The sequence below is a fragment of the Coptis chinensis genome, chromosome 1 (genome assembly GCF_015680905.1).
Source record: "Coptis chinensis isolate HL-2020 chromosome 1, ASM1568090v1, whole genome shotgun sequence".
Lineage (NCBI taxonomy): Eukaryota > Viridiplantae > Streptophyta > Magnoliopsida > Ranunculales > Ranunculaceae > Coptis > Coptis chinensis.
This window is the reverse complement of record NC_141456.1, coordinates 50830459-50974637: the sequence shown is the minus strand read 5'-3', so window position 1 is coordinate 50974637 and position 144179 is coordinate 50830459. Positions and strand designations below refer to the sequence as shown.

The 144179-nt window shown below is 36.2% G+C and overlaps 3 protein-coding genes and 1 pseudogene across 6 annotated transcripts; 1 reads left to right on the top strand and 3 right to left on the bottom strand.

Annotated features, from left to right (window-relative positions):
* Positions 1–26789: 26789 nt before the first annotated feature.
* On the top strand, positions 26790–41947 carry NHL8 (NDR1/HIN1-like 8). Its single transcript, XM_086603301.1, has 7 exons — positions 26790–27336; positions 32735–32809; positions 32881–33427; positions 34394–34779; positions 40349–40575; positions 40924–41071; positions 41496–41947. The coding sequence occupies exons 1-7, from the start codon at positions 26974–26976 to the stop codon at positions 41622–41624; spliced, it is 1875 nt and encodes a 624-aa protein (XP_086459427.1). The 5' UTR covers positions 26790–26973; the 3' UTR covers positions 41625–41947.
* Positions 41948–71762: 29815 nt separating this feature from the next.
* Positions 71763–76270, bottom strand: LOC147524453 (putative alpha,alpha-trehalose-phosphate synthase [UDP-forming] 9 pseudogene; annotated as a pseudogene).
* Positions 76271–79777: 3507 nt separating this feature from the next.
* On the bottom strand, positions 79778–97382 carry LOC147524452 (Protein kinase superfamily protein). Of its 4 annotated transcripts, XR_015219457.1 has the most exons (13): positions 97105–97359; positions 96905–97009; positions 96752–96819; positions 94853–94933; positions 94612–94683; positions 94293–94531; positions 94104–94175; positions 92120–92239; positions 91937–92018; positions 91761–91807; positions 82068–82149; positions 80369–80573; positions 79946–80265 (listed from the first exon to the last, which is right to left on the bottom strand). XR_015219457.1 is itself a non-coding variant. In XM_086603270.1 (12 exons), exons 1-12 carry the CDS (start codon positions 97335–97337, stop codon positions 80182–80184), a joined length of 1275 nt encoding a protein of 424 aa, XP_086459396.1. In that variant the 5' UTR covers positions 97338–97380; the 3' UTR covers positions 79778–80181. The 4 variants fall into 4 exon arrangements, 3 of the variants coding, with proteins under 3 accessions (XP_086459396.1, XP_086459417.1, XP_086459409.1); XM_086603270.1 differs by lacking the exon at positions 80369–80573 and having other exon boundaries at positions 79778–80265; positions 96752–96809; positions 97105–97380; XM_086603291.1 differs by lacking the exon at positions 80369–80573 and having other exon boundaries at positions 79778–80265.
* A 578-nt stretch (positions 97383–97960) lies between these two features.
* Positions 97961–105614, bottom strand: LOC147524451 (heat stress transcription factor A-1-like). The gene is made up of 2 exons (XM_086603256.1): positions 105214–105614; positions 97961–99555 (listed from the first exon to the last, which is right to left on the bottom strand). Exons 1-2 carry the CDS (start codon positions 105475–105477, stop codon positions 98272–98274), a joined length of 1548 nt encoding a protein of 515 aa, XP_086459382.1. The 5' UTR covers positions 105478–105614; the 3' UTR covers positions 97961–98271.
* Positions 105615–144179: the final 38565 nt, after the last annotated feature.

The window sequence follows — 144179 nt, the reverse complement described above, 5'->3', positions numbered from 1 at the left end:
AATAGAACTTCAGAAGGCCATATCTTTGGACTCAGTCCTTGAATTTGGGCCCATTTTATATCAAAATGACCGGTTCAGAAAGCTCTTTCCAATGGTCTAGACCATGACTTGATCAAAGTAGTATAAGTTGTTGAAAACTTGGGCTACAATAACACAACCAAAATTGGAAGTCTTAGATTCAACAAATTTGGTTTTGGACTTGATTTGTGGGTCCATAATCTAGCCTAAAAGCCCATGCATGAAATTGTAAACCTAACCCTCTCCTATATAAAGAAGGTTAAGGCAAAACAAACTTGGCTAGCCCGTTTCCATTAGTTTAGTTTTAAATTAGGGTTATCTCTCTCTCCCTTGTTAGTTTTAGTTTATGAGTTTAGTTTGTAGCCTCCATTAGAATCTTTTAATAAAAGCCTTAGTATTCAATTCAATAATTACTTTTCTTTATATTATGTCTTTCTTTCATTATTTAGTTTAATTAATTCAATGATATTAAGTTAATCCCCCCATTAGAGGGAGTGATTATGAAACCTAATGAGGAATAGATTGCTTAGCAAAATTATTTCATTGTGTATGTAATTCAATGAGTTTAGTTTATTGTATGACTTCCAAAATAAGCATATAATAAATTAAACTAGGGATTGTTGTAATTAAGTCGAGAGACTTGGTTGTAATAATCATACATGCTAGTAATAATGACTATAAAGATGTAGGTTGTTGCTAGGGATGATACTCGGTCTGTTGGTTAACCATCACCGTAATCCTTGCTTTTATAAAGGTTGAGGCTCTAAGTTGAATCATTGCGTGAAAACCTAAATATGATCTCTTTTCAATGAATAATTCGATTCTTGCATGAAACTAGTTATTAGGTGGATTGATTACTCTTCTCAATAACTTTCTCTTCCATCAAAACCCTATTTTTATTAGTTTAGTTAATTAAGATTTATTTGAATTCATAGTATAATCGTAGAATAGAAATCTCTCAACATAACATTCCTCTCACCATTGTTCCTTTTGTTTGATTAGTTGAAATTCTATTTAGTCTTGATAGATTAAGAGTGGAACGAATCCTGACTCTCTATATTGTATAATAAATTGAGAGTAGGAATATTGATCTAATTACTTGTTTATATGATTGATTATTTGTGTTTACGCATAGATAGTTAGTTTACATAAATAAGCAATTTTTCAAATGGCGCCGCTGCCATCTTAAACTCTTTCAAGGCAAGAACTCAATTGCTTGAATCCAAGGGGCAATCCCCCATTCTCTATCCACCCACCCTTTTCATTTTTTTTTTCTTTTTTTTCTCATATTTTCGTTACTGTTCACTGTTGTAAGCACAGGGGCTCACACCCTCCATTTTGCCTTATTCAGAGCGCGCCCCGCCCTCCCTTGTGTCTGCAGAGTCACAGTGAAGAACACTGCGGTAAAGGTATTTGTGAATTTTGAAAACTTCTGAAATTTTTCAGATATAATCCTTAAGGTGTTATTGATTTACTGGAATATTTTCAGAGTTTTCTAAGTTGGTTTACCTAGCAAACTAATACCATCTTTACAGTGCTGCATTTCAGCTTTCAAACCGTAAGTTTCTGGAAAAACAGACGAGTAGGGTTATTTAGACAATTCTAAAAATTCTAAACGTTTTACAGGAGTATCTATCATAAGTCAAGAGTTTGCAGTAAAAATTTGATGAGTCTTTGATTTGTTTTGACCACCTAACTAGTGGATTGTTTACAGTGTGTTTCTGCAGTTTTGCAACATTTAATTTATGGAACAATAGCCGATAAGGAAAGTTTGTAGAACTCCAATTGCTCTATAATTTTTACAAGAATACGCATGATCTGTCAGGAGTCTCCAGTAAACTTTTGGCAATTTTTGGCTCTGTTTTGATTAGTTAACCATTCGATTGTTTGTATTGTGTCCGAAAACTGTTTCAAAAACTTTCCAGGGCAGTAGGACTTTCATAGCTCTAATTGTTCTGAAATTTTACAGGCTACTTACTGGACATCTTAGCAAACTACTGTAATAATTTCAAATTTTTAGTTGCGACCTGCGCGCCCTAGATAGCCTATTTCAAAGCGCTACCAACCGGGCCGACCATTGGACATTGTGTCAAGCAAGAGCGCTCCCCGCGCCCTCCATAGGAAATTCTTGGCCGCCCGCCCTCAAGTGCCTGGACTTCGAGTCAAGTAAGAGCACACCCTGCGCTCTTATTAAGCAAATTCCAAGCATGGCCGTGCCCTCTACTGAATAAGCCCGATTTCACAGGTTAGTTCAAACTTTCGTTTATTCAAGTTATTTAGTGTTTCTATCTTCTTGAATACACTGAGATCGCATATACAAGACGTTATTCAAATGCATAGCAAAGAGGCATTCAGGTACTCCTTCTTTCACTCTTTGTTTCTTCTATCAGAGGATTTTAATTCTAGTATAATCAGGCTTGTTTTTCGTAGACATAAAGACCACACGCCTATCTAGAATTTCACACACTACACCTGCATCAATGGCTAAAGAACCAGAGACTCCTCTCTCTAATTTTTATAAAGCCCTAAACGATAGCCCTAAGTCGTGCATCGTTCTTGCAGACCTAGTGGGGGATTTTCGAATTCCCCCTAATATATTTAACTTGTTACCGGTTTTTCATGGTTTAGACCATGAGAAGCCTTACTAGCATATGCGTAGGATAGAACAAGTTCTCACTACATTCCATCACCCTAGCGTAAGTCCAGATCAAGTTAAACTTAGGGTGTTTTCTTTTACCCTAGCCGACAAGGCGGCGTCTTGGTTAACTGTCTAAATGCCAAACTCTGTGGACTCATGGGCTCAACTTGTTAAATTGTTCGTGGAACAATTTTACCCACCACTGAAGACCGATAAAATGCTTCAAAAGATTCATTTATTCCACCATAACCCTCATGAATCCTTTTCAGAGGCCTGGAACCGTTTCTCTGATATTCTCATAGAATGTTTGCATCATAACCTTGCAAAAGACACGCTTGTTCGTGCTTTCTTCAAAGGGCTTTCACATTATCATAAAGAGGTTTTAGATATCATGACTGGGGGTAGTTTTCTTAGTAAAGGAGCCTTGGAGGCTTATAAATTCTTAGAAGACCAATCTAAGATGAACAACAATTGGGGAGGTAACGACTCTTCCTGCTCCACTTCTTCCTTTGAGGATAAACCTGATTTCGAGCTTAAAACTCTTATCGATGCCCTCACTAAAAAGGTAGATGTCCTCTCTGTTCAACAACAACCCACTCCAGTCATGAACATTAAATCTACTCGTTGTAATGTCTGTTTTAGTCTTGAGCATTCCGACTTCTATTGTCCTCTTGTCTATGCACAACCACCACCACAACCATCAAACTTCAACCAGTTAACTCAACCTCAAGGACAAGGAAACTTAAGTGACCAGAATAGAGGTTTAGTGCCCATGACCCAAAACTATCAACATCAAGACATGAACACTCAACAAGCTTTAATTCAAGTTCAACCATCTACAGACAAAGTAGTAGTGACCTTGTTGGAAAAACAAAATCAAATTATGTAACAAAACTCTAACTTGATGAAAGATCAGCATGATCAAAACTCTAAAATGATGCAACAAACGATGCAAATGATGCAGTCTTTGTGCCAAAAGGTTATTGACATGTCTCCTAACCAAACTAATAACCAAATACTCGGAATAAACAGTATTCAATATAATGGTAATATAACCCCAGGGGACCTACAAGCAGTCACTACCCTTCGTTCAAGGAGAGTAGTTGATAACAAAGTGACTATGCCTGCAGATCGCTCGCAAATAGATGCTGAAAATGAAACCATATCGAATACTGTCATAGAAATTAATGATCCCACACCTGTAAAGGTTCCAATATGGACACCTAGATGGAAAATGGCTAAAAATAACGCAAAGACTAATAATACTTTTGAACCTTATGCTAAATATAGAGATAAATCACCGTATCCCCAGAGACTAGTTGTGGCTAAAAAGGACGAGAATTTTGATGAGATTAGGGAAGTGTTTAAAAATCTAACTATAAACCTACCTTTTCAAGATGCTATAAAAAGTCTACCTGGACACGCTAAGTTTCTAAAAGAGTTGTGCACCAAGAAGAGGAAAACCAACATACCCAATGAAGCCTTCTTAACTGAACAATATCCCTCTTTATCTGAACATAACATAATTGTTCAGTACAAGGACCTTGGTCGTCCTACTGTATAATGCACCTTAGGTGATACCTTCATAACAACTGCTTTATTAGACCTGGGAGCGAGTGTTAACTTACTCCCTTTTTATTTATATAAACAACTAGGTCTTACAAAACTTCAACCAACCAAAATGACTTTGCAACTAGCTGATCGTTCAATTAAGTATGCCAAGGGTGTAGTTGAAAACATTCTCGTTAAAGTTCAGAATTTTTACTATCCAACCGACTTTGTTATTCTCGACACAGAAGTTGCTCATGATTCCATTCTTATCATCTTAGGGTGTCCTTTGGCAACCGCTAATGCCCAAATCAATTGTCAAGATGGCTCAATGACTCTTTCGTTTGGAAATCTTTCTGTGGAAGTTAACATGTTTAGACAAAAGCAGGGACAACTAGGTTTTCCTATAGAAGGAAAAGTGAAGTCCATTCAGAGTTTTGTACCTCACATTAGTGCGGCTGACGCTTTAGTCCCCACACTAGTAGATACCCCTTTTATGGAAGAAGACAAGGATCACAATTTCTACTCCCTAGGCGTAGATAACATCGAGGAAGATTTCCTTTGACTCTTTTGCAACTCTTCTTTGCCACCTCACGAGTCCCCTCCTATTGATATCCATTCATCTCTTGACGCCGTGACAGAAGAAGAATTTTTTACCCTCTATCCCAGTGATTCTTCTTACCCACCTATGACTTCATCTACTTCAAGCTAGATTATGAACAAACTATCTGTACAAAGCGGAGACTAAAATAAGGATGACTTACATTATTACATGGAGAGCTACATCATCTGAATGATACGTATAGTAGGCTATATTTTTGTATAGAAATGCAAATTATGGTATCTAGACTAACCTGGATGTGACACATAATAAGTCATCGATCACATTGGTGGTGTTAATAAAACTTGATTATATAATTAATCTAAATCAAAATTTTAAAAGAACCTTTGCATAGCACAATATTGGTTTAGGTAACCTGGATTATTTATTATTTTCTATGATCTTTTTTTCTCTAGGAATAAAATAAGGATGGGGTATGGGTTGTGATTTTCAGTAAGGAAGATCTATTTGTGTTTTTTACTCAAATTTTTAAATATTATTAGACTTGCTTTCTGACATGGAACTTCTCTTTTACGATTAATATGTGACTAAATTACTCTACAATGGAGAAGTCATGCTTTCTGTAGATATTAAATAGTATCAAAATATAAAAGATTAACTATTTGGATACAAAACTTTAGACATTGGATATTAGTTTTACCATTTAAGAAAAAGGTTCCCTTACACAATTTTTCCATTGAAGTTGTTAGCATGTTTTTTGTTGATTAATTTGGAAAAAGTCGAATGACAATGGTTTTGCATGCATGTTGTTCAGCTTCAATGATCTCTAATGAGCAATTAACAAGGTCAAACACTTAAGCCCTACTATTATGGAAATGTGGATTGCTGGTATGTAGAGGTTTGGAAGAAAAGGAACGTATATTATTTTAACGGTCAACAAATGCAAGTATAGAATGCATGGTATGAAGATCATCTCTACCAAAAATCAACCCTCAACTCATTATGAAAGTTCATCTTTTGGAGCGAGGTATTTACATAGGTGTCTAAATAAGAAGTCCATAATCCATATATCCATTCCCATTAAAAACAATCCGGCCTGTCACATAAAATTCTCTTTGCAACAATATTTTTTAGTTCTGGATGTAGAACACATTGAGTCGAGGATAAGCAAGAGCATCGTGTAATAATGTAAGATATGTAGCTAGATCAGATATATTATTCTATACAGTTCTTTTATTTGTAGTGGGTTGGAACCAGATATGTTTGATCACAATTAGCATATCTTTTTAGTAGTTACAAATTTAGGGTGTTGTTCATCATGGAAAATATCTAAATCAGTCCGGCCATATGGCTGGGTCAAAAACCTTGTATATATTATAGCTCTACCCTCTTCAATTGAGGAAGCGTTTCTAGAGTCTCTAGGTGCCATGGCTAATTAAGAAAAAGTATGAGATAAAATAGGAAACAAATATTTATCTTTATCCTTAGATATATATTATAGCTATACTCTCATAGAGACTCTAGTTTTTCCTAAACTCTATTACTAAATATAAAAAAAATAGGATATAAATAAAGAAACAATCCCATCTAGAGTTTCACAGATTCTCTAACTTTTCCTAAACACTATAGCTAATTACGGAAAAAACAATCTCATCTAGAGTTTCACAGAATCTCCAATTTTTCCTAAATAATATAGCTAATTACGAAAAAAAAAAAATAGGAGACAAAAAACTAAATTGCAAAAAACAATAATTTCCACCGAAAACAATTTTCCTAAACCCCTTTCGATTTGATGCGCCATCCATTGTGTGATTTAGACATTTATTCAGTTAAAGATTCAAAAAATCACAATTACAGCCACAATAATTACGACATATTCCAATTCCTTAGATATATATTATAGTTATACCCTCACCAATCTATTTTTTGGAACACTCGCAGGGACTCTAGTTTTTTCTAAACTCTATTACTACTTATAAAAAAGTATGATATAAATAAGAAAACAATCCTATCTAAAGTTTCAGAGAGTCTCTAACTTTTCCTAAATGCCATAACTAATTAAGAAAAAATAATCTTATCTAGAGTTTCACAGAGTCTCCAACTTTTCCTAAACAATATAGCTAATTACGAAAAAAAAATATGAGACAAAAAACTAAATTGCTAAAAACAATAGTTTCCATCGAAAACGATTTTCCAAAAACTCGTTCGATTTGATGCGTCATCCACAATGGAATTTAAACATTTATTCATAGTTAAGGATTCCAAAAATCACAATTCTGGCCACAATAATTACGACATATTCTAATTAAATTTTTAACACTATATATATATATATATATATCACAATTCTTGCCATATATATAATTCAGCGGAATAATGAGATTCAGTTAAAGTGGACGTTGGGCTTAAATAAATTATATACCAAACCAAAACAAATTACATGTGGAAAATTAAATTATACAAAAAATAAAATCACAAAATATATAATAGAAAATGAAAAAAAAAACGGCAAAGCAATAATGACAAATATTTTAAAACATATATAATACTAAATGAAACTAACGTCAAAGAACAATTAATGGGGAATCGAAAACTGGATGCAAATGCATCGAACTAACTTCAAATAATATTTAACGGGAAATCGAAAACTGGATGCAAATGCAAGCATTAAACTAATCTTAAAAAGTAATTAATTGAAAATTGGAATATGGATACAACTACATTAAACTAACCTCAAAGAATAATTAACATGAAATCAAAACTTGGATGCAAATACATAAAACTAATATCAAAAAATAATTGTCAAGAAATTGGAAACTGGATGCAAATGAATTGAACTAACCCTCAAAGATTAAATGAATGAGAAATCGAAAACTGGATGCAACTGCATTGAACTAACATCAAAGAAAAATTAATTATAAATTGGAAACATGATGCAAATGTGTGGAACTAATTTTAAAGAATAATTAACGGGAAATCGGAAATCGGATGCAACTACACTGAATTAATCTTAAAAAATAAAGTGGATGCAAATGCATTGAACTAACCTCAAGAAATAATTAATGGAAAATTGGAAACTGGATGCAAATTCATTGAATTAACGTCAAACAATAATTAACGGGAAATTGGAAACTAGATGCAAATGCAACCTTATCAAATAATAAATGAGAAGTCGGAAACTGTATGCAAATGCATTAAACTAATCTTATAGAATAATTAACAGAAAATCAGAAACTGGATGTAGATGTATTGAGCTGACCTCAAAGAACAATTAACAGGGAATTGGAAATTGGATGCAAATATATTGAACTAACTGCAAATGATAATTAACGATAAATGAGAAACTAGATGCAACCGCATTAAACTAACCTTAAAAAAAATAACGAGAATCGAAAATTGGATTCAACTGCATTGAACTAACCTCAAAATATAAATAACGGAAAATCAGAAACTGGATGCAAATACATTGAACTAACCTCAAAACATAGTTGGATTATATGTTGTGAGAATATCTCGATAAGTATAGTTTTGCATTTAAAATTGTGTTTATCCTATCTCTTTCCGTATGATTGGTAACTCCTTGCTATTCAAGTAGCTTCAATATATATGAACTTCGCCTTATTAAGCAATCTCACAAAACTTCAATCAAACTTTTATTATTAAACAACAAAATAAAGTTGAAGGGTTTTATCAAATGTTAGTTTTTTTTTAATGGAGAGTGAAGTTTTCACGATATAAGAAATTTGGATGACTGATCAATATAATATTAATATATAATAGTTCTGCATATTTGCAAATATTTTTTAGAATAATTAATATAACAACACCCGTTAATAGATAATCTTTGTAGATTCCACATAGTGAGTCATGCATAATTTAAAAATTAATTAATGGGAAATTCGAAAATGAATAATCTTTGATGATCAAACATAGTAAATCAAACATAATTTATCTTTTATGTCATGTTTGCAAGGACAGTACAGATGGATCAGTAGAAGTTGGTATTACACACCACATTAGATAATTAAAAGAAAATCAAAAACTGGATTCAAATACATAATTGAGCTCAAAGAGTAATTAACGAAAAATTGGAAACTTTATGCAAATGCAATAAACTAAACTCAAAAAGTAATTAACTAGAAATCAGAAACTAGATGCACTTGCATTAAACTAACGTCAAAGAATAACTAACGGGAAATTAGAAATTAAATGCAAATCCTTGAAAAATATTTAACGGGAAATTTGAAATAGTATGCAAATACATCAAACAAACCTCAAATAATAACTAATAGGAAACTACAAACTTGATGCAAATGTATTGAACTAAACTCAAAAAATAATTAACAAAAAATCAAAAACCGAATGTAACTGCATTGAACTAACATCATAGAATAATTGGTGGGAAATCAAAAACTAAATGCTAATACGCATTGAAAATGCAAATATGCATTGAAATAACCTCAAAGAATAGTTAACCGGAAATCAGAAACCGGATGTAATCGCATCGAACTAACCTTAAAGCATAAATAATAAATTTGATGCAAATGCATTGAACTAACCTCAAGAAATAATTAACAGGAAATCAGAAACTAGATACAAATTTATTGAACTAACCTCAAACAATAATTAACTAAAAATCGGGAACTAGATGCAAATGCAATCTTATTAAATAATAAACGAGAAATCGAAAACTTGATGCAAATGCATTAAACTAATCTCACAGAATAATTAATCGAAAATAAAAAACTGGATGCAAATGCATTGAACTGACCTCAAAGAACAATTAACATGAAATTGAAAATTGGATATAAATGTATTGAACTAACCGCAAATAATAATTAACGAGAAATCGAAAACTGGATGCAACTACATTGAACTAACCTCAAAAAATAAATAACAGGAATCGGAAATTGGATGCAACTGTATTCAACTAACCTCAAAATATAAATAACGGAAAATCAGAAACTGGATGCAGATGTATTAAACTAATCTTAAAGAGTAATTAACGGAAGATTGGAACTTAGATGCAAATACATTGAACTAATCTCAAAGACTAATTAACGAAACATCGAAAACTGGATGCAACTGTACTGAATTAACCTTAATGAATAACTAACGGGAAATTATAAAGTGGATGCAATTGCACTAAACTAACCTCAAATAATAATTAACGGAAAATCAGAAACTTGATGCAACTGCATTGAACTAACCTCAAAGAATAATTAATGAGAAATTGGAAACTGAATGCAATGTACTACATTGAACTAACCTCAAAGAATAATTAATGGAAAATCAGAAACTTGATGCAAATGCATTGAACTAATAACCTTAAAACATGTTTGTATTATATATAAGGGGAATAAATGTCTCAGTAAATATAGTTTTGCATTTTAAGTAGTGTTTATCATAATTTTTTTATTATGATTAAGAATGTCATGCTATTCAAGTAACTTCAATATTATCTTTGTCACATTGGGCATTCTCACAAAACTTCAATCAAATTTCTATTATTAAATCTAACAACAAAAAAAAGTTGATGAGTTTTATCAAGGTTTGATGCTTCCTTTTTATAGAGAGTGGTGCAAAAAATTTGAATGACTAATTAATATAATTTTCATATCTCATAGCTATGCATAGTTGCTAATATTTTTTACAATAATTTAATATAACGGCACCCGTTCGTAGGACAGGTTCAAAATCTAGTATATATATTATAGCTCTACCATCTTCAATTAAGGAAGCGTTTCTAAGGTGTCCACGTGTCATGGCTAATTAAGAAAAAATAAGAGATCAAATAGGAAACAAATATTTATCTTTATCCTATATATATATATATATTATAGTTATGTCCCCACCAATCTATTTTTTGGAGCACTCGCAAAGACTCCAATTTTTTCTAAACTCTATTACTAATTATAAAAAGTATGATATAAATAAGGAAACAATCCCATCTAGAGTTTCACAGAGTCTCTAACTTTTTCTAAAAGACTCTAGTTTTTTCTAAACTCTATTACTAATTATAAAAAAAAAAATGAAATAAGTCAGGAAACAATCCTATCTATAGTTTGACAGAGTCTCTAACTTTTCCTAAACACTATAGCTAATTACGAAAAAAAACAACCGCATCTAGAGTTTCACAGAGTCTCCAACTTTTCCTAAACAATATAGCTAATTATGGAAAAAAAAACAATAAGAGACAAAAAACTAAATTGCTAAAAACAATAGTTTTTACCGAATACGATTTTCCTAAAACCCTTTCGATTTGATGCGCCATCCACTGTGGGATTTAGACATTTATTCATAGTTAAAGATTCCAAAAATCACAATTCCGACCATAATAATTACGACATATTCCAATTTCTTAGATATATATTATAGCTATACCCTCATCAATCTATATTTTGGAGCACTCGGAGAGACTCCAGTTTTTTCTAAACTCTATTATTAATTATAAAAAAATATATAATATAAATAAGGAAACAATCCCATTTAGAGTTTCACAAAGTCTCTAATTTTTCCTAAACATTATAGCTAAATACGAAAAACCAATATTATCTAGAGTTTCACATAATCTCCAACTTTTCCTAAACAATATAGCTTATTACGAGAAAAAAAAAATATGAGACAAAAAACTAAATTGCTAAAAACAATAGTTTCTACTGAAAACGATTTTCCTAAAACCCTTTCGATTTGATGCGTCATCCACTGTGAAATTTAGACACTTATTCATAGTTAAGAATTCCAAAAATCAGAATTCTGGCCACAATAATTATGACATATTCTAATTAAATTTATAAATTTATAATTTTTCAACACTATAATATAATTTTTCAACTCTATAATGTTATATATTCGGCAGAATAACGAGATTCAGTTAAAGTGGACATTGAACTTAAATAAATTATATACCGAACCAAAACAAATTACATGTGGAAAATTAAATCATACAAAAAATAACATCACAAAATATATAATAGAAAATAAAAATTAATAATAACGGCAAAACAATAATGACAAATATTTTAAAATATATATAATACTGAATGAAACTAACGTCAAAGAACAATTAATGGGGAACCGAAAACTGGATGCAAATGCATCGAACTAACCTCAAATAATATTTAATGGGAAATCAGAAACTAGATGCAAATGCAAGCATTAAACTAATCTTAAAAAGTAATTAATAGAAAATCGGAATATGGATACAACTGTATTAAACTAACCTCAAAGAATAATTAACGGGAAATCAAAACTTGGATGCAAATACATCAAACTAACATAAAAAAATAATTGTCGGGAAATCGGAAATTAGATGCAAATGCATTGAACTAACCTTCAAAGATTTAATTAATGAGAAATCGGAAGTTGGACGCAACTCCATTGAACTAACCTCAAAGAAAAATTAATTATAAATTGGAAACATGATGCAAATGCGTGGAACTAATCTTAAAGAATAATTAACGGGAAATCAAAAACCGGATGCAGCTGTACTAAACTAATCTCAAAAAGTAAACTGGATGCAAATACATTGAACTAATCTCAAGAAATAATTAACGGGAAATCGGAAACTGGATGCAAATTCATTGAACTAAGCTCAAATAATAGTTAACGGGAAATCGAAAACTAGATGCAAATGCAACCTTATCAAATAATAAACAAGAAATTGGAAATCGAAAACTGGATGCAAATGCATTAAACTAAGGGTTTTTTAGACATTGGTCCTACTATTATTATGGAATTAGACTTTGGTCCATAAATGCTGAAATATTAGGTTTTGGTCCTACTTCTGTTACTTGACCGTCAGTCAACTTAGTTGACTGTGGTCATGCCGTTTGCTATTTTGAGCATGCGTCACACGTGCTTACAAGTAGGACTAAACTCTAATATCTAACTTACAAGTAGGACTAAACTCTAACATCTAACTTACAGTAAGATTATTCTTTACTTGAGAGTTCTAATTTACCATTCAGATGTAATTTGATTTCCATATTAAAGAAAGTTTTTTTTCACGTTCTACAATAAATTGCCTCGAAATTGGCTGATATGTTGCATAAACCAATTCTCTCAATGGAGAATAAATTCAAAGCACCGCCTTCAGTGGCATCTTTTACACTATAAATAATAATATGTATGATAGATAAGAAACTAAACAACATATAACCAGGATCAAACACTATAATTATTTTATGATCTATAGGATTTTCTGTTAGAGTAAAGATTTTTCTTGTTTGTTTATTTTTAATCGTGTTAGGGTTCATATTTTCACGACACAATTTTTGATCGATGAATGTCTTACAAGTATATGTATTGAATCTCTGTGGGTATCAAGAATGTGTATCTGAGGAAAATATTGTGGGTATAATTCTAGAAAGTAGAATTGCATGTCATTTAATGTTTAAGTAAAAACTTAATATGTTCCATCGTTCTACCTCATATATAATGGACCAAACATGTAAAGATTATATGAACCTTTATGTCCTTGATTTGGATAACATGTTCCAATATCCTACTAGAAAGATACATATTTATTTCTTTTGTGACTACTTCCTTTGTAGTGAGATACTCACGACACCATAATGCTTCTTTTATGCATGTGTTTTCAAAACAATTTTTCTAGTTTCCTTCTTCTATGCATGTGTTTTCTAAACAATTCTTCTAGTTTCCTTTTGTTTTTTGATTTTCTGTGAGGCATATGCTATGGAACTGGATGAAAAACTTGCAAAACTTAAAGAACATAAGGAAGAATTGCAGAAGATCGAAACAGGAGTATTGGAAGATACACATTGTCTACACCATCGTCCTTTCTCACTCTTAAAGATAAATTAGTATTTGACCCATATAATAATGTCATCTTTAAGACATGGTCCTTGTTATAAGTTAGATATTAGATTTTAGTCCTACTTGTAAGCAAGTGTGACGCACGCTCAAAAGAGCAAACAACATGACCACAGTAAACTAAGTTGACTGACGGTCAAGTAACAGAAATAGGATCAAAACCTAATATTTCAGCATTTCTGGACTAAAGTCTAATTACATTTGACCCAGATAATAATGTCATCTTTAAGACATGGTCCTTGTTATAAGTTAGATATTATATTTTAGTCCTACTTGTAAGCAAGTGCGACGCACCCTCAAAAGAGCAAACGACATGACCACAGTAAACTAAGTTGACTGACGGTCAAGTAACAGAAATAGGATCAAAACCTAATATTTCAGCATTTCTGGACCAAAGTCTAATTACCATAGTAATAGTATGACCAATGTCTAAAAAACCCTTAAACTAATCTCACATAATAATTAATGGGAAATCAAAAACTGGATGCAAATGCATTGAACTGACCTCAAATAAATAATTAACAGGAAATTGGAAATTGGATGCAAATGTATTGAATTAACCGCAAAGAATATTTAACGAGAAATCGAAAATTGGATGCAACTGCATTGAACTAACCTCAAAAAATAAATAACTGGAATCGGAAATTGGATGTAACTGCAATGAACTAACCTCAAAATATAAATAACGGAAAATCAGAAATTGGATGCAAATGCATTGAACTAACCTCAAAACATAGTTGGGTTATATATTGTGGAAATGTCTCGATAAGTACAGTTTTGCATTTAAAATGGTGTTTATCTTATCTCTTTCCGTATGATTGAGAACTCCTTGTTATTCAAGTAGCTTCAATATATATGAACTTCGCCTTATTAGGCAATCTCACAAAACTTCAATCAAACTTCTATTATTAAACAACAAAATGAAGTTGAATTGAAGGGTTTTATCAAAGGTAAGTTTTATTATTTTTAATGGAGAGTGAGGTTTTCACATTATAAGAAATTTGGATGAGTGATCAATATAATATTAATATATAATAGTTCTGCATATTTGCAAATATTTTTCAAAATAATTAATATAACAACACCCATTCGTAGATAATCTTTGAAGATTCCACATACTGAGTAATGCATATAATTTAAAGAATAATTGATGGGAAATCGAGAACTAGATAATCTTCGATGATCCCACATATTAAATCAAGGATAATTTATTTTTTATGTCATGTTTGCAAGGACACTACAGATGGATCAGTAGAAGTTGGTATTACACACCACATTGAATAATTAAAAGAAAATCAGAAACTGGATTTAAATACATAACTGAGCTCAAAGAGTAATTAACGGAAATTGGAAACTTTATGCAAATGCAATAAACTAAACTCAAAAAGTAATTAACTAGAAATCAGAAACTGGATGCACTTGCATTAACTAACGTCAAAGAATAACTAACGGAAAATTAGAAATTAAATACAAATCCTTGAAAAATATTTAATGGGAAATTGGAAATAGTATGCAAATACATCAAACAAACCTCAAATAATAACTAATAGGAAACTACAAACTGGATGCAAATGCATTGAACTAAACTCAAAAAATAATTAACAAAAAATCAAAAACCGAATGTAACTGCATTGAACTAACATCATAGAATAATTGGTGGGAAATCAAAAACTAAATACAAATGCATTGAAAGAACCTCAAAGAATAGTTAATAGGAAATCAGAAACCGGAAACCGGATGTAATTGCAACGAACTAACCTCAAAACATAAATAATCAGAAACTAGATGCAAATGTACTGAACTAACCATAAGGTGTTATTAATGGAAAATCAGAAACTGGATGCAAATCCAATGAACTAATCTCAAAGATTAACTAACGAAATATTGAAAAATTGATGAAACAACTACACTGAACTAACCTAAATGAATAATTAACGGGAAATTATAAATTTGATGTAACTGTATTGAACTAACCTCAAAAAATAATTAACAGAAAATCAGAAACTTGATGCAAAAATATTGAACTAACCTTAAAGAACAATTAACATAAAAACGGAAATTGGATGTAACTGCATTGAACTAACCTCAAAGAGTAATTAACTGAAAATCATAAACTAGATACAACTGTATTAAACTAAAATCAGAGATTAACTAGCGGAAAATCAGAAATTGGATGCAAATGCATTGAAATAACCTCAAAGAATAATTAACTGAAAATCGAAAGCCGTATGTAACTGTATCACACTGAACTTAAAGTATAAATAACTATAAATTATAAACTATCGAACTAACCTAGAAAAATAATTAACGGGAAATCAGAAACTAGATGCAGATGTATATATTGAACTAACCTCAAAGAGTAATTAATAGGAGATTGGAACCTGAATGCAAATGCAATGAACTAATCTCAAAGGCTAATTAACGAAACATCGAAAACTGGATGCAATTGTACTGAATTAACTTTAATGAATAACAAATGAGAAATCATAAAGTGGATGCAATTGGACTGAACTAACCTCAAATAATAATTAACGGAAAATCAAAAACTTGATGCAATTATTGCATTGAACTAACCTCAAAAAATAATTAATGAGAAATTGGAAACTGGATGGAACGTACTACATTGAACTAACCTTAAAGAATAATTAATGGAAAATCAGAAACTTGATGCAAATGCATTGAACTAATAACCCTAAAACATGTATGTATTATATGTAGGGGGAATAAATATCTCGACAAATATAGTTTTGTATTTTAAGTATTGTTTATCATAATTCTTTTATTATGATTGGGAATGTCTTGCTATTCAAGTAGTTTTAAATTATTTTCGCCATATTTAGCATTCTCACAAAACTTCAATCAAATTTCTATTATTAAACCTAACAACAAAAAGAAGTCGATGAGTTTTATCAAGGTTTGGTGCTTCATTTTTATAGAGAGTGGTGCAAGAAATTTGAATGAGTGATTAATATAATTTTCATATCTCATAGCTATACATAGCTAACTATGCATATATGCATAGTTGCTAATATTTTTTTAAAATCATTTAATATAAAGGCACCTATTCATAGGACGGGTTGAAAAGCTAGTTATGTACGTATAGATTTTTCTTTAATGTTAGAATTAAATATCAACATAAGCCATTTAATAAGACGTACTCTTTTAGTACAACTCTCCCAACCTAAGTGCAATTCAAATTAGTATGTACAATTATTTCCTAAAACATAATTATTTTTAACTAGCTATTATTTTCTCAAAAATAGGAAAGAAATTACCCCACAAATTCTGCAAAAATAATTATGTTTAACTAGCAATTATTTCCTCAAAAATACATAAATCTGAAGCTCTCTCCTAAAAATCTTAAAAATAATTGGAAGTTTTGGAGGGAATAGATAATAGGCAATGAAGCCATGAAAACACAGTAGAAAATAATACAAATTGACCGAAAACTAGCATAACACGGTGATCATGGAAAGAACAATATTAAATATGCCTTGATTTCCATTCTCAACAACATAAATGAACTTCATATTATTATTCTAAGACTATCTATTTGTAGCATAAACTGCGTGAATACAGACATGTCACATACGCATTATCTTACCCCAATTAATGGTATTAGCAATTTAGCTATAGGTAAAAGCATAAAATCTGAGTGAGAGGATGTCGTCATAAAATTGTAGGCATTGACACCACCAAAATAAATGTGCATAATGAGACTTGAAATGAAACACACTCATTAAATTCAAAGTTGTAAAAGAATGACTATTGTATTTAATTAAGCAAGACTTGGCACCAAGACATCTCCATCCGCCCCTGTGAATAGATTTTGATCTTTCATGTTGGAATTAAAGAAAAGAAGATCATTATTGTTGTGGCCAAGTAACCTTTAGATCGTAATCAAAAATTACGCAAACGAAGTTGCGCTACCTAGCGTATGAGTCAATTAGAGAAATTATATAATAGGAAAACACAAAACGGGACTCAATTAGAGAAATTATGTGTTTGTCAAAAAATCATGAAAAAAGTCTAGAAACTATGTTCTGTACAGTTCAATGACAATGGTCAAAACCACCAGAAGGCACTGTGAAGATCAACTCAGATGGAGCGGTAAATGCAGAAGGAGCAGGCTATGGTGGGGTACTAAGAGACTATGAGGGAGCCCCATTGATCATTTATATGGGAAATTCTAACCTCATATCTATCATTATTCAAGAACTTAAAGGCATTGAAGATGGTTTACTCGCAGCTCTAAACATGAATTGTAAGAAAATCATGGTAGAATCTAACTCCAAAAGGGCAGTACAAGTAATTAACAAGGTAGAGGAATGCCATTGGTATTGTTTGGATTTGGTAGCATCTATCAAGATGCGCATGAGGAAATTCGAATATGTGATAGTCTCTCACGTGTATAGAGAGAGGAATAGAGTAGTTGACTGGTTGGCAAAGTCGAGTACTATTAAAGATAATATATATCCTTGTGAGGGTTTATGCCCCTTTTATAGTATTCCTTCTCTTCTGTATGAGCTAAATGTAATAGTGGAGGAAGATGTTGGGGGAATGATGTATCAAAGAGCTTGAGTTGAATATTAATATAGGTTGGGGTCTGCCTAACCCCTAATTGTTTCAAAAAAAACAAAAAACTATGTTATGTACGTGTCTAGGTTCCATCTTAACATAGAATCCATTTGACATAACATCACAAAAACCTTGACTGGAAATAGGGCATTTGCTTGGACTTCAAAGGGGCTTGGGGAATGGGACATATGGGATATACTAATGATAGGCGCATTGGAGCATAGAACACACTTGGTCCAAATAAATACCTATTTTGAAAATATTGACAGGTGGCCAGAATACCGCTAGGGATGAGATCGACCAACTGTAACTTGGAAAAAGACCATAATTTATTCAAAATCTATAAGAAGGAAATAAAGAATAAGATAAATTGAGTAGGGGAAATACACAAGGAGAATCTAAATTGTTGAGATGGCCAAAAGTTTTCAAATTAAGCTATCAAGTTTAATAGTAAGGGGACTGGGGGATATAAAAGAACTTGAATATTTTGTACTTATAATTTATAAATTCGTACTACTATAAGTGCTTGCTATAGTTTGTACCTACATAGATTAATTGTGATGTATTAGTTAGGGTGTTCACATGTGGTGTCAGGAGCTGCTACCAAATGCGTAGTTAAAACCTTTTGTATATTGATGACCATCACATTTTGTGTTCCTATTAGGATACCCTCGATCTATAGGGGAAGTTTAAATCTTATTAGTCTAAGGGATAAGGCGGAAAAAAAATAAAAATAATAAAATAAAACAAAAATAAATAAATAAAAAAAGAAGGAATCGACCATTCAAGTATAATAAAAAAAAATTTAGGGAAAAATGAGAGTAAGAGAGGCATATGTATGTGGTATATATCCATTCATATTGAATTGCAGATACATCAATGATATAATCATTTTTTATTGGACTAAATACAAATATAGGTACTCTAATATATGAAATGCAATAAAATAGAAAAGAAATCAAACAAGGGAGACAGATGACTAAGGATTCGAGCCCATCATGGTTTCATAAAATCCGTACGATTTTACCACATTGGGACAACTTCTAGTACTGATCACCTCCATGATCAGGTCAGCTCAGTTACTACTCTCAGATCAGGATTGAAGATAGACAACAAGGTTGACGTACCATCTCATGATGACATTGCTACAGAGCAATCGGTCAAGATTTCAAATGAAGTTCAAAAGGAAGTGGGATAAATCCTTTCAACTCCCATTTGTCAAGATAACCAAGACAAGATATGCAAGAATGCCAAAGAGAGAGAAGAGGAAACACATGCTGAGTGTTTGTACTGAAGGAACCTTTTCCTATGTTTCTTGCTCAAAGCAAAAAGGACAAGCAATTTTTAGAGATGAAGGAGGCATTTGAGAAAGATAACATCAATATCCCTTTTCTCAAAGCGATCAAGCAGTTGCCATTATATGCCAAATTCTTGAAGGATGCATGCAACATAAAGAGAAGTACTCATGTTCCAAAGCGAGTGTTTTTAGCTGGACAAACAACATCTATTATCCATCAGCAAGCTCCAGGCAAGCTCAAAGATCCAGGAAGTCCTACAATATCATGCAAGATAGGAGAAAAATTCACGGGTAATGCTCTTTTAGACCTTGGTGCTAGTGTTAATCTCTTGCCATATCATGTGTACCAAGCGTTGGGCCTGGAGAACCTAAAGCCCACAAAAGTCAAATTGAAGTTAGCTGACCGTTCTACCAAGATTCCTAGAGGCATAGTTGAGGATGTTCTTGTTCAAGTAGCCGATTTCTACTATCCAGTGGATTTCATTATGATAGACACCTAGGAGGCCTTTGATAAAATTCCAATTATTCTAGGCCGACCTTTCCTCGCTACTGCAAAAGCCTTGATAAATTGTCACAACAGTGAAATGAAGATCAACTTTGGTAAGATGTCCATGGATATAAATATCTTTCACCTGTTGCATAAGGATTATGATGACACCGAAGGTGGAGAGGTGTACTTCCTTGATAGCATGATACAAGAATCTTTCCCATTCGAAGATACAATTGAGAGTGCTCAATCTACAGAAAACTGTGATGAACCTGAGAACCCCACCACAGGGCGTTGCTAGCCATGTTCTTGGAATTTCTGCAGAAAATTCAGGATTTAAGTGAGCATAATGGAAAATTGGCAGAGAGAGTATCATACCTTGAGAAGATGAACTCTACATTTCAGGATGAACAACAGACTTCTGCCCACAAAAATCAGTTACTAGAGAATCAGCTTAAAGAAGTTTTGGAAAAACAACATAATCTAGAAACTGAAATGAGTCTTCTGAAGCAAAAAGTGGACCATATTGATAAGAAGCATTGCACTATTGAAGCTTCTTCTACACCATCATTGTCTGAACGAGAGAAGTATGTGAACCAGTCTACCGCCCACCTTGAGCACAGTCAGCCAGACATCTATTATCATCACTGTGGTGGTAAAGGGCATATCAGATACTATTGTCCTGTTAAAAAGAAAGATTTTCGTCAATCTTCTACATAGAGGAACCACAAGGTATATCACACAATCATCAGACCTGAAATAGTTCAAGGTAGAGAAGCAACTTCACCAGCAATGTTTTCGGTATATCAAGAAGTATTTTTGACAACCCACAAGGTGAGACATCCTCGTCCTCCAAACATTCGTCAGATTTGGGTAAGAAAATCTGATATCCTCACTCCAAATTGATAATGCATGATATATAGTCTTAGGGATCTGACTTAAAAAGACCTAACAAAAAAAAAATCTTGGTAAAAGGAAATGTTCTTATTTTTTGGATTAATTTTGATATTCGGCATCAATGGTAACATCTTCCCTTTTTCTCATTTATTTCATTTACTTAATTTCTATATATTGAGGACAATGCATATGTTAAGTTGGGAGAGGGTGTACTTGAGAAGTACTTGAGAAATGAATTTCAAAAATTAGTTTTCAAAAACAAAAATATGGGTGTACTTGAGAAGTACTTGAGAAATGAATTTCAAAAATTAGTTTTCAAAAAAAAAAAAAAAAAAAAAAATCCTATATTAGTAGAATGAGAAAAATGAATTTTAATGATGAGTCTGGGATATAGATTCTATACTACTTAATGTTAAGTTTGATAGATAGTTGATATTATTGATTTCATTACCGCTTAGACTATTTATTATGCTTGAACATAGTTCTTGTTGATAGAATTCTTTATCAAGGCACCACCACCATAATACTTGGTCAGTTTTGTGTACTTTTGCTAGAAAAGAGATTTAAACCAATAGTAAACTGGAAGTAGAATTTTTAGACTTAGCCCGTGAGACTTGAGCTTTATACCCATTCTTTGGAGAGTTCTTACGAAAAATCCGAGTCTTAGTGACTCAACATCTTTCAGTTCTTTATGTCGTTGTAACATAGTCTCATTATTTGTTGATTTAGTTAATCACGAAGTGACATCAACTGGGGAGATAGCCATTAAGTCTTGTAGTCTATTCGAAACAGAGTATCATACTGATAAGTCAAGTAGTTAACCCATTCAGCCTTTATCCCACCTAGTAGGACCATCATGTTAAACCCTTTTAAGCCTTACAATAAGCCATTTTCTTTCATAAAACCCTTTACCCTTTACCCAACTCCAGACAAGGAGTATAGCCAAAATATTTATCAGCCATACCCATATGTTTCTGAGAAAACGAGGGGAACAATAGGGATAAAGAGCACAAAAGGAAGATTACAAGGAAATACTAGCGAGATACAATGAAGACCATCATTCTGTTCTAAGTGAAAGAAGCTAGCGGAAAACAAGCATATCCAGTACTAATCAAGGATATACCACTGAGCTTTAAAAAAAAAAAAAAAAAAAAAAAAAAAAAAAAATTGAACATAATGGATGGAAAAGCTAAGACAAAGGAAGAATTTTCTCTGCAATACAGAATTTGAAGAAATCTTCCAAATAATGAAGCAAAACCCTTAGTGTTTTTTAGAAACAACCTTAGAATCCTTTTTACCTTTCTTTCATAAACCAATACCCAAGCCAAGTTACAACCCATAACTTATCACTACAGTATGGTATAAAGTCTAGAATAGGTGGGAGGATGCTAAAGTGAAGGACCCGACACTTCATATGTGATTGACATTCTTTCCATGAGACTACTGTCATCTAGAAGTCTGTTTTTCAAGGTAGTATGTGGGATGTTCATATGCATTATTCTTTTCCCCACATACATGAGGTAAAATAGTAGACCATCTTCTGAGATATTCTTTTCTGAGAGTATGACCGGTGAGAATTGAAAGTCGAGATAGGTAAACTAGGGATTCTGTTTCTTGGATAGGAGAGTATAGGAGATTAACTAAGTACACACATAAGCCTTGATTGAGAATTTTGTCAATTTTTACTATCTCCCATTATAATTTATGAGTATTTGCAGCAATGTAGTTAGCAATGGAGACTTTCTATTGGAGTAAGCACTAAGTGGGTAAAGAATTTCTCTTTCTGAAAAATACTATCATTCTTGAACATGCTATTGATTGATTTTGTGGGTATATCACCTGAAAACCCTCACGAGACTATAACTCGTCTTTTTTGGGGAACTTAAAGGTTTAAAGCCTTGTTGCATATGGCAAATGCAATCGCGATGCTTGCGAAAATGAGTTAGGATTTTATTTTTGTTATTAGGATGTGATTTTGATCACTTATCTATTTTTTATCTTATTTGCTAAGAGACTAGCAAAAGGCTAGTTGGGAGTTGTGATAAGTGCTCAAAAAGTGCTATTTAACCCTCGATTATGCTTTTGTTTAACCATCTTAGTGGACTAATAGTGTTTGTAAGCTATGTTTTATGATTCTACAAGTCAAAGAGAAAGTTTTGTGGAATATTAGAGAAAAGGGGGTAAAACCAAGCAATTCGGAGCATTAAGGATCACATGGGAAGCCCGTGGACAATCATGGAGAAGGCCAAGGAATTAGAGCTATTAAAGATGTGACTTGGACCTATTTTAAAGCCTATTTGGAAGCCCAAGGCCAAAGGATTCGTTACTTGGACCAAAGCCCGCAAAAGAGGATAGAAGGATAGAGCAGAAGAGACAAAATCGGCTTATGCGTCTGGGATGCATGGATCGAGCGTCTAGACGCATTGATCGCGTCTGAGACGTATGAATAGTGCATCTAGACTCATGGATTGACACTGTAGCCAATTTCTTCTCAGTTTTGGAGACGAAGTTGGACTCTGAAAGAAGTCTATTTGTATTAGGAAACAAATGACGGTTTAGAATGCTTCTAGAGCTCATTGTAACCTCTATAAATAGAGGACCTAAGTGCCTCATGTAATTTGCCAATTAACTTATACTCTTGTCTCCAGAACTTGAGGCAGAGAAAGATTAAATAAAAGATCGGTTTTAACTAGCTGAGTCTTAATAAATTAGTCTTTCTAGTCTTATGTTCTTCGACTTTTCTTCTTCTCGTTCTTCGTGTTCTTTCTTCTTTACGGAAGGTTAATCTGCTCTTTCAAGGGAGAAGATGAAGCCGGTGCTTAAGGTTTAATGATTCTTCTGGTTCATGGTGTTCTTCAATCAGGTTAGTTCTTTATGTTTTTAGGTATTAGTTCCATTGCCCAGACCAGGGGATGGAAGTATAGATTAAGGTTTTTATTTATTCCAATCTAATATCATGCTAGTTTAGGGTTTTATTTATTGCAATTGAATATTTGTTTGTAACATGCTTTTATTTATTGCAATTGAATATAATGCTAGAATAGGATTTTATTTATTATAATTGAATATTATACTATTATTCTCTACTTTTCTTCTAGTTGTGTAGTGTTTTAGAGTAAGGAAAGTATTCCTTGTGTTTGCCTTAGATGGTGATTCATTGAATAGCTGCCCAAGCTCACATAAAAGGAAAGAAGATACTAGTAACATGAACATAGGAATAACCTTAAGTATAGTTATTCGTTAACGATGTTTCGTCCAAGAGGACATCGGCACTCGCTCGATTGCCTAATTACAATCTACTTGTGAGAACAACCATGAAGCAGAAGGTCATAGATCAAAAGTATTGGTGGATTCTAATCTCTTGAATTCCCTCTCTTATAAATTCTCAATAGTTTAGTTTAGTTTAGCATTAGAATCTATAATATCTATAATCATAGTTTTTAATCCCTCAAACTCCCTTTCCAGTCTTGTCCTTCACATAACATACACTTAAAAGTAGAACGACACCCTACTCATCCTTTACTTATTGAGGGATAATTAGGTTTTGATACGCTTCTGTTTTGTTCAACGACCATCATCTATCTACATCATTCATATCTCATCTACATACACACAAAAAAGAAGCTTGTCACACCACCAAAAGCACAGCTAAACAAGTAGAAGACAAGTCAATAAGCACAAGTGAATAACTAACATGTTGGTTACTAACATACTATTCTTAAGAATACCAAACACATAAAAAATATGACCAGCTACCATCGGAATGGTACATATCAAATCCAGTTCAACCCCCGATCCTATTTTCTGAATAATAAGAAATAATAAATAGCTTTGGATGCATAAGTGGACAACATGCAATGATTGATTAAGTGTAGTCAGAGCAAGCAAAGAACAAAATCTACCTACAATTCCATAAAAGTATTACAAGAGATCAATTATTGCCTGTTCAATTTCAGAGAACTTCACAAAAGAGTCCTCAAGAATCGACCAATCAAAGCAGTAAAGATCCTCTATCATCCATGCCTCTTAGGCAGCACACTATTACCCATTTGGAGTCCCTAAATAAGAGCAATTTGTGCAGGAGTCTTCAACAATTTCTCTGACACCATACTTAATCTTAGATGCTTACACACAATACTCTATAATCATGCTGAACCAGGGGAACTTAATAGTTAATATCCCTGCAAAGTGAAGGCCAGATATGGAAAAAAGATCTGCAAAGAGGGGTATAATATTAAAGTTAGAAGCTTAAGTTCCTTACAACTTATAACTCACGGATAGGTGTACTCCATTTAATTGGCAAAAGACACACAATTAAGGCTGTTCCCAAGCTGGGTGGCATTCCACCTGATTGACAACAACAAGGACACTTGAAACTTCCAAAAGCTCTCCTAACTTTTTTGACAAAAAAATTATAATACCAATAGTATGAGACTTGCCAAAATCATAAAGACCCTCCACTACTTTCCAAGGTACTAGGAAATTCAGGTTGGAAATTCATGTGAATCTATTACAGTTTTCACATATAGGCAATTGTATGTGGCGGTTTTAAGAACAACGTCTGGATAGGGATTGAGATATATATCTAAATTATCTAGACAATATAGTTGAATCATTAAAATGTAAGAGTAAGACCTCATTAATAATTTGACCTTATTTTGGATGTAGAAATTGGAGCATGTATACTGATCGATTACTCAAAGCAACATACATGCAAATATACAATGATATGCACTAATACAATGATACACAATTACACATGACCGAGTACAATAAGGATTGGAGAACAAAATTTTATTTCTCTAATATAATAGGCCCACACAGGAACAGAATCAACTTATCTGGCCTATTAGTTTAAAAATCTCAACAAAAAAAGAATGGGCTTCTCAGAACATCCCATAGCATCAGTGTTACTTAAACAATTCAACAACCGAACCGTTACCTATATCACATTACTGGGAACTAAATTATTGGACAGGTTAAAGAGGTGCTGAGGTGGAATGGTCAACGAAGTAGTATATTTCCAAGGAAACAATAAACAATACAACAATATAGTATACATTATTACAGATTTAATCAATTGCCAATTCTCTATAACAGATTTACTTATTGCACTAAAAATGTATTTAAAAACAAACAAATAGGGTTTTTTAGACATACCCAACAACAACACCACCTTTATAATTGGGAGTTAGTCATAAACCACTTTAACGTTTGATGTCGGTCGATTTGACTCTCATTGACTGTTAGTACAGGTTTTCTATTTTCTTACAATAAAAAAAAAATCTAAAACTCCAGTGATGAAATGCCGAATATGCCCTCAATAATTTCTATTCCATATACAATAATAAAATATTATTATTATTTTATTAAAAGAGAATAGAAACTTGGACTAACGGTTAATAAGAGGCAAACCTAATTGACCGACATCAAGCGTCAAAGTGAAGTATATGTCTAAAGAAAAAACTGCAATTGGAACAATATATACGTGCAATGTTTTTGGGGTTTGGAGGGAAGACATATATAGCTGTAAACTATCTTTCTAAACAATGCAAGTCACAAAAATAAGTATAATGATTTTGAAAGTTTTTTTTTTGTACTCTACTTCAACTTGGAAACTCCAAATAATAGTAAAATTAGTAGTGGGTCACTGCTTCATTGGTTGGGTTAGTTGCTTATACTCTTAGGAGTCTTACGCGAAAGAGCGACACATTTTGTACTTGAATTAGACTATAAATTTTTTAAATACTATCGTAATAAATTATTTCTTTTACATCACGAAATCACCAAACATACCTAAAAATCCCGGGCGTATGCCCGGGTTCAAAATCTAGTTACCCACTAATATTTTGCCCAGCTGTATTTCTCTGTGTTTCCAATGAGTTGGCCTACTGTATTTTTTTAGTTCGCGTTCGCCCACGTGTATTTCAGCAAAATGAAGTACGTCGCCCATTGCGTGGTTCAGCCACGTTGAAACAAACACCGCCCCAAGCATTGAGTCTGGGCTTATTGTTTCAAGTCTGGAGCTCGTGCATGCAATCCAAAACTTATCGTTGGTTGCAAAGACCGGAATAGAGAAAGAAGAGACCGTATTCAATCTCCGTTAATCAACAATGAAAAAGGGTATAAAAGGAAGTCACCAACAACGACCCTTGGACGAAGACAACAAAACTCCTCATGCCCAACAAGACTCCTCCTCAAAACACAATCTAAATTGTTGTGATTCTGTTCGTAGACCATCTAGAAACAATAATTCTCCAAAATCTAAACAAATTTATCGAATTATTGGACTTGCCCATAATAATATCCAAGTTGTCGCCCAACAAGAACAAGAGGCTGTGTCCAGTGAATCGGAGGAGGAGGAAGTTGACGATGATGTGGCAAGTAGATTGGAAGAGCAGCTTAGGGTGAGTGAACAAGAGCCCGACCTGTCTGAGGAGCAGCTAAGAATCAATGACCAGTTACAGGAAGACGAGGTATTAATTTACTCGGTTTAAATACTATTTATAATTGTTTTTTCGATTCCATTAGAGGTAATAATGTTGTTATCACATAAAGCTGAATTGGTTTCACCTACGGAACAAACATGCATTTTAATCCAAAAGATGCACCATCTGTCTTCGTTTCCCAGGAGTCATCCTGAGATCCAATAAGAGAGAACAATAAATATCAACTAATAAAGGATAACTCTGGGCTTATATAACTACAAGTTATAATCCACTTGTCCTACTTGTACCAGAAAAGTCAATAAAGTTGGGTAGGTTTTATAAGAAGCTACGGTTGCTCGCTAGGAAAAGCTATTGTGAACAACCTTAACCACCATCTTGAAGAGGGCCTCAGTGACTAAATAGGTGATGGACCAAGGAATCGGTTTGTAGGAGAGAAATGGTGTATGGCTGTTCAACTTAAAGAGAGATTTAGCCTGCTTAAAGTGATATCAAACAACTAGGGTTTCCAGGGTGGACTTGTGCACAACCATGTGGCATTGTGGTTAGAGAAGGCAACAGGTTATCGTGGAACCTATATATCCGATGTGGTCTGTTTGAAAGAGAAATGCAAGAGATCGTGTCTCTGTTAGAGGTTCTCCATAGTCAAAGATTGGGTTTGGTCCCTGATAGATGAAGACTGCTTGGCAAACAGGCAAAGTGAGTGATATTACATATAAATCAATGTATTTGTTAGTTGATAATCTTAAGAAGAGAGGAATACAGGTACGCTGTTTGTTGTTCAAAAGTGTAATCTATTTCTCACCTCTTCTTAGAGTGCCTTTGTCAGAGACTTTGGGGATACTTTTGTTGCCTTTTAGGATTTATTTAGATTTGACTCATGGTACATATAATATCTTGGGGAGATGGAAAGTCAATAATAATCTTTCTTTGTCGGAAGAGTGTTTTGGAAAGTATTATCTCACGCTTGCTGCTGTTGTATTTGGTGGGCAAGAAATGTTAATGCGTGTGGAGACAAAGTGTATTTGACTATTTTATATCAAAAGCATGATATGGGATTGATTTTTTGTTCTTCCTGTTATGAGGGGTAGAACAGTGTGTTGGATTTGGCGATATGGGAGTGATGAAGATGCACTTTGGAAGGAGGTTATTAGCGATAAGTATGGGACAGAATGTGTGGGCTGGTATGCGAAGAAGGTTACTAATACATATGGATGTTCTCTTTGGAAAGGTATAATAAATTGCAAGTACATAACGGAGGAGCAGATCAGCTATAAAGTTGGCATAGGGTCTAAGGTTCTGTTTTGGGATGATAAGTGGTGCATTGATAGACCAGTTAAAGTAGCTTTTCAGCAGATATATGCCATTGCTAGTAATAAGAATTGAACAGTTCAGCAGCATGTAGTACTTAGGGATGGCAACCGTGGTTGGGATTTGGATTTTAGAAGAGAACTGTTTGAAAGAGAAATGCAAGAAGCAGCTTCTTTACTTGAGTTGATTAGTGCATTATGACTAATGATGATCCCTATGAAGCGTTGGTGTGGTCAAGACTCCCAGTTCACTTCCACGTCCATGTATGCAGTGCTTTTAAGGTAAAAGAATTGCAGAACTTGAAATTAGTTTTCATGACTTTCCATATAAGAAAGTGTGGCATCCAGGTTCCCTTAAAAGTATGTTTTTTCCTTTGGTCTTTGAATTAGGGTAGGATTTTAACTACCGATAATCTAAAGATGAGAGGGATCTTAATGGCGAATAGGTGTGTCATGGTGTTGCCAGGCAGAGGCATCTATCTTATATCTCTTCATGAATTGTTCTTTTACTTTGAAAATTTGGAGATGGTTTCTAATATAGATCTTACTGGCGGAAGCTTCAGCTTAATTGAATCTACACTTTAATTGAAACACAATTAAAAGACGACCTAAAAATCACTCTTTTATTGAATCTCTCAATCACAAATCACACATATAAATACAACTACTGAAACCCTAACTGCAAGCCCGTTATTTAAAGTAAACCTAAAAAGCATAAACCAATAGGAACACGACATGTGTCCAACTAACTAATGGACTCAAATCATGGGCTTGGACTCAACTAAGGGGCTTACGCCTATAACATGTAGAGGGAACATAGACGCACACCTATGACACTGACAGACTCGACTAATGTGCTACATCACTCTCCCCAACCGAAAAAAATTCGTCATCGAATTTCTAATCAACAAAAACTTTAGGTAAAGAGAACTACGTCCACAAGCTTTAGAAAATCGGCCAATACCCCAGCTGAAAGGAATCCGACCATGAATTTTTCCTTTGTAGCAGCTTCCCTGGCTTAAAATCAGTAACCCACAACATGCTCTTGCACACAGATTATGAAAACAATAACCAGAAGATGCACCAAAAAAATTTCAGTACCAATGGCTCGTCTTGAAAGCTTGTAACTTCACCAACATATGTGACTTTCTTTAAGGAAATTCAAATCTGCAATCGTGCTTTTTTGAAAAACAAATCACTTCGTTTGTCAAAGTGAGTCACAAAATTTTCCCAAATCAGATTTTCGTACTTATCATAAAGAGACTCATCTTCATACTTATCAAAGATTGGTGGAGCCTGATAGGGGGCTTCAACACTGTCGGCGAAGCCGCCATCATCATTGAGGGGTACACCCTCACGTTCCTCATTGAGAGGAGGTTCCCTATTGGTGTTATCTTTCATGCCAACTCTGTTCTTTCCGTTGTTTTCTGGATCTGTAGGCGCAAAAGGGTTCAGAAGAGGGATTGAACCATCAACCTGAGATGCATCATCAGTACACTTAACCATTATTCTGTGGTGGTGGAGGTGGTTGTTGCACCTCTCTTTTGACTGGAAACTTTGCTTCCATCAGGTTCTGGAACATCTGTGTCATGTTCTTCATGTTTTCTTCTAAACGAGACATGCGAGTATCTATGGATGGAGGACGACTTCGAGTTGCTTTGTGATTCATCATAACAACACAAAAAAATTGACTTTTCGAGAAAAAAAAATCGCTGTGAATAGTAACAAGGTGAATAGTGCCCGATGAACAGTATTTTCGGTGAACAGTACCCTGAATAGTAACCCCAGGAATTAATCTGCTCCGATATCCCAAATAATGTAGATCTTACTGGCGGAAGTTTCAGTTTAATTGAATCTACACTTTAATTGAAACACAATTAAAAAACGACCTAAAAATCACTCTGTTATTGAATCTCTCAATCACAAATCACACATATAAACACAACTACTGAAACCCTAACTACAAGCCCGTTATTTAAAGTAAACCTAAAAAGCATAAACCAATAGGAACACGACATGTGTCCAACTAACTAATGGACTCAAACCATGGGCTTGGACTCAACTAAGGGGCTCACGCCCATAATATGTAGAGGGAACATAGACGCACACCTATGACACTGACAGACTCGACTAATGTTCTACATCAGTTTCTTTCTTCATGTCATTGTCAGATAGCTATTCTTGGTACTTTGGTACATGTCCTCGAGAAATGGAAATGCTCAAGACTTTCTACTGCTGGTCGTTTGATTTGGGATGTACTCTTTCATGCCATTTGCTGAGGGATTTGGTTGGAGAGGAGGAATATGAGGGTTTTTGAAGATAAGCAAGAGTCATTTGATCGCATAGTTAACAACATAAAGTCTATGGTTTGGAATTGGGTATTTGTCGCACATTAGATTTGATGATGTTGTGTTCAACTGGGAAGGTGTAATGATGGTTGTATTATGAGTTGATTTGCTTGTGAAATGGGTTGTAGTGTTACCCCCTCCATCACACTGCTCTTTAATAAAATCTATTGTTTTATTGGTAAAAAAAAAAAGAGAGAAGTAGAACAGTGTGTGTTGTAGAAATGAGCAGCTCATTGCTCATAATGATCAAACCTCATTCACTAAATAGAAACCTAAATACTGATTTTGATATGAATTTGCCCCATTGCCCCACTTCCAAGCAATTGCCTAATAAATTTCTTAAGAGTATGTAAATGTCTTAAGAGTGTGTAAATTTCTTAATGAACAACTCTTCTTGTGTACTATTTGTGAAGCGGGTAAAAACTTTGGAGAAATGGATATGAGATTATGGGTATGGGAAGACAAGGAAGTGTTTACCATGAAATTATTTTACAATGTTTTGGCTAAGGAGTATGTCTCGGTGGTGCTTGAGGTGAATGAATGAAAGAATCACTAATTGTCCTTTCTTCAAGCGGATTTGGAAGAACACCATCCCACATAGAGTTGCTTTCTTTTGTTGGGGTGCTTTCTTGGATAGAATTCAAACCATTGACAATCTAAATCGGAGGGGCATGAATATTGACAATGTGTGCGTGTATTGCAAGGTAGTTGAGGAAGATGTGGACCACCTTCTTCTTAATTGTCCAATCACTTTTGGGATTTTGGTGCTATTCTTTGCATCTTTCAATATTACTTGGGCGCCACCAACTAATGTTAAGAAGGCATTGGAGAAGTGTATCATTGCCGGTCCACTCTCTAACAAAGGCAAATGGTTAGCGGATCACCTTCCAAATGTCATTGTATGAACACTATGGAAAGAAAGAAACATGAAGATATTTGAACAAAAAGAGAAGGGTACGCATAAGCTAATAGAGGAGATCAAGGAGCTTCTATTTGGTTGGGCATGTGCTACATCATTGTTTAAGAGTGTAAGATTTGTTGATTTCATGTGCAATTGGGATGGGATGGTGAGATGAGCGCACTTTTGTAAAGGGCATTGGGAGAGTGTGAAATTAGTGTAAGCGCCTTCTAGCTTAGTTGGTAAAACTTTTGGGTGATGATACTAGAGGTCTGGGGTTCGAACCCCCGCTACATACTATTGAGTTACTGGTCTCTTTAAAAACAGGCTTGCCCACACATTTAGCAGGTGCCAACTAGCAAAGTCGGTAAAACCTTTAGGTGATGATACCAGAAGTCTGGGGCTCGAATCCCGCCAGCATCAAAGAGTTACTAATCTCATTTAAAACAGGCTTACCAATAAAATAAAATAAAATGTGAAATTGGTCGAGTAGCTCCTTGCTACTTGACCAAAAACATTGTAATCTTTATTATCATTCTTATAATTACAAAGTGAATTTTATTGATTAAAGAAAAAAAAATTCCACTTAATGATGCAGGAAGGCACAAAAATTCACATGACTCTACAATTTATTTTGTATTATTTCGTTATTGTTTTCAACTACATGGGGAACTTTAAGTGGGTTAGGAAGACTCTAACATGTTAGCTTGATTTGCTTATCATTTGTAAACATTGTATTACTCTCTTTAAGTATTACTGAAAAACGTGAATGGATTTATTCTAAAAGAGTGATGAGTGTATCTTACTCAATTTTACTTCAAATACATAAACATATGTCCCATCTATTCTAATCTCAAAGTTTTACTTGGCAGTTACTAGCGATGGAGGCAATTTACGGGGAGAATCTATCCATCCTTAGAGAAGAAGGAGGTCTACGCGTATTTGAGGTTTGGTGATGACCAATGATTCCTGTATCAGTGTACAGAAAAAAGTCCAACACCTGTGTATTCTTTTGCAGATATATATACATATTGAAACTCCTGATGAACTTACAATCTCAGCAAAGCTTCTTTCATCTAATGGAAATGCCAAACTTGGAATGAAATCCTCCAGCTCCTTGGTCACAGCTGAATGTTCAAATGAATTTGTTTACCATTTCAAAGTTGAACATCTTCCTCCAATTATCTTGAGATGTTTATTACCCAAGTCATATCCAAGTCACCAGCCTCCCTATTTCACCATAGCCATCCAATGGTTGGATTCCCAGAGAATATCCAATCTTTGCATCATGTTGGATTCCTTATGGACAGATCAACCTGGGCAGGAAGTTATTTACCAATGGGTGGAATGGTTACAAAGTTCTTCTCTTTCTTATCTTGGGATTAATAAGGAACTTGTACTTGGCCCGTTATACATGCCACATTCTGGAGACAGGCGTGCTGTTTCAAGAAGTGTATCACCAGAGGTTGATATACCGTCAATGATGAATTACAATGATGATAAGTGCCATGAGGTCTTTTGGCAAAATATGCATGAATGCTGCATTTGTTTTGGGGAACATGCAGGTGACTCTTTTCCTTTGCCTCATATATTAAGAATGAATGAAAAACTGAAAACAACAAACACTATTGTCTCTTACTCAGTTTCTTTGAGCACTTACACAATCATCAATGTATGTATGTCTGTGTATATACTGTAAACACCCACATGCATGATAGCTTGTATATACAGTGGAGAAGTTCCAACCACCCCATCAGTTTGCATATCCGAATGCACTCCAACATGTCATTCTCATACTTTCTATACATGTTGGTACCAAATTTTCAGAAATCTACAATACGGGTCACATATTTTTATATAACTTCTAAGCAGAAAACTTCAAGTTACAGTATCATCACCGAGAGAAAAGAAACTTCAGAAAGAATTCGACTTGGTTTCCATAAATGAGTTCGTGTCTTTCTTTAACTTTGAAGTTTATGGTTAATGTCTTTTGCTCGATTGAATGGTTTAGAAGGACACTTGACTTCTCCATCAAGATGCTAGAGGCCACCTGCCCAGCTCAAATCAAACTCGTAAGCCTTGACAACAGAAGTACATAGAAAATACATAAAAATGAAGATCTCGGCTTTTTTTTCATATGACAATTGTTTTTGCCAAAGAATTAAACGGTTCACGTTGTAGGATTTCAGAAAGCATTCTGTCTTCCTGTATCTATTAGTGACATTTTTAATATTTTCCTGTTTCACTCTTTTGTTGTGGTCGGTAAAACTCACTTGGTAGTAATAGTATAAAATGATTTACAAGATTCACTTTTATATTTCGCTCAAATTTTCCTAATAAATGCTGTTTTGCTCTGTGGAAGTCAATAAACTTTGAAGAATAGAGGATAGATTATTGGTGTTAGTGTTTTGAAGGTTTTCTGGCCACAACCCTAACCTTACTATTTACTCGAGTCATGTAAATTTTAAAAATTGAGAAATAGAAAATTATATATCCTTTGGCTCAAATTTGTCATGTTTTACTCTTGTCAGGCACAGAATTCATCAGATTGCCATGCAAACACTTTTACTGCTGGAAATGCATGGAGGCTTATTCAAGCATACATGTAAAGGAAGGCACAATTAACAAGTTGTTATGTCCTGATGCAAAATGTGGTGGGATGGTCCCACCGGGATTGTTGAAACACTTACTTGGAGATGAAAACTATGAACGCTGGGAATCATTATTATTGCAGAAAACGCTTGCATCTATGTCAGATGTGATCTATTGCCCTAGATGTGAGACAGCCTGCTTAGAAGATGAGGACCATAATGGCCAGTGCTCAAAGTGCTTATATAGTTTCTGTAGTCTTTGTGGAGACCGACGACATGTAGGAAGTACTTGTATGTCACCGGAATTGAAACTCCTACTTTTGCAGGTAAGATCAAGACTTAACGGTGTTTTGTTTGATGTCTTTTTTATTTATTACTTTCTTTTATTTGTTAAAGTTTATAACCTCCACCACCATATTTTGTCTTACAACTTATAATACAACGAGTTCCACTTAAATCACATTAGAATGTGTTGTTGGTTGTAACCTATAGGAAGTTAAGGCCTACAGGATTGGAAAGCAGTAGAAGCACTTCACACAATTACTGACTGTTTCTTCACCAGGTTTAAAATGTCCCGTGGTCTGTCTTTTACGTTTTAAAACTATAAAGTTAAGCCATAATTTTTTCCCGTGAAAGCATCCTTTTAATACGTTGTTTTCCTTATTCATGAAAACATTCTCTTTATACGTTATTTTTTCTGTTTGGTAATCTGGACATCTTAACAACAAAAGTGCAATTGAAACATCTGATGTATAAACTCTGTGCATTGAAAGGGAGCTGTGACTCACTACTCTTAATCAGTAAATTTCTTTGGCTGTACGTTTTGTGCATTATTGAAATGGTAAACCTAATAATTTGACAAACAGACAATAATCAATTTCTTGTACTTATCAACTTGTTCACTACAGAAACTCAAAACTGATGTAAAAGTCAATAAGTTTGGGCCAGTATCACCGCCAAGTCTATTGGTTCATAAAAAATGATGCATTGACATTGTTCATGGTGATTGTGATGCAGACTATGGTTCATTGAAATGGTAAACCGAATAATTTGACGAGCAGATAATAGTCAATGTATCGTCTATGAAGCACGGACACTAACACGCGACACGGATACGACACGACACGGACACGCAGACACGGCATAATTCAAAAAAGTAGGACACGGATACGTCATGGACACGTAGAGATAGAGAGAGAGAGAGCCCACATTATAGCCATATGCCCATATATATGTATATATATATATACAGCCCGGCTCCTAAAAGGACCTTAAATAAGTACCAAATCTAAAACACCTATAACTTCACCTACAAAATGATTTAAAATCTAATATTTTGTACATATGATCTACTAACCATAAAGAACATCTCAACAAAAATTCAACTCGTTTGATATCCTCTAACTTAGATAAAAATTGTTGTCCACTTTTGAAAAAATATCTAATAATCAAGAAATGTCTAGTTTTTGCAATCATCTTTTGCCAATGTTAAAAATTGTCAAACAAGTTGAATTTTTGTAGAGATGTTCTTTATGGTTAATAGATCATATGCCCAAAAGATTAGGTTTTAAATCATTTTGTAGGTGAAGTTGTGGGTGTTTTAGATTTGGTACTTATTTAAGGTCCTTTCAGGAGCCGGGCTATATATATATATATAATTGAAATTTAACATTCTCCACTAAATTTTAATCAAAATATGAACACAAGTTTTGAACATGTACAACTCTAAAATATTAAACAATAACATACATGTCCAATAATGCAAGCTAATGCCAACGAAAGAAATAACAATTACAAAGGATTTGTAACAAATATATATAAAAAGGACTTGACAATCAAGCGCAGTCATGCATTGTGCCTCATTTTTCTTATTTCAAGAGTGAAATAAAACCCCTACCCAAGTCGTCTCTTTTTTTAAGTATTTTAATCACTTTTTTAAAAAATGGGAATAAAATGTAGAAGTGTCCCTGTGTGTCCCTAGCGTGTCCACGGAGTGTCGGAAATTCTAAAAATTAATTAATAAATCTGACACTCCAAATCGAGTATCGGACACGTGTTGGAGGCGTGTCAGGGAGTGTTGGTGTCCGATACGTGTCCGACACTGATACGTTGCCCCTAGAGGAGCATCCGTATTTCATAGTGTATCGTGCTTATCCACTTGTTCACTATAGAGACTCAAAACTGATGTAAAAGTCAATAAGTTTGGGCCAGTATCACTGCCAAGTTCTACTGGTTCATAAGAAAAGGTGCATTGACATTGTTGATGGTGATTGTGATGCAGACTAAGGTTTCAAACTTTCACTTTGAGCCATACTTAAGGTTTTAGACTATCTCTAGTTTTTTAGGTAATTTTTATTACGAATTTGTGTTTCCTATTTTGTTAAAATTGCTTCTAGCTTAGGTTTCTATTTTTAAAGTTGGCTCAGATTGAGCATAAATAAACGTGTAGGCCTTGGGCCGAATGTAGAGTTGTTGATTAATTGAATTGTCAGTTTGAAAGGAAGATTTTCTCTTTTATGGATACCCTCTCACAAATTGCTGCATCTCGAACCGCTGACATCCGCCACATGGTAAACCACATTTGATTTCGACAAAAACCCACGCCCATGTTCGATAGCTTTTGGTCCGCTATTCCCTGCGTCAGAATGGAGAAATTCTATTGCTCAAATTTTTAGTAATGGAGATAATGTAGATTATATAGGCTCTGTTTGGCTGCAAGAGATATTGTATTACTTAACTATGATTAGGTGATACAAGTCATGAGATGAACTACTTGTGCGTCTACCCCTTATCCTGTCACATGTTTTACTTGGCTACTGTTTGGTTGACATTCACACCTATATACTCATTTTTTATATCATACTAAAAAAAACTAAAAAAAAAAATCATAAACAAAATTTGCAAATAAAAACTTAAAAACAAATAAAAACTCATAAACAAATAAAAGGAAAAAACTCTAATTAAATATTGAATACATAAGCACTCAATTGATTTATACAAAAAACATCCCCAAAAAAAGGAAAATCCCAATGGACTCTATTCACACTGCCAAACAGAGCCATAAAGAGATAGCTTTTACCAAGGCGATGATCAGTAGCTGGTCTGAGAGGGTTGGTTGTTCTTCGATAAAAAAGTTGTTTTGTGTTATGTTTTCGGATTTCGCACGTGCGTAGAACAGATTGTGGCACCACCCGAGGTATTTCTGGAGTATCCCGAGGTACCTTGGCTTTCGTGCTTTGGTGGCTGGTCAGTATTTGGAGACAAAAGTATTCGGTTATTGGGGAACAGGTCAGCCAAAATAACTAATTTGAAGCAAGCTTTTAAATAATTAAAAATAAATAAATAAAAATAGGTTTTTATTTTTCAACGAAAAAACAAAGGATGAATTCAACTTCACTTATGTGTTGATCTTGTTGATAGAGAATAGGTTGTCAAATCTTAAAAGTCAACTTAGTTTCCAAAATCATATCCTTGCATCAGTTTTGGTATCAGTGCGGTGATCTTGCCTGTGTTCGACATTGTTCCCTCTTCCATCTTCATCTACCTTTCACTGCCGCAACTGCCCACTATGATCGAGGTTTCCTCCGTCTCCGATCAGCCACTCCTCATCATTGACAACACCACCAACAACGTCCAAACAAAAATCTGCAGTTCATCTTACCGATTAAAAAAAAAACCTTCAAAACAAAATAAAGAAAAGGAAACATAAATAAATTGAAATGAGAGAGGAATCACTGCTAATTCAGTTTATCTTCTTCACCAATCAGCACCACCAAGTTAGTTCCACCTCCTCCAGTCAGCAGTTCCATCGTTGTTTCTTTTTTGGTTGATTTAATGATGCTGAACAAGGTGTTTTTCAACCTTGAGTCTTCTCTCAATTGGCTTCTCTTTCCCAAAACCACTCTTTTTTAAGTTTGTCCTTGCTAAGATAATGTTGTTGCTATGATGCACGGATACTCCTAAAATGTCATTGCACCCGTATCGGTCGGGTACAATACTGATATGGGTATTGGATACTTCCAGGGTACTGGAATCCCTGAAATAGACTTGATCCGATAGTTCTACTCCATTGAAATGTAAATTGTTCTTGAGGCTTCAATCTGTATTGACTTTGACATGTGTTATAATAGTTGTTCACATGTTCCTGACTAACTTTACTCAAAGAACTACTAACATAATTTTCAGAATACACATATTTTAAAATATTCATATTAATTAGTTGTACCCATAGGCTATACCCGTATCCTACTATTTCAAAAAAGCCGTATTGTACCCCATACTGGTGTCGCCGTATCGGTACCCGTATCCGTGCATCATAGTGTTGTTGTGTTTTCTCTCTCAGAGTCTCAGCCCAGGTCCATTCTCTCACTTATCTGGTTCGACCCAGCCGAAATACTTCCATAACTAGTTTTTTGTCCAATTACTTATTGAATCCACTATTAGCCTACCACACCATTATTTGGGCCCACTAAAACCTTCTTTCTGTTGGAACTTGGCCCACTCTGTACCGGCCCTTTCATTAAAACCAAACAAGGCACTAGAACTCCATTTGGTCTATATTTTTTTTATTCAAGAAAATTTCCTTTCTACAATAGTTTTTGGTATTAATAAACCCCCCCTTTTCCATTTGCTGCCTTTATTCGAAAGCAGAAAGATAAAAATATAAACATGAGAATTGGTCCAAAGAGTGGTTTCAAATCATGCCTTTCAATCTATGTCGACAATTTGCACCAAATTGCGTGCTTTTGTGATTGATGAAAACCAAAATGTGAGACTGATTTTATGCCTAATTCTGTTTCAATTGGAAATGTTGTGGACCGTGTTTAGTACAATAGAAGCAACATGGATACTCTTCACATATTGTTGGTAAACCATGACATTCAATACAGATGAAACATTAAATGAGTAACAGAACGGCAAAAAACTATTGTCTGTTTTCATCTCAGCCTCATATGCCTATTGTGCACGTCAGTCCTACTAAGTGTTCTTGAAAGACTTTTAGAAACAAGGGTGTTAATATATCCCTGGTATTTTCACTATTTTGCTATCTTTGAAGAAAAAGATGAAATCATTCTTATGGAGTTCCGAAGTCTTGCATCTTTTGACATTAGCAACATCCGTCCGACTTTTGATGAGCAGATTCACAATGATGTTTGATGAAGCCTGTCAAGTACTGTTTTATGCTTAATTGAGAGTCCAATGTGTCATCCATCTTTACCACATGATTTTTATTGGGTTTGGTGATAGAAGTCGTGATTCTTTCCCATATAACTATCTGGTTAGATACTTAGATTATTGCTGATCAGCGTGCCAAGATTCTTGGGAATCCGTGGTCGAATATATTCCTATAAGAAGCAGATGATACAGAGTGTAAAGAGGATCCAAGCATATGCATGTGAAATTGTAAAGCCACTAGTTCTTGGACGAACTTTTTCAACTGTTAGGAGAACGATACTATGTAGAGTTTTCAAACCCTCTATGTGAGCCATAAGTTAGCATCCATCTTATGAAAGACTTTGGAAAATTAGGATTAGTTAGTCTTTTTGGGATATCAGATTGTTTCTGATTTTGGTAATTGTTATTGCAAATTTTTGTTCTAATTCAGTTTAAGTTGATTTTGTTTAGTTTTTTATTTTTGAAGTTGTATAAGATTTTTTGTAAACTTATATGCCTTTGGCCAAAGTTAGAGTTGATGATTAGTTGAACTAGGAGTTTGAAAAAAGGTTTTATCTGTTTTTCACTTTTTCCTTTTTTTATTATTGTGTGCCAGGCTGCCAAACTGTAAGATTAACATAGTTTTTTTTAATTAGTTCCCAAAATCATTTTGGCACATTGTGTGCATCAGATTGGTACCTTCCTATATATACTGTATAACCTTTTTGTTGGTTCCTGCAGGCACGGCAGGGTTCATCTCAACTCAAGGAAGACCAAAGACGCAAAGAGCGAGAAATGATCAACGATATTCTAAGTATCAGAGAAATACTTCGTGATGCCAAGCAGTGTCCATCCTGCAAAATGGCAATCTCTCGAACTGAAGGTTGCAACAAGATTGTTTGTGAAAACTGCGGGAAGTTCTTTTGCTATCGTTGTAACAAGGCAATTGACGGATATGAGCACTTCAGGTAGGTTCTCCTTCTGTCAAGTTTGAAATGTCCTGGTTATAGTATGATTGTGCTTGTTCAATCAAAAACATTCTTTTTTACTTAAACAAGGAGTGATTGAAGGACTTGAGGGGTAGTTCCACACTTGTGGGTCCACCTCTTACGACCTTGAATCACCCCCTCGTTTACTTCAAATTTGTTCAGGAAAGATCTCCTAATTTGCACATAAACAAGAACATCCATATGTGTGTTTGTCCGTGGTTGATTTATTTTCTAGAGTTGATAAATTGTGTTTATAATATCGTCTAGAAACGCTAAATTGTGTCTATATTATTTTTTAGAGCTAATGAATTTCTAAAACTACTGAAGGCAAGATGGATGTGAGCTATTTCCTCGTGAAGAAATTCAGCAATGGGAAGAGCGAATGAATGGCCGGCAACTGGTGGGTCAGATACAAGCTGAACTATATGCAGCGCATGGTCACTCGTGCCCACTTTGTGGACAAATGAACGCAAAGGTTAGTGTTTATCATTATTGCTTGTTTATTCCATTTGAACACTAGAAACCCTTTTAGCAGATTGAATGAACTGGAATCTTGGCTTCAGCTATTGGACAAATGTAGTTGCCTTATTGTGCAAAGTTTGAGATTTCGAAGATTACAGATAAGTGTATCAAGATCAAGTTTTTTGGATATATTTTTGACCTTATATTTGTGAGGTGTACATTTTCAACATTCTTACCCATATTTTCGCCTAATTTCCTTATGCCCACCAATTATTGCTCTCAGACTAAGTTGTGTTGAGTAAAAGGACCAAGACAGAATTCTCTAATGAGATCTGTCTACAAATTCCGAAAATAATGTGGACGTTCGATTCAAGTGGATAGAATTGACGTAAGTCCATCGATTTTAATGAGATTTATTCACTGTTGTTAAATCTCAGGTTGGAAATAACAACCACATCTTCTGCTGGTCCTGTCAAAACCACTATTGCTACTTGTGTCGGAAGAAGGTCAGGCGCAGCTCTCAGCATTATGGACCCAAAGGTTGCAAACAACATACAGTGGGGTAAATTATGACATCAATAATCCTCCTGAAATGTAAAGCTAAGTGAGGTTACAAGTAGATCCAACTTGGAATCTTAGCTGCTTAAATTGAAAGTTGCTCCAATTCAAGTAAATTTTGTTCACAGTATGTTCGGCTACCGCAGGCATCATATGTTAAATTTTACATGTAATAAATAACATTGTTTGCCTGCGCATGAACCTTCAGAAGCTGTTTGAACTTTGCGAATTGTGAGTCCTGGTGTAGCATTAGTGCAGGATGATAGAAATTCAATATCAGAACTACAGAGTACTGCTTCTCATACACTACTTTAAAAACATTGATACTGTCTGTACTGGTATCTATTAGAGATCTGAAGGAAAGCCTATAAAATATTCTTAAGAAATGAAAGGAAAATTGTAGCTCCAGGGAAGTGCTGTGTCACATTCTCTGTGTATGTGCATAACTTGCGTCAATAGCGTCACCTTAGGTATTGCCTTCCATGGAAATTATCAACTTGTCATGCTGTTGTCTTCTGCAGGTCTGCATGTATGCATTACATCACGAGAAATTCGGTGGTTCTTGGATATATTTTTCTTTTATTTATTTTAAATTATTTGTTACTGTTTGAAAAGTCATTGATGATGTCATGAGTTGAGATGCGGAAGTGGCTTACCATAAAATCAAAAAGGGTGAACTAGTGTTACCCTGATACTAGATGAGCTAATTAGGATTCTCTTCCTCATGGGAAATTAGGGTCTCTCTCCTAAATACACACAAAAAAAATTTGGTCAACTCACTTTGATTTTTTCTTTTTGTGTATTTAGGGGAGAGACCCTAGTGGGGGGAAATCCTAATTAGCTCATCTAGTGGGGGTAATATTGGTTAACCCAAAAAAAAATAAAATAAAGGAAAAGAGATGTGGAAGTGGCCTAAAAAGACATCGGATGGATGGAGAGGAAGAACTAGGTCCAATTTTGATTTGCTGAAACTCTTGATTTGATTTTCAAAGCTTAAGGTTCTTTAGGCAGGCAAAATGTGTCAATCTTGAACATGACTAGACAACAGGACGTTAACAAGAGGCAAAAGCTCGAGCGAACATAGCTGCAGATCAAGAAAGCAGTGCTCCTGACTGCCAGAACTTGACCCTCGCCTTGGAACAGCGCACTGTACCATTATCTTGGCACAATAAATTGATCCTGAGGATCAATTCTGACACCTGTTTTTTTATAAATCACTTACAAACCCGGAAACGGATGAAAATAACTAGGAAGAGCTAGTGAAAATAACCCTTAATGACAAATACGAAATAGTTTGGATTTAAAATTAATATTTTTCAATTTTATATTTTTTGTCGTTTTGGTATGAACAATGACTCATGTATGAACAATGTTTGTTTATACCCCAAATAAATAGCTTATGTTGAGATTGAACAGTACCCCAAATATGTATGAAGTGTTCTTACTGATCATATATTATGCTGAGAGATTATTCATACTCAAAATAAGTAAGAATAATGAATATTAATAGTCCAATAGGTATTCTTACTGATTATACATTATGTTGAGTTGTTCATACTCCAAATGAGTATTTGTTCATATTCAATAGGTGTTTTCATTAATCATACATTATGTTGAGATATGAATAACGATTGTTCATACTAAATACGTTGGGTCGGGCTGTTTTTTTTATTTCACGTCAGGGGTAAATTTGGCTTTTTACCACCCGAAATTTCAGGTTAGGAGTATACTTGTCCTAAAATATACCCAGTCCTTATGAGTGATTATAAAAAAAGGTGGGTTTGAGAATGACTTTTTCTTTCTTTTTGTCGTTAAGAGTTACTCTCCATATATCTTGGCAAGCGACAATTGTTGCTCGTCATATTAGTAGTTGGTAGAAATGTAAAAGTGTCGTAGCTTATTTTAGCTTATACAACGAAATCAGGTACACTATACCTATTCTTTCGCTTGTGTCTATGACAAAATCACTTACAATATATATATATATATATATATATATATATATATATATATATATATATATATATATGTGGGGAGGAATAGACCCACTCTCACTCCCAACCCACTCCAAATCCTATCCACTCAACTCGGCGAGATCATCTCTAAATCTAACTGTCCATATTAAAACAAAACAAATAAAAAAAAAGAGAATCAACCCTTCGTTCTCCATTTCGCAACAACCAAAAAATATAGAAATAGAACCAAAAGAAACAGAACAACCAATCTCTCTCTCTAGAGGCACAGTCACTGTAGCCACATTCTAGGCACAGTGACTCCAATCCATTGATCTTTTCCAATCCTACAGAGATGGGTAGTCTCAATTAGCCAAATACGAAATACAAAATTTCGGAAAAAAAAAACATTTTAGAAACTAAAAAACGAAAAATCTCCAAAACAAAAAAACAAAACATCGATCTATTTCTCTATTTCTCTCTTAAACCTTCTTCTCCAAAATTACATCAATCTTCTCCAGTAAAACACTCTTCTCTTCTTCACTCTAAAATTCAGTGACTATCACGAGTAGGTTATCTCTTTCGGTTTGTGTGTTTCTTTCGAGGTAAATTTCGAACTGATAGTTATTAATTTCTCTATTTAATATCTCAATCTTTGATTATATATTCCTTTGCATGCCCGACGACACTTTCTCAATTTCCTTAATTGTTGTCAAAAAATTTAATTGGGCATTTATATGATATGGGAATTTGATATTAATATACTATCATCTGATAATGCAGCAAGCTTTCTTAGTCTATATATATATATATATATAAGAATTTTTTGTTAAGAAATTTAATTGAAATATAGGATTTTACAGCATTGTTTTTTTTTTAATTGGGCTTTTATATGGGTTTTTATATGATATGGGAATTGGGGGTTAATATACTATCATATGAGAATGCAGCAAGCTTCCTTAGTCTATATATATCTAAAGATTTTTTGTTAAGAAATTTAATTGAAATATATGGATTTTACAGCATTGTTTTTTTTTAATTGGACTTTTATATGATATGGGAATTTGGTGTTAATTTAGAATTTTGAGGAAGTGAATGTTATGGAGTTTTTAATTGGGTAATTTTATTGATTGTGGTTAGCTAATGGAACATTCTGCATGAGTTATTTGCAGGAATGGACGACTCTATATTGATTGATGAAGTTGGAAAGCAGGAAGAATATGGTTCAGGTGAGCTAATGTTTCAATTTTATTTTCGATTTCTACCAACGAATTCAATACTGTATTATTGTACCGTGTTAGTTTTTTTGTTTTTTTTTTATGTGGACACATTTATTTGCAGTACCCTAGCCTTCTGCGGCATTTTCTTCCTCTGTTCAACCTCCGAAGTTTGAAGTGAAAGTGGAAATTGTGAAGTCACCATGTTTGGGAATGTGTTTTGAAACTCTTAAGGCTGCAAGAATATGTGTTTTGAAACTCTTGAGGAAACGAAGACGAGGACACAAATGATGACGAATATGATTGAAGCTTATATTTTATGTATTAGATTGTTGATTGTTGGAGCTTGTGTTTCTCTTTTCTAGTTATTCGATCTTCTCTTTTCTGTATTAGAGTGTTGATTGCTGGAGCTTGTGTTTCTCTTTTGTAGTTCATTGTTTGTTTAAGGCAATAAAATCTTGTGTTTGAGCTTCAAACTGTTAGTTGTTAGCTTGAAATCGATATTTCTGACATACTATATATGGGAATGAAATATTGTGTTTGAGTTCAACATATATGGTGTTAGTTACTATATGTCTCCCCATGTCTTTTTAAGTTATCACTTTTGGTAGTTTTGTTGAAGTTTGTATGCTTGGTAGACTTTTTTGTGCTTTTCAATCTTGTTTGAGCTGTCAAAAGGCTTTTGGAACCTGTCAGAAATTTTCATTTTAAGTCATTTTGGAACCTGTTAGAGTGAGTTTCTCAAACCCTTTATTGATACATACTATGTGATAAGCACCCAAAACTGTATTATAAAACCCCATAGAGACGTAACATTTCGGTTAATTTTGTGCTAATCATGAAATAATCGTATTCTCGTATTTTTGCAGGTTGGAGCAACTAATGTAAAAATGATGATTAAGCCAACATTTAAACACGGAATAGGGAAGCTTTCCGATTAAGCCCATGTGAAGCCTAACAAATCCGGACTAAAGCCCAAAGACTCAAATAATACATAATCAAATCAGAAACAGGATTACGTGCACAGAAGCATCAAAGTTCCAAACCTCATATCTCTTGAACTAGGACTCCGAATGCGACAAGTGAGCTGCTCAGACGATCAATGCAACAAACTTTACGCATAAGTGGGAAATTATAAAAATGTCAAAAGACCGGATCACCACTGGACACTGCACATAGACCCACTATGCAGGCCTACAAGATTTGATCAGTCATCATGCAAGTCAAGACAAAGGTGCAAATAATTGGCACAAAGTTGACACCTTACATATAATTAATGAAGTTGGTTGGATTTAGGTGATAATTATGGAAAAGAATGCAAGGTGTCAAAAGGGGGTTTAGTTTTGGATAAGAATGGAGTGAATGAGGGGGGTGTTTCACGTGGGAGAAGGGAGAAAGCTCTCTTATGTATTAGGGGGGCTGTTTTGAGCGCATTTACTTCTAGCTTTTGACTCCTTTTTCATTCCTTGTTTAGTAAGTTAGTTTTTTAGTTTTTAGTTTTATGTAAAAAAGCTTGTAATAGTGTTAATGGTGAAACTTTTAGTTTTTAATAAACTTCATCATTATTTTTAGGTAAAGGAGTGTTTAGTTTTGCTTTTCTTTCTTCCTTTCCCTTATTAGATTATATAACTTGAGTTAGCTTTCAAACAATCCAAGGATCATGAGCTAAAACCCTCCAAGGTGGAGGGTTAATGATGCTCATGTGAGGATTCGTATATGTCTTAGAACTAGGATCAACTGCCTGGACTTAAGGACACATATAGCATACTACCCCAAAATGGTAGTGTCTGGCCAAACTTGAGGCCTGGAAATTAAGAAGTACTCGCGTGCGCCTAGCTCCCTTTTTATGCCTGGGCTAGCTGCACGCGTGGTCTCTTATTTTTCATAGTTGACAGGAATATGTTGTATGAGTCTAGGAGTTGAGATGGGATCCGAGTTCAACTCATTATGCTAGGGAAATGGACTTAGAGATGAGTTCATCTCGCTAAGGATCGACGTTCTATCCATTTTGGGTTTGATAATGAACCCAAAACGGCTTAGAGATGGTAGTAATCTGAATTTTAGAGAGTATAACGAGTCCTTGCATGAAAATTATGATCCTCTACTCTTTCTTTCTCTTTAAATTACAAGTTAAAAATCTTAGTTTTTCCGTTTTTGTTGGTATTTTGCATTTTAAGCATCCGTTAGGATTTAGACAAAGCACATCTTAGCTAGCAAATAAAAATGAAACTTACTCACTAGTTTCCTGACTTAGAGCATAGGAAAGTTGTAGCTGTCCTAGACTTTAGGTTGGTTCGAAATCTTACTCAGACTAAACGCACGAAGATACGTGAGTAAGGACTTGAGTCTACACCGAACGGAGTAGAGAACCCGATCTTTATACCGCAAAGTGTAGATATCAAATGGCGCCGCTGCCGGGGATATCCACACTTTGCGGCGCCATTTGATATCCACACTTTGTGTTATAAAGATATATTTTCTCTACTCCGTTCGGTGTAGACTCAAGACCTTACTCACATGTCTTCGTGCATTTAGCTCGAGTAAGAATTCGAACCAACCTAAAGTCTACGACAGCTACAACTTTCTTATGCTCTAAGTCAGGAAACTAGTGAGTAAGTTTCATTTTTATTTGCTAGCTAAGATGTGCTTTGTCTAAATCCTAACCGATGCTTAAAATGCGAAATACCAACAAAAACGGAAAAACTAAGATTTTTAACTTGTAATTTAAAGAGAAAGAAAGAGTAGAGGATCATGATTTTCATGCAAGGACTCGTTATACTCCCTAAAATTCATATTACTACCATCTCTATGCCGTTTTGGGTTCATTATCAAACCCGAAACGGATAGAACGTCGATCCCTAGCGAGATGAACTCATCTCTAAGTCCATTTTCCTAGCATAAGGAGTTGAACTGGGATTTCATCTCTGAAATCCCATCTCAACTCCTGGACTCATACAACATATTCCTGTCAACTATGAAAATAAGAGGTTAAAGAAGACCCGCGCGCGCGACTAGCCCAGACATAAAAAGGGAGACGCACGCGAGTACTTCCTAATTTCCAGGCTTCAAGTTTGGCTGGACACTGCCATTTTGGGGTAGTGTGTTATATGTGTCCTTAAGTCCAAGCAGTGGATCCTAGTTCTAAGACATATACGAATCCTTATCATTAACCCTCCACCCTGGAGGTTTTAGCTCATGATCCTTGGATTGTTTGTAAGCTAATACAAGTTATATAATCTAATAAGGGAAAGGAAGAAAGAAAAGCAAAACTAAACACTCCTTTACCTAAAAAAAATGATGAAGTTTATTCAAAAACTAAAAGTGTTCACCATTAACACTATTACAAGCTTTTTCACATAAAACGAAAAACTAAAAAACTAACTTACTAAACAAGGAGTGAAAAAGGTGTCAAAAGCTAGAAGTAAATGCTCTCAAAACTGCCCCCCTAATACATAAGAGAGCTTTCTCCCTTCTCCCACGTGAAACACCCCCCTCATTCACTCCATTCTTATCCAAAACTAAGCCCCCTTTTGACACCTTGCATTCTTTTCCATAATTATTACCTAAATCCAACCAACTTCATTAATTACATACAAGGTGTCAACTTTGTGCCAATTATTTGCACATTTGTTTTGACTTGCATGATGACTCATCAAATCTTGTGGGCCCACATAGTGGGTCCATGCATAGTGTCCAGTGGTGGTCCGGTCTTTTGGCATTTTTACAACTTCCTGCCTATGCGTAGAGTTCGTCACACTGATCGTCTGAGCAGCTCACTTGTCGTATTCAGAGTCCTAGTTCAAAAGATATGAGCTTCGGAAGTTTGATGCTTCTGTGCATGTAATCTTGTTTCTGACTTGATTATGTATTGTTTGAGTCTATGGGCTTTAGTCCAGATTTGTTGGACTTCACATGCGCTTAATCGAAAAGTTTTCCTATTCCGTGCTTAAATGTTGGCTTAATCATCATTTTTACATTAGTTGCTCCAACCTGCAAAAGCACGAGAATACGATTATTTCATGATTATTAAGCACAAAATTAACCGAAATATTACGTCTCTACGGGGTTTTATAATACAGTTTTGGGTGCTTATCACACCACCCCCAAACAGCACTTTGCTTGTCCTCAAGCAAAGAAGAGTCATTAAAACAAATAAGTGGCCAAAACTGTGCAGTCTAAGCTAATTCTCGTTTCGCAGAGTGCGGTTGCATTAAGTGTATGCAACAAGGCCTTCAACCACTAGTAATTCCCTAGTGGACGAGTTATAGCCTCGTGAGAGTTTTCCAGAGAAGATACTCACAAACTTCATTTATACTACAACGACTCAGTAACAAAAGCTTGTTTCCTAAATTAATCTCAGATATCTATACATCTCCTTAGTGGGTAACGAGGATTAATTTCTTTGAAACTCAATTTAATATGCATACAATAATCAAAACATCTAAATATGAACATGCATACAGTGAATTTTACATTGAACTGCACAAGCAGGGCCGTTTCAGGATCCTTTGGAGAGTGTACCTAAATGGGTTCTCACAGGTATGTGTCGAAACACAAATTCACTCATAATTTTTCTACTCAGGTTTCGCTAACTCCAGTATGCAGTGGGCACATGTTTCCTCACATACTCGATGATAGTCAGAGGAGTCGAGGTCGATCAATCATATCTACTACTTATTATCACATCATTCTATTCATAATTGAGCTAGAGGTCTTTATTAGGTATTATAGGGCTTAGGTGATGGTGTAGAAGAAAATGGAAGTGGAATATCAAAAATGATAAGTATGAGAGAATAAGGTCTTCAAGATATTTACACTAGAGAAATCATCGTTTTCTTTTCCTACTTCTACCTAAGTTTTCCTACTTTGCTCTTAATCCTTATTTCATAATAATCTTTTTTTTTTCCAGGATAAGGGATTGTTGGTTCATGTAAGCGAAGAAAGTCTCGCTTGTCCTATCAATAGCGAGAGGCATAGGTTGTGCAACAGGGACTAGTTCACGATTATTGATGAGAAGTTGTTGATTATAGCCAGAATTTGGATTGGCTGGAACAAGGCTGCGGTTGTTTTGATAGTTAGCATTGGAATTACTTTGAAACTTATTTTGACTTTGTTGGTATTGTTGATTATTTCCTTGGCGGTATGGAATAAAGTTGGGTGGTCGAACAGGTGGATTGGCGAAACCTGGAGGAGTCATCATTGGTTGGTTATTGGTTTAAATTCGGATGTTGTCTCCAAGGTGCATTAGGAATGTTGAATGCACATGCCTCCTCCGATGGATGAGTAGGGGGGCATATAACAAGGGACAATACACATCAGGATGGTCAGGACTAAGACAAAGGATACATGGGAAAGTGTTAACGTTCATGACCTGTTGTGGAAGTTGATCGTTTACTTAAACTGCGAGGGCATCTACTTTTTTAGTGAGGGATTCTATCAAATTTTTTAACTCGGGATCGGGTTTTACCTCAAAAATAGATGTAGCTTTTGTAACATTATCCTTAGATGATCTAGAAGAATCAGTGTTACCCTAATGTGTACCTCTTGTAGCTTGTTTTTCAAGAAAAGTATATGCTTCAGTAGCTCCTTTGTCCATGAAGCAACCATCGTTCATTATACCAAGAGTTTCTTTTTGATGATCGGATAGTCCATTAAAGAATGAACGAACAAGGACAGCGGTGTCGAGTTGATGATGAGGACATTCTAAAAGAAGATCCGTAAATCGACTTCCATGCTTCTGTAAAGGATTCATGAGGATTTTGACGAAAGAATTGGATTTTCTAAAGCATTTCAGTAGTTTTCTTCTGAGTGTAAAATTGTAGCATGAAAGCTTGGACAAGTTTATTCTATGTTTCTATGGATTGTGACTGTTGTCCTGCTAGCCAAACTAATGCTTTATCATTAAAGTGAAAAGAAACAACCGAAGCAAGAGTTGTTCCTTAGAGACAGCTGGATGGTGAAATGTTGTGGCTACTTGCTGAATCCTACGGAGGTGATTGTATGGTTTTTCATGATCCAGACCATGATAAACAGGTAATAAACTAAAAACGTTGGGCGGGATTCGAAAATCACCGGCAATATCCTCGAGTTTGATGCAGGAAGAAAGTCCTTCCTGTAATGCTGTATAGAAGTCTGAAAGGGGCTTCTCAGCTGGTAGAGTGTCATCAGCCATAACGAAAGAATGTAATGGCGGCAAGGGATCTTGATGATTATTATTAATAGAAGAAGAACTAAGCTGCGGTGAGAACTTACCATTGCTTATCGTATTTTCTCCTACGATAAGTATGCTCAAATTCTTTATTATTAACAGACCTTAATCTCATGCAAGCATAAAATTAGATCTTATGTACACAAAAAACTTATTATTACTTGAATTATATCATTTTCTGAAGCATTCAAAGTGAACAACGTAGGCCTAAGTTGCTGCTAATGTAGCAGGAAAGCTAGGAATACGTGTGCATAAACCAACAGTCAGGTCACAAGAAAGATGAGGGAGGATTTCCGTGCAAGCAGGATTCTAATTAAGTAACCTCAATCTTTCAAGTTTCCTAGACACCGTTGGAATATGTTTAAGATTTATGGATTTTTTTTTTAATTAAAATTTTATGCAAGGGGTAAAGGCAACACATTTTTTTTTTTTTTTTTTATTTAATTAAAATTTATGCAAGTGTTAAAGTACAATTATGCAATCATGCAAATACACCTACTCATACATTACTAGATACAGTAGCATGTGAAGATACTCTACTCATACGTATATAAATACTAATAGGCAAAGTTGTATCATCAATAATTACTTCGATACGCACATGCAAATAAACATCAGTAATACGTATATGTAGGCTAAGAGGCAAATATATATTACGTATACGTATATCTATGCTAACAGGCAAATTTATACTACTCGTGTTTTGCATAATAAATTGATTTCGTCAATACTCAGTGAGATTGCGAATGTCATATAGAGAGCAGCTTCACCCCGAAGGGTTTAGAAACAACTTACCCAACTCAGATTTTAACCCTCGTTGGAATGTTCTCCTCTTTCATGACAAAATCGAGTTATTAAACAAGACAGTTTACTCATAAAGAGATTGATATGAAACAGGCAACAACAGTCACTTATACGTATAGATAAATATAATCACGCAACACAGTACCATGGGCATGTATATATACATTAATATGCAATTCATAATCACTTAACCGCATATATATATTAACCGGCGTGTATTCACATGATTCATACAATTTTCTAACCTAATACGTAAATAATAGTCCATTACCTACGATATCATATAGAACACATGTGAAGCATTCAATAATAATATCAATATTAGAACCTGTTAGCGTCCCACAAGTCCGTCTAAGAAATGAAACCGTCGTTTCAACCCGTGGACATCCCGAACACCAAAATGAAATTTGAAGTAGCTGTTTCAGGTTTAGAAACTTAGGCCCTTTACTGGAATGAAATAGACCAGTAGGTGCTGCTAAAGAAAAACGAGCATGTTAAGATTACAACCATTGGCGCGCGTGAGGGTTTGCTAGCGGACGCAAGTCCAGTATCGCGCACGCGCAGGTATTGTCCGCAGTAGGATCAAATTTTTATAGGAGTCTTATTTCAGTGTGTAGATTATTCTCCAGGTCCTAAGTTTTGGTTCCTACAAGTGCCACCAAAAATCCGATGTGGGATAAGTACCAAACTGCGTGAAAATTTCAAAGCTAAAAAAAAAAAAAAAACACACACACACAACAAATGAAAGGAATGAATGGAAAGAAGTTGGGGGTTTCCCCTTGGAGCAATTCCAGTATGTAAACAAAGGTCCTTGGGTCTTTAGAATGGGGGCTTTGTATATTACTATGGTGTGTTAAATAATTTTCTAAAGTCAAAACATTTGTATGGATTCATTTTTATTTGCTAGCTAAATGGATGCTTAAAAGAAGTCCCCTTAATTTAATTTTCATTTGTAATGGTGAAATTCAACAAAGAGCAACGTGATGGGGCATTCTATCACCGACAAAGCCAGTCTTTATTAATCATGCATAACATCCTTCGAGAATATCTAGATTTATGTAACCTACATCTCTTTTTCCTCTCGTGCTTTGTTACTATGGTGTGTTAAATAATTCTCAAAACATTTGTATGGATTATTGATTAAATATCATAAACACTTTAAAAATAAAAATAAATTATCAAATCCATAACAAAGAAGCAGAATCAATAACTCACGAAAATAATTCAATCTCAACTCATTGTGTTTATAAAAGATCGCGCACGCTATCCGGTACACCTAAATAATTGTCGCGCACGCAGCTCGATTGTTCTATCCATCTTCCATTATTGAGTTATGATTATCAATTCTAAAATTACGTGTAGGTCTAACTGCCCTGTGAAACCTTCCTCTGTATTTTCTATCATTTTAATACCTCATTAATTGTTTTTGGGAATCTGACATGAAAAGACCTACTATGGATACCCATAGTTGCTGTTACAACAACACATGGTTCACTTATGTTTTCACAAATTAATTTTGTATCTAACTGCAAGTGGCATTCTGATTCGTACAGGCTCATATATTGGCTATAAATCTCTTCGTTCTAGCCATTTTCATTTCACGCATTCTTCACTATCTTTCTCTCACTTATACTTTCAAATGGATCACCCAAGAAAGATAGTGCCCGAGAAAAATTATTTGAAGAATTTTGATGACGGCCTGTTTTCTCCATATTTTGACACAGAAATTGTACGTCGAGGATGGATGCCTCTTCTATATCATTCGGAAACGACTTATTCCAAAGAATTGGTTTTGATGTTCTACCAATTTAGCAGACCTGAACATGGTAAATTCTATTTCCATGCCCATGGATAGGGATTTGAATTGACTAGGGAAATTATCTCTGACATACTTCAAATTCCAATCAATAACCCGGAATTCCATATTCTAGATTCACCTTTTGATACTGTCAAACAATTACTAAAGGCCACTGTACCTCGTTGCAAAATCGGAAATAGACATCACGTTGTCCTTCAACGCTCTTTGAAACAGAATCAACGAGCTGTGCTCCACTGGTTAGAACACAATGTGGCAGGTACATCACAAAAAACTGAAGTGACAAAACCTCAACTCCACCTACTTTGGATTATGCAGAATCAAAGGGATGATTTTTGCATAATTCAATATCTCTAGAACTCGATTACCAGGCCTAAAAAAAGGTTAGCACCTCTGCCTACTTTAGTCACAAAAATTACGATGCATTGGGGTTATCCACCTGTTTATCCAGAAATACCTCTTCAAAAAGCGGGCCTTACTGTCCTTCACACAAACTGCGCCGCTGGTTTTTGGACTCCAAATACTATGATAGATGAACAAGACGACCGAAGCTCAAACTCTGAACATTTCTTTGCTGAAGATGTCATACAAGACATTTTTAATCCCATGGAAGGCATTCATTTTCTTCATCAAGGCATGCGGGAACTACACGCACGCCAAGAAATCATCATCAAAAGTCTTATGGATTTCCAGGAACATCAAGCAATGCACGATGTTATCAGTCTTTGCAAAATCACACTATCCTAATGGAGAATCAAACTACGCTCTCTGCCAACCAGGGGGGCCTTCAACTTCAGCTCAGCCAACAAATTGATGAACTGAACAGTGTTGTCCACGATCTTCACCATCCTCATCCTCATCTTTCCCTAAATGAAATAAGTTAAAATTATTATTATTAATTAAGTTTTTCATCGTGTACTCTTTTAATTAATACTGTTGCTATCTTTGTATCTTTTTTTGTAAGCTAGACCTACTAGGATTGTCATAATTCACGTTGTTATATCCAATAATCAAATTTTAACATGTTATTTTAAATTTGATTACAGGAGGGTCTATCTTCTTCCATACTCTATTATCCATCCAATCAAACTTTATTGGACACTTTTCTTCATACATATCCTTATCCATTAAGCGTGGGTGACATACTTGATTTCTTTCCGATAGGACTCACGTTGTTATACGTAATGTGGCTACTTCATTTTGGATGTTTCCTCACATACATTGATTGATAGTCTGTCAGGAATCTTTGCATTACCCATCGCTCTACTCCATCACACATGGCTTCTTTATCACACGTAGCATCTTCATCTCCGAAACTCATTCCTGAGCAATCCTTCTAGGCTATGATGGATTCCAATGCTTATGGCCTTCATTTCCGTGATTATATCACTAACATCGGGTGGTCTTCACTTGTTCTTCGCCCTGACCAAACTTATTCTCCAAGTTTGGCTACCTACTTTTATGCCAATATGGGAGAAACACCAGCATTCAACACTGCTCACGGTTTCTTCTTAGACGAGTTCACAATCCAAGTTGGTAGCACACACCATATCTTTTCTGAACCAATGCTTACCCTAACTTTGGATCTTCCATATCACGAGCCGGCAGCAACATGGCCATACATCTTTCACAACTCTGCTCGTTCTTTTTCATGCCTGCTTTTCGCGCAGCATACGGTGGTGGTCTTGAAATTAAAGAAGAAGGAGCTGAACTTGGCAGATGGCCAGACATCACCATTCCCTTAGCTAGCATGACCATGAACGTGGGGAATGCGATGTTGTTTGCCCTTCTGAACATCATGGGAGATTGACATTTTTTGACCGCCAATGATGTTGCCTGTGTAGTCTTCAATGCACTTGCTCAAGGTCATACATTCTTTGATATCTTAAACTATGTTATCTCCAATCTGAAATGAGCTCGCACTATTCGGGATCAGTATATACTTTTATCTGTAACCGCTTGCTGAATTATGAAGACACATTTCCCAAAGTTTTCAGCTACTTTTCATGACTGGGTCAAGGTAGATTCTATGTGCCCAGCAAACAAAATCATTCGTTCATTAAGGTTTAGGCAATAGAGACGTCATGCATGGTACTTGAGCCATGTTCGTTGTTATCCGAATGATGATAAAATGTTGAAACATTTGAACGAATCCGGTGAACAAGAATGGGCCACCATTTGGCAAAACATTATCTTTTGGCGCGATTCTAAGGAGATGCATTTCACTCAAGAAGACACCAGACCATCACCACATCCTGGATAGTAAATTTGAGTACGGTATTGTACATATATCTAAATGTAAATAGTTGTGTTTCGTGTGCTATTGTTTTTCTTTGTTTATTTCTGTATAATATATTATGTTATAACAAATTTCTGCTCCAGCAATCCAGCCCTAATTTTGCTCACGGTTCTCAAGTAATTTCTTTCTTTATCTATTGATACTTTGAAGACTAAGCATCATTCAGTTCGGGGGTGCTTTAAACCTGTAGCAAAAATTAGGCAACTTGTAGGCTGTATATAGTTTCTATTTTCTTGTTAGTAAATGTACTTAGTGACAAAGTCTTGTTTCCTCTTCAATGATGAAAATTGTCTAGAAGTCTCACATTAGCATTCGAATTAGGATTCGTTTTTAAGAAACTTAAGATAATACGTACGCAGTAGTTTTTATATCTTTTCATGAGTATTCATGCACTGAGTATTATCGATTGTACATAGCAGCAAGTTTTTGGAACCCACGGTTAGTCTACTTAAACTATCAATCCTATGAGAATCTAACCAAAAAGCCTCGATATGAGTGAATTGTGAGTAATGACACAGAGGAGTAGTTTTTCCGAATAGAAAAAATCACGTGTCTACTTACTCGATCACCATCCGAATGACACTACCTCTTTTTGTGTGTGTAGATGAGATGATGGGTGATGTAGATAGATGATGATCGTTGAACAAATAGAAGCGTATCAAAACCTAATTATCCCTCAATAAGTAAAGGATGAGTAGGGTATCGTTCCACTTTTAAGTGTATGTTATGTGAAGGACAGGACTGGAAAGGGGGTTTGAGGGATTAAAAACTAATATTGTAGAGATTGTAGATTATAATGCTAAACTAAGCTAAACTAACTAAACTGTTGAGAATTTATAAGAGAAGGAATTCAAGAGATTAGAATCCACCAATACTTTTGATCTATGACCTTCTGCTTCATGGTTGTTCTTATAAGTAGACTACAATTAGGCAATCGAGCGAGTGCCGATGCCCTCTTGGACGAAACATCGTTAACAATTAACTCTACTTAAGGTTGTTCCTATGTTTATGCTATTAATATCTTCTTTCCTTTTATGTAAGCTCGGGCAGCCATTCAATGTATTACCAAGAGCAACATCAAGGAGTACTTCCTAATAGGGCGGCCATTCAATGAATCACCACTTAAGGCAAACACAAAGAATACTTCCCCCAAAAGGCAGCCACTCCCCGAGCTACCCCTTCTAAGGCAACACAAAGAATACTTCCCTAACTCTAAAGAACTATACTACTAGAAGAAAAGTAAAGAACACTAGCATGATATTAATATTGCAAAACATAAACCCTATTCTATACTTCCATCCCCGGTGTGGGCAATAGAACTAATAACTACAAACATAAAGAACTAACCCGATTGAAGAACACCATGAACCGGAAGAATCATTAAACCTTAAGCATCGGCTTCATCTTCTCCCTTGAAGGAGAAGATTAGCCTTCCATAAAGAAGGAAGAACAAGAAGAAGAAGAGTTGAAGAACATAAGACTAGAAAGACTACTTTATTAAGACTCAGCTAGTTAAAACCGATCTTTTATTATTAATCTCTCTCTGCCTCAAGTTCTGGAGACACGAATATAAGTGAATCGGCCAATTACATGAGGCACTTAGGTCCTATATTTATAGGGGTTACAATGAGCTCTAGAAGCATTCTAAACCGTCATTTGTTTCCTAATACAAATAGACTTCTTCCAGAGTCCGACTTTGTCTTCAAAACTGAGAAGGAATTGGCTACAGTGTCGATTCATGCGTCGGGACGCATTATTACTGCGTCCCATACTTAATCAATGCGTCTGGATGCTCGATTTATGCGTCCCAGACGCAATCAATGCGTCTGGATGCTCGATACATGCATCCCAGACGCATAAGCCGATTTTCTCTCTTCTGCTCTATCCTTCTATCCTCTTTTGCGGGCTTTGGTCCAAGCAACGAATCCTTTGGCCTTGGGCTTCCAAATAGACTTTAAAATAGGTCCAAGTCGCATCTTTAACAGCTCCAATTCCTTGGCCTTCTCCATGATTGTCCACGGGCCTCCCATGTGATCCTTAATGCTCCGAATTGCTTCGTTTTTACCCCATTTTCTAATATTCTACAAAACTCTTTTTTTCACTGTAGAATCTTAAAACACAACTTATAAACACTATTAGTCCACTAAGATGGCTAAACAAGAGGCATAATCGAGGGTTAAATAGCACTTTTTGAGCACTTATCACAACTCCCAACTAGCCTTTTGCTAGTCTCTTAGCAAATAAGATAAAAAAATAGATAAGTGATCAAAATCACATCCTAATAACAAAAATAAAATCCTAACTCATTTTCACAGGCATCATGATTGCATTTACCATATGCAACAAGGCTTTAAACCTTTAAGTTCCCCAAAAAGGACGAGTTATAGTCTCGTGAGGGTTTTCAGGTGATATTCCCACAAAATCAATCAATAGCATGTTCAAGAATGATAGTATTTTTCAGAGAGAGAAATTCCTTACCCACTTAGTGCTTACTCCAATAGACAATCTCCATTGCTAACTACATTCCTGCAAAGACTCATAGATTATGATGAGAGATAGTAAAAATTGACAAAAATTCTCAATCAAGGCTTATGTGTGTACTTAGTCAATCTCCTATACTCTCCTATCCAAGAAATAGAATCCCTAGTTTACCATAGGTAGATAATCTCGACTTTCAATCCTCACCAGTCATACTCTCAGAAAAGAATCTCTCAGAAGATGGTCTACTATTTTACCTCATGTATGTAAGGAAAAGAATAATGCATACGAACATCCCACATACTACCTTGAAAAACAGACTTCTGAATAAAAGTAGTCTCATGGCAAGAATGTCAATCACATATGAAGTGTCGGGTCCTTCACTTTAGCATCCTCTCACCTATTCTAGACTTCGTACCATACTGTAGTGATAAGTCATGGGTTATAACTTGGCTTGGGTATTGGTTTATGAAGAAAAGGTAAAAAGGATTCTAAGGTTGTTTCTGAAAAACACTAAGGGTTTTGCTTCTTTCTTTGGAAGATTTCTTTAACTTATATATTGCAGAGAAAATTCTTCCTTTGTCTTAGCTTTTCCATCCATTATGTTTTTTTTTTTTTTTTTTTTTTTTTTTTCCAGTGGTATATCCTTGATTAGTACTGGATATGCTTGTTTTCCACTAGCTTCTTTCACTTAGAACAGAATGATGGTCTTTATTGTATCTCTCTGGTATTTCCTTGTAATCTTCCTTTTGTGCTCTTTCTTCCTCTTTGTGTCCCTCGTATTCTCTAAACATATGGGTATGGCTGATAAAGATTTTGGCTATACTCCTTTGTCGGAGTTGGGTGACGGGTAAAAGGTTTTATGAAAGAAAATGGCTTATTGTAAGGCTTAAAAGGGTTTAACATGATGGTCCTACTAGGTGGGATAAAGGCTGAATGGGTTCACTACTTGACTTATCAGTATGATACTCTATTTCGAATAGACTACAAGACCTAATGGATATCTCCCCAGTTGATGTCACTTCGTGATTAACCAAATTAATGAATAATGAGACTATATTATAACGACATAAAGAACTGAAAGATGTTGAGTCACTAAGACTCGGATTTTTCGTAAGAACTCTCCAAAGAATGGGTATAAAGCTCAAGTCTCACGACTAAGTCTAAAAAATCTACTTCTAGTTTACTAGGGGTTTAAATCTCTCTTCTAGCAAAAGTACACAAAACTGACCAAGTATTATGGTGATGCCTTGATAAAGAATTCTATCAATAAGAACTATGTCCAAGCATAATAAATAGTCTAAGCGGTAATGAAATCAATAATATCAACTATCTATCAAACTCAACACTAAGCAGATAGAATATATATCCCAGACTCATCATTAAAATTCATTTTTCTCATGCTACTGATATAGAAACAAAAATATTTTTGTTTTTGAAAACTAATTTTCGAAATTCATTTCTCAAGTACACCCTCCCCCTATTTATGCATGCATTGACCTCAATGTATAAAGAAGTAAATGAAATGGATGAGAAAAGGTAGGATATTACCATTGATGCGAATATCGAATTAGTTCAAGAAACAAATTTTTAGGTCTTTTACGTCCGATCCCCAAGACATAATGTGAGTCTTTTAAAGTCGATCCTCAAGACATAATGTGAGTCTTTTAAAGTCGATCCTCAAGACTTTTGAGTCCTTTATAGTCAGATCCTCAAGACTAGTACTCCCACCCACTCGGTTCCACTTTGTAGGAATTCTTGATCTCTCTCAAAGATGTGATTGACAAAAGTATACCTTGTACCAACAATTTTCTCTTAATGGTCTGTAACCCGGGACAAGTTTGAGAATGGCAATTCTTACAAAGAACCTAGCTTACGTACTCTCCTCTTATGTGCAAATGGACTTTTTACCTAACCCTACACGAGCCATAGAAATAATCTTCCTTTGAAGGTCAACGGGGAGTAAATCCCATAAACTAACAGTGGGGAATATTTAGGTTTCCATCTCAAAATTGATCTTTTCGACAACATGCTTACTTCCTGTAGACATTTTCACTTTCGATCTACTAGAATTCCTTCCAAAAAGATCCCTTCCTTTACCATGAAGTGACACTTTTCCCAGATTCGAACTAACTAAGTTGGTATCGCGAACAACGTTTAAGGACTAAGGAGAGATGATGCAAACAATCCTCAAAAGGACATGTGAATGTCTTCTCTTGGTCCTCAGGGTGAATATAGATCTGAAAGTATCCTGAGTAACCATCAAGAAAGCAGTAGTAAGCTTGTCCAGCTAATCTTTCTAATATCTGATCGATGAAAGGCAATGGAAAATGATCTTTCCTTTATGCGCTATTCAACTTCTTGTAATCGATGCAAACTCTCCATCCAGTCTGAATCCTGGTTAGAATCAACTCATTGTTCTCATTCTCGATTACTATGGTTCCGGACTTCTTCGACACATCTTGAACTGGACTAACCCATTGACTATCAGGGTAGATAATGCTGGCATCAAGGAGTTTGACGTCCTCTTCTCGAACTACTTCCTTCATTTTCGGATTAAGCCTCCTCTGTGGTTGCTTAGAAGTATTGGAATCCTCTTCCAAATGAATCCTATGTTGAACTATCATAGGGTTGATCCCCTTGATATCATCAATTGTCCAACCTATAGCTGACTTGTGTTCCTTTAAAAGTGCTACTAACCACGGATTCTGCTCCCTCACCAAATATGATGCAATGACTACTTGGGTAGGTTCCCAAATCTCCCAAGAAAACATACTTGAGTGTAGACGGCAAAGGCTTCAATTCTAGCTTAGGCGGCTCATTCTTAAACTCTTTATATGGTCCATTAGGCATTGCCTCAACACTAAGTTCCTCACAGTCTGAGTCTGTCAGAGCTTTCAACACTTCGTCAGCAAGATATGAATGAGTCTGATAATCCTGTGCTAACGCTTCAATCATACAAACCTCGTTCACAGCACACACCTCCTGTGGTTGCTGTAAAGTATGGAAAATATTGGTTTCGACTCTCATATTACCAAAGGATAACGTCATATTACCATTTTGATAGTTGATGAGTGCATTTGCAGTGGCCAAGAATGGTTTGCCTAGAATGATTGGTATCTGCCTACCAGATGTAGGTTCTGTGTCTAGTACTATGAAATCAACCGGATAATAGAAGTCTTCGATCTTGACTATGACGTCTTCAATGAGTCCTCTAGGTATCTTCTTCGATCTATCCGCCAACCGTAAAGTAACATCGGTCGGTTTTAGATCCTTCAAGCCCAACTTCTGAGTAGGCTAAATGTGGTAGAAGATTCACACCGGCACCCAAATCTAATAAAGCTTGTTCCTCCAAAGAATCTCCATTCTGCATGTAACAATTGGACTTCGGGATCTTTTCGGCCACAACCGATAGATTCTGTAGGTACGATGAACATCTTTGAGCGATAAAAGCTTCTTTCGGAATGTTGGTCTTCTTCTTTACTAGATCTTTCAGGAACTTGGCATATGAGGGAACTTGCTTGATGGCAGTCAGAAATGGGATATTAATCTGTAAATTCTAAAATACATCGCAAATCTCCTTGTACTGGTCATCTTTTCTGGTATTCACTAGTTTCGAAGGAAACGGTGCTGGCGGATTCTTCAATATCGGTTCTCTTCTTTCGGCTTCGGTTGGCTTGGTAACAAATAGTGGAGTGACAGGTGGAGTCACTCGTGATGGCTTCTTCTTACTTAATTCCACAGTAGTTCCTTCAACTTCTTTTGCAACAGTTTCTTCAGCAGGTTGCACAACACTAGATATATCTGGAATGTTAGAACTGGGTGGGATGGTGGGGACATAAGTTACCTTAGGCTCCGCATAATCTTTTCCTGGTTCATAGACAATCCTGTTATCAACTTTCTTGCCTGACCTCAGAGTGGTGATAGAATTAACTTGGGCATTCGACTGAGTAATCTCCAGGTTATCCACCTGCAGGACACCTCTTCCTTTCGGATTTGGCTCTACTGGCTTGGTAATGCTCCTTTTGATCTCTCTGTCAAGGCGGCAGTGATTTGCCCTATCTGGCCTTGAATGACACTAAAGTTATTCTCCAACTTCTGGGTTCTTTGATTTGTTTGTTTCAGCTCATTGACAATGGTGGTGATAGCTTCTTCCAGATGTGGGATAACTGCTTTTTCGACCGGGCGTAGGGGCAATATATCCACTCATAAGATCCGTACTAACTCTCTGTTTGTGTTGGCTTGGTATTGATGGTTCGGTATGATGTTGTTGATTTACGTATGGTTCTTTGGCGGTTTTGGAACCGATCATCGGTTATTTCGAACCGATTTTGGTGATTCTAAAATCTCGGAGGAAAATTCCTCGATTTGTATTTTGTGGCTTCCAATAATTACGTCCACGATTGAACCGGTTATTTCTTCCTAAAGAGTTGATACTACATGCCTCCGCATTAGTATCCGTGATAGTATCTAACACTCTTGATTGGTATGGCCTTCATCGAACATAGCTCACAAATGGTATAACAAGGCTTGGATGGTGAGGTTTAGCTTGGAAATTGTTTGGTTTTGGAGGATTCATGGAGAACCGATCAAACTTCTTGTTCAGATTTTCAAGTCTGTTGTTAGGCTTGCCATAATTGATAGCATTGCTTGATTTGGGTCTTCTTGAATTTGGTTGCCAAATTTCTTGGCACCCCTCCACTCTAGCTACGCCCTCGTTGCTAGTACTCCATTGTTGAGTGTCTTGACTAAATTCTCGAGAAAGTTGTAGGCTTCCTCTCCATCCAATGATGTAAACTTACCTTGATGCATTATTGGTATCATCTGCTTGTTCATAGTAGAAAGTCCTCGAAAGAAAAAATGAGCCGGTGTGCTCTTATCATAACCATGATGTGGACATGAGACTAGCAGATTATTAAATTTCTCCTCGGCTTTGATGATATTCTTGATCCACCTTCCCTTTGAAATTGTCGATGGCTTCGCTGATGGCATCCGCTCTTCGGGGGGTGGGTAGAACTTGTTCATAAACTTTGTTCTCAACTTCTCCCGGTTGTTGATTGAATTGATCGGTCAGGCAGCTTAACCATTCGGATGCTTTACCTTCGGTGAGAGTGGAAAAAGAATTAACTTGATACTCTCATCCCCGATATTCTCGGTTCTTGAAAGTTAGAGGATCGATAGAAATTTGTTCATGTGAACATAAGGTGAACATTATGCGAACCATTGAACTTTGGAAGCATAGAGATTACTTCTGCTCTAAGTTCAAACTGGTTAGCTTCTGTCTCTGGAAAAACAATACTGCTTGGTGGGCCTCCAATGATTGGTGAATAGAAATCGCTCAGCTTTTTCCTCTGTTGTGCTTGCATGGGTGGGATAGCTTCAGGATTATTGGTGTCCAAAACACCTCTATCATTGTGTGCGGCCATTGTATCAATCTCGTCTAGTATTCTTATGAGTCGGTTGTTAAACCTTGTCCACTATTGTGTTCTTACTGGACGATGATATGGACGACGGGGCATACACTAGAAAATTCTATGCGAAAATAACAAAAAACTATCCTACTATGCAACTATTCTAAATTATACTAGAATGTAAAACTACTTTTCTTCAACTGGGTTGGACTTTGCAGCTAGTATCTCGCCCGTTGTCTAAAGCTATCTCTTCTAGGGTTATGGTGAATCACTTGGATTGCTTAAGTACCACTGCCCACAGACGATAGTCCGTTTGTCAAGATTCAGACAAGAAACACTAGAGTTTGATTTTTCGCTGTGTTGGCTTACAACTTCAATTGTTGAAAAGGTCCTAAATGCAATTATACTAGAAAGCAATAAAACTAAACTATGATGCAACTATACTAAGAAAGCAATAAAAAGAATGAAGATTCGACTAACCTGGATGGTAGATCTTGTCTTCGAGATGTCATTCAAGCTTCTTTCTTTCTTAAAAGGATGGATGATGCGGCTAAAATTACCTCAAGATCCAAAATTCTAATCTTGAAAGAAAACGTTAAACATAGACAACTTAAAATGGCAGTGGCGCCATTGACACTTCCTCTTTTTGTGTGTGTAGATGAGATGATGGGTGATGTAGATAGATGATGATCGTTGAACAAATAGAAGCGTATCAAAACCTAATTATCCCTCAATAAGTAAAGGATGAGTAGGGTATCGTTCCACTTTTAAGTGTATGTTATGTGAAGGACAGGATTTGGAAAGGGGTTTGAGGGATTAAAAACTAATATTGTAGAGATTGTAGATTCTAATGCTAAACTAAGCTAAACTAACTAAACTGTTGAGAATTTATAAGAGAGGGAATTCAAGAGATTAGAATCCACCAATACTTTTGATCTATGACCTTCGCTTCATGGTTGTTCTTACAAGTAGACTACAATTAGGCAATCGAATTTTGAGTGCCGATGCCCTCTTGGATCTAAACATCGTTAACAATTAACTCTACTTAAGGTTGTTCCTATGTTTATGCTATTAATATCTTCTTTCCTTTTATGTAAGCTTCGGGCAGCCATTTAATGTATTACCAAGAGCAACATCAAGGAGTACTTCCTAATAGGTGCCATTCAATAAATCACCACTTAAGGCAAACACAAAGAATACTTCCCTAGGCAGCCACTCCCCGAGCACCCTTCTAAGGCAACACAAAGAATACTTCCCTAACTCTAAAGAACTATACTACTAGAAGAAAAGTAAAGAACACTAGCATGATATTAATATTGCAAAACATAAACCCTATTCTATACTTCCATCCCCTGGTGTGGGCAATGGAACTAATAACTACAAACATAAAGAACTAACCTGATTGAAGAACACCATGAACCAGAAGAATCATTAAACCTTAAGCACTGGCTTCATCTTCTCCCTTGAAGGAGAAGATTAGCCTTCCATAAAGAAGGAAGAACAAGAAGAAGAAGAGTTGAAGAACATAAGACTAGAAAGACTAATTTATTAAGACTCAGCTAGTTAAAACCGATCTTTTATTATTAATCTCTCTCGCCTCAAGAGGAGACAAGAATATAAGTGAATTGGCCAATTACATGAGGCACTTAGGTCCTCTATTTATAGGGGTTACAATGAGCTCTAGAAGCATTCCAAACCGTCATTTGTTTCCTAATACAAATAGACTTCTTCCAGAGTCCGACTTCGTCTTCAAACCGAGAAGGAATTGGCTACGATTGTCGATTCATGCGCCGGACGCATTATTCATGCGTCCCATACTTAATCAATGCGTCTGGACGCTCGATTTATGCGTCCCAGATGCAATCAATGCGTCTGGACGCTCGATACATGCGTCCCAGATGCATAAGCTGATTTTCTCTCTTCTGCTCTATCCTTCTATCCTCTTTTGCGGGCTTTGGTCCAAGCAACGAATCCTTTGGCCTTGGGCTTCCAAATAGACTTTAAAATAGGTCCAAGTCGCATCTTTAACAACTCCAATTCCTTGGCCTTCTCCATGATTGTCCACGGACCTCCCATGTGATCCTTAATGCTCCGTATTGCTTCGTTTTACCCCATTTTCTCTAATATTCAACAAAACTCTCTTTTTCACCTGTAGAATCTTAAAACACAACTTATAAACACTATTAGTCCACTAAGATGGCTAAACAAGAGGCATAATCGAGGGTTAAATAGCACTTTTTGAGCACTTATCACCGAACCCTAGGCAAGAATTTAGGCCTTCTTTGGATTGACATAGCTAAAAATTCTTACCTATCACAAATTCAACTGCTAGTGACTCCACTGAACCTTGCATCAAACCTTTCGTTTTCACCAAAAATTCCTTACCCATCTATTAACCTCAAATAAAAGAACCTACCTAAATGATAAGTATGAGAAATAGGATGAAATGTAGAAAAATAAAGAGAAACACTTGTCCCAAATAAAAGTTAGTTACCTGCTTTAGGAAAGAAAAATAAAATCATGTTTCTTAAGCCTTGAATATATATATATATATATATATATATATATATATATATATATATATATATATATATATATATATATATATATATATATATATATATATATATATTATTATTATTATGACATAAGGCTTAAGAGCAAAGTAGGAAAACTCAGGTAGAAGCAAGAAAAGAAAACAAAGATTTCTCTAGTGTAAATATCTTGAAGATCTTATTCTCTCATACTTGTCATTTTTGATTTTCTATTTCCATTTTCTTCTACACCACCACCTAAGCCCCACAATACCTAATAAAGACCTCTAGCTCAATTAGGAGTAGGATTATGTGATATTAAGTAGTAGATGTGATCGATCGATCTCGGCTCCTATGTTGTCATCGATTATGTGAGGAAACGTGTGCCCACTGCACACTGGAGTTAGCAAAACTTGAGTGGAAAAATGATGAGCGAATTTGTGTTTCGACACATACCTGTGAGAACCCATTTAGGGAAACTCTCCAAAGGATCCAGAAACGGCATTGCTTGTACATTTCAATGTAAAGTTCACTGTATGCATGTTCATATGTAGATGTTCTAATTATTGTATGCATATTAACTTAAGTTTCAAAGGAATGAATCCTCGTTCCCCGCTAAGGAGATGTATAGATATCTGAGATTAATTTAGGAAACAAGCTTTTGTTACTGAGTCGTTGTAGTATAAATGAAGTTTGTGAGTATCTTCTTTGGAAAACTCTCACGAGATATGAGCAGCTTACTTGTCGCATTTGGAGTCCTGGTTCAAGAGGGGTCACAAACTTGCATTGGACACTGCGCATGGACCCACTATGTGGGCCCACAAGATTCGATGAGTTATCATGCAAGTCAAGATAAAGGTGAAAATAATTGGCACAAAGTTGACACCTTGCATGTAATTAATGAAGTTGGTTGGATTTAGGTGATAATTATGGAAAATAATGCAAGGTGTCAAAAGGGGTCTTAGTTTTGGATAAGAATGGAGTGAATAAGGGGGATGTTTCACGTGGGAGAAGGGAGAAAGCTCTCTTATGTATTAGGGGGGCTGTTTTGAGAGCATTTACTTCTAACTTTTGACTCATTTTTCTTTCCTTGTTTAGTAAGTTAGTTTTTTAGTTTTTGGTTTTATGTAAAAAAGTTTGTAATAGTGTTAATGGTGAACACTTTTAGTTTTTGAATAAACTTCATCATTTTTTTAGGTAAAGGAGTGTTTAGTTTTGCTTTTCTTTCTTCCTTTCCCTAGCTTATTAGATTATATAACTTATATTAGCTTTCAAACAATCCAAGGATCATGAGCTAAAACCCTCCAAGGTGGAGGGTTAATGATGCTCATGTGAGGATTCGTATATGTCTTAGAACTAGGATCCACTGCATGGACTTAAGGGCACATATAGCACACTACCCCAAAATGGTAGTGTCCGACCAAACTTGAGGCCTGGAAATTAAGAAGTACTCGCGTGTGCCTCCCTTTTTATGCCTAGGCTAGCCACGCACGCGGGTCTTCGTTAACCTCTTATTTTCATAGTTGACAGGAATATGTTGTATGAGTCCAGGAGTTGAGATGAGATTTCATAGATGAAATCCCAGGTCAACTCTTTATGCTAGGGAAATAGACATAGAGATGTGTTCATCTCGCTAGGATCGACGTTCTATCCGTTTCGGGTTTGATAATGAACCCAAAACGGCTTAGAGATGGTAGTAATATGAATTTTAGGGAGTATAACGAGTCCTTGCATGAAAATCATGATCCTCTACTCTTTCTTTCTCTTTAAATTACAAGTTAAAAATCTTAGTTTTTCTGTTTTTGTTGGTATTTCGCATTTTAAGGTTCTGTTAGGATTTATACAAAGCACATCTTAACTAGCAAATAAAAATGAAACTTACTAGTTTTTTTTTTTTTTTTTTGATAGATAAGCAAGGTTTTTAAAGAGGTCCCTTACCCCTTTTCATAAAATTAATAAATAAATGAGCTTATTACATTCTTGCATATTCCTTTCCTATGGCATCCTCATATACAATTTTCTTAACATCTTTAGAGAATGAACTAGGTACTATTTCTATACATCTAATAGCAGGAATGTTGGCAGCTAGTGCATCTGCCAACTTATTAGCCTCTCTGTATACATGAATAACTGAAAATTCTTCAAGCTTCCCTACATAGCTGTGTATCTCCTCCATTGTGTGTTTTGCCTGCCATGGGTACTGTTTGCGGTCCTTCATAAATGAAACAACATTGCTTGAGTCCGTTTGGGATTTTATCTTTCTTATGTTGTGGGCTTCTGCCAGTTTCAGTCCGTTCAGTAATCCCTGTAACTCAATGAGCGCAATGGTTTTGTTCTCTGTTCTCCCATGCGAACTTACTAGTTTCCTGACTTAGAGCATAAGAAAGTTGTAGCTGTCCTAGACTTTAGGTTGGTTCGAATTCTTACTCGGACTAAACGCACAAAGATACGTGAGTAAGGACTTGATTATACACCGAACGGAGTAGAGAACCCGATCTTTATACCGCAAAGTCTAGATATCACTATGTAGCAAACCATTTTCTGGATGATACATACTATATATATATCATCTTGTTAAGCCCCATTACCACTTGGTTCTCACCATTCTTACTGGAAGTTTTGGTCTGCCAAAGTAAGGATGATAGATATTATGTAGCATACCATTTTCTAGATGATACATACTATACAACATCCTGTTGATCCCCATTATCACTTAGTTCTCATCATTCTTACTGGAAGTTTTGGTCTGCCAAAGTAAGGATGACACATACTATGTAGCATACCATTTTCTGGATCATAAATACTATATAGCATCTTGTTGAGCCTCATTATCACTTGGTTCTCACCATTCTTACTGGAAGTTTTGGTCTGTCAAAGTAAGTATGTATCATCCTTACTTTGACACGTGGTTAAACACGTAAGGTCTCCGTTAGACAAATTTGACGGATTGGGATGGAAAATAGATGGAGGTACTAAATTGAATCAAATTAAGAGTTCGTGGTACTAATAGGCGAGAAACAAAGTACAAGCACCATTTAGGGAAAAAAATGAAAATACGTGGTACTAAATAGTCATAAACTCTATTAAACAATAAAGTTTAGGGCAACGTAGTGTAAATATGAAGTTAAACCTGTTACTCAAGCGATCATATAGCACAGAATTGTAAATATGAAGTTAAACCTGTACCATGGACAAAGACTACATCAAGCAATTTGTACTAGGGACTTTTGCAATAACCTATTAGAAGATTCTTAGTATTCTCAGAATTGAACTGAAATTGTTATGCAAACTGAAACTAAAATACAAAGAATCCATTACATTCCAGCAAGTTTTTTTAAAAAAAGGATTAACCGAAATACAAAGAATCCATTACATTCCAGCAACTGAAATACAAAGAATCCACAAGTTGTTACTAAGATAAGCAAAATGGATTAACCAGCAAGTTCACAAAATGGATTAACCAGCATAATTACATTCACCACAAGTTCAAAAAAAACGCAAGACAAAGAACTTGAAATCAACCACTCATCTAATTTTACAATAAAGCTCGAATTCTTTTGACAAACCATCGTCGTCAATTTCAACTGTAATTTTGACTTTTTTATCTTTTTTTTGAAGACGAGGAAGGGGTGACTGTGGAAGAGCTTGAACTCGCTGCCAATTCAATGTTGCTCCTTAACAAAGCTAACAACATATCCAACCATTCGAAATCCTTTCCACACTCGGTGCAATTCAAGAATTTTCTACCTTCATTTTTATTTTTCTTCATTGTTGTGTTAACCTTTCTAAATCCCCGCGCAATTTAGCTGTCTGCATCTTAGATTCTCCAGAGGTACTAATGACAATGCTCTTGCGTCTTCTAACCATTGGAAGTCTTCGCAAGCGCAACAGATCAAATTTTTTTCCCCAAGAGATTGGATTTGGATCGACTGTTTCAGGATCCTACTTCCACGACATTTTCGAATGCAACAAGGCATATATAGACAACCAACAACATTTTTCTGATGAATGAGTGTTATCACCACACACCTATTGCACAGAGTTCTTTCCGTCTACAGTAACAAAAATCCAAACAAACAAACATCCATTTAGCTACAGCGAAAAACATATACTAAATTCAATTTAGGTGTCAATATAACTTAGATAACAACATAGTGAAACATTGTGCAACGGTAAATTTTCAAAAAAAGTACATTTAGGATCTCGCACAAACTCAAAGTTTTCTTCAAAATTTCTACATCAGTTATATCGATTGTATTATAAGACCAAACAACAAACATTCAACAAACACACCACTAGACTAATGCAAAAGACAGAGTTCAAGTGGCATCAGTGAAGTTCGGACAGGATAAATAAGTTATTAAAGATTAATGCTCTATTAACTAAAAGTCCAAAACAACCTAATCTTCTGAAGTACCAAGCATTTCAGCAACAAAGCTACAAACTTGATGCACAAAGCAACATATAAATTCTCTACCATATTCAACAGATATCTGTAAATAGCAAACAACCAAAAAAAAGTGAGAAAAACTTATTCCTAAACACAGAGTTCCAATAAACCTGAAGCATATAAGCAATCAAATCATTCCAATAATGTAGCTTCAAGTCCATGTCATTTTTGTCTATCCCCTCCTTCCCTAGTTTAACATTGAAAAAATGTAGTAATAACTCACCACTAAATCCAATGAACAACACCAGCTCCAACCACTATACCATAACAGGCTATTACTAACAGTCAAAAACCGTTACAAAAAATATTTGTAACGCTTTTTATCCATAACAGTTTGGGCGTGGGTAATCTATTACAAATATTTGTAATGGTTTAAAAGCGTTACAAAGCATTATTTTGCTAACGGTTTTTTCCGTAACTGAAAATATTTACTAACGGTTTTCTTTGCTCAATTGTATTACTATTTAGTAACGGTTTTATAACATTAGTAACATTTTTTTAGGATTACTCTTTTCTAACATTAGTAACGGTTTTATAAAATCAGTAACGCTTTTTTGTGTTAATCTTTTCTAACATCAGTAACGGTTTTATAAAATTAGTAACGCTTTTTTGCGTTACTGATTTATAAAGTTTGTAACGGTTAATTTTCTTTTTGGTAACGGTTTTCTTTGCTTCGTAAGTGTTACTCATTGCAAAGCTTAGTTCACGGTTTTCCACCGTTACAAAACTATTTGATATGTAAAAAAAATAATTTAAAAAAAAAATACCCCCACTTATTGAGTATTCTACAATTGTCCATAATATAAACAAGAAATTAATCTCATAAGTACATCCAATCACATAATCTTTTATTAAAATAACATCACCAAAACATCTTTCATAAATAGGATTTGCCACTTAATGAAATACACACTATTTTCCAAATCAATGAGACTTGTTCTTAAACTCAAACTCTCCGTCATTTGTATAGAACTAGCACCTTCAATAGTTGTAAGCATCGGGGAGATGATTTTGGGATGGTATCATCAGAAAAGTCTCTTTCATCCTATACACCAATAGAAATATATAAAAAGAAATCAGGCAGTAGAAAACAAATATGTATAGATATATACTTATATCCTATTCTTAAATAGTAGCTCATTATACTCAAATTACGAAATTCAGAAAAGAGAATATGGTAGTAGGCTAGTAGCAATAGAAACATAGTATAGACATGAAAGTTTAAGTAACTCTCCAAAACCCTATAACCTTGTCAGACACCTTGACGAAAGACATAAAAATTTCGGTAGAGTCTCCTTTGTATTTTCAACATTTCATAAACATAAATCCTGTCATAACCTGAAAATCAAATAATATATTGATTCTTATAACTAACTACTCAAATATATTGATTCGTAGAACCAGCTACTTAACCATCTCGACCAATGCCAGTTAAGTCAAATAACCAATCCTCGAATCAAAAAGACACTATAAATTATATACCAAAATTAAAATGAAAACAACATATACATCACTTCCACTTATATCAGTGTTATACACTTCTATTAGTTCCAACCCGAGATACCACACTTCGAATATATATACACCATACATTCACACTACTTACATATAAGAACCCATCTTCCAAAACAAAACTCGTGAATAAACTGCATAAAGGAATTTAGACAACTTTTAGAACGGAATATACTACAAATTGTGCGGAGTGGGAAAGATTTTTTTGGGGGTTGGGGTTGGGGTTCAAGAATATAAAATGTCCATCTTACTTAGGTTTCAACGATTTTTTTTTTTTTTGGTGGGTGGGTGGGTGGGTTCAAGAATATGAAATGTCCATCTGACTTAGGTTTCAACAATTTTTATGCTCTCATACATACTTTCAGTGAACACTTAAATGCCAAAAATTCCCTCAATTTCTCGAAAGGTAATTACCCAAGAAAAAAAACACTTATTCCTAGCCTACTGTTAATCTTCATATAGAATTAAAGGTTACTCTTCCCAAAAGGAGAAACAAGTTTCAACAAAAGGAGTATGTTAGGCTGAGTCCAATGGCTCTCTATCCCTTTAAAAGTAGTGTTAAAGTCAATAAAGTAGAGCTAAAGTCAATAAAGTAGAGCTAAAATAGAGCTAAAGTCAATAAAATAGAACTAAAGTCAACATATTTTACTCTCTATCTCTATTTTACTCTCTATATATAGAGAGTAAAATAGAGATAGAGAGTAAAATATGTTGACTTTAGCTCTACTTTATTGACTTTAGCTCTATTTTAGCTCTATTTTAGCTCAACTTTATTGACTTTAGCTCTATTTTATTGACTTTAACACTACTTTTAAAGGGATAGGGAGCCATTGGACTCGACTTTTAAAGAGCTCTAACAACAAAGATTTTATTCTCAGAACAAAAAAGTGGGAAAATAAAATGGACTTCAAGCGGTCGACCCCTCTAAAGTGGCTTAGGCAGAGGTAAGAAAGCGTTGGGTTTCCAAAATATCCTACAACTATTTTCACTAAAAAAGCCGCCATAGAAGCCTCCTTTGACAATATATTGGCAACCAACCATAGACATCACAAGACTTAACCAAAGTCAAAATAATTAAACAATTTCAGCTCTGACAAATGCATACCCTTATTGAAGCACAAACTGCAGCAATGCGACTAGCCATCACGTTCAAACAGACATCATAGTGGCAAAAATTCTCAACATTCCCCCCGAAAACTTCCTCCATTGCTCTCTTATTATCTCTGATAATACCATACAGAAGAACTCAAAAGAATATCAATGATTTAGAATTAATCCCTTAAAAGATATAATGGATCCACTTGAAAGTATAGTATCATTCTGGGGATAGCAAACTGTTATTACAGGTCACACACTTTCCTCTACTATATCATCATTTACAGCTATAACACAATTAAAGATAAGTCTCATTCAACCCCATATGTCTGCTTTTAAACCTTTTTCTTCTAAATAAAGAAATTAGGTGTTCGTTTACATGCTCACCCAGTCTGAATGGACACAAAATGAAGGTAACTAACAAAAGTTGTAAGCACAATACCTGACTATCTATGACAAAATACTCCAAATTCATCTGCAAGTTCACACCCCAAATTATAGAGGATCACTGTTAAGCATATAAACTATCATCCAAAACCAAAAAAAAATCTTGTCACTCATAAATAGATAAATGAGGAAGAAATCTCTTTATATGCACCTATTCTAGGTAATACACTAGTATCATTCTTGATGAGGCTAACCAATTCCTTTGGAATAGGTGAACTAAAGAATATGTATGCCCTGTGAGAAAAACAATAGGCTAGTTAGACAAACAGTTGATTAAAACTACCAAGGACCATACTTCTCTTTGTTACTTCCCTGCTTCTCCATATATATAGTGACATTGAAAAGCACCCTTAATTTATATAACACTTTTGTTTAAATATATAAAAGGAACATCAACATAAAAAAGGGTAACAGAAAACAAATAACGAAAATGAAAACGGGAAATGGGAAAAATTGTAAACATATGAAAGACAGGTTAGGAACATAATCAAGCATACAGATAAATGCAGCCATGACCCATCTGAGAATGATAGATTGACAGTTCTACAACGCAGCTATATGCATTTGAGTGTTTGCATCTAACCATCAATAAGTTCCAGCAAAAAAAAATCAGTTTTTGGCGTAAATAACAAGATATAACCCTGAAACTCAGACCGAAACCTATTCCCCAACTTCGTTTTGTATAATGATCTTTGCATGCTTTCTCCAAGTCCTGTGAAAAACTGCGAGCCCAATAAGCAACATCATGAGAACTAACATATCTGTAATGCTTCTCGTGTCGCAATTGTTTTCTCTGCATCGGGCATGATAACGGCCAAATTTAAGGCATCCGCCCACAAACATCAATATCCCATGGGTTGACCACGATTGCTCACTTTCGGTGACGGTGAGCAACCTACAAACTCGATACAACAAGTGTGCTTGTGCGAGGAGAATCCACCTTAATATTCATAGCCTCGTCCAACTTAGGTGTTCCCCCGCAAACAACATACTTGTATGGCACCGATTCATACCATCCCTCACGGCATTCACTATGCAACACTCGTGGGGAAAGATAATATGCGCATCTTTTCATGAAGAGGAATAGAGCGGTCAATCGGGATAACGGGCTGTGGCGGAGAACCATAAATCTTATTAATCCTTTTGGCAGTCAATTGAGTCTCTCTTATTGCTTCACGGACATCTTTACCCGGTGCTCTAGCTGGGTTCACGATTTGAACCAATACTAATTTGCCTTGAAGTTCGGGATCTTTGCCTCAATAGTTGCTCCACGACTAGTAGCTTTAGATCGATCCCTTTGAATATGTCCATGTCATCTACACCCACAATCAACCTTTTACGCAAATTGTTCTTGAATCTCCTTAACTTTAACGATTCGTAGATGAAAGATTTAACACGATTCAAGTCTACCCATATGAACACCGGCGGGTAAAATTTTCAAGTATATTGTGCGACCAAAGTAATCCGGACCAATATACCCCTCTTCGATGCATACTCGGCGATCAAACATCCTCTTTGCAGCATGAGAGGAAGTGTCGAGCATAGTCAAATGTATGAAACCCAATTACATCGAATTCAGTAGAGCCTTCAAAATCTCTTCTCATTTGGAAGAGTTCGATAAATTTCCGGCCGAGGGAATGGGCTGTGAAGGAAGAAGCCAAGTTTGACTCGGTGGAATCGCTTCCTTAAGAAGGTTGGGGAGTACCATAAGGTGATAGTCGTGGACCCGGACATAATCCTCCTCCGGGATTTATCACCTCCATCACTTTATCTGCAAAAATATTTTATTTGCGAAACATAAACTTGCCAAAGAGAGCGATCAAACAGGATCACCACGGTCGGGGAAATGGGTAACATGTAGTGAAAAGAGGCCACAACTGCCGCTTGCAAAATCCATGGTAAAATTTCTTCGAAGGTCCAGGTAGAAATGTTGGGACACAACTAAACTTCTCCAGCATTTGTTGAGAAACCTCTTCTTGTTCACCAGCATCTATATCCGCCATCCTCAGTTTCTGATGAAAACCCATCCTTCATTTGCAACAATATTGAGTCCTCGTCTAAAGTAAAACACCACTTTCCGGTTACAGCATCTCTTTGTGCATGCAATGGTAGCCGATTTGCCACTATAATTTTACGCTCACGACAATCAATTGAACAAATATCTGAATCTTCACTATTACTTCCATCACCATCTATGTCGGTTATAACCCGAGAAGAATCATCACTTTCGTGGAAGGGTTCTTCTAGGCGTTCTTGGAATATCAAGTAGATCCCCGTAAACCAAATCCAAAAATCTGCACATGACACCATGCTTCGTACCAAAAATTTTCTTGTCCAAATACTCGGTCATACAACTTCCAAATCGGTCTATAGGCGGTACTAAGATTTCCAACGAAATGACTTCAAGCAGTAATGACACTATCGCTAACATTCCAATTCTTTACTAACCGGGATATGCTTGCCGGTGTGCTATATTAAGAAGAACCCCTTTGATATTTTTCTGCTACTTCAACTCGTCAGACGCATAAAGTGCAACACCAACAACAACACCGGTCCACTAGTGAAGCCGGTAGTAATGGTCTAATTTTCTCATCCAATTTGTCGAAAGCAAACATCTCATCCTCAAGCATCCTCGCGAAGAAGAATCTGCTGTTGTTGAGCCTTTGGGGGGGCGTAGACCAGTGAAGCTAACTTCAATGACAAGACAAGAACAGATTGAAGCGACAATTTTATCATTGATTCTACTAGATCATGCAACCGCAGTTTCTCAGCCTACCTAACGTAGATTAAGATTACAAAACCCTTCAACGCCTCTTGTAGAACTGGTGGATCCAAACGGGGATTTGAGAAAGGCGGCTACCATTGTTCAGCGAAGATATGCAAACCCGACACGCGGTCCGGCTTGACGTTCTGCTGGTCTTGTGTGTCTAACCCGTGGTTAGAGTATTATTTTTTATTGATCTTACATCCTGTTGTTTGAATTTAAAGTTGGCCTGATGGCTAGAGATTTGATCTTTAAGTGTTTAACGTTTAGATTGTTTTATCAGATGCATGTGGACTTGCGGAATTATATAAATCTACAATATTTTTAATAAAATTATTTCTTTGATAATTAAAAACTATGCCTCGTTCAAAACCCTTAATCTACTTTTACTTATGTATATATTTTTCTTGGGGTTGGTTTATGAAATCTGTCGATGGACAGCATTGCCACTTTCCGGCCATGCATGTTTGATAACTTTATAACTCAACAACCGCACTAGTATTAATAACACAATTGAATTTGGTCTAAACCCACCCAAACAAACAGTCTTAAACACCATTAACACTTTGATGTAATACCATTTTGAGATAAGTACGAAATAATTTTGTTAATTAAGACCATTTTCTTTCAAGAATCTTGTCAAACAGTTAATTAGCATCATTTTGCAACTGACCAGTTTTATAAACATAGATGAAAAATCATTTCTTCTAGCTAGGGGGAACAAAGTATACAACTACTTTAATTTTGACAAATTTAATACCCAACCCTTGCGATTCGATAGGATACAAAGAACTCTAAATATGCAATACTAAAGACCCTAAAATTTTTATAACTCAAACAACCGAACTAAGAATCCATATTGCAACATAAAAAAACATGCTTTAATCATTCAGAGATCAAACCACAAAGCAAGGAAAATAGAAATCAAAACATAACTAAAAGCAGGAATTTTAACACTTGCATTAACTATTAATTACACATAAAAGAACAAAATCAAAACTACAAAAATCGAATCTTTCATTGAAGAACACAAAATTATAAACCCAAGTTAATTTCAAAATAAACATCTAGTAGTAGTGAGAAAACGCGGAAAAGAGATATTAGATGTAAAGTTGAAATCCATAGAAGAAGAAGACGAAGGAAGGAAATTACCAAATAGCGTTAGCAGCGGCGACCGGTGCTGACCCCCAAGAGTTGTTGTTGAGAGAGGCGATGAAAATTATAGGAGAGAAGGAGATGAGAAAGAGAGAAGAGCGTAATTATTTTAGTCTTTCCCTCTCACCGAAAATTCTAATTTTGCGTCTTATTTTCAATTTTTCATAGCCTTTACGATTTGTTTACGATTAATGGGCCGAAGCAAAAGTTTAAAAAACGTAACAAATTAATTCTCAAATGCAGTAAAATTAACGTAACACTTTATAAATGAATTTAACGCCCATAAAACGTTAGTAACGTAGTTACACTTAAAAACCGTTAGTTACTGAAAAACTTATGCGTTACTAATATCCTGTTTTGGTGTAGTGAACTCACCACTAAATCCAACGAACAACACCAGCAACACCATCTCCAACTCACCACTAAATCCAATGAACAACACCAGCAACACCATCTCCAACTATAATGACAACAAAAAAATAAATAAGGAATCTCCACCTCAAATTAATGAATTTGGTGAAGCAAAAAGAAAATGAAATAAGGGCTACCTGGTTCTTAATTACTTGAATCTACAAATCTTTCACTCTCTGAAAGAGGAAAAAGATTTACCTTTTACTTTTTGGGATGGAGATTTCAGTAAGGTGGAAAATGGGTTTAACAAGATATGGTCGATTAGAAAGAGAAATGGTTTCGTTTTCATTCTCACCGCGTAAGTTTTTAAGGGTTTTATCTCTCTTTCACTAAGATCGATCTAATTTTGGAGGAGTTTTAGAGAAAATTCTCTATCAAAATTTTGGAGATTTTGTGTTTTTTGTTTCGCAAAATATTTTTTCCGAATGTTAATTTTGTTTTGCTATTTGAGAATTGAGATGGTCCGTAGGATTGGAAACAGATCGATGGTTTGGATGCACTGTGCCTAGAATGTGGCTACAGTGACTGTGCCTCTATCCCACCCCATATACACACACACACACACACACATATATATATATATATAAACAAGCAATAATTCTACATTGACACAAAAAAAATTGACATAGTTGACCGACACAGTGATGTGGCACTGCAATATCAATGTTACACCATAAAAAATCAATGGAATGAATGGTTTACTACGAAGAAAAAATGAGAATGAAAAAAGAAGAAATGTTTTGAGAGAAAAGAGATTTTTGGCTCTTAGCTCTTATTTTCACCATTGCAACATCGATGTTGTAACATGCCACATCACTGTCTTAATTGTGTTATTTTACAAGATTGGAAATAAACTTATTGTGACGCCAAATTTTTTACAAGATTTCGAGAATGCCTAGTAGCAAGCAATGGTTAAGTGAGAAATTGAGTTTACACCACGAGAATGAAAAACATATGTAAGATCAGAACCATGTCATGTTCTATGCATTGAACCATACAAAAATGTACCTAAAAAATGTGAAAACCAGAAGATATAATTTATTAACTTATTCCTGGCTATAGCTGCTTCTTCTACAGACAGCCCAAGTCTCTAAAACTTCACCTAGCTGCTTCTGTTTTCCTGCAGTTTCTCTTCTTTGATGCCATTAACTGAACGTTTATAACTTGCAGTACTAGCAATTACACTTTGTTCACCCACATCTTAGGTCTCCTCCAGAGAATTTTGGTCATCAGGCTTGACAACCATTGGGCCATAAGAATGTACATCTTCCTCTTCCACTTGAAAAGGCTGTAGATGTTCTTACTCCATGTCCAACCCAAATTGTCTCACTTTAATAACTTGAAAAGCTTTGGTTTACCGACAGGGCATTGTTTGAATGTTTTCTTCGTTCCTTGATCCTGGTTCTGAACTGACAATTGAGCAGATTTGGCTTCCTTCATGTTTTTTCGCCGCCTTCTTTCTAGGGAAAATTTAAAAAGAAACAATAACATCCATCTCCTCACACCTCCACGACTCCACATGTGCGCATATAATCAATCTTGAGACTAGTCCACAGCATACATGTATGATATGTTTTCAGATTATCTTGTAAAAAAAACGTTATGCGGTTGTAGTATTTAACTACATTCTTTAATAACCATCCATAGTGATACAACAGAACCAAATAATAAGAGTCCACATTGATGCAACAGCACCAAATTGTAAGTCTCTCCAAGGTCCGGGTGCATAAACCCAAAATATTTTGTACAAAAGGGGCTAGCTTAGGAATTATAATGGACATACGATAACAACAATTTGCTGGTAGAAGAATATAATGGATATCTCCAGTTCAAGAACATCAATTTGCTGGTAGAATAATATAATGAAGGACATCTCCAGTTCAATTGACAAAAACTTGCAAATTATTTGGGGTGTTATGTACTTGTGTTAGTACCTTCAAAAAAAAAAAGAGAGAGAACATACAGCTCCAGGAAATTCTCGTCCATATAACTGTTGTGAGTTTGGCAAGAACTCACAGAACAGCACCAGTTAAAAACCGGTGATTTATGACAGATTCTGCAGTTGGCCGTTTACGATAATCTGGATTTAGCATAGCCTGTAAAAAGAGAATGATCGCCTATCAAACTCGATTCAAAGCGAAGAAAACAAATGAGTATGGTTGTATTTGATTGATAGATATTGAAGACACCAATTGTTACCTAAATAAATAAATGTTATCTGTAAGTGCATGATTGTTTATTTATTCTTCATCTTCTGTATTCCCCTTCTATTTTGAAGATAAATATGTCCATTGTTACAATGTCAAATCACCAACCGCACCACAAATGAACTGGATTAGACTTAAAATCCTCCCCATTCTATCTGAAAAACAGGTTTTGGATCTGAAAACATGACAGATCGATTCTGGATCCAAGAGGAGTCAGTCTGACAGTCTGTTATATGGACACATTATACTTATATACACATACATAGTATAAATTTTTATGATTAATTTATGAAAATAAATGGAAAATTAATTTTCTGCCACCCAAGTTTTTTGTGTGGTCTTAGCCAAGCAACAAGATGGAAAGGTATGATGAAAGCCTCCTTAGTCTCATTGATCAATTTACTAAAATACAAAAGTCTACAAAATAACCCACGGCCATGCCTACTTACATATCAACTCAGAATTTAGTACCACAAACACACACACTAAGACACTACACTCTAGAATGCCCAACTAAATAAACCACATTTACACTCTAGCCAATATGTAGCAGCACCATATCAATCTTCCTTTCCTTTTAGAGTTACTTTCTTCACGAGGATGGTCTATCTTGAACACATCCAAGGGCTCAAATATAGCCAAGTGTCTAATTTACATAAAATAATACTACAAATACTATTAAGTTTTCATGTCCTACTTTTTCGAAATATAGACAAGTCGCTGCTGTGTGCCTGTGTCTGCATATGTGTCACTGCGTCCACACCCATGCAACATAGGAGTGCTCATTTTGTGGCAACCAAGATGAGAACGTGGATTAATCCCAGTTACTACATTGCTCTTTGGCTAAAAGTTTCAACTTTCATCATGTCATGGGCGCCGCTAAATAACATAAATGAGGCTTTACTGAGTGATATTGATGTAATAGGCTAGGGCGATTTATATTTAATTCTTTTTACATGGCCATATAGGCCCATATAATAAAAACATAACTAAGTTATTAATTAATTCTTTATTACTTCAATGTGTAGCTTATATCAAAGTGGTATTAGAGCTATTAAAGGTTTTATGCCACCAATCAATTAGGGCAGGAAATCGAGGCGAGAGACCCAAAACCCAACCAACTGAAACCCGCACTGATCGGGTTTAGATTGAATACAATATCCGATTAGCTTATTCAGGTTGAATTCCTTTGAATATGATCACCTGATCCGGTTCAGGTCTGAAGATACTTCATAAACAAATGCAAAACCCGATTATATCCGCTTAATAATACGTTTTTTTTTTTTTTTTTACAACAACAGAAAACACAATCTCTTGTTGATTTTGTTGCTCATTCAATCAATATGTATAAAATCATTTCTATCGATTGAAACCCAGTTTTTTCCAAACCCATGTCTCATGTTTCTTGTCTTAGTTTTATGGAATTTTCTTGAGAAGATCACCACCATCCATGGGTGGAAGAGTTTTTGGTATTTTGGTTTAATTAAATTCTTGATAAAGATCCCTACGAACAAATAAATAAAACTAAGATTTAATTTCAGATAGTTATCGGCTCGGTTATGCATCTACCGATCCAATCGGGTCGGATTAGCTCTATTTTTTGCAACATATTTCAGAACTTGAAGTTGCCAGTCAATTAATTGCAGTGATGAGAGAAACATCAAGAACCAGAAATGCAGGTTAAAACCAACCTGGAGCAACTCCCAACCAGCACCAGTTCCTAGATCCAAGAACCTGACAGCTTCCAATAAGCGGTCATCTGCAAGGCAGTACCTGATAAAGTATGTGAGCATGTCAAATCTCCCTGTCCAAGTTTTATTACAACAACCATGAAAAGATATTGTATCTTTAGAACACCGACAAAATAGTAAAAGAGTATGATGGCAGGTTGTGTAGCTGACAACATCTTTCAATTTATTTTATGTCATTTCACTTTATTATCCTAGTTAATAAGGTACCTTGATTAGCAAGTCAACCTCTTATTACAGTCCTTTTCTAATTTCCTTTATTAGCTCGGATCTTAATAACAAAGAAATCCTTTTCTTTTCATTTGGTTTCCATATCTAGTGCCTGGTTGCTCGATTAGCAAGAACTTAACCATAAATAATCCATAGAAATCAGTTCAATATTTAGACGCAGAATAACATTAAAGTTCTTCTGTTTAGGTGCCATATTAGAAACCTTCTTTATTGTAAGTAATGAATAATTTCAGTTGAAACATCATCTTCTCTTTGTTTTTTCCAAAAGAAATTAAAGTAGTTAACGTACAATTTGGTATTAAAGCAAGTGCTGCTCTTGGAAAAATTTGATTTAGTGAAGCAGATATGAGAAGATTATGTGTGAAGAAGAAAAGCTTTGGACAAGCTTATGGATCAATCGGAGAAGTGAGGATGGAAAAAGAAAGCTGGAGTTGATGCTTTGTGCTTGAAGGCTAAGAGCCAAGCCCCATCAAGGTGCATCAAAACTAGATAGAGTGGGTGGAGGAGCCGCCACCAAATATTGCTCCAAGAACCTAGAGGTTGGTATGGTAAGATCTGGTAATGAGTTCTTTGAGTCACAGCATTCCAAGAAAGAGCACAAAGTTTTTTTATATTGATAAAAATCAATAAAAAAATTAAGGAAATCACACCATTACACCAACACCAAGAATTTGCAAAAGCTAATTTTCCAAGACCAAATATCCAAATATCACTCAATTAAAATATTTCACAAAGCAAAAAAGATACAAAAGCGAAAAAAAAAACAAAAGAATAAAAAGAGACAAGCTCAAGGACCACCACCAAGCATCCACCAGTCACACACAAACCACCACCCTCAAACCCCCATTCTCGCTTCATCTTGTTACCTAAAATATCTATTTTATGGAGTTAAGAGAAAGACGAGATGGAGAAGAAGAGAGCAGAGAGAATACAACCCTTACTAGCCCTACAAAAAGTTAGGCCATCTATATTACTGGGGAATCTTTCAGGGTGTAACCCTTATACACCCAAATTTTCTTACCTTGAGTGCCACCTCATAAGTTTTACTATATGAAGATTAAATATGTTTAATGTCGATTTCTGACTACAAGCAAATGTTCTCAATGTTATGTCATCAGTAGAACACAACTAATAAGCATAATTAACACTGCACAGAAACATTTGAACATCATTGTACCTTAACATCCTGATAAAAGGAAAGGAAAGAAGTCTTATTTGAATACAATAGGTGAAGAGGATTCACATACTCTATCAGAGTTGATCAGTAGGGTTTAATCCCTCGCCCTAAAACACCCCCAAAAAAAGAGCTCATGTACAGTTGGACTAATATGCATTTACAAAGTTTACAGCTTTCTTTGTTGTACATAAAAATATTAAAGCAGAAAATGCTTCTTTGCAAGCATTCCCAAGGTCAGGCACTTCACAAATTCCGGAATCTAATATTTAAAATTGTCATAAATCATGTTGTTCAATAATATATGAAGCAATTTTAGAAAACAACAAGAGTAGATCTATACAACCTATTACAGAGACATTTGCAAGGAATCCCATCTGAGGCCGAGTCTAGGGTAGAGCTTTTCTCAAACTGCACAGTTGTTGAAGTTAGTTGACATGGCAATGGCAATGGCAATGGTGGGTAATGGATAGCATGAGAAAAGGCCTAAGAAAAACTTTGGCCAAAAGTAAAGTGTGCTGGTTATGAGACAGACAAGTTTCTTATGGAAGAGAAGAGGAAATTCGTGGTAAGGACTCGAAGGAAAAAACAGACATCTCATATAGACTAATTTCATATTCCTTAGATAATAGAATGTCTCTCCTTGTATATATAGGCACTTGGGGATTTTTCTAGGTTATCATTAACTCATTGGGAGAGTTCCTAGACACTACATACATTAACCAAAATAAAGTCCTAGAGAATTTTACAATTTCTAGCACATTGACCATAATCACAAAACACCCAGATACTTCTAGTACATACAAATATAAATTAAGCTTAATTTCCAACATCCCCACTTAAGTTAATCCATTTCAATTGACTAGTCCCAGCAACATCCTGCTGAAAATTTCGACATTACAATGCTTTTAGAAAACACTGACTATTTGATTAAAAGATCTTGTGCGCTTCAACTGAACCATAAGTCCATAACAGAGACATTCTTCCTTTTGTACTTTCAATTTACTTTGCCAACGCCCTCCATCCAATGTGTGCTACAATGTCGAGTTTCACATTCCATGTTACGACTCGTCTCTCATCGCAACGGTTCATGCATAAGTAATCCCGAACACTTGAAAATCCTTGGTTGCTCCTGTTTTGATTCACCACATTTCTGGTTGCAAACTCACTCCTTTGATCATTTCTTGACCTGCACTTTGGTCCTTTCCATGAACTAGGCCACGATTCACATTTATAACTTCTAGATTTAGCAATCTTACCTCCTTTGTTTCATCCTTTATGGTCTTCTTTCCAAAGATAACATAAGCCACCCCTTCCCACGATTTGGATCATTTCTTGATTCACGCTTTCACCCAGGACATCATCTTGAGTCACCAGCTTTTCAACTTTTCTCCATGGGCAACTCAAAAAACGTTTTTGATAACTTCAATTTTTTGACTTGTGTTCTTCTCCTTCGTAGATTCTTCACTTTGTTCCTCATTCAAACTACTCTGATGAGCATTCCTCGTTTATGTATACAGCTTGTTCAAATTGTGAACACCGCAAGACATTTTACCCATATTCATTCCTAACAATTTTTTCTTGATTTTCACCAACATTATTCAATATTACCTTGGTAATCTTTAAGCAAAATCTCTCACGCATTCTTTGAAGATCAAGCATATGCAATTTCTAATAAATGAAAGAATCCAGTCCTCGATGGATAAAGTCAAAAAACACAAAGTTAGCAATCTTTGAGCTAGTTATCTTCCAACATATCTATTTGTTCTTAAGGAATACTTGTTCACCATTAGGTTCTTCAAATTCTTGTTCAACGACCTCACATAAGTCTTGACATTGAAACAAGACCATCATTTTGAGCCTCTGTTGCTCAGTTCTTTCCATCAAACTTTGGGATGCACATCAGCAAACAGTCATCTTCTACATCCATTGCCCAATCCTTTGTTGGGTATAAGCTACCCAGTTCAAACACTTTGCACAAATCAGTGGAAACACAACAGTAACACCAAGAACACAACAACAAACTAATAGCAGTAAAAGAACACAAAAGAACCAGTTTTCTCAATAGAGAACTTTCACTATCAAAGGAGATAAGTGAGGTTACAACTTCCCAATATAATGGGGATTCCAATCAACACAAATTCTTTGTACAGAGATGGACAGATTATATAGTGAATAAGGAGACAGTAAAATGGAGAGAAGAAAAGGACCTCTGTACAGTGGATATATCGTCACCAATACGAGAGGAAGAGGACTTTGAAAATACTCCAGAAACGTGAACAGTAGCTGCTACTTCTCCTCCATCACACTCCCTATTTTTCTTGCTCAAAACATTAATGGAGAAATCTCCAGAGACATTGGAACAGTCGCAGAACACCAGTCCAGATTTTTCTGACATAATCTATAAGGGTTTTGGGTAATGGAAAAGACTAATCCTGCTCCCACTAAACCTCATTAACAGTTGGGTCCTCATAAAGAGGGACGCCCAACAATCTCCCCCTCCCGATTTCAAATCTGCAACAGAACAACTGACTTCTTGCTTGCCTTTGGGTAATGCCTTTGTCATCATTTCAGAACTATTCTTGTCGGTGTGTACCTTTACAAGTTGCAACTTCTTTTCTTCAAGTACATCACGGATCCAATGGTATCTTACCTTGATATGTTTCGATTGGGAGTGGAAGCTTGGATTCTTGCTAAGGCGGATGGCGCTTTGACTGTCACAATAGACGCCATACTTGTCTTGTTTCACACCAAGTTCTTTAAAGAACTTCTTCATCCACAACATTTCCTTGCAACTCTCCGTTACAGCAATATACTCCGCTTCCGTGGTCGATAGAGCCACACACTTCTGTAGTTTAGATTGCCATGACACAGCTCCCCCCTGTATATGTAAACAAATACCCTGAAGTAGACTTCATGGAATCCACATCACCTGCCATATCCGCATTGGTGTGGCCTTCTAACATTGGTTTTTCACCTCCAAAGCACAAACATGCACTAGAAGATCCTCTGAGGTGCCCTAGGATCCACTTCACTGCTGCCCAATGTTCTTTCCCTGGGTTGGAAAGAAATTTGCTCTCTATACCAACTGCATAGGCGATGTCTAGCCATGTACATGGCGTACATCAAGCTACCTACGATAGATGCATATGGAACATTCTCCATTTCTTCCTTCTCTTTGCTTCTTGAAGGGCTTTGATCACAACTCAACTTGAAGTGAATAGCAAGTGGACAACCAACTGCTTTGGCATTGTCCATATTGAATCTTGTTAGCACTTTCTCAATGTACCGTTCTTGTGACAGCCACAACTTTCCAAGTTTTCTATCACGGGAGATATGCATGCCTAGGATTTGTTGTGCCGGACCTAAATCCTTCATAGCAAATGCCTTGTTTAATTCTTTTTTCAACCTTGCAATTTTGTTAGCATCTTGTCCAACAATCAACATGTCATCGACATATAATAAAAGGACGATAAAATCACAACCAGAAATTTTTTGGACAAAGACACAATAATCTGATGTTGTTCTCTTGTACCTATGCTCCACCATAAATGATTCAAACTTGTTATACCATTGCCGCAGTGCTTGTTTCAACCCATATAAGCTTTTCCTTAGCTTACAAGCCATGTTCTCCTTTCCTTTGACTTCAAAACCTTTTGGCTTCTCCATGTACACTTCTTCTTCGAGATATCACCATGTAAGAAAGCCGTTTTGACATCCAGTTGCTCAATTTCCAGGTTCATACTTGCTGCCAATCCCAATACAACTCGGATTGAAGTCATCTTCACCACCAGTGATAATATCTCATCAAAATCTATACCCCGGCCAAAACTTTTCACGACTAGTCTTGCCTTGTACCTCGGTCCCGAGCTCTTCTCTTTTGATTTTATCTTGTAAATCAACTTGTTTCGAAGTAATTTTTTTCCTTTGGGCAGCTCAACCAGATCATGTGTTGTTCCCATGCAGAGAATTCATTTCTTCTTGCATAGCTTTCAGCCACTCCGTCTTGTGCACATCACTAATAGTTTCTTCATATGATTTGGGTTCACCTCCATCCGTAAGCATGACATACTCATCTAGAGAATATTTTTTTGATGGTTGTCGCTCTCTAATGGATTTTCTCGACTCAATTGGTGGTTCTTGAGGTGGTTGCACATCTTGTCCTGCACTGGGCTGAACTTCCAGTTCAACTTGCTGCTCCACTTCTTGCTCATTGCCACTTGTCAGAAAATCATCATGAGTTTCTGGTTCATGTCCTTGGACAGCTCCAGCACCATCATTATCTTCTACCACATGAGGAACAAATGGATCCAAGACTCCAAGTCAATGAGATCATCGACTAAGGGCTCAAGCTTCTCAGAATTTTCAATAGTTTGGTCTTCAAGAAAGACCACATCTCGGTTTCTTATCACCTTCTTACTAGCTGGATTCCATAGCCTGTCCCCGAACTTAAACTCCATAACCCAAGAAAATGCATTGTTTTGCTTTTTCATCGAGCTTTGACCTTTCATTTTTAGGAATATGCACAAATGCCATACAACCAAACACCCTTAGATGCCCATAGTGAACATCCTTGCCACTCCATACTCTTTCTGCCACATCTCCATTCAAAGGTTCCGAAGGAGACAAGTTAATCAAATAAAATGTCGTGCGCATTGCCTCCCCCAATAGCTTCTCCCCAACTTTGTGTGTGAGAGCATACACCTGATTTTTTCGACAATAATCCGGTTCATCCTTTTTGCAACGTGGAATCTTGGGAACAGATTGCTTATGTCGAATGCCATGACGTTTGGAATAGTCTTCAAAAGGGTCCAATATACTCCTCCATTGTCGGTGCAGATATAGTTTAATGGCTTTCCCATTTCTCTTTCCACTATGCTATGGAAGGTTTTAATTATGTCCAGCACCTGATTTTTAGTCTTCAAACCATACGCCCACACTTTTCAAAACATATGCCCACACTTTCCTCAAAGCATCATCTCTGAAAGTAGACGAAATAAGAAGCACCACCAAGCGTTTCGACTTTCATAGGACTACTAGGGCAGGGAACGGGTCGGGTATTCCAACATCCGAATCCAAATCCAAATTTATTCATAGTATCGGAACCCGAAATATTTGCAAATATTTCACTCGAATCCGAACCCCAAACCCGATGGGGTAACACTACAAATGTGAAAAATTACCCAAAACATGTATCCGAATCCGAACCCAAACCCAAATCCAAATTTTTTGCAAATATTTCACCCGAATGAATCTGAATCCAAATCCCAAACCCGATCGGGCAACACTAAAAATGTGAAAAATTACCCAAAACATGTATCCGAATCCAAACCCAAAGTATCCATATCCGACCCGAATTTAAATACGGTTAAAGAAATGTATCCGAACCCGAATGGGTCGGGTCGGATTCAATTCCCTGCCCTACAGAGGACCACAAACATCATAAACTAGCTCCAACACATTAGATTTCCTTGTACCAGACTTCTTATGAAATGACACTATATGTTGCTTAGCAATAAAACAATGCGTGCAACTACTTAAATGCACACCTTTCATGTTAGGCAAGTCTTGCCTTTTGGCGAAGATTTGCTGCCCCTTCTCGCTCATGTGAGCGAGCCCTTGCATACCTTTGCTTGTGTCTTGTACAAAGTGCATCATCTCTTTCTTTGTGACACCACACAAGGCCCCTTAGTGAGCTTCCATTCACCGCCACCAAATTGGTTAATATAGCCTTCCTCATCTAGCTTCCTGCTGAAATCAAATTCAAGCAAAGATCTAGTACATGCCGTACATCTTTGAGAACTAATGTACAACCAACACTGGTCTCAATACACACATCCCCAATTCCGACAATTTTAGAAACGTCGTTGTTCCCCATTTGCATTACACCAAAGTCACTGGACTTATAAGAAGTGAAGAACTCCTTGTGAGGTGTAGCATGGTAAGATGCACCGGTATCAATCACCCAATCTTTGTCATGGAACGTGACACTAAGACATACATCTTTACAATTAGAGAACAATACGATGTCCTCCTCAACCGAAGCAACAGCTATGACATCCTTCTCGTGCTTATGATCTCCTTTTTCTTTTATTTGTTCCTTCTTCAACTTTCAACACTTGCTCTTGTAATAACCAGGCTTGCCACAATGATAGCAGCTAACTTCATTCCGTGGCCTTGACTTTTCACCGTAGTGAGGCTTTCTACTTTTGCTTCTCCCCTGGCTTTCTGTAACAAGTGCCTCTGAGTGAGATGAACCTGCACTACTTCTCCTTGTTTCTTCATTTAATAAGCTGCTTGTTGCTTGGTTTATCATAATAACACCATTTGGACTAAAGTTACTTAGAGACACAAATAAGACTCCCAACTCTCCGGCAAAGTGCTAAGTAGCAACATTGCTGACAATTCATTTCCTAACACTATCTTCATGGAGGCCAGCTGGTTCACAATACTTTGCATCTCGTTTAGGTGCTCGGTCATTGACGTGCCATCTTTATACTTCAAATTCACAAGCTTCCTAATCAAGAAAGCTTTGTTTCGAGCAGTATTTCTTGCATATAGCCCTTCTAATTTCTTCCAAAATAAGTACGCCGACGTCTCCATTGAGACATGATGAAATACATTGTTATCTATACATTGGCGAATAAAGCCAATTGCTTTGCGGTCTAATTTCTTCCATTCGGCTTCACTTGTCACTTCAGGTTTCCTCCCCTCATTTTCTATAGCAAGGTCCTTGCAATACAATGAGTCTTCCATTTTTTCTTTCCAAATTGCATAGTTTGCCCCATTCAAACTCACCATTCGGGTTGTAGTCGATTCCATGATTTGCACAAGATAAATAAATAAAACCTCACTCTGATACCACTATTGGGTATAAGCTACCCAGTTCAAACACTTTGCACAATTCAATGGAAACACAACAATAACACCAAGAAGACAACAGCAAACTAATAGCAGAAAAAGAACAAAAAAGCACCAGTTTTCTCAATAGAGAATTTCCACTATCAAAGGAGAAGTGAGGTTACAACTTCCCAATATAATGGGGATTCAAATCAACACAAGTTCTTTGCCCAAAGATGGACAGATTATATAGTAAATAAAGAGACAGTAAAATGGAGAGAAGAAAAGGACCTCTGTACAGTGGATATAACGTAACCAATACGAGAGGAAGAGGACTTCAAAAATACTCCAGAAACGTGAACAGTAGCTGCTAGTTCTCCTCCACCACACTCCCTATTTATCTTGCTCAAGACATTGCTGGAGAAATCTCCAGAGACATTGGAACAGTCGCAGAACACCAGTCCAGATTTTTCTGACATAATCTATAAGGGTTTTGGCAAGGGAAAAGACTAATCTGCCCCCCACTAAACATCATTAACAGTTGCGCCCTCATAAAGAGGGACGCCAAACATCCTTAAGCTTCATGACTCCGATACCACTTAATTAGTTGGTTATAAGATAGACTAGTTTCTTACGGAAGAGAATAGAGGAAAATACAGACACCTTATACATATTATTTCATATATAGGCACTTGGGGATTATTCTAAGTTCTTATTAACTCATTCAGAGAGTTCCTAACTGTACATACATGAACCAAAATGAAGTCCTAGAGACTTCTAGGCTTCTAGCACATTGACCATAATCATAAAACAACTCGACACTTCTAGTACATACGATCATAAATTAAAGTAATTTCCAACAATGTGCTTCTGTAAAAGATAGGATTAGATTTCAAAATTCAACAAGTGTGGTTTTCCACAAGATTTATAGTTTTCGAAAGCTCTCAATAAGATCTTTAAAAAAGGACCAGTGATGAACGCCAAAGTTGAAGAGGGAGGATTTGTAAGTTATTCACACTGGCACATCCTTTAAATATAAGACAAATAATGGTAAACAACATACAACATGGATGGGGGGGCACAATGAGATAAAATTTGTTTGTAATTTTTCAACTTTATGATGTCAAATTTCAATTCTTTTTATTAAAAAAATTGATTTTCTGATAAAACTGGCATTCTCTGGAAGCTCATATTCACATGAGGGATGAAAAAAAATATATAAGACACATGCGGCTGGCTTATGGCGTGCCCTTGGCAAGCTGAAATGCATACATATGTCAGGAAGCATGACTTGCATGTGGGTGAATCTGATTTCATGGTTAATTTGGAGTTGGAGTGTTGAAGGCACAATAAAACCTCTAGTTAATAGCAGGATAAGTTAAAGTTCTTACTCTCTTACAGCATCAAGATCAAGCTTGAAAGTGCTTTCTAGAAGTTTCTGCAAATTAATACAAAGGAGGGTAAGAAGACCTGTTTCATGATCATTTTTTTAGATATTAGGAAGTACTACACAGATTCTGAAAGAAACTGCATAATAACCAAATGGGATATTAAGCTTTAAACATACTTGTAAAGAAAGGATATCCATGATGCCTGCTTCACAAAATGGAACAAAAGCTAAGTAACCAAATAGAAGACCTGCTTCATATCTGATAACATACAAGGCAATCAAAAGTAATGGTATGTTGTTAGAGGAGAAATATATGCAAGCAACATAAGATAACATGGATCAAAGCTCTAGACCAGTTACATGTCATCTGCTATACCAAAGGCTCTTTTCTCCATAGGACTAAAAGCACCAGCAGCGGATGCTCTTCTCCATAGACCCTCTGAAAGTGATCCAGGACCATCATCCTCTAGGATTGAATACCTAAGGTTCAGAACATTATCACATCTCAGTTGAAGATACGAAAAAAATAGCATCACATTAGATGAACGATTAAGTGATTAACTGTCACAATGGTTCTCTCATTTGGAACAAGAATTAATTTCATCATTAAACATTGAACTATCTAGCAATCAACTCTATGAGACAGCTACCACATTAAGGCATTTGAAATTTATTATTAGCATGATCGTTAACCAGAAAATTTTACATATATAAAATTCCAAAATATTAACTTGAACATTGTATGTACATGGTAGAATTTCCTCTAAATCAAATAATCAGTAATTATTGCTAACATAATTTGACTCTTTCAACAATACTACTATGGGTACACTATGGTACTACCACTTAACCACATATTAATTTTTTGTAAAAAAGAACAAATACTTGGGGTGACTTACTTTAGAAAAGAATTTCTTCAGAAAAAAAGTGATTACTAAATAGTTCCTAACCTTTTGTAAAAATCTAAGTAACATGGACACTACATATTCTTAAAAAAATCCATGTCAGACACATGGACACATTGTGCATATGATTCAAACTAGGCTTTCTTCTAAACCTTAAAAGAATGAGAAATAAATTATTAACATAGTTAGAACTCCATAATATGCCACTTACATAGTTATTTTTTTGTGAGGTGCTTTGTAAGGTCTTTAGCCCAAGATTTAGTTGCTCTCTTTTTCAATTAGTTGTGTCCCAGTTAGGGCTGTCAATGGATTGGTTTGGGTCGGGTTCTAGAAAATCTGAACCCGAACCGATAACATTATATTTCATCTGAAACCGAACCAAACCGATAAGATATATTGCAAACTGAAACCGAACTGACCCGAACTGAAAACTATAAAATCAATTAAATCCTAAATTAAATCGATTAATTTCAGTCACACAATTGATAAACACATATAAAATTAATCATAAATATTACTAAAATGTCATCTTATCGGTTCGGGTTCATATCGGTTCGGTGGAGGGCAAACACGAAACCAAACCAATATCTTATCGGTTCGGTTTGGTTTCAGGTTGGTGGAGGGCAAACCAAATTACCAAAACCCAAACCGTTTTTTATTGGTTTGGTTCGGGTCAGTTATCGGGTTATCGAAACCCATTGACAGCCCTAGTCCCAGCGTCCAACTCATATAGGTCGCCGTGTCGGATACTCCGTATCCAGACACCGACACATGTGTCCATGTCAATGTGACTTAGGTAAGAATTAGTAGATAACCATTTGTGAGGATAGTTTCATCTTTCACTAATAACTAACATCTCTTTAACGGTTTCACAAAAGTCAAGGGACCAAGCCACAGCCTGCGAAAGATAGGTACTATAAGGGAAAAGGCTGGGACAAATTACTAAGAAAACCTACCTATTCTGGGTCCACTACATTTTTTTCTTCCACTGGTCAGAGTTGTGATATGACTTAGTATCTCCTAGTCAGGGGAAGTTATTATTGGAGGTGATTCGAGGAATAGTGACATTGCCAACATCATCATTAGCACTATTACAGGTTTATTGATGCTCAAAGGAACGTCAAGTGCTTTCAGGGCACCTACAAGTAAACAATCACAGACAGAGGGGAAAATTCGGAACAATCACAGACAAAGGGATTGTCAAGTTCTTTCACGAACCGGACACAAAACGAGTCAGCCTACGAACCTCGTCAAATAAACAAGCCGCGTATAGATCTTAAAAGTTAACCCCTGAGGCATGTCTCCTGTTTAGATATATTTTTTTCGTATTTTAAATTTGGATTTCTTATTTAATATAAAGGAACCATCTTCTCACAGAGACTTCATACACCCAAATATTTACCTGCAAGAAGACTAGAAAGAAAGAGAAGATCCATTACCTAATATCAACAGAAAAGGCTAGATCACGTAGCTGTGGGACTAGGTAAGCTGCTTCTCTCTCCACTATTGTGCTGCCATTAGAGACAGGGTAGGTTACAAAATGTGGAATAAGGGAAAATATACAAATATGCTGAAAGAAAATGAAGAAGTTATTGAACATAAAAATTTAATATGAGCAACCAGCATACTTGAGAGAAACAGAAGAAGGTCCAAGACTCTGGTGTAATCTGTCATGGTTATGCATATAAGCTAACCCATTCATAACACCCCGAAGCAACATAACAACAAAAAGTCTCCTACGTTTTATTCTTTGTTCCCGGTCAAAAGAGTTCCAGGATTTCTGGTCTTGAACACCATTCTCTGATTCGCTTTTCGCCTTTGCATAGTCTGCTGCACTGTATTTGCCACCATCACGGAAAGCAAGCCACTGCAAGGAGAGTGTCTTTTAAATTGAAACCCATGTAGAAATAAAAATAAACATAAGATATTAATAGTTGATGAAAAAACCTGTTCCCCAGTTTTCGTTTCAAACCCTCCTACGAGTATCTGAATATTCCGACTGTAATCTCTGGAATCATTCTGGAAGGATGTGAAAATATTGATAGATCAACAAATCCATATTGAGAAACACCCTAGCAAATCTCTAGCTATGATATGAATGAAGGAATATGATAAAGAATTGTTTAGTGAGAAGAAAATGCACTCTCTTTTTCTTTTATTTTTATTGGTCTTTCCTGTGTAGTCTTACTTGAAGGGAGGTATGAGCATTTAACTCATTTGCGGCCATCATATCTGCCTCAGTACCACCAGCACGACGTCCGGGATATACCTATTTGTAACCATTTAATCCACAGTAATTAACATCAGTTGTTAAAAAAAGTTTCCTACCTAAGTCAAAAATTGAAAAGACTAAGATTCGCTAGGTTGTACACTAATACATCCAAGTATCTCATCCTGAAACCATTAAACAATGTCACAATGTAGATAGAGTTCACAGACTTCTACACTCTAATCATATTGTATTCTATATTCCAGCAATATAAGTCTATAACTTTAATAATTGGAATCACATATTTCAAAAACATATAAGTTAAAAATATAGCATTACATATATATTTTTTTTTTGAACTGCAAGCGGGGTTTTTGAGAGGTCCCTTACCCCTATTTTATTCATAATAAAATCATAGCTCAGTTACATTCTTACATATTACATATATATAGTAGTGGTAAAACCCATATTAAAAGAACAAAGCGATAAGATTGAGATGTTCGTTCTGGAAACAAGTCCTCCTTTGAGCTAGGGTGGATCAGGATCACTGACCGGAGCGGCATCTCAAACAACTGAAACAAGGAGATATGAAGAAAGATTTGTAGTTCTGCTTGAAGACTATGTACTTTTGGCCTATGGTATACCTTGCAGACCTTGGCTGATGAAGGTGTTCAGACAGTATCGAGGTCCAAAAGGGAAGAGGGGCCATAGTTAGGTCCGTGCCGTGGACCATCAAGAGTAACATGTTTCGGCATATCTGTACTGGGTCTCAGAGTGCCTGTCAAGGGCGCTAACGGATATCCCGAGGTGATCATCACCACCTGCATTCACAACTCGGCACAATCCAACGTGTAACCCGCCTGTTGTCCCATTCAACTACATTTGTTCTTGCAATCCATAGTGACACCAGACAATGTTTAAAGAAAGATACCAAGGCTTACGCCGAAAGGCGCACCTGGAAGACTTATGGGAAAAACACACTGAGCACTATAGCCTCTAATCTAGTTGAAGAAGCTAACAACTACCTACACCTCAAGGCGTAAGCCCTATTGAAATCCTTTCTTTAAGCTTTTTTTTTCTTCCTACTTGCTCTTTTTCTTTTTCTTTTTTGTGTGTTATTTTCCTTTGACTTAAGTACATTATGTATTAAAGCAACCTTTTATACTTGCCTTATTGCTACTTACTTTGGGTCAGAAGTTAGAACGGGACACTTTGTTGCTAGATAATATACTATTTCAATATGATAATGTGATTGTGTCCTACTATTTTGATAAAACTTACTACTTCTCAAGTACCTAAGCCTGAAGCCCTCAGTAAGTTTTATTGTTGCTTTAGAGTGGTGTCACTTACTTTGGCCAAAGTTTCGTGTGAAAATTCCTTAGTGCCACTCACAAGGTAACACCTAAAACATTGGTACGTACTATAATGCTTGTTTAAGTAATTAAATGTGTTTGTAGGACTTAGCATTTCTCAGCTCAAGTCAAAACTAATTTATCTTTAGAAATTTTCAAGCATTCTTATGTTTATAATCGGGGCTTACGAGTCTCGAGCCTCAGGGGGGCCTTCCACCTCGAGGTTGAAAGACTTTTAAACATCAAAAGCAATTGTCTCCACCGAGGCAAAGCAGAACTGCATTAGTTACTCTTCCATGGTCGCTATGATTGGCTCCATTCGCCGCAGTTTGGTGATACCTAATGCAAGAAACCTTGGCTCGAGAAAAGAGCCAAACATAAAACCTCTCTCTCCAAAGTCCAAAGAGCATAAGCATTCACTACAATTATGACACTTACACGTATAACCTTCCAAACCAATTTCTTGATTACAATGACCATTTACAGACAAAAATTGCATAAACAAATCATAAATAAAAGAATTTACCTTAAAAATAACCCGTGTTCCTCTATATGGACCCTGACCCACTATTCCTTCGTAAAGCCTGTAATAAACTGCCATGGATACTATCAGAACTAGTCACCCCTAACAAAAAACACCAGATTTTGTAAATCAGCCCACGGAAGAAAAAAAAATCACCTGATCTTAACCTGCCCTTCTCCAACATCTTGTACTCTTAATCGTTCCATATCTTGCGATGACAAAGAATACTCAAAATCCGAACTCGCTTGTAATGTCGAATAACTAAAACGTACATCCAACAAAAAACAAAAAAAACATAAACAAACAAGAAAAACTACTCCAACTGAAATAAATTACGTCCGTCAATTTATTATTACCTTGTAACGTTGAGGAATCCATAGCTTCCAATCATTCTACCAACTACAAAATCATCTGGGTTGGTGAGCAGTTGTGCTTTACATATTGAAAACTGCTTACTCAACTTGTACGTATTACTAGAATTAAAATGCACGGGTTTAGACAAGTGCACGAATTTGTTGGGACATAAATAAGTGGTACCATTAAAACTAGAGTACATAGGTGAACAACGAGAAAGTGATGAAATTATCATTTTTCTATGTAATGTGTGAATTGGCGCGAAGGAGGTATGGATAAAACTGTTTATGCACGACAGCCACTTAGCGTGTATACGTGTCGTGATATCAGACAATTGGGCTTTGATCCACTGTTCTGGATCCGCAAAAATTTGGTGCACCGAGTCATGTGGTGCACACATCATCGAGTAAGTGTCAATCATCAGTGAAACACATTCAATGGGACACAAATTCTAATAAACTGCTGCTACCCTATTAAGCAATGGCAGCACAATTTCTTTATTTAATTTGGTTCATCTGTTTGTGTAATCATTCGTAGCGCAACATGATTGTTAGACCCAGATCAATTTTGTTTACAAACGACTGGATGCAAACTCAACTTGAATCCAGTTTAAGACAGAGGCATATGACTAAATTGTGAGAATATATATCCAAGTTCACGATTTTTAATCACCCCTTAAGTTGAAAGTTGAAACATATAAAGTTTACACTGTACTAGCATTCCGGCATTCCGCTTGCAAACTCATAAAATGCATCTCTCCATGAGCCATATAACTTGGAAGCCCACTTTATATTTGCATATTTTCGCACTGAAAATGGTCAAATGGGAACTTAAGTTTCTTCCTCGAAGGGAAAATAGTAATCAGAGAATAAGGAGGCAGTTCTTTTCATCAGTAAATGTACCCAAAAAAAAGGCCTTGTTTCTGACTAATTATCCCCTAAATCAACCAGGCATTAATATCGACAAGTATTATACACTCCATGCTCGTTCCAGTTGGGAGAAAAAGAGCTCCTGGGTTAAGGTGAAAATTTAAAACAAACATATAGTACTACTATGGCAGGGGATATCATATATTCAGCTGGGTGTCAACACGCAAAAGCCACCAAGAACTGAACATTGTTAACTTTTACCCGAGGATGAGCTCAAAAGACATACAAAGATGCACAAAATCACCCCGCTTCGTTTTCTGAGGTTAAAAGACCCATCCGTTCTGTAAGCCGATCCATATGCTGCACCTTATCCCAACCGTTCTGCCCCGGCTGAACCTCCTCATTTTGGCTTTTCTCTTGTGTGGAAATGTCAACCTCATCAGTGTCTCTAGGTGGTAAAAATTGCTCCCAGAAAACATCATTTATGCCTGGGAGTTTGTCCTCATCAAAAATGATGCTCAACTCAGGATCAGATTGGAATTCGTCAAGTTCTATTGTCATTGTGTCACCAACTCCCACAGACATGGGGTCAATGTAATCATCATTTTCTGTCTCGGGGCAAACTGCACCATCACCAGAAATGTCAACATTGTTTTCCGGCACAATTCCCTGCACTTGAGGAAATCCAAGTATAGCCATACCAGACGCCTGTTGTGTAGCTGCAGCATCTAGTATTCCAGCCATACTCATATCATGCATTGGACTTGTAGTGGTATTAGTAACCATGTCACTCCCAAGACTGGGACAAGATTGAATCTCAGCTATTGCACCTGGGGGACACAGCGCTGAAAACCCTGAGGATACTGGCAAATACAAATTGCCTGGAGTTGGCGGGACTTCTGAAAGTGTGACACCACTGGTTCGACTTAAAGGGATGCCACCATCTGATGCACTGGAAGCTGAGGAAACATCATCAAGTAAGAAATCATCAGGATTGTTGTCTGTTTCCAGCTTGGGAGGTGTGTTCAATATCTGCCTGAGCATTGCTTTAGCTGCCTCATTCATCAGGGGCTGGTACTTGACTATTTGTCCATCAGGGGCAGTGGCATGCTTATCTTCTGGACCATGTTCCTGTCTAGGAAGCCTCCTTTTCTTGTTTACCCCTGCTATGCGCCTATTGCTCTCATTCTGCTGCTGCACCAGCTGTGCAAGAAACCCAGGGCTTTGCATAGCCTTTGCCAAGAATGACATCATCTGTTGTTGCCGCTGCTCCATACCTTGAAGGCGCTGTCCCATTGTCTGTAACTGATGATCAGTTGCCTGCTGCTGTTGTCTCAACCTAACCAACTCCTGCATGAGCACATTTTTGTCTCTTTTAAGCCTTTCTATCTCCTCCTCCAGTCCAAATTTCCCTACTTCAACACATGCACCAACTGAATTACTCTGTCCTTGAAGAGGCTGCTGTTGATGGCTATGGACCCCAGTCGGTTTTTTCCTAACAATATTCTTTAGCAAGTGCTTTTGATCTCTTAAAAATCCCTCGTTTGCAAATTCCCAGCGATCGGGATCAACCTTCCTGAAACCCTACCCATAGGCAGATGATATATAAATGGCCGATATTAGAAAAAAAAAAATTAATAATTAATAATAATAAAAATAAACAAGAACGTGTGTGCATGTGTATTATTGGGGTATTTGATCAACTTCCAATCAATGAACAGAAGGTAATGATCACGCGCATATAAGTGGAAACACAAAAAACCCATTAGAGACCAAAATGTGGAAAAAAATATTTAAGAGAGAAGACAAGAAAAACCTGAAAGAAGTCCCACAGAAGGAAAAGAGTAAGATAGCACATGAATCCCAAATGAGAAAGAGTGTACAAAAACCAAAAGTCCTTTCTTCTTATATACAAACGATTAAGTTAAGGACAGCTTACTAAACTCCTTAAAGAAGTTAAGCAACAATCAGTAAGGTCATCATGTCACCACAAAAATTATAGGAGGAAATCACATATTACACTTCCCAATGTCTAGCAGGCATGTAAATCTCTCCATCAGTTTTGCACATACAACATTGGCTAAAAAACTGAACCGGACAAATATTAGAACCAGGCATAGACAAAGGGGAAGGGATTTCTTCCTTCAGAAAACACTTATATATTAGTTAAAAGTTGCATGAGATAGCAGCTTACAACTCAAAAGGAAGAAGAATCGTAGAACAGAATCTTACACCCACCATCAAGACAATTTTGGTAGGAAAAGTAAAAACTATGTTACATGGACACCCCATATTTCAATAAAAATCCGTGTCGGATACGTATCCATGTTGTTTGTGTCAAACACGACACGGACACATTGTATGTGATATACCTCAGTTTTTGATATTTCACCGGGTCGGATACGGACACACGTATGACGTATCCGTGTCAATGTAACTTAGGAAAAATTACATATGGAGGGCAATGGGGGTAACTTTATAGAAGAATTCTTCATAAAAGCTCAAGAAGTTTCCTTGCTGCTCCTATTTCATAGCTTTCTACCAAAAGTAGGTTCCCCAGTAGTTTCTTCCTTTGTGCACATTTTGCCTCTTTAGTGAGTTAAGTAAATTTTACTTTTTGAATCAAAATATATATACTTTAACCCTTCAAAAAACCTTATCCACGCAAAAGGTGAGAATTGAACCCATAACCTTGGGCCCAACCTCCTAAATTCTACTGATACCTATGAAACATCTTTAGTGCACATCAACACATCCATATGTCCAAATACGAGGTAATCCACTTTTCCATGAAACATGATTAGAAAAGAAAATGCAGCAGCTATTTAGGAAGCCAGTAGTTCAATAATGCCTGAGCAAGTAACTTGACAAGCGCATTTCCTTTAGAAAACATATTAACACGCCAAAGGACTTTTGTACAGAAAAGATGGATACAGAAAAACGTGGATCTTTCCTCGTAATGTGCGCTTAAAAATCTCAGCCAATATTGCCTCTGTATGGCACCACCATGGTACAACAGATTTAATTCCTGAAAAGAGCCTTTTGGGAACCACTGAAACTTGTTTCTGCTGTGCCTTCTCCAGGCCCCATAGCAAGAAAAACAGTCACATTCTTTTCCTTAATCCTCTTGCCAAAGATTGGTAACTGAGTCTCCATAAAAATCTACACCAATCTAAGTACGCTTTCCAGACAAATCTGATTGCTACACCGGGTTTTATTTGTTGGCACCACTGAGACTCCCACTTTTTTTTTGACCCGGTGAAAATATAAAAGTTAGCCAGACTGTTAGTAATGCTTATGGATCTCAACTATGCAGTCAAAGGCTTGCCTAGGCTCTGGGCTCACCGCTACGCACCTAGAGCCACGGCCTACTAGGCTCGAGTTCCAGCACCTTGTTAGCGCCCATAACTGAATAGAATCTATGCTTTCCTCTCTGGGGGATAAATGACAATTGTCATTAAATCCTCAATACCGCTATACATGACTAAGTTCCATACCAAACAGATCATCAAGCACTCACCTTCACACCTATTAAACATCCCTCAGACTCTGACTTTTCTCCAAAAACTATTTTGAGTGACTTAAACAAAAGAAAATAAAAAGGCCATTCTAAAGGAATAAATGGTTCGCAACGCAAAAGCTATATCACAATTACTGACAATCTCACAATAAGGTACAGTGGCTGATACAGTTTTATAATAGTAGGATTAATTATAAAATGAAGTCCTTTTTGTTAGATGCTCCTAAGGAAATAACAAAAGATTGTAGGTCATAGCTAATTAGAGTTGATATTTTAAAGAAAGAGTTTTTTCAGGGGGGTTTCTTTTCTTGGTTATAGAACAGGGGTGTTGGACAAAACAATTACTACATTCTGGGATCCAAGTTCAAAACTTTGTGCGAAATGCCGAAATTAAAAAAGTGCACCGAATTTCCTACCAGCATTAAGCTCCAATGTTTCTCCATCTTTGTCAAGGTTTCCACCGCCTCCATGTAACTCTTCTAAAATGTTTTAAAAGAAAACTCTTTTCATCCATTAAAAAAATTGCAGCACTTTATAGTTTATACCATCGATGGGAGAAGAAATCGACAATCCTATTTTCCACACTGTTAGCATCATTGGGGGTAAGGGATGTCTCTTGGTGATAGTATGCAAACAATGTTTCACGAAAAGTGAATACAATGCTCAAGTTTCCCATAATGCCTCAACCACAACTTGATATTTTATCCTGATGTACCAAAGACATTAAAGGTAAATATTACTAAGATTTGTATTCTCAATTTTCTATTGGTGCATACACAGATTAAGATTGGTGTGATCTGAACATGTATGCCCATTTTCCATCAGTGTAGATGTTTGATGTTGATAGACGCACTTTTTGTGAAAAAAAAAACAGAGGATTTTAGACGATTTTGGGGGAAGATTCTAGATTTTGTTGTTGTCCCGAACACATGATATGTTCCAGACCATTAGCTATGAAGAAAACAGTTGACAAGGAAGAGTTGAAAGCAACAGATTTCTTGAAATATGAGAATTACCAATGCTCAATATTTTGGAAAATACACAATAAAAACAGGACATGACATAAAACCTAAGTTACATTGACACGGACACGTGTGTCCATAACCGACACGGATACGAAGTGTCTGACATGGCGAAATATAAAAAACTGAGGTATATCACATACAATATGTGTCTGTGTCATGTCCGATACGGACACGTGAATACGTATCCAACACAGATTATTTTTGAAATATGGCGTGTCCATGTAACATAATAGCATAAAACATAAAGGAAAATACAAGTAGGATTTTTTTTATATATGTTTTCCAAAAGAAGGTTAAAAGAACATATTCAGACATTCACAAATGGTCAAAACTGGTGGTTTCTTTTTGCTTTTTATGGAACCAGTCAAATAACATCTTGCTGAAAATGATCATAGCCCTAAGGGCCTTTTCTAGGTGTGTTTTTGATGCGGACATCAGTATGGTCAAAGCCCATGGGTTGTGAGCCCACTAGTTTAGTTATAGTTTTTAGGTTAGTATAAATAACGGACTTGTAATTAGGGTTCTGGGGAGTTGTGTTATTGAGAATATTTCAAAGAGAAATAAAGATTTGTTTTAGTTTTAGTTATTTTATTTTATTTAAGAGTAGATTTGATAAACTGAAGCTTCCACCAATTTAATCTACATCATTTGGTATCGGAGCACGAATCGTTCCTGAGTAAAATCCAATTTTCCTTTTTTCTTATTCGTTTTAATTGTGTTCCTATTCATCGATACTGTTCACGAAACACAGTTCATCGAGAACACTATTCACGCATTACTGTTCACCCGAAAATTAATTTTCTGTCTGTCTTCTTTCAAGATCAAAGTTTTAATTTTTATGCTGTATATCAAGAAACCAGAGATGGAACACCTAGAAAAAAATTATCAGGGTTTGAATGCCAAGTTTGAAGCTATGCAAGAAACCTTGAATGCACTTCTAGCCGCCCAACAACAAAATTCTAGGGTTTCTCCAGAAATTAGTTTACCTTTTCAGCAGCCATCACAGATTCCACCATTAATGGCGCCTTCTCAGAGTTTTCAGACACCGCCAGTTTCTATGCCATTCGACTATTATCCAGATCTCTATCAGCAGCAGATGATGTATCAGGGTTGTTCTCCTTATTATCAGTCTTGGAACCCTAGTCAATATCATTATGTTTCTCCTTATGCGCCAAACCCGAATCTGGGATATGCCCCTCAATCATTTTGTCCACAGCAAGAGGTTTCTTGTCTTCAGACTGCTCCAACGCCGCAGGATCTTGAAGTGGTGGGTGCGCCTATTGTGACTATAGTACTCTCACCTCCTACCTTGGTCACTACTACTGCACCAGTAGACACTACAGTAACTTCAGCACCCACAGATATTGTCTTGCTAGAACAGGTTGCAGACCAGTACCAACCACTGCGTCCTTTTGATGTTCGGTCTAATCACTCGACTCCTCACCCGTGATCGATCGAAATACCGCAACAGAGGCCGTAAACGAGTTGAACAATGGCTCCAGCATGACCATCCAGTCAAGGTTCCTCTATTAGTTCGTGAACCTTTTAATCACGTTGTGTCATATTTTGAGCGTGATAACAAACGAAATCAGCAGGTTCATCACCTTCCATTGCAACAAAGACGTCCTACTGACCAGATTTATGAAAGTCTTGTTCATCCAACTCAGCAAGCACAACGTGGTGGTTATATTGATCCTTTTCTAACCAATTTTAAGAAGGTTTTTGCTCGCAGCCACAAAACATTTCAACGCATACTTCGTGACTTCCAGTATTCGTTGTGTTTCAAGAAAAGAGTACTAGCAACATTGTAGTATCATGTTATTTGTTTGAGCCGACATTTGGGCAAGATTCGAAGTCGAATTTCTTAGAACTTCGGGAGGGTAACGTATACAAATTTGAGGAGCTTTTGCATATTGGTGGGTTTTTATGTCAACAAGCTTCTTCAACATGGGGAGAGTGATGCGGACATCAGTATGGTCAAAGCCCATGGGTTGTGAGCCCACTAATTTAGTTATTCTATTTTAGTTGTTGACACATGTCGTGTTACTATTGGTTTATAGTTTTTAGGATTAATATAAATAACGGACTTGTAATTAGAGTTCTGGGGAGTTGTGTTATTGAGATATTTCATAGAGAAATAAAGACTTGTTTTAGTTTTAGTTGTTTTGTTTAATTCAAGAGTAGATTTGATAAACTGAAGCTTCCGCCAATTTAATCTACATCAGTTTTAGTTGAAGAAAAGGAATGTTAAACATATAAGCCCTTACTGGATTCAGGATGCAAGATCATGCCTATGGACAAAAGTGCATCATAAACAAAACTTTACTATTCAAGTAATAATTTATAGTCGTTGTAATGACATGTCCTGCGTGTGTCCCAAATCACATATTCAAAACAAGAAACTCAACAACATATTAGGCAGTGAACAACCTTGCCAGGCAGATGGCTTTGGAGATCCCATAAAGATGCAAATGCAGCTAACATCCCCTCCATGACCTATGGTGAAAACCCACTCGCCATCTATGCTTTTATTTTAAGAGGTATCTTCACCATTGGCCCTAAATATTTTGCTTCAATGACATACTTTTACATCCAATAAATGGGTATTTATTACATATTATAATTCCCTAAACAAAAAATAATCTACGAAAACAAAAGCATAATTCAATAAACATAAAACTGAGATAAGTAACTTACATAAGTGTTCAACTGTCGAACGAAACTGGAAAAGTTATTATGCTTAAAATACTTAGGCAAAAGATCTCTACCAAACTCGGGAGGATTCCAGACCACAAAACTATTGTTCCCACTACTCCAAGAAACAACTGCGTCAGTAGATGGGTCATTAACCATGTCATAGGTTTTGCTTAGAAAAGGTGTTAATTCTTTTAAATTGTTTGGATGTGCTGTAGGTGGTGAAGGGTTTGTTGTTGTCATAATCGCTGTTGTATTTCCATCCATATTTACAAAAGTTTGATTAATTAATAACGGAGCATGGCATTTTGGGAGTAGAGAGAGGAGAGAGAAATAAGAGATATTTTGTTAAATAAGTCACCGAGAGTGTGACGCCGCTGATAGATTGAGTGATTGACACCCGTTGCTTGGGTTGCCCGGTATTTAAAACTCAGCCAGAACAAATTTCGTGCTAGTTCATGTCAGACGATATTTTGAGTGAGGCTTTGGATTATACTTGAAATCTACTGGTAATTACTTATAAAGTAATAATTAGACATAAATATCGGAATCTACCGGTATATACTACTGGAATTTTGTGATTAACAAGGACTTTGTGTGGCGTAAAGCACAAACAAATGAAACAATGATATTCATGTAGAAGTGGGGTGTGGCCCAAAACACATACCGGGAACAACCTTTTCTCACTGTTCTAACCGATATCATCTCTCTTGCACCAAAAAAACCGAAAAAAAAAAACAAAAAAACATGAGTTTGGGCAACCGTCATTATTGTTAAGAAAGCGAAATTTTCTCTCTTGCTCTCATTTAATTTGAGTTTGGGCAACCGCCATTGTTAAGAAAGTTAAGTTTTCTCTATCGTGCTCTCATCTCTCGCCAACACGCCAGTGTTAAGAAAGCAAACCATTCTCAACACGTCATTATTATTCCCACTGTACTACAGGTTTGTTTTTTATCTATTATATTTGTTTTAATTCATTTTATTCAATTTCATTTAGAATGTTTATAGGTAAATTGCATTGAGTACGTGTTGAAATCAGTTAAAAATAAAGTTGAGTGTTTGTAGTGATTGTAGTGTTTGTGTTATTCAACTATCCGTCTTAGAGTGTTTGTATTTTGTGGCACTTGTAATGTCAAAAGAATTATAATTTAGCTCGAAATGTAGAAAACATTGTAATTTAGCTGAAAATGTAGAAAGAATTGTGTTATGAAACACTAGCTAGTTTATCTGGTCGTTTTTAAAGTCATTAAGAATCTTAACATTTTATGGGAACCGATTTACGGGCAATGTATTTGGTCGAATACGCTGGAATGGTGAATATATGGAAGCTTAATTTGAGTAGTAATGCGATGTCTGGTTTAATACTAGAGTTTGTTGATTAGTTTTAGAATATTTGGTTACTTGATTTCTCGATAAATGGGTTTTATGGAAGTATACCTGGTGCATTGTTTTAAGACTAGGTTCATTTATCTTGTATATAGCAATTTATTTGGTTCGATTCCATTATCTATTTGGAAATTGTTTGAATTTAATAGGGTTTGATTTTTCTTTTAATAATCTTAGTGGTAGTTTTCGTTCACAGATTTGTGGTATACCAAGTATGGCATTTGTTTCTTTGCGAAGTAATTTTTTAGTTGGAGATGTTATGGAACAAGTTTTAGTATGGGTTCTAGAGAGAGAAGCTTTGGGTTTATCTCTCTAATAATTTTCCTTTTTAGTTACTCTTTTGGATAACTTCACCTCTCTCGTCAAAGTTCCCTCTTTTATTTCCTTTTTTACTAAAAAAATGAGGGAAACTTCCTCTCTCTCCTTCGTTAGCTCACTGCCCTTCTCCTCTCTCCGCCTTTCGCTCTCTGTTTCTATCCCTCTCCTTTCTTCTCCCTTCTTTGTATACTTGTCATCCTGTTTTCTACCCCTTTGGGAATGGGATGTGGAAGAAATCAAGTGTTCTTCATTGGTAAATCATCGAGACAAGGTGATAGAACAAACGTGGATGTCATCCCATCAACTCCTCATGTTAAAGCTACCTCCTTCTTAGCAGTCACTTCAGAAAGGATGAGGCATATTGTGGACTTATCTACGATACCCATACCTTCAACAAAAGGGGAAAAACCAGCCATAAAAATTCCTTTGAAGTTTGTGGAAAAAGGTATTGAAGCTTGTAAGTATGCATTGGTAGGATCGTGGATATGTAGCTTATCAATCTAGAAGCTATTAAAACTGAGATAAACTCAAACTGGGCCTGACAGGTAAGGTAAAGCTCACACCTTTGGGCAAAGGTTATATCTTGTTTAAGTTTGATAATGAAAATGACTTCAACCTTGTACACTTTGGAGGTCCATGGATTATTGTAGGAAAACTCCTTCGGTTTACAATATGGAATCCGAACTTTTGTACTGGGTCACACAAGCACTCTTCTGCTCTTGTTTGGGTTAGATTCCCAAGACTTCCTCTCGAGTATTATTGGGAAGTTGAAACTCTTATAGCCATGGGCAGAGGGTTGGGAGGTCCTATTCGTGTGGATAAGAACTGTATTGAAAGAGACAATGGTTTCTATGTGAGTGTGTTGGTGGATATAGACCTATCCCAGCCCGACCATTCCTGACAAAATATAAGTTGAAGTGCCTGAGATTGGTTTCGAATTCTACCAAGAAGTGCGACTAGGGAAGTTACCAAAATTTTGCAACCATTGCAAAATCATTGGTCATACGATCAATGAATGTATGAAAGTCAATGCTCCTGCCAATAATGACAAAGGTAAATAAAAGGCTGCAGAACCTACTCTATCCATGAGTTAGAGAAGAGGACTAAAGAGAAGAGCCAAGGAAGCAGAAAACGTCACTCAAGCCACCTCTAGTCCTGAAAATAGAGGCTCTAGTCCAGTACATATTGTGGAAGTTATGCCAGTTCACACTGAGGAAGCCCCAAGCATTCCACGACAAGCAGGCCAAAATAGTGCATCCCCCCCTCCCCCTCAAATTAACTATTAATGATATGGTTTAGTTTGTCCCTGACAATTCTATTATAGTGCAAAAAGATTCGATGCAGCTTCTGAAAATGGCAATGGAAACTTCTTTCCCTATTGCAATAATGGGAGCTGATATCCCTTTTCCTATAGGGGAAGATATACTTTATGCTTTGGATCATAACATATTCTTTGCTCTCGAAGAGGAAACTCAAAACATTCTTGATACAAGTGAGATTTCTGAAGAAGAAACATAACACTTTCATGATAAAGTTATAGTATCTTCAAACTTACTCCTTTTCCCTCTTCCAAGTACACCCTCTAGTGTTGTCACAAGGGTAGGCAACAAGAGTGGACATGTTGATGTATCTTTCGGTGTTGTCCTCAATTAAAAGATAGCACTTGATGCTATCCCCAATCAAAGGATAGTATCACAATAGAATGAGCAGCTTAGAAGTTCTTCTAAGCAGCCGAACAACAACAAAAGAAGGGGAAGACCTAAGGGGTTGAAAAAGTTGCCTTCTCTGGGAACATATAAATAATTATAGTAAGGATCCTTCAGGTAGAATCTGGATATGCTGGGACCCATGAAAATTGCATATTTCTAAGCTTATGGAGTCTAACCAATATATTCATTAAATTATAGGGTAACTCATCTACCAAACAATATATGAAGTGTTCTTTTTCATTGTTATCTATGCGAGAAATGCTAAAGCTATGGCATGACATTAGATCCTTCCACAACTCTATTAATCAGCCTTGGAATGTTGTTGGTGATTTTAATAACATTACTAAAGCAGAGGAGGGGGGGGGGGGGGGCTCATGCATCCGAAAGAAGCAAATGACTTTACTGAATGTCTGGAAGCTTGTGGCCTTTCTAATCTATCTTATAATGGCTTCTTTTGCACATGGAGTAATAAGGTGGATGAACCTGGCAGGATTATGACCAAAATAGACAGAAGCTTGGTAAATAGTCTATGGTTGGCTTAATATCCTTCCACAAGGAATTTCTGATCACTCCCCTATTCTTATAGAGTGGAATGCGTAGAGCAGAAAAATAGCCCCATTTAGATTCAAAAGTTACTGGGTGGAACAACCGAAATTTCACTCCATTCTTGAAGAGGTGTGGCAGACCCCCGTTTATTCCAACCCCATGTATATTCTCATGCAGAAACTTAAGCTTTTGAAAGATAAGCTCAAGCCTTGGGCAAGGAAGAACTTTTCTGACCTCCATGGTAAAGTTATAAAAGCTAGGGAGCAAATGTATGATATCCAGAAGCTTTTGCAGAATAATCCTTTTAATCCTCACCTTGGTCAAAGTGAAAAATCTGCCCTTACTAAGTATCAGACTCTTGCTAGAGTAGAAGCCTCTAAGATTCAACTTAAGGAAGATGGTGAACGGATGATGGAAGGCGACAAGTGCATTACCTATTTTTTCAATATGTTAAAGGAAAAAAAAGCTAAGAGTGGTATCTGAACTCTGCAAGATGATCATGGAGACACAGTCAAAGGACAAGATGACATTATTAATATGATTGTTGAGTTCTATAAAGGGATTCTCGGCACAAAGGGGGAGGAGATTTCTAGTCCAATTTTCTTCAAAAACTTACCAGTCGAAGTCACAGTCAATGATTCATTTTCTTTAGACTCTGAAGTGACAAAAGATGAAATAAAGTAAGCGCTCTTTGAGATGGAGGATAATAAAGCACCTGGCCTAGATGGATACACTCCAGTTTTCTTTAAGAAATGTTGGGCTACTATTGGCCATGATTTTATTTTGGCAATTCAAAATGCTTTTAGATTTTGTAAACTCCCTAGAGGGAATTTATTTTGTAAACATTTCGGCTGCCTTAACTATTGATGTAGAAGGAATGGAGCGCGAGTAATCATTACCTCCCCAATTACTATTCTTCTTGGGTTAGTCTTTGAGGATTTTCGCATAAGTTGCTCCTTTGCTTTGAAAGCTACCTCCATTCATTATATCAAGGATTTCCTTAAGGTGTTGAGAAAAACCCTTGAAGAAAGCACGAACAAGCATATCATTTGCAAGATTGTGGTGAGGACATTCGATAATAAGAAGATCTGTGAAACGGTTCTAGGCCTTTGAAAAGGATTCATGAGGATTCTGGCGAAATAATTGGATCTTCAAAAGCATCTCATTTGTCTTTTGTGAGGGATAATAGAACTGTTCCATGAATAGCTAAACTAGTTTCTCCCAAGTATCCACTGAGTTTGGTTTCTGGGCAGTCAAGCAAGTTGCCGCTTTGTCAGCTAGGGTGAAAGGAAACACCCTGAGCTTTACCTGTTCTGGTCCTACGGTAGTATGGTGAACAGTTGTAAGAACTTGTTGTATTCTATGTAGGTGTTGGTAAGGTTTTTCATAGTCCAAACCATGATATAAACATGTAGTAGGTTGAAGATATTGGGGGGAATTCAAAAATTTCCCTAAAGGTTGGCAAGAACATTGCAGGACTTTGGTCCATCATTCAATACCTTGTAGGAATCAGAGAGTGGTTTCTCTACTTCCTCTTCCATTACTACAGGTGATGTGTGTATCTTCCTAGATAGGCGAGTGTGTTTTTTTTACGATAATTTAAAGCAGCGGGCTTATTCTTACCATACCTGAATCTTCATGCAATTTCTAGTCTAGGTTTAAACACTGCAAGCACACAATAACATGCAAACAATCAGCCTAATTATACTTGGAATGGACTCCTCTGACAAGATTTGAGGAGTGTTGGATGATGTTCACCTTTTGCGTATGTTAGATATTTGATTCTCTAATTTGACAAAGTGTGAATACAAAGATTTTTCCTTACTCACGATATTCGTGTGTATAGCTTTGAGTAGGGATTTCAAACCATCCTAAGTCTAAGACAACTTACAACTTGTTTTTGCTATTTTAGGAAACTAGTGAGTAAGTTTTAAGATATGGTTTAATTGATACTAACTACTTGGTTTCTTTTAATGCAAAAACTAAAAACTTTAAGTTACGTAAACATGCAAATAAACAAAGATAAAAATTGACTTCTAGATAGGTGTGAAGAGTTAGTTATCCTCATGTGAAGATAACCTCTATTGTATGATTTTAGGTTCTTGCATCTTAACCTTCCTAGAACTCATAGACAAGTCCTAAATAAGATTAATTTGATCCCTAACACTATGACTCATCTCTAAGCTCATATTGCTAGCATGTAGAACCAAAGCAATGACTTATCTCTAAGATCATCACCTTGATTCCTAACTAGACTTTACACCAACTACCATTTTGGGATAAGATGTAGGTCTAGTTGTTCTTCCTAAATAACTTACTAAAATCACATCACAAAGGTTATCCCTCACATGAGCATCATTAACCCCCCACAAAGGGAAGGTTTTAGCTCATGATCTTAGGGATATAAATGAAAGAAGCAAATAGATATGTAAAATGAGAAAGAAGAAGAAGAAGAATAATAAAGTAACTCACTTGCATTAAGAAGTTTAGATTTTTATTTAGAACAAGAGAACAAAAAGTTCTACCATTAAAACTATTACAAGCTTTTTCATAAAAAACTCCAAAACTAAACTAAACTAAGAAGTTCAACTACTCCTACTACTATTCAAGAACTAAAACAAATAATGCATGATAAAGGAAAAGAAGTCAAGGGAGTAAATGGAGTGCATCCCCCTTTGTTTTGTTTTTTTTCCTTCCTTTTAGAATTCTCCCCCTCATCCCACGTGAAAACACACACACACACACACACACACACACACACACACACATTTAATTCACTTTTATCCACCACATTAAAACAAAGTGACACCTTGCTTTTCTTTTTACTATTAACACCTAATATCATTAATTTACATGCAAGGTGCCAACTTTGCACCAATAATTTGGTACTTTTGTCTTGACATGCTCCATGATTGATGACTCATCTCTTCTTGTGGGCCCGAAAGGTAGGTCCATGTGCTATGTCTATTGGTGGGTCTAGACGTCGATTTCTGCAATTTCTGGCCTAAGGTAGAGCTAGTCATGCTGATCATCTGGGCAGCTTACTTGCCAAAATCGGAATCCAGGTTAACGAGATATGAGCTCTGAAAGTTTATGCTTTTCTTTACATAGTCCCGTTCTGACTCGATTCTGTCATGTTTGAGTCCCCGACTTTGATCCGTCTTTGTTTAGCTTCACATGGCTGATTTGGAAGAATTCATATATACATCGTTCCCCGTGCTTTAACGCAGGTTTAACCAATATTTTCATGTTTACTGCGAAGACCTATAAAAGTACGAAAATATACTTATTTCATGATTATTAAACACATAATTAACCAAATTTATATGTCTTAATGGGGTTTAATATTACAGTTTTGGGTGCTTATCACACTACCCCCAAATAGCACTTTGCTTGTCCTCAAGCAAAGAAAGGACACTAAAACAGATAAGTGGCCAAAAATGTGTAGTCCTAACTAATTCTCGTTTCGCAGAGTGCAGTTGCATTGACCATATGCAACAAGGCCTTAAACCACTAGGAATTCCCTAGTGGACGAGTTATAGCCTCGTGAGAGTTTTCCAGAGAAGATACCCATAAACTTCATTTATACTACAACGACTCAGTGACAAAAACTCGTTTCCTAAATTAATCTCAGATATCCATACATCTCCTTAGCAGGGAACAAGGATTGATTTCTTTGAAACTCAAGTTAATATGCATTCAATAATTAAAACATCTACATATAATCATGCATACAGTGAACTCTTCATTGAAATGTACAAGCAGGGCCGTTTCTGGATCCTTTGGAAAGCGTACTAAAATGGGTTCTCACAGGTGTGTGTCTAAACACAAATTCGCTCATAATTTTTCCACTTAGGTTTTGCTAACTCCAGTGTGCAGTGGGCACACATTTCCTCACATACTCAATGACAGTTTGAGGAGCCAAAGTCGATCAATCACGTCTACTACTTATTATCACACCTTCCTACTCCTAATTGAGCTAGAGGTATTTATTAGGTATTATGGGGCTTAGGTGATGATGTAGAAGAAAATGGAAATGGATAATAAAAAATGACAAGTATGACAGAATAGGGTCTTCAAGATATTTACACTAGAGAAATCTTTGTCTTCTTTTCCTGCTTCTACCTGAGTTTCCTACTTTGCTCTTAAGCCTTTGTACTTTTTTTTTTTTTTTTTTTCCTAAAGCAAGTAACTGACTTTTATTTGGGACAAGTCTTTCTCTTTATTTTTCTACATTTCATTCTATTTCTCATACTCCTCATTTGGGTAGGTTTAATTTATTTAAGGTTACTAGACGGGTAAGGGATTTTTGGTGAAAATGAAAGGTTTGATGAAAGGTTCAGTATATTGACTAGCTGTAAAATTTTTAACAGGTATGAATTTTTGGCTATGTCGATCCAAAGATGGCCTAAATTCTCGCCTAGGGTTCGGATGGTGATCAAGTAAGTAGACGCGTGATTTTCTCTTTTTGGAAAAACTACTCCTCTATGTCATTACTCACATATTACACATATCGAGGCTTTTTGGTTAGATTCTCACAGGATTGATCATTTAAGTAACTAACCACGGTTTCCAGAAACTTACTGCTATGTACAATCGATGATACTCAGTGCATGAATGTTCATGAAAAGATGTGTAAACTATTGCATACATATTATCTTAAGTTTCTAAAAAAAAAACAATCCTAATTCGGATACTAATGTGAGACTTCTAGACAATTTTCATCATTGAAAAGGGAACAAGACTTTGTCACTAAGTACATTTATTAACAAGAAAATAAAAACTATATACAACCTACAAATTGCCTAATTTTTGCTACAGGTTTAAAGCACCCCCAAATTGAATGATGTTTAGTCCTCGAAGTATCAATAGATAAAGAAAGAAAGTACCTAAGAACCTTGAGCAAAATTAGGGATGGATTGCTAGAACAGAAAGGTTGGAGAACATAATATATTATTCAGAAAGAAACAACGAAAAATAATAGCACACGAAACATAACTATTTATAGCTAGATATATGTACAATGTCCTACAAAGTCACCATCCAGTAGGACTTGCTGGTCTAGCATCTTCTTGAATGAAATGCATTTCCTTAGCATCACGCCATAAGATAATTTGCTCCCAAATTTCTGCCAATCGTTGTTCTCTGGAGTTGTTCAAATGTGTCATTATTTTTTCATCCTTCGGGTAACAACGAACATGCATCAGGTACCGAGTGGGACGTTTCCATTGCCTAAACCTCAATGAGCGGATGATTTTGTTTGCTGGGCACATAGAATCTACCTTGACCCAGTCATGAAAAGTAGCTGAAAACTGTGGGAAATGTGTCTTCATGATACAACATGCATTTACTGGTAACAGTATATACTGATCCTGAACAGTGCGAGCTCATTTCAGATTGGAGATGACATAGTTTAAGATATCAAAGAATGTATGACCTTGAGCAAGTGCATTGAATACTACACTGGCGGGATCATTGGCAGTAGAGAAATGTCAATCTCTCATGATGTTTAGTAGGATAAACAACATCGCATTCCCCATGTTCATTGTCATGCTTGCTAAGGGAATGGTGATATTTGGCCATCTACCAGGTCCAGGCCCTTCTTCTTTAATTGCAAGGCCATCACCGTATGTTTTGCGAAAAGCAGGCCATGAAAAGGAACGCGTAGAGTTTTGAAAGATGTATGGCCATGTTGATGCCGGCTCGTGATAAGGAAGATCCAAAGTTAGGGCAAACATTGGCTCAGAAAAGATATGATGTGTGCCACCAACCTGGATTGTGAATCCGTCTAAGAAGAAGCCGTGCGCAACGTTGAATGTTGGTGTGTCCCCCATATTATCATAAAAGTATGCAACCAAACTTGGAGAATAAGTTTGGTCAGGTTGAAGAACTAGGGAAGACCACCCAATGTTAGTGATGTAGTCACGAAAGAGATGGCCATAAGTATTGGAATCCATCATAGACTGAAAGGATTGCTCAGGAATAAGTTTCAGAAGTGTCATGTTTGATAAAGATGCCATGTTTGATGAAGATTTCATGTTGGATGAAGTAAAGAAATGGGTAAGGATAATGGCAAACTGGATGGATAAATGAGTATGGAAGAAAATAGACCCTCCTGTAATGACATTGAAAATCACATGTTAAAATTGTTTTGTCACAACGTGAATTATGACAAGTCTAGTAGGCATTTCTTACAAAATAATACACAAAGATAACAATAAAATTCATAATAAGACGAAAAACGTAATGATATATTCGATTATTTATTTATTAACTTAATATTATTATTCTATTTTTATTCAATAAGAAAATCATGGATTATTATGATGATTCTGGAGACGCATATCGTGCACCACACTGTTTAGTTCTTCAATTTGTTGGCTGAGCTGCATCTGAATGTCTCCTTGGCTGGCAGAGAGTGTACTTTGATTCTCCATTAGGAGAGCGTGATATTGCAAGGACTAAGAGTGATTTTCCAAGATTTCCTCCTGTTCAACATCATGCATTGCTTGACGTTCTTGGAAATCTTTAAGAGTTTTAATGATTATTTCCTGACAAGCGTGTAGTTCCCCCATGCCTTGATGAAGAAATTGAATGCCTTCCATGGGATTAAAAATGTTTAGCATAGTATGTTCATCAAAGAAATGTTCAGAGTTTAAGCTTGGGTCGTTCTGTTCATCTGTCAGAGTATCAGGAGTCCAATAACCAACGGAGTAGTCTGTGTGGAGTGCACTAATATTTGCTCTTTGAAGGGGTGTCTCTGGAGAAATTACTGGATAACCCCAACGCATCATAATTTTCGTGACTAAAGTAGGTAGAGGTGGTAACCTTCTCGTTTTCCTGGTGATCGCGTTCCAGAGATGTTGGATTAGACAAAAATCATCCCTTTGAGTCTGCAAAATCCAAAGTAGGTGAAGTTGAGGCTTTGTGACTTCTGATTGGTGTGATGTACCTACCACATTGTGTCCCAACCAGTGGAGCACAACTTGTTGATTTTGTTTCAAAAAGCGTTGAAGAGCAACATGATGTCTATTTCCGACTTCGCCACGAGTTACGGTAGCTCGTAGTAAAGTTTTGATGGAATCAAATGTTGACTCTGGAAAAAGGAACTCTTGTGTATTCATTGGAATTTGAAGTATGTCAGAGATAATTTCCCAAGTCAATTCAAATCGTTGTCCATAGGCATTGAAATAGAATTTTTCCATCTTCAGGACCGCTAAATTGGTAGAACATCAAAACCAATTCTTGGGAATAACCAGCTGCTGAATGATATAGAAAAGGCATCCATCCTCAACGTACAATTTCTGTGTCAAAATAAGGAGAAAACCGGCCATCATCAAACATTTTCAGGTAGTCTTTCTCAGGCATTATTTTTCTTGGGTGATCCATTTGGAAGTATTATGGAGGGAAGGATAGTGAAGAATGCTTGAAACGAGAATGGCTGAAAAAAAGAGATTTATAGCCAATCTATGAGTCTGTACCAATCTGGATTCCAAGTGTAGTTAAATCCGGAATTAATACGTGAAAACACAAGTGACTCATGTGTTGTTATGACACATACCTTTATGAACAACAAATATGGGTATCCATAGTAAGTCTTTTCATGTCAGATTTCCGAAACAATTAATGAGATGTTTCATTGTTAGAAAATATGGATGAAGGTTTCACAGTGATGTTAGACCTACAGGTAATTTCTGAATTGTTGATCATACCTCAATAATGGAAGATGAAAAGAATAATGGAGCAGTGTGCTCGATGGTTTTTAGGCGTATCGTGTAGCGTGTGCAATCTTCTATGAACACCATGAGTTGAGATTGAATTATTTTGGTGAGTTATTAATTTTTTCTTATTTGTTTGTTTGTTTGTTTGTGTTTGTGTGTGTGTGTGTGTGTGTGTGTGTGTGTGCTTTTTTTTTTTTTTTTTTTTTTTGGTTTTAGAAGTTTAAAAATACAACTAATACACACAAATATAAAATAGGGAACTTTTCAATTTAATACGTAAACCGTACAAATGTGTGAGAATTATTTAACACACCATACTAATATACAAAACGACATAGGGAAAGAGAGATGTCGGTTACATAGATCTAGATATTTTGGAGCATGTTATGCATGAGCGACATTAGAACAATGATAAACACTGTTATTATGAATAATGTGATAGCCCATTCGTGTTGCTCCATTTCCAATCGCTCGATTGGATTCATTATGTCGAAGAAAATGAGAATTTGTGAAGATGAATTTGAGGAGAGTGAGAGAAGGGGATAAGTGAAAGTTGAAGAGGAGAGTTGGATTTATAATGGAAAATCTGACCGTTGGGTATCTGACCGTTTGGATCAGTCCGTTGGGTATTAACCGTTGGGCTTAGAGAGTAGGCCCAGTGCATCAAGGAACAAGCTACCATTTTAGGAAAGACAATAATCGCATAACATAAATAATTTCTCATTCAAACTGGATGGAGATACAAAATTATGAGAAATGAAACGATATATCGTTTTTCATCACTAGAAAAATAAAAATACAGTGCATAAGGGAATTAAATGACAGAGTCATTTTTTAGACTAAGAGGAACAAGCTGCTACTGTGAATCCTCAGGGTTAGCTGATGATGAACCAGGGTTTCGACGACAACGAGTACTGCGAACTCCTAGTTGAGATAACTGTTCTTGTATGGTTGCCAAAGACCTAACCACCTATTCTTGAAACTGTTGCTGATTAGCCATCATCATGCGCTGGAAATGGCCCTGACGATCACGTAATTCTCTTTGAAACTTATCTGGCGGACAAACATGCTACGCATTCCCGAGTTTATGTGTCTCAAAGCTTCCATGGGAGTACTGATTCGGCGCATGGTATCCTCATTAAAATAGTTGGGTGGTGAAGGAGGAAGAGGTGGTACGTTATCACGCTCAATATCATCTCTCGCTATAGGTTCTCAGTGGTCCATGACACAAGTCTTGAAAATCGCAAAATTTTCGAAAGACCTTGTTTGAATTAAAGGACTAGCGGACTGGAACCCTAAATTTATCATAATCTGTGTAACAAGTATAACAAGAAGAGCTGACCTGTCAGAAGCAGTTGTAAGTACATGGCCAAGGAAATGAACCATGCATAAAGTTTCCTTCTTCTCCTAAAGTATCCAGAGCAGATGCAAGAATGTCTTGTTGACGTCAGAAGTTTTTGATGTACCGATGACGTTGTAGGCCAGCCATTGCGTGACTGCCAGTTGGTTCTGTCGGAGGGAATGTTGGTACACGTATCGAGCCATCATTGTATTCGCCCTCGAGAAGTGTGTCAAACATCAACTCCATTGTATTCGGATACTCCGATATCAGCAGTGTCGGACTATCGGAGTTGATTGGGATATTTGCCGTAGTCAATATCAACTCCAACGTGAGTTCACGTTCCAACCCATCCGCCGTAATCCAATACTCATTCCCCCGAAAACCTCCATTGTTATAGAACTTCAACACTAAATCTTCGGAGTAATGAGCTGGAATTCGATGCAAAAGGTATTCCCACTCTCTACTAGCAATTTCCTCATCGAAAAATGGATGGAACATTCCGGAATTATAGAGATTTGTAAAATTTTGCTCAACTATGATTCTCCGATTTCCAGCCATAGAGTGATCGAAATGAATTTCTGAGGACCTATATTGGTTTCACTAAGTGAGGGGATGGTGCTGTTAAAATTTTGGTTGAATCAGTGGTGAATTGGACACGTGCGCTGGTCGATTTTAGACTTGGGATATCGCGTGCGCGAGGGTGGTTTGAGTGGGAGCAAGATCTAGAATTTCGGGGGGAAGAAATGGGAGAGGCTAACGCGTGGATTGCCTCGCGTGCTGGGTTTTGTGACCGGACACGTGGTTTGGGTCGGGTTCTAATTTTTGGCCCAAGCCCAAATGATTTCCAAAAATTCCCCTTATGTCCCAAAATTTCAAATGTAGAATTTCGATTCGTTTTAACTCCAAATTGAACGAGCGAGATGTCAAAACAATCGGCATTAAAAATACCATCCAATTGAATATGGCTAAGGCACATCCAATCCTTTATTTATTTTTATTGTTGGGGGTTGAATTTGTAAAAAGCGAGACGATTTTTTTTTTTTTTTTTTTTTTTTTTTTAAGAAAACCATTACTGTAAAATCAGGCAACTGTCATGTCGGCTTTGGGGCGAACCCAATCTAGCCAGACTATGGCTTAACCTTTATGTTTTAGGGGCCTAGGGTTCAGGACGGTACCATCCCTGACCAATGTGCAATGGTCTAACAATAATATTACCCTTAGTACATATGGTATAGCCTCAAACCGCCCCGAACTGTCATCAAATAGAAAACTATTCGGGGTTGGCCTGGTGAAATCCATTGCTCGTGCGAACGAGGGACCATCCGACGTTGCATATCACGACTCTCTTTGTGCACAACACTTAGTGCAAAGGTGAAAATAAAAGACACGAGTATATACATGTTGAGTCTTTAACGTCAGATCCTCAAGACGAATGTGAGTCTTTTAACGTTAGATCCTCAAGACAAATCCCAACCTGTGGGAGCAATGGGACGACAATGAAGTTTGTCCTGCTGAGCTGGTGTTAGACAATAATATACCTTATACCGGCTCCGACTCATATCGGATAGTAATTCAAGACCTGGACAGAAAGGTGTTTGACAATTCATACACCACCTCATCCTTCGTGCACGTCGCTTCCGAGCAAAAGAACTACGACCATTACCTATTCGAGATGGGTGAGACTTACACCAAATGATTAGCTGAAGTTCGTGAGGAAGAGAATAGAAAAGGGAAGAGAAGGAAGGAGGGGAAATTTTGGGTATCCATTGTTTACCAAAAGGCACGTTTGCTTGATTAACAGAAGACATTTATACTCAGTTCTGATTAGAGTTTTCGTGGACTAAGGTTCCGACGCTTGCAACCACACACACTAGAGATTTTTAGAAAAGAAAATAGAAGACGGCCCGGCTACCCTAATGGCGTACTTTCCCTGTTTAAATCCCATGGAAGGAAGTACACCAGCGAATCTATTAGTCTATGTAGACTGGATCATGGAGAAGAGTCTTTTCGACATCTGGAGAATGCAACTCATGATAATGTTTTAGACGTTGGCCATTTACTTGAAATTCGTTGTTATCGTTTAAATTTTTCAAAGATATAGCCCCATAAGGGGTGACAGCAGAGACAGTGAAAGGACCAGACCATCTAGTTTTTAATTTTTCTGGAAAAATGTGTAATCTTGAGTTGTACAACAAAACTTTTTGACCAACTTTGAAATCTTTTCTCAATATGTGTTTGTCATGCACTCTTTTCATGTTGGCTTTATAGGACTTCGAGAGATCATAGGCATCACTCCGAATTTTGTCAAGCTCATTTAACTGCAATTTTCGCTTCTTGCCTGCCGTATTGGTATTATAATTGAGGCTTTTGATGGCCCATAGAGCATGATGCTCAAGTTCAACTGGCAGATGACAAGGTTTTCCAAAAACGAGGCGATAAGGAGACATCCCTATAGGTGTCTTAAAAAATATTATGTATGCCCACAAGGCATCATATAATCTTAGAGACCAGTCTTTTCTAGATGGATTAACAGTTTTTTCCAAAATGGATTTGATCTCTCTATTAGAGACTTCTACTTGGCCACTGGTCTGAGGATGATACGGAGTTGCCACTTTGTGCGTGACTCCCTAATGATTCAAAAATTTTATTATAGAAATATTTTCCCCTATCACTAATTATAGCTTTGGGAACACCAAATCGTGAGAAAATATTTTCCTTTACGAACAGAACGACCGTTTTATGATTATTAGAACGACATGCCAAAGCCTCAATCCATTTGGAAACATAGTTAACGGCTACCAGTATGTATAGGAAGCCATGAGAATTTGGAAAGGGACCCATGAAGTCGATGCCCCATACATCAAAAATTTCAACAATTAAAATGGGATTTAAGGGCATCATATTGCGTTGAGTAATGCGTCCTAGCTGTTGGCAGCGGTTGCATGCTTTGCAATGCTCATGTGCATCTCGAAATAGTGTTGGCCAATAAAATCCACATTGTAGAACCTTAGCCGTTGTTTTCTTTCCACTGAAATGACCACCACAAGATTGTTCACGGCAGAAGGATAACACGTCATTGTGTTCCCAGTCGGGAATGCAACGACGGATTAGTTGGTCGAAACAATACTTGAAGAGGTAAGGATCATCCCAGAAATAAAATTTCACAGTGGAAAATAACTTTTTTCGATCATTACGAGACCAAGATGAAGGAACTTCCTCGGTAACTAAGTAATTTACTATGTCAGTGTACCAAGGAGACGAAAAGACAGAATACAAGTGTTCATCAGGAAAGGAATCACAGATGGGTTCGGTATCATTATCGACCTCACTGATAAGTCTTGATAAATGGTCTGCAACCATATTTTCGCAACCTTTTTTATCTCTAATTTCTAGAGTAAACTCTTGCAAGAGGAGAATCCAGCAGATCAACCTCTGTTTTGCATCTTTTTTTGCTAATAGGTAACGAAACGCCGCATGGTCGGTGTAGACAATTGTGGAATAACCCACTAGGTATGGACGAAACTTATCCAAGGCATATACAACGGCGAGAAACTCTTTCTCAGTGGTGGTATAGTTACATTGATCTTCATTAAAGGTTTTACTCGCGTAGTAAATGACAATTGGCTTATCTTCTCGGTGTTGCCCTAGTACAGCTCCAATAGCATAGTCGCTCTCATCACACATTAATTCAAAAGGTTTAGACCAATTAGGTGGTTGTATTATGGGAGCGGTAGTTAGGACGGATTTTAAGGTCTCAAAAGCTTGTTTGCAATTGAAAGTGAAGTCAAAAGCGGCATCTTTAAGCAAGAGATTGGTTAAAGGTCAAGCAACCTTTGAAAAATCTTGAATAAATCTCCTATAGAAACCTGCGTGTCCTAAAAATGTGCGAATGTCGCGAACTATTTTTGGTATAGGAAGTGAAGCAATTTTTTCAATCTTAGCTTTATCGACTTCGATTCCGTCCTTTGAAACAATATGTCCTAGAACTATTCCTTTTGTAACCATAAAATGACATTTTTCCCAATTAAGAACGAGGTTTTTCTCCTCATATCGTGTGAAAACCTTTTCTAGATTTGATAGATAGCTATCGAAAGAATTGCCATATATTGAGAAGTCGTCCATGAATACTTCTATAAAACGTTTAACCATATCACTGAAAATGTGAAACATACAGCGTTGGAAAGTACCAGGTGCATTGCAAAGGCCGAAAGGCATTCATTTATAAGCAAATGTACCAAAAGGACAGGTGAACATAGTCTTTTCTTGATCAGCAGGATCTATGACTATCTGAAAATATCCTGAATAACCATCAAGAAAACAGTAATATGCATGACCGGCTAACCATTCCAGCATCTAATCGATGAAGGGAAGTGGAAAGTGATCCTTACAAGTGACTGCATTAAGTTTGCGATAGTCAATGCATATTTGCTATTTCACTGGAATACGAGAGGAGATGCATTCATCTTTATCATTGCGCACAACTGTAATGCCAGATTTCTTTGGAACAACATGTAATGGACTCACCCAAACATTATTGGAGATAGGGTAAATAATACCTGCATCGAGTAATCTTAAAACTTCCTCCCGTACCACATCTTTCATGGTTGGGTTTAGACGATCTGCGGTTCATGCGACGTCTTAGCATTTTCTTCAAGATGTATGCGATGGGTGCATACACTAGGGTCAATGCCCTTAATGTCATCGAGGGACCATCCAATAGCAGAACGGTGTTGTTGAATGACATCTATTAAACGGGATTCTTGATCGTCAGTCAATTGTGATGATATGATAATTAGATGACTACCATCTGGATCAAGATGTACGTATTTTAATTCCGAAGGAAGCGGTTTTAAGTCAGGGGCGGGTGGAGTGGGTATTAAAGATTCTTGAGAAAAATCGTCTTCTATGGAGTAAACAGATTGATGTTCATCCAAGTCACTAGACATCACGGTCGTAGGGTCAAATAGTAGTATTGACTATAATAACTCGTTTACTTCTCATGTATAATCATCGTCCTCAAATTCAGAATCGCTAAAGGAAAGAAATTGGTATACTTCATATTCAGGAAAATATTTTGTTAAATACTCTTGCACAATGTTGTCAACCCTGTTCACTTCACCATCAATGTCAGGATCTGGAATTTGTTTCATCAACTTGAACACATTCACCTTGACCGAAAGATTTCGAAGGACATGGTCATAAAACCATTCCTACAGTTAATGAGAGCATTAGCAGTTGCTAGGAACGGACGTCCTAAGATGATAGGAATGGAATCACATGCAACTTCTGTATCCAAAATAACAAAGTCTACAGGATAGTAAAAGTTTTAGACTTTTACAAGGACATTTTCCACAATTTCTTTTGGATACTTAATGGAACGATCAGCTAACTATAGAGTCATGGTGGTTGGTTTAAGCTCATGAAGACCTAGCTGTTTAAATAAGTAATATGAAAGTAAATTCACATTAGCACCTAGGTCTAGTAGCGCAGTAGCCGTATATTTGTCACCTAAAGTGCATGGAACTATTGGTCGACCAGGGTCCTTGTATTTGACTATACCATTGTGTTCGGTGATGGATAGAAACTGTTCGGTGAGGAATGTTTGTTGAGGAATATTAGTTCTCATTTTTGTGGTGCATATATCTTTCAGAAATTTTGCATGTTTGGGCAATAGCTTTAGGGCATCGAGAAAAGGTAAGTTGATTGTCAAATTCTGAAAAGTTTCTCGAATTTCATCAAAATTCTTATCAAGTTTATTCTTTGCCAAGCGTGCAGGAAACGGTGCCTTAGGCCGAAATTTGGCATAGGTGTCCGCTTGCTCGTTTCCTAATTTATGAGATGTTGACTTTGTTGGAATTGGTGAATCCTCCGTAGGTTCATTATTGAAAATAGATTCATTGGAACCTTCGAATACCTTTGGTTGATCATCTGGCATACGTATTTGATTGTCAACAATTTTACGAGATCGAAGAGTAGTGATTGCGTGCACCTCACCTTGGTTTGGAGTACTTGTACCAGGTGCATTGGTGAGTTCAAAGGCAGTGTTTGCTGGCTTAGGGTTTGGAACTGCTTGTCCAGGAAACACGCCTTTCTGACTCTTTTCTTGCGCCAATTGTTGAAGTGATTGTTGGATAGACGTTAAAATTTGAGATTGTTGGTTCGTGTAAGCTAAAAATGTCTCGCTTGCCCTATCCGTAATGAGTGGCGCAGGTTGTGCAACTGGTACTAGTTCACGATTATTGCTGAGAAGTTGTTGATTATAGCTGGGATTTGGATTGGCTGGAACAAGGCTACAGTTGGTTTGATAGTTAGCATTGGAATTATTTTGAAATTGATTTTGACTTTGTTGGTATTGCTGATTATTTCCTTGGAGGTATGGAATAAAGTTGTTGGGTGGTCGAACAGGCAAATTAGCGAAACCTGGAGAGCCATTTGTGGTGGAGGTGGGCGCAAAGCGAAATTCAGATGCTGTCGCCAAGGTGCATTAGGAATGTTGAATGCACATGCCTCTTCTGATGGTTGAGAAGGTGAGGCATATAACAAGGGACAATAAGCATCAGGATGTTCAAGACTGAGACAAAGAACACATGGGGATGTGTCAACGTTCATGACCTGTTTTGGGAGTTGATCGTTTACTTGAACTGTAAGGGCATCTACTTTTTTAGTGAGGGATTCTATCAATTTTTTTAATTCGGGGTCGAGTTTTACCTAAAAAATAGATGTAGCTTTTGTAACAGCATCCTTAGATGACCTAGAAGAATCAGTGTTACCCCAATGTGTACCTTTTTTCGCTTGTTTTTCTAGAAAAGTATATGCTTCAGTAGCTCCTTTGTCCATGAAGCAACCGCCGTTCATTATATAAAGAGTTTCTTTTTGATGATCAAAAAGTCCATTAAAGAATGAACGAACAAGGATAGCTTTGTCTAGTTGGTGATGAGGACATTCTAAAAGAAGATCAGTAAAGCGACTCCATGCTTTCGTAAAAGATTCATGAGGATTTTGACGAAAGAATTGAATTTTTTGAAGCATTTTAGTAGTTTTTTTCTGAGTATAAAATTGAAGCATAAAAGCTTGAACAAGTTTATTCCATGTATCTATGGATTGTGGCTGTTCTCCTGCTAGCCAAATTGACGCTTTTTCCGCTAAAGTGAATGGAAACAGCCGCAACAAGAGTTGTTCCTTAGAGACAGCTGGATGGTGAAATGTTGTGGCCACTTGCTGAAGCCTACGAAGATGGTTGTATGGTTTTTCATGATCCAAACCATGATACACAGGTAACAAACTAAAAACGTTTGGCGGAATTCGAAAATCACCGACAATGTCCTCTAGTTTGATGCAGGAAGAAGGTCCTTCCTGTAATGCTGTATAGAAGTTTGAAAAGGGCTTCTCAACTGGTGGATTTTCGCCAGCCATAATGAATGATGGGAATGGTGACGAATCTTTTTGATTTGGATTAATAGATGAAGAACTTTGTGGAGGTGAAAACTTACGCAAATGCTTATCGTATTTTCTCCTATGATAAGTATGTTCAAATTGTTTAGTAGAACCAGACCTTAATCTCATGCAAGCATAAAATTAGATCTAATTGACAGAAGGAACTTATTATTTCTTGAATTTTATGATTATCTTCAAGCATTAGAGTTGAACAACGTAGGCCTAAGCTGCTGCTAACATAGCAGTGAAGCTAGGAATACGTGTGCATAAACCAACAGCCAGGTCACAAGAGAGATATGAGGGAGGCTTGCTGTGCAAGCACAGTTCTAATTAAGTAACCTCAATCTTTCAAGTTTTCTAGACACTGTTGGAATATGATTAAGATTTATGAAATTAAAGTTTATGCAAGGTCCTAATTAATTTTTTTTTAAAGAAATTTATGCAAGGGAGAAAGTAGAAGCATGCAAATACAACCTACTCATACAATACTAGATGCAGTAGCATGTGAAGATACTCTACTCATACGTATAGCAATACGAATAGGCAAGGTTGTATCATCAATAAATACTTTGATATGTACAGGCAAATACACATCAGTAATACGTACATATAAGCAAATAGGCAGATATATATTTCGTATACGAATATCTACACTAACAGGCAAATTGTAATCACTCATATATATCTAGATACATTAGCATGCGAAGATACTATACGGGCACGGATAAATACGACGATACAAAAACCTAAACTAAACATGCAACATATTATGCCTAAACTAAAATACGACTTTTGTATTGCATAATAATTCGATTTCATCAATACTCATTGAGATTGCGAGTGTCATATAGAGAGTAGCTTCACCCCGTAGGATTTAGAAACAACTTACCCAACTCAGATTTTAACCCTCGTTGGAATGTTCTCCTCTATCTTGACAAAATCGACTGATTAAACAAGACCGTGTACTTATACGTAGAGAAATACTAAACATGCAACAATAGACACTTATATGTATAGATAGAGATAACCATGCAAAACAGTACCATTTGTATGTATATATACATTAATATGCAATTCATACCCACTTAATCGCATATATATATTTACAGGCGTATTAACATGATTCATGCATATTTCTAGCCTAATACGTAAATAATAATCCATAAACTAGTACATAATAACTACATACATGGTATTCATGCCAAAACAGTATAAAATTTGGAACCTGTAGCCCCCCACAAGTCCGGCAAAGAAATGAAACAGACGTTTCAACCCGTCGACGTCCTTAATCCCAGAAGATATTTGAAGTATTTGTTATAGTTCCAGAGAGTTAGGCCTGGTAATGGAACAAGATTTCACGATGGATCTTTGGAGATGAAACAGAGTACCAACAGAGTAAACACCCACGACGCGAAGTTCAACCGGCGGATGCGTAATCGATGATTTTCGCGACTCGCAGTAGTCTTCCTTGATCAACCCAAATTTTCACAACAATCTTATATTAGTGTATAGATTCTGTTCCAGGTCCTAACTTTTTGTTCCTGTAAGTGCAACCAAAAATTCAAACTCGGATCAGTAGCGAAATGCGGGAATTTTTAAAAAAAAACGATGAAAACGAAAAAAAAAAACGATGGATAGGAATGAGAGTGGGGAGCAATTCCAACTTGTAATGGAATGTCTTTTAGTCCTTAGGATGGCAGCGGCGCCATTTTGATGTTCACCTTTTGCATATGTTAGAGATTTGATTCTCTAATTTGACAAAGTGCGAATACAAAGATTTTTCCTTACTCATGATATTTGTGTGTATAGCTTTGAGTAGGGATTTCGAACCATCCTAAGTCTAAGACAACTTACAACTTGTTTTTGCTATTTTAGGAAACTAGTGAGTAATTTTTAAGCTATGGTTTAATTGATACTAACTACTTGGTTTCTTTTAATGCAAAAACTAAAAACTTTAAGTTACGTAAACATGCAACTAAACAAAGATAAAAATTGACTTCTAGATAGGTGTGGATAGTTCTCCTCATGTGAAGATAACCTCTATTGTATGATTTTAGGTTCTTGCATCTTAACCTTCCTGGAACTCATAGACAAGTCCTAAATAAGATTAACTTGATCCCTAACACTATGAATCATATTGCTAGCATGAAGAACCAAAACAATGACTTATCTCTAAGATCATCACCTTGATTCCTAACTAGACTCTACACCAACTACCATTTTGGGATAGGATGTAGGTCTAGTTGTTCTTCTTAAACAATTTACTAAAATCACATCATAAAGGTTATCCCTCACATGAGCATCATTAACCCCCCACAAAGGGAAGGTTTTAGCTCATGATCCTAGGGATATAAATGAAAGAAGCAAATATATATGTAAAATGAGAAAGAAGAAGAAGAATAATAATAAAGTAACTCACTTGCATTAAGAAGTTTAGATTTTTATTTAGAACAAGAGCACAAAAAGTTCTACCATTAAAACTATTACAAGCTTTTTCATAAAAAAACTCCAAAACTAAACTAAACTAAGAAGTTCTACTACTCCTACTCCTACTACTACTCAGGAACTAAAACAAATAATGCATGATAAAGGAAAAGAAGTCAAGGGAGTAAATGGAGTGCATCCCCTCTTGTTTTGTTTTTTTTCCTTCCTTTTAGAATTATCCCCCTCATCCCACGTGAAAACACACACACACATTTAATTCACTTTTATCCACCACATTAAAACAAAGTGAGACCTTATTTTTTTACTATTGACACCTAATATCATTAATTTATATACAAGGTGTCAACTTTGCACCAATAATTTGGCACTTTTGTCTTGACTTGCTCCATGATTGATGACTCATCTCTTCTTGTGGGCCCGAAATGTGGGTCCATGTGCTATGTCCATTGGTGGGTCCAGACGTCGATTTTTGCAATTTCTGGCCTAAGGTAGAGCTAGTCGTGCTGATTATCTGGGCAGCTTACTTGGCAAAATTAGAATCCAAGTTAACGAGATATGAGCTCCGAAAGTTTACGCTTTTCTTTACAAAGTCTCGTTCTGACTCGATTCTGTCATGTTTGAGTCCCCGGCTTTGATCCGTCTTTGTTTAGCTTCACATGGTTGATTTGGAAGAATTCATATATAGATTGTTCCCCGTGCTTTAATGCAGGTTTAACCAATATTTTCATGTTTACTGTGAAGACCTATAAAAGTACGAAAATATACTTATTTCATGATTATTAAACACATAATTAACGAAATTTATATGTCTCAATGGGGTTTAATATTACAGTTTTGGGTGCTTATCATTGGACATAGAACCTATATGCCTCCTTGTTATGCTTACTAGCACCTTCAACCATGTATTACAGCGTCCTAAAAAGTACTGGAACACTGTACCAACATTCTTCTGGATGTTGGAAGCTGATTGTGTGTGACCTGTAAAAGATTAGAGCTATCACTAACAAGTTATAGGTGTGTGCCTATTTACAACACACAAAGGATGGGCGTGTGCAGATGGACTAAGGACTGGGGAGTTGGGCTCTCTCTAGTGGGCTTCTTATGGCTCCTGTAGGCTGGGCTTGAGAACGTACTGTGCATCTGGACTTATGTGTTGGGCTGGGATTCGCCAAATTACTATTAAGCTCCTAAGTGGGGCTTTTTCCAATGGACTGGGTTGTACGTATGATGATTAGGGCTCCTGGATCACTGGGGAGCCTAACTGCGAAAGGTCAAGTTCACAACTTTCATACTATATGCCGGGGGGGTATGGATGAAGAGTCGAATAGCTAGTTAATCAAAACAGCCAAATAAAAATCTCCAAAATTTTACTAGAGCCTCCTGATAGATCCAACATGTTCCTGTAGAAATTGGAATTCTGGAGACCCTCCTAATCAGATGTTGTCCCACAAATTTAAGTGTTGAAAAACTGTAGGAACACACTGAAAACAATCAACTAGTTAGGTAGTCAAAATAGGTAAAAAAAACTTCAACTTTCCATAGTAAACTACTGACTTATCAAAGATCCTGCTATAAAAATTTGAAATTATTTGGAGCTTTCTATGTAACTCTTCTCGACAGTATTTCCAAATTCTTGCTTCTGGAAAACTGAAGCATAGTGCTGTGAAAATGGTATTAGTTCACAAGGTAAAACAACTACAAAAAATATAAAAATATTCCAGTAAATCACTAACACCTTACAAATTGTGCCTATAAATTTTAACCGTTACACTTGAAACTTTAAGGAATGTCTAACAAAGACTTATGGACAACTTTTGTTTAGTCATATGCTACACCTTTAGTTAGAAAAAATTAGCAGTAAGAAATTCCAGTAAAAATTTAAAGAAAACATAAAAAAACAAAATTAAAAAAATTAAAAGGGCGGGAGGGTTGAGAATGGGGGTTTTCCCCTTGGATTCAACTGACTGAATTCTTGTCTTGAATGTGTTCAAGATGGCAGCGGCACCATTTGATAACTATGAATTTAAATCAATTCTCTGCTTTCTCTATACTATCAAGTAATATAGATCTATTAAACACCATTTTCTTTCCCATAGCTTAGTTTAATTAGGATTTCATGTTCTTGCGTCCTTTTTAAATAAACACCATTTTCATTAATAAAATTCATTCTTTTCTTCATCAATTTAGTTCAATATCTTATTTAATTGTTAGTATAGTTGTGCCTATAAATTTTAACCGTTAAACTTGAAACTTTCAGTAATGGCTAACAAAGACTTATGGACAACTTTTGTTTAGTCATATGCTACACCTTTAGTTAGAAAAAATCAGTAGTAAGAAATTCCAGTAAAAATTTAAAGAAAACATAAAAAATTAAAATTAAAAAATTAAAAGAGCGGGTGGGTTGAGAATGGGGGTTTTCCCTTTGGATTCAACTAACTGAATTCTTGTCTTGAATGTGTTTAAGATGGCAGCGACACCATTTGATAACTATGAATTTAAATCAATTCTCTACTTTCTCTATACTATCAAGTAATATAGATCTATTAAACACCATTTTTTTCCCCATAGCTTAGTTTAATTAGGATTTCATGTTCTTGCTTCCTTTTTAAATAAACATCATTTTCATTAATAAAGTTCATTCTTTTCTTTATTAATTTAAATCAATATCTTATTTAATTGTTAGTATAGTTGTTATTTCAATGAAGTTTTTGTTTTTGTTTTGTTTGTTTTTTTTTTTTTTTTTTTTTAAACAGCTATGGGTTAGGCAGACCCCAACCTGTATTAAAAGGAGATTAAACTCTTTGATACATCATACCTCTTGCATCCTCCTCCACTATTACAAAAAGGTCATAAACAAGGGGAGGAGTGCTATAAATAGTACGAAGACTCACACAAGGATTTATACGATCCCTTACTGTACTAGACTTAGCCAGCCAGTCGGCTACCCTATTCATCTCCCTGCACACATGAGTTACAACCACTGACTCAAACAGACACATGTTTTTCCTAATAGATTCTACTAGGTCCCAACAATACCAAAGATAGTCCTCCTTTCTATTTATCACATTTAGTGCTCGCAAAGAGTCCAATTCGAACATGATCCTTTTACAGTTCATATAGCAAGTTGCCAGCAAGCCTGCCTCGATACCTTTTAATTCCTGTACGATCACAGACCTGAGGTTGGTATTTCCCATAAAAACAATCAAAGGTGCTCCCTCATGATTTCTCAGCACTCCCCCATAACCTGCACCATCAGCATTTACAGCTGCATCAGAGTTAATCTTGACAGTGTCAGCTGGTGGTTTAATCCACTGTCCTTGTATCAGCGTTTTCTGCCTAACCAAGAGTTCAATCCCAAGAGCATTCATCATATTTTTGGTTTCCGTAGAATCGTCAGCTTCTTTTATCACCCTTTGTAAGTAAGTTCTCATCCTGTTTACTATATCTCTGCTGATCGTTGCATCTGTGTAGGCCTTGCTTTTAAATTTTTGACAATTTCTTTCATTCCAGATCCCATATATAGTCACGCAAACCAGTGTCCGAAGTATCTCGCTGGCAGCAGAGTTTGATCGAGTAACTCTAAGGAGAAAGTGCCATTCAAGAGTTGACTCTTGCACTACAGCGCCTAGCCCCAGTTTTGTTTTCACCGCAGACCATACCTTTCAGGAGTAGTCACAATCAAAGTAAAGGTGCTTAGAGTTTTCAGCTTGTGTTTCAAAGAGACATCACCTAGATAGAGTGATAATCTTCCTGTGGATTAAACGATCTTGTGTAGCCAGACAACCATTAAACGATCTTGGGTTTCAATGAAGTTAGGCTAATCTCCCCATTAGTTTTTTTCCGCTAAAGAGTAATGTTTATAATAGCAAAAGAAAAGGTTATAGAAGTAGTTACAGATGAAAAGGATGATTGTTAATGGAGGCACTATTGTGCTAGTTTCCTCATTACAGTTTATGAAGTAAAACGGTAGTAGTTTAGATTTTGGTCCTAGTCTCGCCCTAGACTAATGTCTCTTCCATTTCCTATACACCACCCAATATGTGTGTGTATGTGTGTGCGTGTGTGTGTGTGTGTGTTTTTTTTAGATCCCTTTTCATTCCTGTCCACATAGTTGAGTGTTTGCTTATCGACCAGTCCACATTTCTTGCTATATACTTTCCTCTCATGAAGTTGGCCCAATCATTATCATCATTGAGGAGATTCCATGCCATCTTCATGATCATAGATAGGCTGATGTCCTTAAGCCGTCTTAGCCAGAGCCCTCCCTCATCTTGTGGCTTGCAAGTTTTATCCCAAGCTAGTGTCATCATCTTCCTGCTATTTGGACTACCAATCCACACAAAGTTCCATATGCTCGCCTCGCATTCCTATGCTACCGAAAGTGGCCATTTGTAAAGAGCCATATTGTAGATAGTATATGGATGAAGAATCAAATAGCTAGTTAATCAAAACAGCCAAATAAAAATCCCCAAAATTTTACTAGAGCCTCCTGAAAGATTCAACTTGTTCCTGTAGAAATGTTAGACTAATTGGAATTCTGGAGACCCTCCTTATCAGATGTTGTCCTACAAATCTAAGTGTTGAAAAACTGCAGGAATACACTGGAAACAATCAACTAGTTAGGTAGCCAAAACAGGTAAAAAAATCTTCAACTTTTCATAGTAAACTACTGACTTATCAAAGATCCTGCTATAAAAATTTGAAATTATTTGGAGCTTTCTAAGTAACTCTTATACACAATATTTATAGATTCTTGCTTCCAGAAAACGGAAACACAGCGCTGTAAAAATGGTATTAGTTCACTAGGTAAAATAACTACGAAAAATATAAAAATATTCCAGTAAATCACTGACACCTTACAAATTGTGCCTATGAATTTTAACCGTTAAACTTGAAACTTTCAGGAATGGCTAACAAAGACTTCTGGACTACTTTTCTTTAGTCATATGCTACACCTTTAGTTAGAAAAAATCAGCAGTAAGAAATTCCAGAAAAAATTTTAAAGAAAACATAAAAAAACAAAATTGAAAAATTAAAAGGGTGGGTGGGTTGAGAATGGGGGTTTTTCCCTTGGATTCAACTGACTGAATTCTTGTCTTGAATGTGTGTTAAGATGGCAGCGACACCATTTGATAACTATGAATTTAAATAAATTCTCTACTTTCTCTATACTATCAAGTAATATAGATATAGTAAATACCATTTTCTTCCCCATTGCTTAGTTTAATTAGGATTTCATGTTCTTGCTTCCTTTTTAAATAAACACCATTTTTATTAATAAAGTTCATTATTTTCTTCATTAATTTAGTTCAATATCTTAATTATTTGTTAGTATAGTTGTTATTTCAATGAAGTTTTAATTTTTTTTTTTTTTGTTTTTTTTTGTTTTTTTTGAAACAGCTAGGGGTTAGAGAGACCCCAACCTGTATTAAAAGAAGATTAAACTCTTTCATACATCATACCTCTTGCATCCTCCTCCACTATTACAAAAAGGTCATAAACAAGGGGACGAGTGCTATAAACAGTACCAAGAGTCATACAAGGATTTATATGATCCCTTACTGTACTAGACTTAGCCAGCCAGGCCACTACCCTATTCATCTCCCTGTACACATGGGTTACAACCACTGACTCAAACAGATGCATGGTTTTCATAATAGATTCTACTAGGTCCCAATAATACCAAAGACAGTCCTCCTTTCTATTTATCACATTTACTGCTCGCAAAGAGTCCGATTCCAACATGATCCTTTTACAGTTCACATAACAAGCTGCTAGCAACCCTACCTCGATACCTTTTAATTTCTGTACGATCATAGACCTGAGGTTGGTATTTCCCATAAAAACAATCAAAGGTGCTCCCTCATGATTTCTCAACACTCCCCCATAACCTGCGCCATCAGCATTTACAGCTCCATCAGAGTTAATCTTGACCGTGTCAGCTGGTGGTTTAATCCACTGTCCTTGTATCGGCATTTTCTGCCTAACCAAGAATTCAATCCTAAGAGCATTCATCATATTTTTGGTTTTCGCAGAATCGTCAGTTTCTTTTATCACCATTTGTAAGTAAGTTCTCATCCTATTTACTATATCTCTGCCGATCGCTGCATCTGTGTGGGTCTTGCTTTTAAATTTTTGACAATTTCTTTCATTACAGATCTCATATACAGTCACGCAAACCAGTGTCCGAAGTATCTCACTCGCAGCAGAGTTTGATCGAGTAACTCTAAGGAGAAAGTGCCATTCAAGAGTTGACTCTTGCACTACAGGGCCTAGCCCTAATTTTGTTTTCACCGCAGACCATACCTTTCGGGAGTAGTCACACTCAAAGTGAAGGTGCTTAGAGTTTTAAGCTTGTGTTTCAAAGATACAACACCTAGATAGAGTGATAATCTTCTTGTGGATTAAACGATCTTGTGTAGCCAGACAACCATTAAACGATCTTGGGTTTCAATGAAATTAGGCTAATCTCCCCATTAGTTTTTTTTCGCTAAAGAGTAATGTTTATAATAGCAAAAGAAAATGTTACAGAAGTAGTTACAGATGAAAAGGATGATTGTGAATGGAGGCACTATTGTGCTAGTTTCCTCATTACAGTTTATGAAGTAAAATGGTAGTAGTTTAGATTTTGGCCCTAGTCTCACCATAGAGTAATGTCTCTTCCATTTTCTATACACCACAAAATATGTGTGTGTGTGTGTGTGTGTGTTTTTTTTTAGATCCCTTTTCATTCCTGTCCACATAGTTTTGAGTGTTTGCTTATCGACCAATCCACATTTCTTGCTATATTCTTTCCTATCATGAAGTTGGCCCAATCATTATCATCATTGAGGAGACTCCATGCCATCTTCATGATCACAGATAGGTTGATGTCCTTAAGCCGCTTAGCCAGAGCCCTCCCTTATCTTGTGGCTTGCAAGTTTTATCCCAAGCTAGTGTTATCATCTTCCTGCTATTTGGACTACCAATCCACACAAAGTTCCATATGCTCGCCTCGCATTCCTTTGCTACCGAAAGTGGCCATTTGTAAAGATCCATATAGTAGATAGGCTATGGATGAAGAATCAAATAGCTAGTTAATCAAAACAACCAAATAAAAATCTCCAAAATTGTACTAGAGCCTCCTAACAGATTCAACGTGTTCCTGTAGAAATTTTAGATTAATTGGAATTCTGGAGACCCTCCCTATCAGATGTTGTCCCACAAATTTAAGTGTTGAAAAACTGCTGGAACACATTGAAAACAATCAACTAGTTAAGGTTGTCAAAACAGGTAAAAAAATCTTCAACTTTTCATAGTAAACTACTGACTTATCAAAGATCCTGCAATAAAAATTTGAAATTATTTGGAGCTTTCTAAGTAACTCTTATACACAATATTTATAGATTCTTGCTTCCAGAAAATGGAAACACAGCGCTGTAAAAATGGTATTAGTTCACTAGGTAAAATAACTATGAAAAATATAAAAATATTCTATTAAATCACTGATACCTTGCAAATTGTGCCTATGAATTTTAACCGTTAAACTTTAAACTTTCAAGAATGGCTAACAAAGACTTCTGAACTACTTTTCTTTAGTCATATGCTACACCTTTAGTTAGAAAAAATCAGCAGTACGAAATTCCAGAAAATTTTTAAAGAAAACATAAAAAAACAAAATTTAAAATTTAAAAGGGCAGGTGGGTTGAGAATGGGGGTTTTCCCCTTGGATTCAACTGACTGAATTCTTGTCTTGAATGTGTTTAAGATGGCAGCGGCGCCATTTGATAACTATGAATTTAAATCAATTCTCTACTTTCTCTATAATATCAAGTAATATAGATCTAGTAAACGCCATTTTCTTCCCCATAGCTTAGTTTAATTAGGATTTTGTGTTCTTACTTCCTTTTAAAATAAACACCATTTTCATTAGTAAAGTTCTTTTTTCTTCTTCATTAATTTAGTTCAATATCTTATTTAATTGTTAGTATAGTTGTTATTTCAATGAAGTTACTCTAATTTCCCCATTAGTTTTTTTTAGCTAAAGAGTACTGTTTATAATAGCAAAAGAAAAGGTTATAGAAGTAGTTACAAATGAAAAGGATGATTGTGAATGGAGGCATTACTGTGCTAGTCTCCTCATTACATTTTATGAAGTGAAATGGTAGTAGTTTAGATTTGGGTCCTAGTCTCGCCATAGACTAATGTCTCTTCCATTTCCTATACACCACCCAATATGTGTGTGTGTGTGTGTTTTAAATCCCATTTCATTCCTGTCCACATAGTTGAATGTTTGCTTATCGACCAGTCCCCATTTCTTGTTATATACTTTCCTCTCATGAAGTTGCCCCAATCATTATCATCATTAAGGAGACTCCATGCCATCTTCATGATCATAGATAGGTTAATGTCCTTAAGCCGTCTTAGCTAGAGCCCTCCCTCATCTTGTGGCTTGCAAGTTTTATCCCAAGCTAGTGTCATCTTTTTCCTGCTATTTGGACTACCAATCCACACAAAGTTCCATATGCTCGCCTCGCATTCCTTTGCCACCAAAAGTGGCCATTTGTAAAGAGCCATATTGTAGATAGGCTATGGATGAAGAATCAAATAGCTAGTTAATCAAAACAACCAAATAAAAATCTCTAACATTTTACTAGAGCCTCCTGACAGATCCAACGTGTTCCTATAGAAATTTTAGATTAATTGGAATTCTGGAGACCTTCCTTATCAGATTTTGTCCCACAAATTTCAGTGTTGAAAATCTACAGGAACACACTGGAAACAATCAACTAGTTAGGCAGTCAAAACAGGTCAAAAAAATTTCAACTTTTCATAGTAAACTATTGACTTATCAAAGATCCTGCTATGAAAATTTGAAATTATTTGGAGCTTTCTAAGTAACTCTTATACACAGTATTTCTAGATTCTTGCTTCCAGAAAACTGAAACACATCGTTGAAAAAATGGTATTAGTTCACTAGGTAAAATAACTACGAAAAATATAAAAATATTCCAGTAAATCACTGACACCTTACAAATTGTGCCTATGAATTTTAACCGTTAAACTTGAAACTTTTAGGAATGGCTAACAAAAACTTATGGACAACTTTTAATTAGTCATATGCTACACCTTTAGTTAGAAAAAATCAGCAGTAAGAAATTCCAGTAAAAATTTATAGAAAACATAAAAAAACAAAATTAAAAAATTAAAAGGGTGGGTGGGTTGAGAATGGGGGTTCTCCTTTGATTCAACTGACGGAATTCTTGTCTTGAATGTGTTTAAGATGGCAGCGACGCCATTTGATAACTATGAATTTAAATCAATTCTCTACTTTCTCTATACTATCAAGTAATATAGATTTAGTAAACACCATTTTCTTCCCTATAGCTTAGTTTAATTAGGGTTTTATGTTCTTGCTTCCTTTTTAAATAAACACCATTTTCATTAATAAAGTTCATTCTTTTCTTCATTAATTTTGTTCAATGTCTTATTTAATTGTTAGTATAGTTGTTATTTTAATGAAGTTAGGCTAATCTCCCCATTTGTTTTTGTTTTTTCGCTAAAGGGTAATGTTTATAATAGCAAAAGAAAAGGTTACAGAAGTAGTTACAGATGAAAAGGATGATTGTGAATGGAGGCACTACTGTGCTAGTCTCCTCATTACAGTTTATGAAGTGAAATGGTAGTAGTTTAGATTTAGGTCCTAGTCTCGTCGACTAATGTCTCTTCCCTTTCCTATACACCACCCAATATCTGTGTGTGTGTGTGTGTGTGTTTTTTTTTTTTTTTAGATCCCATTTCATTCCTGTCCACATAGTTGAGTGTTTGCTTATCGACCAGTCCCCATTTCTTGCTATATACTTTCCTCTCATGAAGTTGCCCCAATCATTATCATCATTAAGGAGACTCCATGCCATCTTCATGATCATAGATAGGTTGATGTCTTTAAGCTGTCTTAGCCTGCATAGCCCTCCCCCATCTTGTAGCTTGCAAGTTTTATCCCAAGCTAGTGTCATCATCTTCCTGCTATTTGGACTACCAGTCCACACAAAGTTCCATATGCTTGCCTCGCATTCCTTTGCTACCGAAAGTGGCCATTTGTAAAGAGCCATATTGTAGATAGGCAAGTTGTTGAGTATTACAAGGAACACCCTTCCTTTGAAAAAGAGCATTTCCCCCGCCCAACTGACTGCTTTATTCTGATGTTATCCGCCATTAGGGCTAATGTGACTTTTGAAACCCTACCAGTGATGAGCGTGACTCCCAGGTACTTCTCTGGTAGGCTTCCTTATTTGATACCCAAAATTCTTTGGATTTCTGCTTTCCTTTGTGATGGCATTTCACTAAGGAATATTTTGCTCTTATCCTTGTTGACATATTGGCCGGAAATGTTTTGGTATCTATCCAAAAGGAGCATGAGATGCTTGAGGTATCTCTTGTTTGCATTAGAGAATAAGAAGATTTCATCGGCAAACATAAGATGTGTGGGGCTAGAATAGTTAGCTTCAATCACCATTTTTTTCTCATTTTCCTTTATGAAGCTAACCACTCAATTCCACTACTAAAAGGGCAGGTAATCGGGTCGGGTAGACTAGAATCAGACCCGATCTGACCCGATTACCGAATACATCAAGTTCAGGTCCATTTTCATATCCGTTTATTTATTTGGGTCGGGTTATGGTATGTCGGATTCGAGTTCAGGTTCAGATATAATTTTTGGGTTTTTTTGAATTTTTAGTGTTATCCGATTGGGTCGGTCGGGTTCGGGTTGGGTTCGGATATTAAATTTCGATTTTATTCGGATTCGGGTTCGGGTTCGGATATTGTCAAACTATTCGGGTTCAAATTCAGATATAGCCATATCCAATCCGAACCCGACCCGTTCCCTGCCCTACCTGCTAAGGCAGTTTTCAGCAAAGGCAAACAAGAGTTCTTGTGTTGCACCCCTCTTTTATGGATAGATGGGCTGCTTCCATTCGAGATGAAGCTGGATTAGTTATAGCTGCTACACATGGTGTCACACCCCAATTTTTCGTAGAATTCGAATCGACAACAAATAGATATTTACTCTATTTCCACGTCATCCAAATCCTACAAATCCCGAGGTGTGAACCGAGATCATACCTTTATGATAAACATGCATTTAAATCCAGCGAAAAAACAAATATTGGAATAAGAATACTTGCATAAATCCAAAATTAATAACCTCCAAATTACAATCATCCTGATATGTTGAGGAACGTCAAACCTAAATAAAGATAAACAAGAACGTCCCAAATTATTAACTCAAAATCCAACATACAATAAAAAAGGTAGAATCTCTAAAGAAAAACAGCTCCTAAGCAAAGCCAGCTACTCCAACTGTAGCTCCATGGTTTTCCAACTCAAACAACTACTACTGCTGCGGTTCCTGCGAAGGGTCTAGGTTCCATAAGGAACATACCCCCGAATGCAAAGCAAACTGGGGTCATCATTAAAAATGATGGTGTGAGTGCCCTAAATGCAATGCTCATGATAGTTCATAACAATACACATTATCGCCATGAAGTTACGTATACCACGTCTACATCATTCGGCTACGTTAGAGACATCGATCCCTTGTCACCAACTGACAACAGAAACCTAGTTTCTCTTAACGTGCAATCCATGTAGCACATACCAATATAATACATAAAATTTAATATAACATTGTAACCAACTATCTAAATAATAACTTTAAGAAGTATACAGTACCTTAGTGCCTCATAGTCTAGAGTGGGCTTCATCCCTGCAATAAGGATTAGGTAGCCCACCTTCCTACAAAACAAAGTTAATTCAATGATAACAATAAAATATAAAAATAATGTCTTAAGTATTATATAAATTATTAATACACTTTTTAATTAAGACCCCCTCCCCCCATGATTTATTAAATTATCTTAGACATCTTTTATATTTCCTAAAGGACCATTTCCCATTTCCACACTATGAACTCGTGAAATACCAATATAATGTAAATTCACATAACCAAGGTTTACGTCACATCTCTTAGTGAGGCAAATGACATTTACTTCCTCTTCTAAAAGATGGAACTTTGCCATAAATTTTAATCCCGCATTTACGTCACATCTCACAAGGATGGAATGCGTCATAAAATATCATATGAATCCATATATCCAAGGTTTACGTCACATCTCTTAGTGAGGCAAAAGACATTTAGTTCCTCCCCTTAAAGATGGAACCTTGTTATAAATTTTAATCCCGCATTTACGTCACATCTCACAAGGATGGAATGCGTCATAAAACATATCCAAATCCGCATTTACGTCACATCTCACAAGGATGGAATGCGTCATAAAATATATCCAAACCCGCATTTACGTCACATCTCACAATGATGGAATGTGTCAAAACATCAAATATATCTAACCCGCATTCACGTCACATCTCCTAGAGATGGAATGCGTAATCATCATATCATTAATATGGGAAATGTCCATCTTATTCTAATATTGTCATAATTTTTCTAATGATTTCACATCCATATAGTATATATGCTATACAAAACAAAATAAATTTCCACGATTAACAATACTTTCCAAGCAATATTTCATATAGCACACTCCCAAGAGTGACAGTTTGCACAAACTCGATCAATTACCATGTTTATGTTCAAATAAACCAAGGTTACACTTTTATGTAAATATACTAATTTCAGGCAGTAGCAAATCATGCACAATGATCATAAACAACAATCCATTCAATAGATTAACCTTTTTCCATTCATTCACAACTTTATCCAAAATCAATAGTCTCGTATTGCAATGCCTCGACTGAGATCCCACCGTCGTATTGCCCTCCAATATTAATGGTAATGACTACTGTGTGTTGTAAATATGCAGATCAAATTTGAGGAAGATCCAATAAGTGGTCATCCTTCATCTATGCCTAAACCTATGACTGTGTAGTGCAGTTTTATGGCGTAGTATATACTACGACCAGTCACGCTTATGCGTGCCTCGACAGAACTCCACCGTTGGATCTGTCTAAACTTTATATATGTCATATTTAAATGTATCAGGTAACTAAGGATTAAATTTGAGATACATCCGACTAAGGGAAGATCTTCATCTGAACAGAATAAAAAGACTGCGTAGATAAGTTGTTTTTGGAATGATGTTTATTGTTAACTATTCATCTTCTTCACAAAACTCTATACAGTTCATTAATGACTTTATACTCCCAATATACAATCCATATGAACACACATAACAAACAACATATCCTATTTATATGGAAACAAAAAAAAGAAATAAATATAACTCACCTTATTAAATCTACAAGATGTAAACAACTATGAATATCAATAGTGCGGTGAGCCCAATACTTTGCATTCCCCTTTTCTCTTTTATTTTCTTCTTCGTTTTTTCAGTAGGGTTTTTCTTTTGTTTTGAAAACGTGGGAGAGAAAGAAAAAGTTAGCTATGTAAGTTATCCTTGATAACTATCCCACGTTTCTCTCCTAGAGTCCTAGTTTTGCTAAACCAAAATTTCTATTTTCTATATTCTCAAAAATTTCAAAAATTATATCAATAAATAATAGTACCACACTTAATTAGATAAATAAATAAAAAATGAGGTTTTACAATATACACACCTAAAAAGAATCTCGTCCCGAGATCCAAATGATTTTTTTTTTTTTTTTTTTAAGCCAAAGCACAATGAGACAAATAATTACTAGTACACACAGAGAATCTATTGTTCCCTTCGAATGCAACACCTGCCCTAATAGATTGTATGTGTATACCCCAGTATACACACCTAAAAAGGAACTAACCAATATCAAACAAAACATGCAAACTATAAAGTTGTGTGCCAGCGATACCTTATACATGATCTCTCACTGATAAAGTTGCAATCTGAATTGGCGTTGGTCCTCGCGGATTTGGCTTATTAACTTGGTTATGTCCTTGTCTACCCTGGTTCTGCCTCCTCTGTGGGCAGTCACGTGCGTGATGATCAGCTTGGCCACATTAATAATATCCAGAATTAATTCCACCTCCCTGAAACCTCGGTAGTGGTGGTCTCTGAAACTGACCACTCTGAGCTGTATCATATGGCATGTACCTAATTGAATGTTTGTTCTCAGAATGTTGAGGGCTAATAGTTGGTAGCTCTCCAAACTTCCTTTTCCCTCTCGACTCTCTAAGGGCCGCATTATGCTCCTCATATTTCAATGCCAAATCTAACACACGATCAAATGTGTCCCCGTCAAAAGGAATCAATTTGCTAGCCAAGTAAGACTCTAGTCCACGTATGAACTTCTGATTCTTCTTCTTATCAGTATCCACAAGGTGAGGAGCAAACCTCGATAGCTCATTGAACTTTGTCACATACTCAGTAACGGACTTCCCGCCTTGGGTCAACTCAGAGAATTTTTGAGCCAACTGCTCTTTTACTGCTTCGGGAATAAACTTGCTCTCGAATCTAGTCTTAAAGTCCTCCCAAGTCAAGGTATTAGTGTCCAGACTAGGGACGAGAGCTCTCCACCAAAACCTAGCATCGTCATCAAGTTAGTGAGCAGCCAACTCCTGTTTCTGTACCTCAGTAAGCTGCATATGCTCAAAAACATTTTCACAACTTTGGATCCAAGCCTCTGCTGCTATCGCATTCCCAATACCAGTAAATCGTTGCCCACCAAGAGTACCAAACTCCTTATTACGCTTAGCAAATGGATCGCCTTGAACAGGTTGGTTATTCTGCATAGCTTGCAACAACTAAGCTAACTGGTTCTGTGTCATTTGGACAGGAGTGTTCCCAGATGGTCCATTACCACTGTCGTTTCATGTTCCAGCCATAATCTACAATTAAACGAAAACCACAAATTAATATCCTCAAACTTTTCCACACACTCCTTTATCTTTTACCCATATTCCACATTTTCGAGGATCACCTAGACTCAGCTAGTCTAGGGTAACCAAATGCTCCGATACAAAATTGTCACACCCCAATTTTTCGTAGAATTCGAATCGACAACAAATAGATACTTACTCTATTTCCACATCATCTAAATCCTACAAATCTCGAGGCGTGAACCGAGATCATACCTTTCTGATAAACATGCATTTAAATCTAGCAAAAAATCAAATATTTGAATAAAAATACTTGCATAAATCCAAAATTAATAACCTCCAAATTATAATCATCCTGATATGTCGAGGAACGTCAAACCGAAATAAAGATAAACAAGAATGTCCCAACTTATTAACTCAAAATCCAACATATAATCAAAAAGGTAGAATCTCTAAAGAAAAACAGTTCCTAAGCAAAGCCAGCTACTCCAACTGTAGCTCCATGGTTTTCCAACTCAAACAAGTACTACTGTTGCGGTTCCTGCGAAGGGTCTAGGTTCCATAAGGAACATACCCCCGAATGCAAAGCAAACTGGGGTCATCATTAAAAATGCTGGTGTGAGTGCCCTAAATGCAATGCTCATGATAGTTCATAACAATACACATTATCGCCATGAAGTTACGTATACCACGTCTACATCATTCGGCTACGTTAGAGACATCGATCCCTTGTCACCAACTGACAAGAGAAACCTAGTTTCTCTTAACGTGCAATCCATGTAGCACATACCAATATAATACATAAAATTTAATATAACATTGTAACCAACTATCTAAATAATAACTTTAAGAAGTATACAGTACCTTAGTGCCTCATAGTCTAGAGTGGGCTTCATCCCTGCAATAAGGATTAGGTAGCCCACCCTCCTACAAAATAGAGTTAATTCAATGATAACAATAAAATATAAAAATAATGTCTCAAGTATTATATAAATTATTAATACACTTTTTAATTAAGACCCCCTCCCTCCATGATTTATTAAATTATTTTAGACAACTTTTATATTTTCTAAAGGACCATTTCCCATTTCCGCACTATGAACTTGTGAAATACCAATATCATGTAAATTCACATAGCCAAGGTTTACGTCACATCTCTTAGTGAGGCAAATGACATATAGTTCCTCCCCTAAAAGATGGAACCTTGCCATAAATTTTAATCCCGCATTTACGTCATATCTCACAGAGATGGAATGCGT

Excerpts from the sequence above, each read along its gene's own strand:
- NHL8 (XM_086603301.1), top strand. The coding sequence starts at position 26,974 with ATGAAAAAGGGTATAAAAGGAAGTCACCAACAACGACCCTTGGACGAA. Across the intron at positions 27,337-32,734 it reads ACCAGTTACAGGAAGACGAG|TTACTAGCGATGGAGGCAAT; the intron begins GTATTAATTTAC and ends TTTACTTGGCAG. Across the intron at positions 33,428-34,393 it reads TTGTTTTGGGGAACATGCAG|GCACAGAATTCATCAGATTG; the intron begins GTGACTCTTTTC and ends TACTCTTGTCAG.
- LOC147524452 (XM_086603270.1), bottom strand. The coding sequence starts at position 97,337 with ATGATAATTTCATCACTTTCTCGTTGTTCACCTATGTACTCTAGTTTT. Across the intron at positions 94,934-96,751 it reads GAACACGGGTTATTTTTAAG|GTATATCCCGGACGTCGTGC; the intron begins GTAAATTCTTTT and ends GGTTACAAATAG. Across the intron at positions 82,150-91,760 it reads GATCTTGATGCTGTAAGAGA|GTACTGCCTTGCAGATGACC; the intron begins GTAAGAACTTTA and ends ATACTTTATCAG.
- LOC147524451 (XM_086603256.1), bottom strand. The coding sequence starts at position 105,477 with ATGGATGGAAATACAACAGCGATTATGACAACAACAAACCCTTCACCA. Across the intron at positions 99,556-105,213 it reads TTCGACAGTTGAACACTTAT|GGTTTCAGGAAGGTTGATCC; the intron begins GTAAGTTACTTA and ends GCCTATGGGTAG.